This window comes from Brienomyrus brachyistius, chromosome 4 (genome assembly GCF_023856365.1).
Source record: "Brienomyrus brachyistius isolate T26 chromosome 4, BBRACH_0.4, whole genome shotgun sequence".
Taxonomy (NCBI): domain Eukaryota; kingdom Metazoa; phylum Chordata; class Actinopteri; order Osteoglossiformes; family Mormyridae; genus Brienomyrus; species Brienomyrus brachyistius.
Genome location: NC_064536.1, coordinates 15544301 through 15672391, shown reverse-complemented (window position 1 = coordinate 15672391; position 128091 = coordinate 15544301). Strand labels below are relative to the sequence as shown.

The following is a 128091-nucleotide window of genomic DNA, read 5'->3' as shown; positions in this document are numbered from 1 at the left end:
TGCACTGCGATGTCCTCATTACTATACATTAGCACCACTCATATTTTATTATTGTTTTCATTTACGTAATTGGTTTAACTCCCTATACAGATTCTCCAATTGTCTCACAAAACACATACAAACGATGAATATACAATATATCATTTTTCAGCTGCAATACGGGAGATTGATTTCAGCAGCTGCTATAATTGCGATGTGAAAATGTGACTCATCCTCTTCATTAGCAATTGATTACATTAATATTGTCCTGAATTTCATAAGATGCCAGATTCATATATATATTATTTACAATTAAAGTATGAGCTGATATGTTAATCATAGAAAATAATCAGAAAGATATTAAAAAGACCTTTAGTAATGTCACCATTTTCATGGTGTGATTGCTCGCATTGCGGGGGATATCGGAGATGGAAGACATACCTAGCCTACTTTAAATTATAAAAATCACACAACTTGATGTTAAACGTACTGTTTCAGAGTAGGTTGTAACATTGTATGAGATGCAGGGGCTGGACAATGAAACTGACACATCTGGTTCACAGTGTTTGAGGTTTCATGTCTATATATGTGTGACCTGGTGGCCAGTGTTCACTGCAAGAGCAGGGTGTGAAGGTTAAAGTAGCAGAGCAATAGCACCTCTGTACAGAAAATATTGCGATTCATACAACATAATGGGGGACATCAGAAGAGGACAAACTGTTGGTCACTCGTACCAATACCGAATGTCGATTTCAGTGGTGCAAATCTTGGGCTGTGGACAATGGGACACATGTATTGCTCTCTGATGAGTCCGTCTTCAAAGTCTTTCCCACATCCAGGAGAGTTCCGGTGTGGAAAAGCCCCAAAGAGGGTTACCACCCAGACTGCTGCGTACCTAGAATGTAGCACAGGGGTGGATCGGTGAAGGTTTGGGCTGCAATATCATGGCATTCCCTAGGCCCACTACTTGTCCTAGATGAGCACGTCACTGCCAAGGACTACCGAACCAGTCAAAAGAACCATGTTCACCCAGTGGTTCAAGCATTGTACCCTGAAGGTCGTGCTGTGTATCGGGATGATAATGCACCAATACACCCGGCAAGACTGGTGAACGTGAAAGTGAAGCTGAACATCTCCCATGGTCTGCACAATCACCAGATTTGAATATTATTGAGCAACTTTGGAGTGTTTTGGAGGAATCAGTTAAAAATTTCCCTCCACCAGCATCATGTAGTGACCTGGCCACTGTTCTGCAAGAGGAATGTTTGAAAATACCTCTGGCCACTGTGCAGGACTTACATCTGTCATTCCCAAGACAGATTGATGCTGTATTAGCTGCAAAAGGAAGCCCTAAACTGTACTAATAAACTATTGTGGTCTAAATGTTTTCGTTTCGTTATCCAACCCCTGTACATATGCACCAATATTATTATTTTTTACCATAAGACTGGAGTAAGAAACTGCAATCATCTATGTCTTTTTATTAGGTGACTGCAGGGGGCGCTGCGAGGGCTGCTTTGGAGGTGTAGTTTTTAAGTGTTTGTAGGAAGATGCTAAAAGTACTTAAAGAGTTATCATGTGTAAAGCAACCAATACTACAGGTGAGTAAAATGAATGTGCTTTCTTCTGTGATCTATTCATTTAAGAATTTCAAGACAGAATAATAATAATGATAATAATAATAATCCATGGGTGATTTTCAAGAGCTGGTATGTCTCTGTAATGTGTATTGTGTAGCAGCAAGCCTCTCCGGGGGCTAGATATCAACACTGATCTCAAAGCCGTGCTGATGTGACCACGGGCTGCTGCGTGGGCGTCTGCTGACCGGCCGCTCGGCTGCGTCTCTCCGAGAGAAGCGGGGTTTTGAGTCGAGCCTGGCCCGACCGGGTCAAACGATCTCCGGATCTGTGAAGAAACGGCACCGCATCCCTCTCTGGGGAGCTAAGGTAACCCTAAACTCATCGAATGTCACGCAATAACGGTGCTATACTCGTTATGGAACTGGATCACTTAGCGATACTGACAGCAGCGTTAAAAATTATCAAGGAGTGGGCCTATCAGTTCCTCTTGGAAAGCTAATTAAATATCGTGAAATTAAATGATATGCCGATGCATTTGTATATCTCCATGTCACCTGAGAATCCACAGTCAGCCAGTAAGTTATTCAGCTGCTGTAACTTAATGGATGCCTCTGAATGACAGTCAAAATCATACAGAAGCTACTACATTATGCAGTAACTCTTGCCTCAAGAGTCTTGCCTCAAAAGGAAGTGAGAAAATTTGCGATCTGGGGAGAATAATTAGCATCTTCTCCATGTGGTCTCGTGGATTTTTTTTGCAGGTACCCCGATTTCCCAGTGTGGAGGACCTGGTATTCTTTATTGGCCCTCAGTGTATGCGCTCATGCCCTGTGGTGGACTGGCATCCCATCCAGGCATCCCATCCAGGCATCCCATCCAGGCATCCCATCCAGGCATCCCCTGCCTCGTGCTCTATGCTTCCCGGGATCGGCTCCAGGCTCATCGTGACTCTGCACAGAATAAGCAGTTAGGGGAAATTAATGGATTTTTATTTTTAAACCTGCAACAACTTAGTTCCTACTGCAGGACAAACTTCCTGTTCTTGCACTTGTTATGTACTTTATTTTAACTTTACTTGCTCTTTTATCTTCAGCTGTTCTTCTGCTTCTGGATTAATATATATATATATGTGTGTGTGTATATAGATAGATAGATAGATAGATAGATAGATAGATAGATAGATAGATAGATAGATAGATAGATAGATAGATAGATAGATGGATGGATGGATGGATGGATGGATGGATGGATGGATGGATGGATGGATGTCTTATTCATTTCCTCAGGGAATGTCTCGTAGCTCAATCTCTCAGTAAGAAATTCTGCTAATGATAAAAATAATAATAGCAACAATGGAGAGAAAGCAAGAATCATACAAGCCCATTTGGATCTGAGGCATCTCTGGAGAGCTGTGTGACCTTTATGTACAGCTCATTACCATGAGCAATGGTGAGGGTGATGCTTTCAGTGCAGAGTGAATTTCAGTGAATTTGAAAAATGACATTACATGTTCCAATCATTTCCAATATGGCTTGTCCACACAACACGTGACACAGAGGACCGGATTAGGGGTCCTGTTTAATGCTTACAATCATGGGTGTGCACATTAATGCTGAATCCCATGCTATGGAAGTAAGAGTGAATTATGCCTCCTCTGTGCTTAATTAGAGCCTGATGACACTTTTTGAAACTTAGCAGATGCTCTCGTTTAGGCAATAAATGAAAGCTGACAGGGGCAATTATGGTGAATGGTGTCTCTGAAGAGCTGAACAGCGGGGGCCTCCTCTCGGGATTTCACAAACAGGCATCTTCTGGTCGACTTTCCCAAAAGTTCGGTTTCTTAACCTCTGTTGGCTCCGTGAGTCACGAGTGAATCAGTATTCATGCACCCATGCACTGACGTTGGGTGAAAGCCTTCCTGCATCACACCTTTGTGCTTTTAAGGTCTAACAAGCTGGCATGTTCACTCGGCTTTGCAGATTATTGTCAGTCATCATTTTTATGCTAATTTGAAGGCAGGATTACACATGCATAATTATAAATAATTACAAGACATGGTAGCTTTACTAAAAGCTGTTGCATAAAAAGCACAAATATAGTTAAACAGTATATTTATGACGTATAGCTTAATTGAAATTACAGACTCATTTGACTTATTAGGTATTAGTGTCCTCGTTCTGTGAATTAATTCATTAATATGTTAATCCCGTGGAGTTCACATTCTCTTGCCTCCTCAGGTGGTCGGCTGTTGTCGTTCTTGCTCAGGCTTCGGATAATTATTGCAGCCATCTGCCCAAACACGTCTAGCAGATGGAAATTTCTATGTGCCTAAAAGTTTAAAGCAACAGTCTTTTGGAACCAGACTTGTTCTATGCGAAGGTATTCTGGTTGAGATTGAAAGGTGATTTCAATGTGCGTGAAGGGTGGATGGATGGATGGATGGATGGATGATGGATGGATGGATGGATGGATGACTGGTAAATAGTGGTAACAGTGCCCCTAGTAGAGTCCTTGACCCATCCTCCCCCACCTAGATGTGACTGGTACAGTGTCTGACTGGTAACCATGGTTTCGGGTTTTAACCCAGAGTCTCGCTGTTCATGTGACCATGACTAAGGTACTAGAATCCCTACTTGTTCCCATTGAGCTCTGTCATTGCCATAGAATTCAATCACCACCACTATTTGTTAGGAAGTAACATGGTAGACAAATGCTTGTCAGCAGCGGCACCTCTGGGTAACCCACCTGAAACTGAGCAGGTTTTGGTCTGGCCAGTACTTCGGTGGGTGACCAGCTCAAAAAGCCGCATTGGTGCTGGAAGAGCTGTTAGTGGTTCCAACAGGGGAGCCCATCCTGGGATCTATACTGATCCCAGTGCAGTGATGGGGACACTATGCTGTGTCAATGGTGCTGTCTTTCAGATGAGATGTAAAACCAAGGTTCTGACCCTCTGAAGGAAAACGGTCCAGGGTCTTCTTTTGAAAGAGTCAGGGTGGTACAGAAATCACCCACTTTGTCCCTTTCAAATCTGTCCTCCTAATCATCCCCAATATCAAACTGGTGGATTCTCTCCTGCCCAGTCACCACCTTAGCTACTACGTGGTGAATGTACTGGTGCAGAATGGCTTCCATTGCATCATCCAGGTGGGGGCTACACAGTGGGGGGGGTAGTTGAAGTGGCTCCTCATTGGTCTTGTAAAGTGCCTTGGGTGTTTTAAAAAGCGTTATATAATACTGTTCATTCACATACACCGTAATGTAAAGAAGATCTCACTAGAAACGGAATCGGGCGCCATCTAAGTAACAGCCAGGAACCATTTCATCACGTGAAAACTAACTAGCAACACAGTGATTTATCTGACACAGGTTCATCACGTCAGAGAGAGACAGAGTTGACTGGCGGCTCACAAAATTCATCTAACATAGGGAACCTTTACACAGGCTTATCAGTCAGTGCCATATTTGAAAGAACAATATGCAATCATATATTAGATATTAAAATGCATCATTAACTTGTTAAAAGAAAGTCGTAAATGGCAGCGGGAGGGGGGCGCATGTGGGGGTTGCTCTGCTTGGTGTCCCTCCCCCCCCCAGGATGTGCCCAAATGTCCCAAATGTCCATATGTTAATCCGGGCCAATGGGGGACACTTCAGCTTGGAAACTGTATAATATTCAATAGGACTGCTAAACAGTTCGAGTAGCATCATATCCTGACTGATGTCAACATACCAGAAAAAAGCCTGTCAGCCCGCGTGAGACCTCAAAGCTCATACAACCGCCTCTTACAAATTCAAGCTAAAAAAAAAAAAATCTAAAACCATGCACTGTATAATTGATTTTCACAGGAAACACCCTACAACTTGAACCCAGTAACATTGCAGCTATAATTTTCCCATTATGAAGTGGCACATTTAGTCTGCCAGAGATGCATCCTTCACTGCTCTGTGAAGGCAAGCTGCCGCTAGTTAAAGATTGAAATCCAGAAAGCGCAGGTGATGATCTTGTTCTGGGATGGTCCGGTTCTGAGACAAGGCGATCTTGAGAAAACTCACTCAGACATTGACATTATACAATGAATATTACATGCTATTGCATGTAGGCTAGTGGTAGAAAAGGATTCGGCTTTTGATAGTTTGTTTGTTGACGTTTGCTTTTAAAAGTCTACGCCCATGTAACCTTACAAGGATGCAAAGATATGAGGGAGCAGGAGGAAAATACAGCAGGAAATATGGTTGGAAACAACACAGGCGAAATGACGCTAAGCGCCAATTAAAATATTTCAAAATAAGGTATTGCAATCAAGAGCAAAGAAAACCTTCAAGCGTGCTTTTCAGGAGAAAATTACACCATTTTTAAAGCTGCATGTTACCAAAATATCAGAACTTTATTTAGCTTGGCGTCAGTTTTTCAGAGCACTCTGATCAGACAAGAGGTCCTACAGCAGAACACGAGATGGGAGATGGGTTTCTGTCATCATGGTGCCACACACTCAAGTTCAAAAGAGAGGGAATCTTCAAATAAATTAGCACTTTGTTTATTCACATCAAAGAGCCTGTTCTGCTCTGCCATGATACCATGAGTAGTTACCCAACATCAACACGTGTGATATGCTGACATCTGCCCGGCAAAGCACCAATAATGTTATTTTATGAATAATCTCTTTGAGGAAGTCAGTGAAAAAGCCACGTTCAGCAACTCCTGGATGGTAAAATAAAAAATATGCTATGTCTTGTTTTTTGCAAGGAAAACACAGTTTGTTTTGAAATTCAACCTGTAACCTCAATCATGAATACTGCATATTTTCAATAACCATTTAAACAGAATGACTGTTTCCTGTTTAAATTTTCAGTTTAGCTCAATGAAAAGTCAATGTAAGTAGATGTTAGAAGGGGCCCTGGCCCTAGCTGAAAGCTGATTGGCCCCCGTAGTGCCCCCTCCCCTGTCATTCACCAATACAAAACATATAATTGGCTAATGGCCCCTCTACATAAATTATACCCCTCATGTCCTCCACCTCAAAAGAAATCCTTGAATAGTCCTTGGTAGAAATGGACAATACTTTGTTAGAGTAAGTTGTTCTTTGGATAGAATTGTAAGCAATATTTCAACCCAAACGTAAAAATCAGGAGTCTCTGTTGCAAACCCCCCCGTCAGGAGCATGATCTACAGATGATGGAAGACATGCATACTGAGAACGATCTAATGTCTCATCCTCGTGGTTTCTGTGATGTCAGCCATGCAGCTGACATCAGCAAGCATCACACTTAGACTCTGTGGGTCACGTTTGCATCTTGTTCCCTTGTCTGATGCCTCATTTACCAAACATGTCAGTCATTTGTCGGTTCAGGTCAAATCAGCTTCCGAAGTGCTGTATCCGTGCCAGGCGTCACAGTGACGGGTGATCAAGTAAAGTGTTTAAAAACCTATTATTCTGTAATTGTGTTTTTTTGTGTTTCATTGCATCTTTTTTTGTGTTTGTATTTAAGCGCAATTTCACTGCGCGCTTATACATGGATGTGTTGACAACAAAAAACGTTTGAGTCTTGATATAAAACATGGTAGCGTTAATTGCTGAATCTGAATTACTAACTGTCAGTAGATGACGGGAGCTGTAGAGTCAAATGCATGCACGGGATTGGCGATTTTTGTTCCAGGACGTGTGTATCTTCAGTTTGCCTGAGGCGGTGATGTTGATGAACGCGACAGTGTCACCCAACCAGCAACCAGCCCCACCCCTCCACCTCCTCATAACCATGTCGGAACAGCATGAACCACCTGTCCGCATGACAATAAAAAGGACGTTAACTTCTGTGACGCCTTTCACGTCGTACTAACTGCAAACACACTCCGCACGTAACACCGAGTAAGCAGCTCGATAAACTCAGCCGCACATTAATAACCAATAACAAATAAAGAAGGCTTTGGCCACCGTTACGCTGTCGTTAAACTATTTAATGGACCCCTAACTGACATCACGGAATTGTCCTCTAATCATTCCGGAACTTCTGTAAAATCCCTTTACATGGAGAGCACTAATAGTGATGTGTTAATTCGTGTCTCCGTGCTGTAGAACAGATGTGCCGATTTAGTGTAATTGCTGCGCTCTTACCGGTGGGACAGGAGCATCATCTCTTGCCGTCAGGGACGCCGGAGCTGGGCTCTGTCACATCTCCTCGAGGCTTCGGCAGTGGAGGAAACACCAGTATGGTTATTATACGACACAACACACGCCATTTACTTATCTTTGTTTTTGCAATAAAAAAATCAAATAAACGCAAACATTTTTATAGCTCTAGTTGATATATAATTCTTCGTGTATGACAATACAAAACATCAACAGAGCCAAGTGTTATGTCTCCAAAAGACTCATAAGCATAGCAGCCAACACTCCCCTTAATTGGGTGGAGACCTCAGCCCCTCCCCCCTCCCACCAACATTCAATGCAAAGTTATTATCTTGCTCATAGGTTGGCCTGTACATTAGTACCATACAAAAAAATTCACAAGAACTTCTCATTCATTTTTATAACCACAAGCAACTAATTGAGTGGTTGATGTGTTATATGCCGTTTCATTTCAGTTTTGTGGTACGATTATCCGCAGCATTACGCTTTTGTTGTGCGAAGTATTCCAAACGTCCGTTTGTGTCGCTTTCACGCCAGTGAGACCGTTTCCTCCGCTGTCGGAGATTCTTTTCGGCAGTTTACATTGATCTGAGCCGACGGCTGCGGCAGGAATATCTTGGAAATTGACTCGTGTTCCATTAAACAAGGTGCACAGCTGCTGCCTGATCTTCCTGGCTCCGGGCGAGCCTCTTGCGAGGTGCGCAGAGCACCATTGAGAAAAGGTGAGGAGGGTTAATCTCTCACTGTGCTCAGAAATGAAGCTCAGCTAGATATGCCCCGGGGCTACTCACTACCGAAATAAAACTCTGGCCTTTACTCCTTAGCTATTTTATGTGGGGATAATTTCTTGATGATATATTAAAAAAAAAATAACGCAAACAGAAAATTCATAATTAATGACTCCTGGTGCTTAAATAAACAACGATGAATTGTTTTTTTTTGCCAGCAGAAATCATATATCATGTTATGCCTCTGTGAGACTCCAGCAGCTGCATGTACAGGACATTATGTTGACAATGACACGAAGCTACACCCAATGTAAATGCTGCCAGTCTCCCAGAGCAACAAACGCCTATCTGGAGGTCATAAAACCCGCAGGAACTCATCAGAACTACAGCTCAGTTCAGTGAACTGGCAGACACCTATTCAGATTTAATCATCTGCTCAAGAGGATAACGGGAAACCCCCCCTGAGGGTTCGATCTCACTTTATTCAACCTGTCCCCATATTACGAGCCCAGGTCCATAGCCACCACGCCACCTGGTGGTTGGGCAGAGAAGCAACATATCCTCTCATAGAAAACTGCAGGAGACCCAAACATGCAAATCATGCTGCGCTCTCGATGGTTTGGTTTGCTCACTTGTGTAATTGTAATCTGGGGTCTGAATATTTGGACAAAGGCAGGGCAAAATGCTGACTTTTGGTTCCCTTATACTGCATGCAGGAACAAGACGGTAGTTTTTCTTTTTCTTTCACTTGCTCTGAAACATTTTTGTAACAGTTTTAATTTCTGATAAATATGTTTACCTTGAACGGTCGTTTTTTTTTAACACCGATTATTGTGTTTAATGTCAAGCTATTTGTGTTTTTTTTTTCGTCTCTAGTCTCACAGGAATAAATCACAGTTGGAGACGGAGATAGGCAGTGCCGATGCGTTCCTGACCAGCGCGCTCCCCGGGGAAGCTGACGCACAGTCTGGTCGACTTCTGTCGGGCGTCTCGCTCCGGAACACAGGAGCGAGAGAGTTCCCCAGGGGAAGTGTGCTGCTCCTGGGCTGGGGAACACGTGACCAGCCTCTATGTTCCCTGGTGTTGAAATTCCCTCCACAGGAAAGCACATTTCATTCTGTTTCTGTTATACTAGCTTTTAAAAGTGAATTTGTGCTTTTTAATTTTAACATATACTTGGGCACATTGAGTGCACAATTAATAATTCTCCATTAATTTGTAGGAAATGTAAATACAACATTTCGTGGATTTATCGACCATCCATCCTGAACAGTAAACCTCTTGTCTTGAGATGATTCAGAGTCACATCATTATCAATACTAGTGAAACAACATGTTCTTTTTTTTCGGGGGGGGGGGGGGGGGTGGGAGGTGGTAAAGCCCTCCAGGGCACCTATGGCTGCTTGTGCGTCGAGGTCTCCAGTGACATGCCAGACACCCAAGGAGAGAGAGGCGTCTCATTCTAGAAGTCGTCGCTCGCCCCCCCCTCGGAGCGAGCCAAGGACTGTGTAGCTACCACTGTCGACGCTGTGCATGGTGCGATCGCCACAATGTGAATTCGCAGCGAGGATAAATGACACACTTGTTAACAAATATTAAGAGAGCTGTTCCCAGAGAAGATGTACTGTTGTTGACCGGCGTTTGCTGTTTGGATGAGTGCCGGATGTTTGCAATAAACTCTGACAAACAAACAGTCTAGTCTCCCAACTATCCCCCACCGGTAGTTTTACCTCTCACCGCCCATGAAAGCTGCCGCAGGAGGGCGTCAGGTGGACCTGCAGGTCGACCCGGGTCCCGTAATCAGTTCCATCATCGGGGGCGCTCTCAGCTGTGGATCATCTCCACAGCACTGCATTAGCGCCTAGGTGCTTCGAAGAGAAATGCTAATTGTGGAGATGGTCTGGATCACTGCTATAAAACAGGCCTGCTAATGCATTCGAAGGCCCTTCTAACCTGCTCCGGCAGAGTTTACCCTCTACTCATATTCATTCCAATGGCCTTTTTTGGTGCTACTTAGCTGTTTACCAAAAACAGAACGAACATTAAACTCACCACTTAAGGGCTCCATCATTCAGGTGGGTCGCAGTCATTTGAGTTTACGAGTGCTTGTTTTTCAAAAGATGGAACGGCCATGACTAAAAATTCCTGTCCTACTATATTTATTATGTATGATAAATTATCCCCATATATACTGTATAAATATAGAGTAAATAATGTATTTATGTTAGGTAGTCAACGAAAATTTATCTAGGTACTAAGTGTGTATTTGTTCAGAAAACCAAGCAAAATTTTACATTTGATCACATGGAAACAGTAACATGATGAAAACAAAAAAAATTCTGTTCTCCAAAAAGTTACTGACACCTTGTTGGATGACCTCTCACCAGGGGCACCTAAACTATATCTTTCAATTAATTAACAGCAGGTCTGTCAATCACTTCATAAAATATGTCTGCAAATACATTTTATATAAGCTCAAGCTGGTTGTAAGCCACACCACTGATAAATAATCACTGTAAACTGCTCTTTAACTTAAACATCCTCGCTTAGTTACTATCTGAACTCTTCATGATGTTACATAGTCACATGCAATGTTACTAATGAGGTGTTATGCAACAGAATGGTTATGTAGGTGATAATATTGTAATTTTTTTATTTTGTTAATTTATTTGTATGTTCAGGTTCATGTATAACCTCCACTGCAATATAGACACTGTGTCTATTCCAGTTAATTCGCTTTGTGTCCAGGGCCTGATAAATGAACAGGCTTCTAGGCTGCAGTCTAGGGGCCCAGAGTGATCAAGAGGCATCTATTGACGATCTAGCTTTTTTTTTTTAATTATTGTTTTTTTAGAAGTTATCCCTTATTGGTCATGTATTTGTTTGCGAGCTGGTGATTGGTTAAAACCAGGGGAGTTTTCTAGCCTTTGAAAAGATCAGGGGCTTGTCTTTTTTTTCGTTTTGAAGGAAGATTGGCATCGGGGCTAAAATACTGCAGGCTGCAGCCCCCAAATGACTGGACCTATTGACACATATAGTTAAAACTGAATGGGGAGATCAATTCTAAAAGCATCTCTTTTTTGGCACTCTTGCTATACTATTTAGTGTTTTCTGGTATGTGTATGCGAGGTCTGTTTCCTATGTAAAATGGATTTCGTAAGCGGGATCAATGCGTTTTCTGCCAGGGAAGCATGGAGACAAGCATTCAGACTTGTTTTATATTCTTTCGGAATTTGCCCCTCCCTTTAAAGTTATTTATGGTAAACATGACACGCACTGGATCAGAGTGCAATGTTTTAAGGTTGTTTTTATTTACTGAGGTCTCTGTTGAACTCTTTCTGGTTGCTGGTTTCTCGTGGCCGATGTGAGAGTGTAAGTTTGCCAGTTTGCTGACCTTCTGATGTGATTGCTCTCGTTTGATACAGCGTCACATTCTCTTTGACTTCGTAGAAGTTATTTTATAGTTAATATTTAATACTTTTATAGGTAATTGCTGTATCGTTTTGAGGACTGAGGGCAGAAGAGGGACCCATGGATTATGTGTCTAAGGGGTCCCTGAACTCGTTAATCCACCTCGGTTTGCGTGTTGTGCTTTAAGTGCCTTTGTTAAAACAAAAAATCGAACACGATCCAGAGCCCATAGTGGGTTGAGTTATCTGACCCATAAACACAAACACCTTAAAAATCTATGAAGTGAAATAGAAATGTCATGTAAAACATGTAACAAGTCTAAACCTCAATCGATAATGTTGATAGTATTTGCATGGTAAACATCAAGACAAAATAGATAAATAGGTTAATTGGGTTATTTACATTTATACATAAATAAGTTAGGGTGGCATGGTGGTGCAGTGGTTAGCACTGTTGCCTCACACTTCTGGGACCCGGGTTCAAGTCTCCGCCTGGGTCACATGTGTGTGGAGTTTGCATGTTCTCCCCATGTCGTCGTGGGGTTTCCTCCGGGTACTTGGGTTTTTCCCTGTGGTCCAATGACATGCTGAGGCTAATTGGAGTTACTAAATTGCCTGTTGGTGTGCATGTGTGAGTGAATGGTGCATGCGTGTGCCTTGCGATTGGCTGCCCCCCCATCCTGGGTTGTTCCCTGCCTCATGCCCATTGCTTCCGGGATAGGCTCCGGACCCCCCGCGACCCAGTAGGATAAGCGGTTTGGAAAATGGATGGATGGATAAATAGGTTAATAAAGTTACTACTCATGTTAATGTAGGACAGGCCTAATCTGTAACACAGTTTTATAATGTGTAAAGAGGGTGTCTCTGCTCTGTCTATCTCTCCACCAAGAGGTCCCTGGCCTGAAAAAGGTTGAAGACCCTGGAACTAATTGAATTAGTGAAATAACTCAATGAGGCATTGATTAGCCAAGCCAGTTGGGGTAGTGGAAGGGTCAAAAAATACCCTGGCGTATCGGATGGTTCCAGCATATATCGGGGTGATTGTAGGAGAAGTTTTGAATTGGCTAAGCTGACACACTTTGACAGGCACGGTATCATAATCACGAAGTTCATTCAAACATCATTTTCTTTGACTGACTAAGATTTTTGCACATTGCTCTGTATTTTTCCATTTATCTTGCAGAGCTGCTTGTGCAGTACAGAGTCGCCGTGAGCCAGCAGCTTCTGCCAGGAATCATAGGGTACAACACAGGCAGCGCCCTGAACAGAACGGCAGCCCTCTTCATATGCCTGTAGACGACTTAGGTTTGGAGAAAACATTCTGGTTCTGCTGCTCAAAATATGACCCACAAAAAAGCGTGTTTGTTCTTCCCACGTTGAAAAGATCAGGTATTTGTCCGAGGGGACGTAGTAGGAAGGGCATAACTGACTAGTAGCATACTGTGGCTGGAAGTTGCCGTATCATGACTCAGGCACAGGCCAGAATAATGCAAAAACAAGGCAATTTACGTAATTTAATTGACAATGAATGCTGATTCTTGTTCTGGGCCTCATTTTGTCTGGGGGCTTATTTTTAAATTAAAAAAAGTTTCACCCATGCTCAAGGCACGGCGCCAGTGTCTTGCACGCCGATCATGCGGACTGATGCACGTAGGCACGCGCGTGACCCCATGACGTCACGACGGTGCGGGGAGCCTGTGCACGTCTGTTAGCGCACATTAGCATAGCTTGGGCTTGGATCCAGCTCCCAGATGGAGCGTGGACTGAAGGACTTTCTGGGGCCACGGAGAGGGGGGAAATGTAATCAACTATGGGTTGGGCCATGCTCGTGATGGGGTGGGTCAGGCCCACCCTGGCCCCCCTGTAGAGCCAGGCCACCTGCAGGTTAGCGTCAAAAGGCTAATGATAACATTTGAATGGCGTGTTGCCAAGCGACGGGAGACGTGGGAGACGCGGGAAACGGGAGGGCGCTCGCCACCCCTGTGACACGACGTTAGCGGCAGGAGGTAATATTGCAGATAACGTTTTGCCACAAAGTCACAAGAAGTGCAGGTTAACGTGACATTATCGTTACATCTACGAAGTTCTGATACTATCAGTTACTATAGCCAGCATAAAGCTACATTAACAAGAAATACAGTTTCGAGTGTGACTTAATTTTAATCTTTAATAAAGAAAATTTTAGGATTTCTTACTTTCTTTTCTTTTCAAAGCAAAAAACACCAGTTACGTAACTGCAGCTGACAGCATTATCAATAGCACACAAAGCCACCGATTTCAGCCAATTACGGTATTATGGTAGCGGGCCGCTAACCCATTAGCCGCGTGTATGTCGCCTAAGCACGGCTGCCGCAATGAGAGAGAACCGTCATGACTGTGCTTCAGTCGTAATCAGCTGGAGATGCGGCCGGCAGTGATCAGCTCAGAAGGGGCACTGTCACCGCAGCCTCAGCTCGTCCCTGCGGCTAGTTCGATATCCCGCGGCACTCGTCACGCAAAGGCAAAGCTTCTCTCAAAAGTAATTCCAAATTTTTGTTGATAGCCCTAAATCGTGGAAGAGGCTAAATCTTTTTCTTAATCAGATGCTAGTTTACTTTGGTGGGGGTTTTTTTGGACAATTTTGGGCTGACTGAAGCCTCAGTTCCCGGTCCCTTTACAGTAAGGAGACAAAACTGGTAATTACCTCCATTGCTGGGCACTAATTTACGTTTATCTGCACTGAATGATAATTCTACAGAGCAATAACTAAGATGCTGTCCTTCCTTCTCATGTCAGGAAATTGAATTTGGGGGCTGATTAACTCGAGTGCTTGCTTCGACAGGGACTATGCGATTTAATGGCGGACTTTCCCATGCTGTTACAAACACATATAGGTGTTACAAACACAGCAGCTCATATTAGTGTACCGGACACCTATATCCAAAAGTACGTCATCCATGTTCATGTTGAAAGTTTCCTCAATACAAACCGGGACACCTTTAACCTGCCGAATCAACAAAGACTATTAATATTTGGTTTAGGCTTATCATGCTAAGGTTATTACTGTGTTTCCACAGATCTTCCTGCTTCTCTAAGCATGATATTGATCTGGCGAACTCGCACCTCAGTTCTTGCTCTTGCCTACAGGCGTGTTGCCGTGATCATTCTAGAGATTTTACGATTTTACCGTCCAGCATTTCTGACAAAGAAAATTGTGTTGCACGTACACCAGCCGATCTGAAAACACCAGTTAACCTAAACAAACGTCAATAGACTGCGTGAATACAAAGCCCACACAACATGCAATCTCCACACTCATAGATCATGAGGTACCTTACCATGTCAATCGCAACATGAAAACAACGGACCGGTCATGGTGTGATATTAGCGCCGTAACTTTAAGGATAAACATCAGTTCAGAGCTTTAAATCTGATCATTAGAACATTAATAACGATTAACTAAATTTGTAGCCTACTCATGGTTGGGGGACATAGTATACTGACAGCCTTTAATCACACAAAACCAAATTTAAGTATTCGACCTCCGTTTAATTAGCTATTGGATGTGTTGCTCTATAGCACTCCAATTTCAGTCGGCAATTCCCGCTCACTATACATGACAGATTAATTACTTGAATGAGTAAACCTTATCTGGCTTATGTAATGCAAAGATAAACATAGGAAACTACGAGACGTGTGAGTTTGAATGAGTATATCATTAAAAACCTGCAGGTGATCGGGAAATGAGGTGAATATGAACAATATTGCTTCGCTCATCACATCACCTTGTAATGTTTCCGTGAAGCCAATATGAACGATCCTAATATTAAACACTAAAGGGGGACTTCTTTAGATATGTTATATAGGTGTCAAACAGATTAACACCTAAAACACTTTAGATCGTTAGTATAACATCTCATCGGTGCATAAAATATCTAATTTACGAGATATATCATCAAATTATGTACATATACCGTATTCATTACTGGAATTTAAAATAAATTGTGCTTCCTGAACGACATTTTTAATATCTTGAGTTTTATATACATTATAGCATATATATAGAATATATATATATATAATTCCTTTCTCCATAGAATGGCTTTATAAATACCGGTATGTTCATCACTTTCAAAACTGTTCAGAAATATGGGGCGCCGCATCATATACGTATAACCTACATGCCGAATGTTGCCCCTTTATGTCCGGCAGTACCCTATTCTTAACAAAGACAGTTAACGTCGCCCTGTAATGTAAACCATGCAGCATTACAAACTGGCAAAATTAAGAAGTGTTTGCACTGTTTTTCCAAAGGCACGTAATGGCCGTGCATTAATTCAATGCACGTCTATTTACCATGCTTGCAATTCATTATCCGTTAGGTCTGTTCTTGTGGAAGATGATGTGTTGATCGCGTTCCTACTTTCATGAGCATATTTGTATGTTACTGCCTCGTCAGGCAGCAATAAAGAGGGAAAGTCTTGATGAAGTAAGTGACGAGTTACTAGACTGTCTTGTCCAGTCACTGGCCATTTACTTTATGTAACGTATTATTCTAGTCGGTTATTAACATAAGTAATATGTATTATCGATTAATGCGTATGTGCATGGACTGCTGTAACTTTAATTCCATATTTGCTTTAAAGTGGTAATTGGTTTTGGCTCGACCCTTGATAGAATGCAATGTTTAAAAAGCAGCCTGTTGCAAACTTAAAATGAAAAATGAAACGGCATTAGATATTCATATTCCTCAGCCGCCTGACGATTACATTTAGGCCTTGGTCAGACTATATAGGATCTCGATCTCATTAGGGGATTTTGGAGTTCAGGAATCATCTCTGGATGGAGACGTACACGAGTCGCATTTGTTGAAACTTCCCAATTACTTTCCAGAAAACGTCCCAGGGTTCTTGCAAACGTAATATGTAGCCTAATTCTGTTTCCAAGCAAACAAGATAATTCTCGATTTTGCTTGCGTCACTCCACGTCGGGTACGCTCATCATCCATGCATGGTACTTAAATCTTGGTGCAACCATCAGGACCGCGTAGCTGCATCCTTGTTCAGCCGCTGATAGGTTCACACAACTACTCCGGGTCATTTACCGAAACTGAGATTGGGGGGGTTCACTGGCATCATAAAGGCAGAGATTATAACAGTGAGCTGCATTGAGCTCTTGGCTCCCTTTACGGTGATTGGTTGGCTCCCGGGCGTATAAATACGTACTTGGTAGGAGAACGAACCGGTATTATTTGCGAAACTTGCAAGCTCGCCGATCTAACGGGAAGAATCAAAAGGAACGTAAGTAGCCTAATTCTTTAAACACTAATATTATTTGTTTAAATTGTTTAAAAATAACATGCAAATTGTAGAAATAGCCTATTTTCCACTATTTAACAGTTTTCTGATTTATTTTCACAGTATAACATAAATGTCACGTTAACACATAACCTACATTATTTCAAAGTCAAATTTTGTTTAATTGTCCATAATGCGTTTCCGTCACAGGTAATGCTAAATAATATCAATGGCAAGAATGGGAAATAAAATATTTTTTCTTTGAAGTTAAATGTGTTATTTCTTGTTTTACAGTCCATGGGGTTGACGGTAAAAGCATGTTGGACGCTGATTCTGAGCACTTGCTTGGCGCAGACGGTCAGCGCAGACTGCAGTCAGGACTGCGCGCTCTGCCTCTTCCGCCTGCAAGGCAGACCTGCTGAGATGAGCACACTGGTAAGCCGGAGCCGCTAGTCCACCTTCATCTAGACGATGTTAGGACATCAAGGTGCTGCGATGTATGGTGATGCGGATATTAGTATTGAAAGAAGGAAGATCTAATGAAAGCGCTGTATAGTGCTATCGCCTGCCAGTTCAGACAGTTGGACAATTTTCAGACAAACGCTGTATGTTCATAATTAACCCATTCTTTTTAGTGCGTAAAACTTTGTGGATTCTTTCCTTTTGCCTAAGCTAATTTAAATTAAACATATCTCGATCGTACAATAACAACGATCCGGTTGACTGATTTTAAAACCTAAGTTCTTCGTTGTAAGTTTTTATAATAAAAATGCTATTTTATTATTTATACAAATTCTGAAACAGTGTAGTATTTTCCGGTAAATAAGTACGGACTGTCCCATTCCTTCATGTTATAATCAATTCTTGTTGATCAGTTTGAAAGACCTACGTTTTTTATGTTGGTTGCAATAGATAAAGCAATTAAACCGCCTGCCGCGTTATCGAGGACCTTTGTCTGAATTCTACAGTAAAATTCGGACTTATGTTATAGACATACAGAAGAATCTTGCGTAATTTGATTTATTCTTAGAGAGTTGGCAGCGAACCTGTTTTAGTTTACCAAACGACAAATATTAAAGTGAATAAGTTTTAAACATATATATGTAGTCAAATATTTCACTCAAGACCTTTTAGAGGGGTATCCAGTGCTCAGTATAGTGTTAGGGAAATTGTGGAGAAAAAAATAAGATGTTTTATTTGCTTCAAGCCCTGGAGGTTTGGTCATGCTAAATGAATGATGTCTGAATGTAGACGCGGGCTGATGGTCCGTATTGCACCCAGGTTTCAGAACCTTTGTCCCTGAGCAATAGCGCCATTCGCTATGATTATTAACATCTCACCCTGAACCCACAACCCGGGCAACAGCAGGGCCCGGCAACGCTAACGCGTTATACGCAGAACATAAAAGTATCTGCAAAGAACAATATTACTCAGTTTACACGTAGCTATATATCGTTAACCTATATGAATGTGTTTTACGTAAGTTCCGCATAACTGCCTCAAGGAGCAATTTCCCGAGATTGTGCTTCCATAATGGACCAAAGGGGGCAGTATGTTACCAGCGTTTCCTCTTACCTCTGGGGCTTTAGCTTTCCTTGCTGTTCCCGCTCTGCGTGTGTGTGGAGTTTGCATGGTTTCCTTCTTTAGTGTGGGTTTACTCTGGGCATGGGTGTAGGAACCCCAGTATTTAGTCTGGCTTAATTAACCCCCAAATAAATAGACATTTGGCTTTGTATTATTAAGTTCTGCACCCCCACCCCCACACCATTGACTTTGGGTACTCTGGCAATCTTCCTGTAGTCCACAAACATACAGTTAGATATCTGTTACCTGTAAATTGCCCGTAATGTGTGCCCTGCAATAGACTGATATTCCTTCAAGGGTGTCCCCTGCCTTATGCCCTGTGACAGGGTTTAGGAATCTGTGACCCTGTATATGGGATCGGAAGATGGGTGGAATAATTCAGCCATGGCGGTGACCACCTTTTTGTTGTATCTTCCCGTGGTTTTCCCTCAGACATGTACGCTGGAGTGCGAAGGGAAATTAACGACCAGAAAGTCCATTGACCTCTGCAAAGACATCCTGCAAGCAGAGAGAGGGCGGGTGGGGGAAGAAGGCCCCACGAAGCAGGAGGACGACGAGCGGCAGCTGGAGAAGAAGTATGGGGGCTTCCTGAAACGTTATGGGGGGTTCATGAAGAAGGCCGGCGAGCCCGTCACCGGGCCCGAGGACGAGAACGGCAGCAGAGACGGCCTGGTGAAGAGGTACGGAGGCTTCATGAAGAAGGACGCAGAGGCCGGCGGGGACGGTGTCGGCGATTTGAAGGAACTTCTGAACCCTGAAGCGGCTCTCAAAGACGACCAGCAGGTGGCAAAAAGGTACGGAGGCTTTATGCGGAACGTCGACCGGAGCTCGGAGCTCGACGGCGAGGCCAGGGAGCTGCAAAAGCGGTACGGCGGCTTCATGAGAAGGATGGGCCGTCCCGCGTGGAAGGAGGATGAGAAGCGTCTGATTGGCTTCCTCGAGAGACCCCGGGGAGATGAAGGTGGAGCCTATTCACCAGCAGCACAAAAGCGATATGGAGGCTTTATGGATTAGCTGACCAATCAAAGGACACTATCACCGATCACCTGCCCTTCTTCTCGTTTGCTTGATATAGATATATTTTTTTTTACCAATAAGCACATATCTTTGTCTCGTTCTCAGACAACACCACAGACTACACTGTAAGAGTTTTATTTATTACAAGGACGCATTGGGCGGGGGGGGGGGGGGGGGGGGACACACATACACAAACCTATAAACAAGAAATGATTACAGAGGACTGATTTGGGGATTTCTGTTTGCATTTTTTTTAGGATTAAAATCACCGTTCATGGTGTTTTATTGTTTGCAAAAATGCACTACGCTAATTAAAATTATTCAGTGCAAAGGTCACTCAAGTCCAGCCACGAAGCAGAAATTCGGATTCAAAGAACAGAAGAAAAACGTTACCAATTAAAGGAATTGAGACTTTCCAACATAATCCAAAAATTCCCACGGGATTCATTATAACATGTCACATCCATCCGAAAGGGGGTGTCCTCAATCTCTTGGTTATGTTACACCATCACCAAAAAGTGTCTGCAGTTATTAATGAATTAACCATGTTTTTTCTTAAAGACATTCCCTCTCTGTGTGTAAGTCATTATGATTAGATGCTGAAATGAAAATAAAGTCATCTTTACTGCAATCTTAACATACTTCTCATTATGCTGGTGGTTTCCATTCGGATGGACACTGTGGCCTCAGTTTCACACACAGATACATATCTAATATATATATTATAACTATAAATATTACCCTAATGCCATCCCTAACCATAGCTGTAACCTAACCTGAACTCTTACCACAATCTGAGATTTAAAACTAATAACCACACTATCATGGTGCCAGTGCATTGAGTACCATATCCTTAATCCTATAGGTCTAATCCTAATTCCAAACTGAACCATAACCCAAAATTTAAACTTAATCCTAATGCCAATCTAATACCTTAGATTTAACTTGTATAACAACCAACTGATCACACTAAGCCATGACTAACTCCGATGGCAATCCAAACCCTTACTCAAACATTAAACTTCATCTAAATACTATCCCTAAGCTTAACTATAAACCTAATGCCAAACCTAACCCAAACTAATGTAATTCTAACAAGAACCCTAACCTGAATTTCAACTCACATCCTCATCCTAACCTAGGATTTAGGTTCAAAAACATATACTAACAAAGCTGATGGAAAAAAAGGATTGTGTTGGATGAATGTTCTCTTCCATCAGCTTTGAGTTCACTGACTCTCCTTTGTTTTTAAAGTTTCCAAGATGACCTACTGGTGAGCCAAACACGTCTAATAATTTTATTAGATGTTGCGATCTCTTTCGATTTCCTATTTTTAAAATCTCACGTGGTGGAAAGGAGAAGAGACTTAAGTATCGGTCAGTCGTAAAAAAAGGCACAAAAAGCCGTGTACTTTAGTATTGCTCAATTGCGAAATTATATTGCAGTTATCGGGAAATGAAGAGAGAGACACAGCCGTTCCACTTCTCCCGGAATTTTGACGAGTTTTATGCAAATTGCCAGCAGCTCCCTGGCACCCACAAATGAAGTGCAATGTCACAGAAATGTGACCACAGAGAATTAAAAAAATGCTGCCGGTCGTCTGCGCACTAAAAGCATAGCAATTCCGGTAGGCCATTTTTTGCCGTCGACAACTCCCGCTCGGTTGATAAACTGCACAGCCAGCACCCACCATCCGCCTCCCTGAAACCAGTATGTTTAGGTTGGATGCCACAAACAAACGTAGTAAACATCGATGCGTGTGTTAAATACACCTTCTTAATCCCGTGGGAGACGACTCATCTGAAAGATGCACAATCAGAACACGTAAAGAACAGTATACAATGAACGCATCAATCAAAAGTTGCACAGGACCCACAATCCTCCGCGCGGGTTACGTAACGCGTCATGCTCCTGTACTTTTGTGCTATCTTGCGCGATCGGGTGGCGAGCTCCTGCGGGGGGGAACAGCATCAAAAAGCGGCGCATCTGCACTGAGAGAGGACGCGGAATACGGACAAAAACTTGTGTTTCCTCCGTCCTGTTGTAGGTAATGTAAGCGCCGAGGATGGAGTTCAGCTGTATTTAGTTGTGAGTTAAATGCGGTGCACGGTTCTGCTTTAAGGTCTGCAAACCATCTACGTATTTCTAGCAGATGTTTTTGTTCAAGACTGTTTCTGATATCCCAGATAATGCGATTTGTTTAGTTCTTCACATAAAAAAATTGCAATGGCTGCAAGAACTTTAGTTACGTTTCTAGAGGATCGGAGTCCCGTTATATTGGCTTGGAATTTGTGGTACTTTAATGGTTTAACTTTTAACCATTCGTGAAACGCATGCGATGCAACTCTTTATGTTATTGGACCACAGATAACTTTAAATAACGGAAATGTATTAATGCAGATGCAGCTAATTCCCTTAATTTTAAATGCGTTGGCAGACTTTTATTCGGGTTAACATTAGCGTTACACACGTCGGCCAGTTCGTGTCTAATGCTAACGTTACAAAAACACCCAGTTTACCAGTTAACATTAACTAGCCGGTTAGTGTAAATTACTAGACATTTAGTGACCACCGACACACCACTTTATAAGAAATTGAATCGAATTCAGTTGTTGGATTACTTGTCTAGCCAAAAGAGTGCAAATTCCAACTAAATCTTTGCAGCTGATTACCATACCAAACCATCTTTATTTATAAAAGCACTTTAAACCAACCATAGCTGATACAAAGTGCTGTACATTGGAGCATTGGAGAGAGAAAAGAAAAAAACAAATACAGGGTCAGATAACTAAAAGAGAACTGATTTGGTGATTAATTGCAGCAGTGCGATCTTAGGCACATTTTTCACCAGGAGGCTTCTTGTGTTGTTTTCCGTGCGAAATAAGCTAAGTGCACAGATACAGCAAACACAGTAACACTAATTCCTGAAAACTGGAGTATGTATCCGCATATAACTTGTGTGCGCTGTGGATTTCTAATTAATCGTCTCAAAAATTTTACGCCGTCGGCACAGGGCCTGGCTTTGAGCCCACAGTGGTGGTTCTGCACAAGTTCACCCTGGGGGGCAGACTGGTGCCAGTTATTCTGTTAGGGCGGGGACAGATGCGTTTGACCTTAAAGTCCTCCAAGTGTTACTACCTACATTGCCAGCATTAAAAAGGAAAAGACAATTCTGAAAACCGATAAATTATTTATGCAGTATGTATCTCACTGTCATTTCTTGTTTAGACAGTCTTGCTTCCACAAGCTTAATTAATTTTTCTGTAGTTAACTTCGCTTTTCACCAACTGAAGCGACTCGACCACCCGGCAAGAATCCGTCAAGAAAACGTTCCAAGCGCACGATATTTTAGCCCACATATATAAATGTAAATATTAGTAATATTAGTAGCAACAATAATAATGCATCAATTTCAAACGCAAGTAGCATATGTATTTAACTTGGCTGCGGGGGGTGAGGCATGCGTGTTTTTACGGGGGCACTGGCCCCTCCCTAGAACGATGCATTTACTTAATTGTTTGTCGACTTGGCGTATTACACAATTGGGGAAAAAAAATTATAAATAATGAGAAAAGGAAGAGCACAAGTTTTGTTATTCAGGAGCCTGATGGGGAAAGTTTTGGTTATTGTTGGCTTTTATAGTAAGTGTGTCCACTTTCATGCTTTGAAGAAGCAGTTACAAAATGCCACAGGTTTAAACAGATTTCCAGGAATTATTTTTCAGGGTGACTGAAGCATCCCTGAATAGGGCCTAGAATTGGCTATGTCCGATACGTTTTCAGTAAAACGGCATTGCAATCGTGGTTATTCATAGGTCCCTCGCTCGTCGTCATGAACTTTTTGCTGGAGACGCTGCAGATGCTGGTCCTGAGCATTTACTACAACCTGGAGGTATTCGTGCGCCTCTTCATCCCGGCAAGGAAGAAGAGCGTGGCGGGCGAGATAGTGCTGATTACCGGCGCGGGCAGCGGCATCGGGCGCCTCATGGCACTGGAGTTCGCCTCGCTGGGAGCCTCGCTCGTATTGTGGGACATCGGCGTGGAGGGCAATGCCGAGACCGCTCGCCTGGCCACGGAGAAGGGGGCTCCCACCGTTCACACGTACCTGTGCGACTGCAGCAACAAAGCCGACGTATACAGAGTGGCCGACCAGGTGAGGGCGCCGCCGTTCATGCGTCACGTGTCAGCGGCCGTCTTCTGGGAGATCTGTTGACTGGAGCAGCCGGTACACATGTTTTTATGAAGATCATTATCAGAAGAGTATGTGATACGGAATATGTGTTAGTATTACGAATTGCAGATATATAATTCACTGTTGTTTATATAGCGCCTTTCACGCGAGTCATCTCAAAGCCGTTTACCTGGGTGTGCGGTAATGCAATATTATATTTATATAGAATTGTATATGAAACTGGAAATGGAAAGTAAATATAGTCAGATGGCAATGGAGGAGAGGAAGCAAAAGCTTACAAGTAGAGAGATATAAAGAAAAACCTTTGGGGGTCCAAAGTCGACTGTGGCCTGATTTTTATTTTTTTTTTCCCCCACCTTTCCCCCAGGAATGTTAACATTATCGATAAAGAATGGACCTGCTTGCTTTAAGCAGTCATGGTTATGGTTATAGTCACGGTCAAAGTCCATCAGTGACTCAGTTCTCCATGTCGGCCTATGGGATCCATTCAGACAAGTGGGAAGGAAATGTGAGAGCTTGTGTGTTGAAAAGGCTGGTGATAGAGTTGATAAGGAAAATCAATATTGGAGAACTCGTGCTAATGCAATATTGAAGTAATCAAAAATAGTATGCAAGTGTGACGTTGTACTGCAGTGAATGACATGAATATACAAAGTGTGTTCCAGCTCTGAAAACGCGTCTAGTGTGGCTGTTGCCTTATGCAAACTTTCGTTTAAGCTGATCTGCCCCGGGCATGTTTTAATTGTGCAAACAAGTTGGGCAAGCCTCATGCAAACACATCACAACTGTGCCAGATGGACTTTGTGCAGATAGGGGAACCGTTAATTTTTGTAATTGTTTGGAGAATTTCAAATAACGGCATTTGCAGCGATATGAATGGCATCTGAGTCTAGATGTTCAGACCAAGTTACAGCGTCTGTAGCCGGCAGGAAAAAGCTGGAGGTCTGTGCAGTTTATTGAGAGATTCAGAAGGTTCCGGAAGCTTCCCTTGGGTGACCAAGATGATGACCTACTGCTATGGGATGCAAGTGATGTCATTGACCCTTCAGGGTATCCATTGTACAACCTTCTAATATGGCTTTAGCGCCAACAAATCCGAACCCTACAAAAAACCCCTAGTCCTCCTGTGGTCTAGAATAGTCTAGTCCTAGAGCTGCATTTAATGCGATGCTTGTATCTGAATTGTATCAATGAGGACTGTGTTGTATGGTGTCATCGTGCAACGCCATATGGCTCCCTCTCCTGCCCAGGGCCGCTTCTCTTATGAAACCATTGAACCTGTTTGTCTTTCCAGGAATGGCGAGTTCCCCATGCGGCGCATTCAGTCACATCTCAACCCAGATCTAAAATCACGGAGCACTGAAAGCCGCGTGTGATGGTTTTTTTATTCAGCTGTCGGCCCGTTTAGACTCATAACGAAATGTTTAAACTACAGCATTCCCGTGTCTCTAGAACCTTCTGTGAATGGAACCTGTTGTGCAGTGATAGCTCGTTTAGTTTTAATGTTATCCGACAATCAAGAGACTTTATTTTTAAAGGCATACGTGTCCATGGATGGCGCTGATGGTACCGCGGGTGGGGGTGGGTTGTATGCTCGCTGCTCATTTCTGAATAACTTGCATGAATGATGTTTCATTAAACATTAATTTGATATATTTCCGTCTCTTTTTGTTTGGGCTTTAGTTTCTAGCTGATCTCGCCCCTCTTCTGTGTGTTTCCCCCTTTCATTCCCCGTCACCTTGTCCTCAGTTCATTGCCATATCGACGAGGGCGACTCCATTATTCCGTCACGGCGGCATGAAAGCAGCCAGCCACGCGTTGTCGTTTGGTTGCTGCCTGGCCGCTAGGATTTAAGGACAGCTGTCTGAGCGCTGTTTATGGATTGGCTGACCCCCCCACCCCCCCCAAAAATCTTTATGCCCCTCCCATCCTCTGCTCAGGTGAAGAGGGAGGTCGGTGATGTCAGCATCCTCATTAATAATGCGGGCATCGTCACGGGGAAGAAGTTCATAGATGCTCCGGATTCCCTCATAGAGAAAACCATGGAAGTTAACACCATGGCGCACTTCTGGGTAGGTCCTCGTGTAGCCTTGGGTGCTGCTGGGGGGGGGGATTTGTCGTCAGCGCTCTTGCTCACCTCCCCTCCGTCCATCCAGACCTACAAGGCTTTCCTGCCAGCCATGATGGCTAACAACCACGGTCACCTGGTCAGCATCGCCAGCTCGGCCGGCATGATCGGCGTCAACGGCTTGGCGGGTGAGCACGCACCCCCCCCCCCCCACCCCATCTGCTTCCCTTCCTAAGTCCCTCTCCACTTTGCATCCTCCCCCTACTCAACTGTGTGAGGCATGTTTGTCAGATAAAACATGCTCAGCATCTACAGGTGAGAGAGAAATCTTAGCGAACGCACTGCAGCTGTCTTTATTCTGCACAGGTGGCTCATAAAATCTGATTTTTTAAAAAGAATATTAATAATAGACGCTGTCTGGGCTCCAGTGGTCTGTGTTCCGATATTTTGACTTTGCAAATGGGTGTGATTATTCAATAAATTACACAAGTTATTCAGCACTTTATAAATTAGGCGTGGTGTTGATGATGTTGCCCACTTGTATGCAGTTGTAAAATGTTCTGAGCATATTTCTCAGGCAGGCTAGGCTGTGATGTTTTATTAGGTTAGATGCACTGTATTCATTTTCACTTAACGATCTTTTTGTCTTATGAAAGGTTTATCAGAATGCGTCTGTAGTAATAACAACAAATAATGATAAAGTACTTACCAAACGTATATAACCAAAAATATGTGAACACCCCTATTAATTTGAGGTTACTAATCTGTACTCATTGAAGGCACAGGTGTATATTGTACTATACAGTTGCTTCAACAAATATGAGCAACAGAATTAAAGGTTATGCTGAAGATGTTAGTGATTCCACTTGGCACCATATTGGACAAACTGGTGTCCAGAAGCGCATTGCCTTATTGTCAGGGGTGCAGGTAACTGGTACACACGTACGCATTCACCTTGAAGAACGATGCGTGCGACAATCGATTGTTTGTAAAAGCACAAATGCGGTCTTATTTTATGTGCATTTACTCTATGACAAGAAAATACCTTGCATTTTAACCCGCGTACCGCAAATGAAGTCGACTTGGCGCATAAAGTTTTAAAATGCATTATATTTTGTTTTCATGGCAGCGCAAATGCACATAAGTCTGCATTTGCGCTTTTATAAACGGTCTTTTGCAAACAAGCGTCTCATTCTTAAAGGTGAATGACACGCACTCGTAATTGAAAGGTTGCAGGTTCGAATCCCCGACCAGCAAGGCACCACTGAGGTACCCTGAGCAGGGTACCGCCCCCAAGCACTGCTCCCCGGGTGCTGGATTGTCATACGGGTTAAATGCAGAGGATGTATGTTGCTGTTGTGTACTTTGTACTACGTTGTGCCAACAATGACAACTAATGACCCCCCCCCCTTCCTGACCATGTTTTTATTGAACAAGTGCTTTAAACAGTCAAGGTCATTGACGGGGGAAAGTATGCAAACCGCTAGAATGCTAATCCCTTGAAAGGGGGGTTTTCTTGTTCTCACAACTGTAGCTGGTGCTTAAACTGCAGCCTTGTTTAATATGTTTGACAATATCGGTAAATTTAGATAAGTCTGTAATCTCTTGTTTGATCTGCGGTGTGTGTCACAGGTGACTGTGGGTGAGGGAGGTTACCTGCTTGCTTGTTACCTGCTTGCTTGTTACCTGCTTGTTTGTTTTTTGTAGATTACTGTGCCAGCAAATTTGCCGCCATTGGTTTCGCGGAGTCCGTCGCTCTCGAAATGCTGGCATTGGGCAAAGACGGGATCAAGACTACGATCGTGTGCCCGTTCTTCATAAACACGGGCATGTTCGAGGGCTGCGGCTCCAAGTGAGTTCCTGCTGTGCAGACATGCCCACCGTAAATGGCCACAGGGCGCTGTGGGTGGGTGGGTGACTCGGCGTTTAGGGCCTCTAGCCTCGGCAGACAGCAGGGTAAATCCCATTAATGTCTGTTTGTTAATTGGGATGGCGTCAGTGGTCCTAGGGCAGTTACTGCTCTGCCGAGCCATTGCCCCCTGTTAGTTAGGCAGGAGAGTGACAGGTATGGTAATTTGGGTTTAATTTTGAAGAAAGCGCCATCTATGGAACTATGTACCGTTCTGCAATGAGGATGCTGTGCTGGGAGGGGAATGTGGTTTCGATCTGGGGAATCCTTCCCATGAACCGGAAAGAGAACCAAATGGAAATAAGGACAGGAAAAGACTCCGCCTGCTTGATTTCCTTCTGATTAGTGCTGGAAAGAAAAATGGAACATACCGATTTATACACCTTGCGGGGGGCAAGGGATAGGTGGATTGAATTAGGCCACAAACCTTGATCAGCTGAGAGATACTTGCCAGCTACCCCCCAGTAACCAAAGAAGTCTGCCTGAAACAGGTGTGGAGGTTGCCGGTCCAGTAAAGTTTGAGGGTGTGGTCCTCTTTGACCTCTCTCTGAACACTTCCCCCCCCCCCCCCAATATGTCAACAGGTGGCCTCGCCTGATACCCACGTTGGAACCAGACTATGTGGCCAAGAAGATCATTAATGCCATCCGCACTGACCAGGTGTACCTGATCCTTCCTCGGAGCCTCTACTTAGTGCTGGGCATGAAAAAGTGAGTGTTTGTGTCCCCTTGGGGTGCAATACAGAGTGGGGGGGGGGAGCATGATTAACCCGGGGGGGCCTGGCTGGTTCTTGGTAGTGCTGGCCAATCCATCACATAGGCAGCCTCCTGGGGCACCATTTTCTCAGGGGACACTGACTTGGCAAGCCTTTGGCTCTCGGGGGGGTTGGGGGGGTCACTGAAGCCTGCCTCGGGCTCCACATGTGCTTCAACCGGCACCATTTCCTGGACTGCAAGGCTTTAGGGAACTGGGCCGAATCGTGAGTGTGTGGTAGTTGTCTCTCCTGTAGGTGAAGTTTATTTGCTCAAGAAACCGATTCTTCATTTTTCCTTCTGGATGCCTTTGTGAGTGATGTGGGGGGGTCTGTGTGTGTGTGTGTGTTTGGGGGGGGCTTACTGTAAGAAGTGAACACTGGCACTGGCGTGACTGGTGTAGTCAGGGGTATAACTCTAGCCAGGTTTGACAAGGTAATAAAAAGCTGACTGACTCTGACGACTGCAGACGTGACCCTGGTAGGAGGTCTGATGTCACCGCCTGCAGCCTCCCTCAGCTTCAGTTACATGTCCCTCATGTCAGCTCGTCTCGCACCTGAGCGTGACTGCGATTTCAGCCTGCCTCACTTTAACCCATGCAGGGCTGATGTCCTTGGACAGCTGTGCACAGATCTTATACTGTGTGGGCGGAGCTGTAGAAGGGGTTTATCTCCATGGCAACCTCTATCCACCAATCACTGCATGCTATCGCACCTCATCTCTATTGCCATTCTACCCTAGAGCACAGCTGTTGCAATCCATGCAAGAGTGCATGACACGCATATTTGTGGGACAAAACCGTAGTGGGGGCATCTAACCTCGGCTCCCGCTGGCGCGATAGGGTTTCGCCATGGCTCCCGGAGGAGCCCGCATGATCCGGCCCCTCGGCAAGTGCCGTGAATTAGGCCTCCTGTTACCGACTGACCAGAAAACGGTGTAGCCAAACAAAGGTGTTTTTATGGCTTCTGTTTGAGAACAGCCCTCTTCACAAAGAAGGGTCAGACGCAAGCCTCCTTCCTTTGATATGTCGATCGCCCTCAACTTCAGTTGTCAAAGCCACTGTGCGAATGGCGTTGCACGTTGGCGTTATGCTCACTCGCTGGATGAATCGGAGGGGTCTTCCTGTATCCCAGCATCGGCCCCCCCCCCCCCCCCCCCCCCCCTCTCTCGGTTGGGGTGTTACTGTCACCTGGCAGATTGGTGTAGGTGCTTTTAAAGAGTCCAGCATGGTTTCTCGGTTAGGTTTCCCTTCTGGTGCTGAAACCTATTCCATCTGCTGCACGCCCCCCCCCCCCCCCCCCCCCAGCTTCTTTCAGTGGAAGCAGGGGACCCTCCTTGGACGATACCTGGGCGTGTCTGATGACCCCGAGAGCCGTGAGGTCTATAGGAAACGGTCCTGAGCGCCAGCCCTGCTGGAGAGCCCCACTCGTGATCTGGCCTCACTGCCCCGAGGCCCACTGTGCTCTTATAGCTCCAGGAGGCTGGTGCTCTCTATGCCGCCACCTGGTGGACAGAGATGGCTCCAGATTTGTAAAAATTCCGACATCCTTTTACTGTTTTTTCCCCCTCTTCTTTTGGATCCACCCTTGAGGTTTCCCACTTGCTCTTTGATTAAAATACCCACAAGTCTTCACTCCCAGCTGAAAATGTTCTGCACTTTGTTAAAGTTTGGGGGCACGGCGGTGAAAATCAAGACTCTGTAAAGAAAAAATATTTAATAAAAGTTTTTTGTATATTTTTTTTTCCAGTTGAATTTCCCTCTGCAGTATATTCCATGTGGGGGAATGTGGTGGCTGGTCATGTAACCATAACACCCAAAATTCCCTTGGACGTCCCGGGATTCCTCTTCCATTTTGAAATAAAAATTTAACCAGTCCTCACTTGACCTAGATCTTACCACCGTTCAGGTGCTTTTAACATGGTAGCTTTACTACAATAACGATGCGTATAGATCCATTTCACTTAATTACCGGAATAGCTACCTCACTATGTAACAGCAGGGGGGCAGCTGGGAGTCTCCTTAGAGTTGGCCTCAGCCTGGGGGCAAGGTGCCTGGGTTGCCATAGCAGATCTGAGTCCCCCAGATGTTCCCCACATGTGCTGGAGTAACAGTCCAGAGGATGCTCCCACTTCCAAATGCGTGCTTAAATAAACGCAGCGTCTGCAGGGCAGCATTGATGTCTTTACAGTTCATCCCTAGTCCTTTATAATCCCCAATTTAGCTTCAGCACATGTATTAATGACTAAGGGAATTCACTCTGCAGCATCACTTGGATATTCCAAAGATAATGGCTAATCAGAGGAACGCATGGGTCGTGGCTGTTAGGGCAAGAGGATGAGTATGTATGTGCAGCCTTTTCCCCAGTCTGTGCTGGGGGTTCGCCTCCATCTGGCTCATGGGAGATTTACTTGCACAAAAATGTTCTGAGGGCAGAAGGAAAAATGATTGGTTCAGGGAGATAACCAATCAAATTGGAGAAGAGGTGGGTCCAACCAATCGGATGTCTTGGTCCTGCCTCTTGTAGTTGCTTGGACCCAACTCCTCTACAATCTGATTGGCTATCTACCTGAACTAGTCATTGTTCCTTCTGCCCTTTTTTTTACACATTTTTTGTGTAAAACTCCGAGCCTCCGTCTGCCACCTGTTCATAACAGGTTATACGTTTTCATTTATACACTATCAGTTTAAGTGCCAATACAGTCAGATCATATTTTGTTGGATTTTGTTTTGATCCTCTTGCAAACAGGAGACAATTGTCATTGTAAGTCATTGTGATTTGCAGCCTGCTTGGTGGCACTGGGGACAATGACAGGCATCCTGTCTGGGACAATTCTCTGAGAAATGCATTTTTGTGCCCTTGGGTTTGCTAATAAATATGGCTGCAGGATATTGGAAAATCTCAGATATTGTGATGATTTTATTGCAATAAATATTGGGATAAAAAAGGAGTTCAAAATAATCTCTCCATAAACCTGTCTAGGAGTGATTTAAACAGCAAGGATGACAATGCAGGATGAGCCTATGCAGAACCCAAGCAAAAACAGTTGCAGTAAACTTTAATCTGATTTTTTTTTTTACCATATACTACATGATCTGATTGAAAAGGAGCGATCATTAGAATTGCAGTGCTTGCTACTTTTGTTTTTAGTGAAACTTAAACCCCATCTCGCCTGGAAAATCGTATCACCAAGATTTCAAAATACTGGAATTGAATTGCAAAATAATGTTGTTTTCGAAAATCCAATATAGTGTGGTATAATGTCCTGAGCATATGAAAAAGCCTGATCTCAACCCTGCTGCCTATATATCTAATATCACGCATTGCCCAGGCCTAATTGTGATTGGGGGTTTGCTGTGAGTCTGCACACAGAGTTTGCCTGTCATTCACTAGCAAGAAAAACTGTATATCCAAAAACCCCCTAAATTGGGGTAAATTGTCATGGAAAATTAGAACAATGCTAGTTTTCCTTTTGTACCCAGCAACAAAGAACCTTGTAGCATTATGTGTGATTTAATTTGCCTCACTAGACATTTGACGCCCTACAATGTGATCATGGAGCATTAACACATCGCACTGACGATGTGAAACGATGTACTGCTGGGCTGTCATAGTAAATAAGAAACTGCTCTTAATGCGTTGCCTGGTAAAATAAAGGTTAATGAATGAATGCAACTATAACTAAATAGAAATCGCTTGACGAAACACGCAGCAGAGCATCGATTCTGGTCTTCGATAAACGTGGAACGGATTCACCCAGGAACACTGATTGTGAGACTTGTTGAAATATTAGTCAGGTCTTTTATTCGTGCATGTCAGCTGTGGTATGTTAGACTTCTGATTTAATTATCGAAATGTCCCAAATAATATTGCTGCCTTAAACATCTACAAGATGCAGAGCTGTTCATACAGGCTATCATGACTAAAAAGGGCTTGTGCATTTCTCTCTGTCTCCTCTTCAGCCTTTTGCCGGTAAAGCTTGGTGTCTTGCTTGGTGTCTACCTTGGAGCATTCAACTTCATGGACGCCTTCAAGGGACGTGTGAAAAAGACCCAGTGACCAGAAGGTGGCGCCAAAGAATGCGACAAGTCATTTTTCACATATACTTCCAGCAACTAATTTACAGTAGTCATTTTTATAATTAGATTTTATTGTATGTTTTTACCATGTACCTAATGCAATGTTTTGGTGTGTATGTGACCCCCCGCCCCCAGAAAAAATTGGTGACTTACCCATTTTATGACTCTAAACCACAATTGTAACATGTTTGATTATACTGTTCAGTTGAATCAAGGGCATAGGGTTGGCTTCACCATTGGTAGGGACCAAATCAGCCTCAACCCCCCCCCCTCCCTCACCCGGCAATCGCACAATATTGGTAGGAACATGTTCCTGGCACCCATACCTTAATCAACACCCTTGAGTAGATATGAAGGACCCCCCTCCCAGCAGTGTAAAAGGTGTGGACCAGTACCATGACAGTATGTGCTCATGAGTTCCCCAGGAAGGAAATGATGAATGTCTCTAGGCCCCATCCTATGGAAAGCATTCAAACCCAAGTACCTCGAAATGAAGGACTTCTGCATGCGTTGGGTGGTGAATATGACCTGTGAGCCCCATTGGCCCTTGTTTAATTTTTAATTTCGGGATTCATTGAAGACCCTCCTGCAGCCAAATGTATCGAACACGACAGCGTGTTGCAATATGCACTTAGACGGCAGATACTCACACATTCTGCATCACCCACAAGCACTTAAAATTACCTGAGATTTACAAAGAGCCATTTAAAGATTCTGGTTAAAGATCTTTAGCCCGAAGACAAGTGTAAATTACAGTGTTAACCTTACTATCTAAGGTATTAGCAGTGTCTGGAATGCACCCCATAATACTGTTAATTACTTGCAGTAGCTGCTTCACACGCTATGATTATTCTTATTACTTTAGCGTTCGCACATCGCTGTAGCTGGATGCTGCATTAAAGGCTGCAGTTCATTTCTTGGCCAGCAGGACAGATCCCACACGCCAGCTGTTCGGCCACAAAACGACGCCCAGGGAATCTGGGTAGTAAAGACTGAGTAACAAACCACTTATTTTTGTACTCGAACACTTCTATAGTACAAATAAAAATTTCATTCAGAGATTTTACTTATCTGTTATGTACTGCGTTTCGGCCTGGAATATGCACAAAAAAAAGCCAAAAATTATCACCGCTTATTAATATTTGTTTTATGCTTTGAAAAGCATAAAATGTCCAAGCCCTGTTTGTTTGCACGGCGGAAGGTTGGAGCAGTGCTGTTTTTACTCGCTCAAACAGAAAAGCCACGGGGGACATTACAGACCACAAAGGGGGACGGCTTGTTTGGCTGTAGGCGGGGGGGGGAGGAGGTTTACAAGAGCATGTAGAGTGTGTGTGCCCATCCATCCCTGTCCAAAGCTACCATCTCCACTGGGCAGGTGGTTCTTAACCCCCCAGGGATGCTGGGGTGACGTGGCTCCCCAAAATTTCCCTCTCCCTTGTATATGCGTATGTTCTGCGTCTTAAAAAAAGGACAGCAGGGATGGGAGACACGATGCAGTCTTTCTGTGTCCTCAGTATGGTTTTGTTTGCCCGACCTGGTCGCAGATGATCAGTCGTGTTTCTTGTGGCTCCTGGTTCCTCCTCCTGACTCCGCTAAAACATTTCAGACCTACAGAGCTGGTAAATTCACCAGCTGTAATGAGAAACAGGCCAACACGAAACAAACGGTTTCTGCTGGGTGACTCACTTCCTGTTTCCTGTGTTCGCCGCACTCTTGGGACATGGGCGGTCGTGCTCCGTCACCTTCTGGAGCCACATCTGTCTCTGTTGTGTTTGAACCACTGTGGTGCATCAACATTGTCTGTTTACAGGAATGATGATTGTCAAAGAATACAGTTTAACTCATGCAGGATGGTGAGTGTTACGTCAAACCACAGTCACACAATGCTGACCCAGCTGTCCAGCTGTTTCAGAGGTGCTGCGAATCAGGTGGACACACCCTGGACAAGACACCAGTCCATTACAAGGCTGTCCACGACATGGCAACCTACACCCTGAACAAGACACCGGTCCGTCACAAGGCTGTCCACGACATGGCAACCTACACCCTGAACAAGACACCGGTCCGTCACAAGGCTGTCCACGACATGGCAACCTACACCCTAAACAAGACACCGGTCCGTTACAAGGCTGTCCACGACATGGCAACCTACACCCTGAACAAGACACCGGTCCGTCACAAGGCTGTCCACGACATGGCAACCTACACCCTGAACAAGACACCGGTCCGTCACAAGGCTGTCCACGACATGGCAACCTACACCCTGAACAAGACACCGGTCCGTCACAAGGCTGTCCACGACATGGCAACCTACACCCTAAACAAGACACCGGTCCGTCACAAGGCTGTCCACGACATGGCAACCTACACCCTGAACAAGACACCGGTCCGTCACAAGGCTGTCCACGACATGGCAACCTACACCCTGAACAAGACACCGGTCCGTCACAAGGCTGTCCACGACATGGCAACCTACACCCTAAACAAGACACCGGTCCGTCACAAGGCTGTCCACGACATGGCAACCTACACCCTAAACAAGACACCGGTCCGTCACAAGGCTGTCCACGACATGGCAACCTACACCCTAAACAAGACACCGGTCCGTTACAAGGCTGTCCACGACATGGCAACCTACACCCTAAACAAGTCACCAGTCCGTTACAAGGCTGTCCACGACATGGCAACCTACACCCTAAACAAGTCACCAGTCCGTTACAAAGCAGTCCACACACCAGGGTTATCGGGGTTACCAAGTCCTCTGACCCTCCTCATCCCAGACAGAGTGGTATGGAAGCCTGGAGTCGAATGCAGGCAGCAATAAGGCACAAGTGTGGGGTACAACCTGGACAATACATCAGAGGGCACATGAGCATTACAGGTAACATGGAGACAACAAAATGCACGTCTGTGTGGTGGGAGGAAGCGGAATACCTCTCCATGATAGCGAGAAACACACTCTCCTGGAGGAGAATGTATAAACGCCACGCCTGTGGAGCAGAGGAGGGATTCAGAGGTTTTCCCATCCCTCTGCAACCATAAATGCAAAAGATACACAAACATACACGAATGAAACCAATGGGATAGAATCCACTGGTGAACGACTCGTTTCGGCACAAACCTTCGAGGTTGAACATCTCGCTTCTTGACACTTCTACGTTGTTACGAACCACAAGAGAGCTCTGGGTGAGCCTCTCTGGGGATATTTGTGCATCTTATTCAGCATTTTCAGGCATGAAATGGAGTGCAGACGCAAAACATTGAGATTACTGGGTCCATTCAAAATAAATCAACCAATCAGAACCCAGGAACAATCAGACCTATCAGAATTATCCCTGGATGGAATGCAGCCCATGCCAGGGAGAATATATATTCAAAGGAAGTAAACAGGTTTTTAATTACTTTTATTTTCAAATGAATTGCCAAAAGTCTAAATCAGTCAGATATTAGATATTAAATATACATATAAATGTGATTAAAAGAACATTCCCAAGGTCACACAGATGCTGTCTTTCTTAACTCCTATGAGCAAGGATCAGATTCGCATTAGAAATCACAGCTTTTTACAAAAATGATTATGTTCCTGTCATTTCACATCTCTGAAATATAGCCACACCAAAGTGATTTTTTTTAAAGCCTAAAAAATATTTAAATGAAAACCAAAAGGCAACCAGACATTGCATGTTAAACCCAACCTGAAAACACACAATAGCTGGTCTACTAGTTTGGATCCCCAGGATGAACATACAAAATCCACATCACTGTTAGACAGGTCAGTACTTATAGGAGAATTGCCATGTTCAGTTTAAAACACACATTTCCAGCAAGATTAATGTTAATGCAAATAGAATGTATTATTGTACAACAGGGAAGGACATACTTGTGATACTTCCTGGATTCCTATTGGTTCAGTGCAGGGGTGGATGATATTTTTTCCTGCACGCATCACCGGCCAGACACTGGGGGCACTTTGTTTCCCTACATCACGGTGATTGTAACATGAAGCAACTGCGTAACACAGACAGTCAACCTTCGCAACCGTTTCATGTAGAGGAACCATTATGGCGACCATGAGGCGATTCCCACTCAAGCACAAACACCAAAGGCTGAGGGGAAAAAAAAACGCCCTTTTCGCTTTGTTCATCTATAACCATGCGTCTGTGCTTCACATTTGCACCGCAAACAACCCATTTCCACGAACAGATGCCGTTTATGAGGCCCAAGGTTCTAACGAATGACCTGCGAGCCATTTTAATTTGGAACGGACGGTTAAAATCGGCTGTTCTTTCAAGCCATGGAGCGAATTTACAAGGGGACGGCCGTGTTCTTTAATGCAAGTGTGCCTGGTCCACATTAGGGGCTATTTGAGGACAGGTCCCATGGCAAGGGGTCGGTCAGTCAGTCTGGAGCAAATTGCTGGAGCAGAAAAGGCCCATGTGGACGGGCGTGTTTTCAGAGGAACACCAAAGCAATTTAAAGAAGTCTCACATTATTATTTTAACTTCAATTTGAAGAAACAATTTTTTTTTTAAATTCCACCAACATGTTTGCTTTAAAATAAGCAAATGGCTTGACTCCTAGGCTTGCTCTGCTCCCCGTTCAATCACTCCCCGACACTACTTCTGGTATGCCATTGCAGGAGTGGTCGCCCCCCTATGGCTGCTGCTGGTACTGTCCCTCTGTGGCAGTGTAGAAGTCGTCTAGCACGCTCTGGATGTAGTCGAACGTGGGCCGGTCCTCTGGTTTGTTCTTCCAGCAAGTGTTCATAATTTCGTACAGCTCGTTGGGGCAGTTTTCAGGTTTGGGCATCCGGTAACCTCGCTGAACTGAGGTCATGACCTCAGCATTACTCATTCCTGCAGGAAAAGGGGAAACATGCCAACAATAAAATCACACGTCACAGGAAAAAAAAACAAACAGTTAAATGAATAATGTGATTGGACTAAATACCAGACTGCATTCCTGATTTATAGCATGCAGTTAGCAATACCACCACTAGGTGGAGGCAGAGCTACAAATTCCATTTTGAGTGACTTGCGTTTCTCATTAAAACAAAGTATTTTGTGCAGATTGAGAAGACAAAAAAACAACCATTGCGCTCACTGAACGCTGCAGCAGACTAGTGCAAAAAATAATTATGACCAGAATATTACAGGCCTGAATCAATGGATGGCCACCATGCAATTCAAGTTAAGCGTCTTGGATACCACCTTTAAACTTAAAAGTGTAAAAACCTTGTCAGACAGTCAGGTCTAAGCACATAAATAAGGGCGAGGAATTACCGGGATAAGGCATTTTCCCATAGGTGATGATTTCATACAGCAGGACACCGAAGGACCACATGTCAGATTTGATGGTGAACGACCCGTAGTTAATAGCTTCAGGCGCCGTCCACTTGATGGGAAATTTGGCCCCTGCAGGTGAAACACAAGTGTTATAAAGGGTCAGGAAACTCAGATCCCACCGTTTGTGCCCTTTAACACAAGTATGAAAGGGAGACGTCTCAGCTTGCTGAAGATGGAAAAAAGAAAATCAGCAGAGGTGTCCACGGAAACAGAGCATGAGAGTCACTGGACTGGAGCACTGATAAGGCAGCCGCACTGCAGCGCAGTGCTGGAAACACCTGCGGGCCCGTCCGTCCCGCCAATGGCTGCCGGCGCATGCAGACACACTCGCTCACTCGTGCTCTCTCTCGCTCGCCCACTGGGGCGCAGGCGATTCGCAACAGCGGCCGCGATGCCACCCTGCTCTTCAACGCCAAAACGGGCCGCAGAGCTCAGCGCCACGTGACGATCCGGAAAGCGCACAGAGCCCACAGGATGTCCCCCAGGGCCAGGCTGTGGGTGGGGGTATCTCTGAGGTTTGGGGGAGGGAGTACTGCCTGTTGTCACGGACACTGAACTTGCGCACATTACATCGCTAATACCACACCTCCAGGTTCCAACAAGCTGCTTAGAAAATATATGCTGTTCATTGTACCTCCACACCTACCAGTAAATAATGCAATAAGGCTCATAAAGAGGTTCCTTAACACTGAACCTCCCAGATGCATTTGCTTTGGCCTAGCCAATGGCTGCAAAGATTGTTGACCTGTCAAATAGCACGCTGCCTGTTTATAGGACGAGTTTTCCCACCCTCTCTGGCCGTGTACTGGTCATCCTCAATTATCCTCGCCAGGCCAAAGTCGGCGATCTTGCAAAGCAGGCTCTCTGACACCAGGACGTTGGCTGCCCGCAGGTCACGGTGGATGTAATTCTTCTTCTCGATGTAGGCCATGCCCTCAGCGATCTGGTGGGGGGGGGGGGGGAGGGGGGGGTGGCGGATGCAGGGTGTAAGCGCTACAGACCGCTCAGAAATGGTTTCACTCTTACAGTGTCACCGGCTGTGTGACTGCCTCCATCGGGAAGCGTCCTCGTCAGCAAACGCTGTCGCCTATCATTCGCAGATAACAACTTTAATTTGACAAGAACAGCACAAAATTGGCCGACGACTGGCACTTCAAAATTTTCCACAAACAGGAAGCGTCTCAAAATATGCCAGAAAACACGCTGTCAACCAAGCTAATTTCTGTTCCTCTTTTGGCATATTAATGGAAACAAAAATAAGTGTTCGTTTCGAGAAGTGTTTAATGAGTGCACGCATTTGCCCTGACGGGAAAAAAAAAAATTAAGTTACCTGAGCTGAAAAATCGATAAGTTTGGGCAACAGTACTTTTGCCCCCACTTCACTTTTCAGGAAGTCCAACAGGCTTCCTGTGAACGAAAACAGGAAAACAGACGACTTTCGTTAGACAGGACAAATGTGACAAAGAAGCTCCCTGGATTCAGGATCCGTCCAAGGCCTGTGTTAGGCGTCATCAAGGGGGCATTAACGAACCCCCTGCACACATCTGCGCCTGAACACAGCTGTGACATGACGTCGTACCTTAATATTACTTATTGTGAAACAGGGTACTTTTACAGTCACATTCTTACTCAGGTAAATGCTAAAAATGACAGAATAGAGAAGTATAAGGTTTTAGTAGACATTTCTAAAAAAAAAAAAACTGTTCCATCGTTAACTTGAAATGAACTCCTCTCTAGAGAGACATTTCGACTGCAGTTCTGCTGCGATTCCCAGCGTGGCAGGTGTCCCTACCGTGGGCCATGAACTCAGTGATGATGAAGATCGGCTCGATCTTGGTGACCACGGCGTAGAGCCGCACCAGTCGGTCGTGCTGAAGCGTCTTCATCAGGTTGGCCTCCTCCAGGAAGGCTTCGGGCGACATGGTGCCCGGCTTCAGCGTCTTCACCGCCACCTTGGTGCTGTTGTTGTAGTACGCTGCAGGCGACAGAGTAAACGCACCACAGCTTCAAATCGCCCCCCTGTTCATTCATTTCAAATTAAGTACCACGGAAGTTTAAGACGATGTCGAAATGGAGTCTTTTGCTTGATCTTAAAACCTGGTTCAGGATTTCCATAATAAAATCAGGACTGCGAAATGGAATCACCTGTATCTGGAAACCTCGACGGTGCTCGCCGCGCCCCCCCCCACCCCCCCAAAAAAAAAAAATGTAAATGAAAGTGTTGGAAGGGCCTTGAAGAAGCGTTGAAGTGTCACCAGGACAGAGGCCACCGATGTGGGCAAGGGGCCGCGGACTACAAGTGACCTGCGTCCTACCAGAGCTACCCTCCTTATCGAAAACTGAAACTGTAAGAAAATGTTTTTTAAATAAACTATGATACGAAAAGAAAAAAAAAATACAACCAAAGGAAAACTATAAAATGTTGCTTCTGAAACTAATGTAAATAAAATAAAAATAAATCTCAAATATGCACTGTGTATTTACAGAGCATTCCTTAAAGATCAGAAACATAAAAAAAATTAAAAAAATATTAAAAATACTTAAAACTTTCAGGCTACCCCTAAAAATAAAAAAAACTAAAAAAAGAAACTAAAATAAAATTAATAAAACATAACTGACTATAATAAAACCTAAATTTCAAATGAAAATTGAAAATAAGATAAATAAAAATCAATTTTAAATAAAAATGAATGGTATAACAACACAGCGCCCCGCTGACACTTCCTGTGAGCGAAGCAGGAGAAGCCACTTCCTTTCGTCCGTCAGGGAGGTTTTTGTGGCCAAATATCCTCAACATGAGGCCACTCGAGGCTGGGATGCTGTCAGCTGGGACGGGTTGGTGCTGGTCCTGCCCGATCTAAACGCTTCTTACACAGGAGGTGTCCATCTGCAGTTACCAGGCTGTGCTTCTGCAACTACTAAAAGCCCTGCTGTTAAAGATCTTAACACCTTCTAACCAAAGTAAATACAAGACAACGCAGACGGCTCCTTTCGCACAAAGCCTTTGTAAGCTGCTCGCAAGCAAAATCGACCTGTCATCTGGCAGGTAGGCCGCCCTCGAAAAACTCCGGATGAGAAACGATCGGCTGCGTTTCCTAGGGAAGGAGAGGGACTGGAGGAGAAGCAGAAACCTCCAGAAGAGTGACAGATGGCATCAGTGGAGTCTTCCCCAGCTCAGAAAGGAGGAAGCGCTTCTCTCGACAGGAACTATACGTCGTTTGAATATCTGCAAAACTGGCTGCTTTCCGGACTGGGCTGGCCAGACCGAGGGTCACAGAATACAGGGTGCCATGCCCATGCAAATCCATAACTGGGTGCCTTTGTCTCACGCCTGATAAATATCTGACGCCACCCAGATGGACATAGATATCGTGCTGTTATATACGACATAGCCTGAACACAAGAGCCGACATTTAAAGGAGCTACGTCATTTGAACGCAACGACGTTCAGCCAACTTCTATCATCTGTACAGCGTTCCATAATAAATTAATGATACCAGTGTCTCACTGATTACCGAATAGTAATAGAAACATGAAAAGTGACACGTTATGATCATCTATCGATTCTCCTTCCCCATTGTGGTATTGATTGAGCGTGGGGTCGGCGTAAGAAACTAAATGGGAATTCTTGGGAGTGTTTGCGAAAGCCGCTGAAGACACACCAAGGCCAGCAGATGGAGCACAAAAAGTTTAGAAACTCATAAATGCGTGAAATATATGTACAGTGCTGGACTGGAGGAGGCCAAGTGTGTTTACGGCAGCCTCTCATGTGAGATCTCGCAGTGATCTCGCCGTGATCTTGCAGTGATCTCTGCATCTCGCATGTCTTGTATCTTTTCGCTTCACTCCACTCGCATGCTTGTTTTCACTCACCGAGGGGATTAAAGGGAGCAAAAAAATAGTATGATTTTTTTCAAGATCCGGGGGGAGAGCGTTTGCGCCCCTAACCCCCTCCACGTGGAAGGGTTGACTGCACATTGTCCGTTTCTATGGCAGGATGCTGCTTATAACCACAAATTTTCTGCATTTCCCAGGCACTCAAATGTTTTACCAGAAAGAGGTAGCAGTAAGTTCCTGGTCAGAATTCCAGGTTCCCCTGACCTCCAGGCAGATGAGTCAGCAGTTTGAGGGCTTACTGAACGGTCACAGTGCAGCACACCGTCCCTTTATTCACACGCATCACGGTGCGGAACTTCTACATGAAATCCAAGTGAAACCCGAAGGAGAACCGGGACACAGCTGAACTTCAAAGTCACGGCTGAGCGGAGAAAGCGGCTCACCCATCCAGACCTCCCCGAACTGGCCGGCTCCCAGCTTCTTCACCATCTTGATGGACTCCTTGGAGATCTCCCAGGCGTCTTTGTCCCAGGGCTTTTGGGCCTTGGGTTTAACGCATGGCTTCTCCAGCTTCCTGCAGAGGCCATCAGCCTGCTCTGTAAGCCAGATGCAGAGGGTCTCATTCTCTCCCCGAGAGACCCCCGGCCTTCAGTGGTTAACTATTATATAGACTACTATAGACTCCCTGAAGGTGGGCATTACCAGAGGGGATCAACCATAAGTACAAATAATGTAGGATGTTCTTAAAGAACTAAAAACAAAAAAAAAAAAACAAAAAAAAACTTCACGCTACTTACTATGGTAATGACTTATCATGCTCCCAATATCCGGGAAGGTGATTTTGGGAGAGATATAGTAGCCGCCACTATCCAGGGTCCGGATCTTGTAGTGCTTGACACTGTCTGCACCCTGAAGGTCCACATCTCTTATTGATAGAGAGTAACTCCCTTAAAACAAAAGCAAACACAGTGCCTCAGATCCAGAACACTGCCCCTTTAACATGTGAGCCACACGAGCAGGCCATCCTGCCTGACGTTTCTTTTTCTCCTGGAAACATATTTTTACACAACATTTATTGAGAGGGAGCTTTTCAGTCTCCTAGTCATAAAACCGGAGCACTGAGGTCTTACAAAACAAGGAACTACTTATAACGTAACTCCGTTTCCCGACATCATTCCGACTACCATGACGCAACCATCCTTCATTTAATAAACATCCTATTTATTTATCTTACACTTTTATCCAACGTGCATTTTCTTGGAGCGACTGGTGGTTAAGGGCCTTGCTCAGGGGCCCAATACTGACATCACTTTGAGACTAGGATTAGAACCGACGACCTTCCGATCACGGGCACTGTGTCCTGACCCGCTGACCCCGCCCTAGAACATCTTGATCTATTCTCAGACCTGTCTCCTGCTGTTGGTCTAATCTTTTGAGGAAACATGAATGTAGATAATAAAGATCTCCGGACAATGTTCTTCAAGGGCCAAAGATGCGCTTTTACTGCTGTTTGGCCTTCAAGCCGAGACCCCCACACCCTACCTTTTGAAGTCTCACTCTCTCGGAGGAGGTAAGATCCCGCTTTATTTGCTGGTGCCAAGAGCTGTCTCTCTGCATCTTTCCTCGTGATATCTTTGAAAAACCACCTGCACAACAGAACACAAGTTACAGTTAGCGGTAAACAAGCCCTATCATAAAAACCACAAGCTAGGTGAAGGCTGGAGTAATGGATTTCCTGTTATGGACCACACTGGAATTTGAATAAGAACATAAGAAATGTACAAACAAGAGGAGGCCATTAAGCTCGTTTGGGGAGAACGTAATGAATAGCTCAGGGTTGTTAAAACCTTATCTAGCTCTTATTTAAAGGAACGCAGGGTTTTAGCTTGTGCTACACTAGCAGGAAGACTATTCCATACTCCGACTTTACACAGCATGTAGAAGTGCTTCCTCAAATTCTTTTTAAAATGTTCTCTCACTAACAGAAGTCAAATGCTTCTCACAAAAAGGCCTGAAATTGGTCCTAGTAACAGAACTGAAATGAAAGCCCATAATAGTCATCGCCAGGTCCATTCCAACCCCTCCATTATCATGAACACTGACGCAAGTTATTGTCTCCAGATTAACTTCAATGAACGCAGTCATGAGATAAGCATGGTGTCTGGGATGCCACGCAGAAACACTGGAATGCAAATCTGCCTTCATCTGGACCAACTGGTTTTTCCACTGTACACCTTTTGTAAATACAACCCGCAAACTAATTGCTTGTATAACCAGGGATTATCACATTAAGCACACAAATCTGTGTAAATAAGGTGGATGGGTTCGATGTATTAAAGACTGAACTATCTTTTTGTTGGGACCAAAAGTGAACAAGAGTGGGAACAGACTTGGGCAATACACTCACTCCTCAGTCTCCATCGTGTTGGCTTCTGCCACATAGTTTGAAGGGATAAAACCTTCTTTCCTACTGGTTAGGGACTTGGCTCTCCACCATTCCCCCTTCCTACAAGATAAAGACAAACCAAGATCAGTACAACCAGGACTGGGATATGGTTCCACTGGAAAGGTCTCACTGATCAGGCATCCAGGCTGAAATACTTACTCTTCAAGAACCCTAAGCTTCTCTCCTTTCTTAAATCCCAGATCATCGGGATGTATGGCTTCATAGGGGTACAGGGCAATCACGATTTTGCCAGATTCATTTTGCTCTGCAAGATAAAATAAATAAATAAGGACGGAGTGCGGGACCCTTATTCAGAGATACTGTTTCTCACATAACTGCCCAGTGCCATCTTCAATTTAATTGTTCTGTAGCTCTACAGGGGACTCGGAGGATAGCGTGACTTCCTCTAGCAGTGCACCAGTCCGGAGGGGCGGCCAGAAAGGGTTGAGGGAGCCAGCTATCGTAGCCTGCTAAAACCTGCTATAGCCCTACAGGGAAACGATGCAAATCATTTCCTTGCAATTGCCCCCATCAGCACTGACATATGGGATGACCTGGAACATAACTGCAACACGGAACTTCGCATAAAGCTGGCCAGAATATTTGCACTGGATGACACTTTCAGGAGTCCCGGTGCCTTTTGTTAGCAGACCATGAAATCGAAAAACCTACCTTCCATATTTTGGAAGACCTGACCAGGTAGGAGCTGTCCATCCTGAGCTGGGACCTACAAAAAGAAGTTCAAGGCAAATGTATTCATGTGGGCAAAGGCAGTACAGAGATGGGTGCTGAGGTCTTTGACATGTCAAACACAAGGCAATACTTGCAATATTTCACAGAAAACCAGTATTACCAGTAGCATTGCTTAAATGTCCTGTTGTTCTACCACACCTGTCATACAGCGCATGCAGTCACACACAAACATATTAATTTTCCTTCATCATGATACATTCTTGCGCAGGTGACAAAAGCATCCATAATGACTGGTCAAAGAGAGTGATTGGAGGATCAAGCGGCTGATGGGGAGAAGAGGCGTTTCCTCCTGACCTCACTACTTACTATCGCGTGCGGGCTACCAGAGGTGGGATCTCGCACATAGATTTGGTTGGTACGTACAGGCGGTTGTCTCTTCAAATCGAGCGCATCGCCATTCGATCTGTCACGTGGCTTGGATTTCCGACAACCCATAGTATCTGTAGAGGCGAAAGAGAACCGAGGTTTCAGTCATTCGCTGACACAGACAGACAAATCGATTTGGGTTAAGGGTCAAAGATCCAAAGTTCACTTGGACCAATACTACATCATGCGATTATACCAATGTTCAAATACACTAACAAAGGTACCAGTAAGAGGCTCCTAGGACAAAAAGGGACAGACAGCAGAGGCCCACGGCGGCACCCACTCTGCCATGAGTATCCAAAGACAAGCTGGCATTGTGGCCAGCAGAGAAGCGACTGCCAGGAAGGTCCTTCATTTTGGCTCTAGAAAGGAAGTGACTAGGAGTCACGTGTCTGCCTGATAGCCAGCCCTCAGAGGGCACCAGCCAGGCTCCAGCACCGTCAGCAGTTTAAGCATAATTCACTCGACTGGATATCCCACTTTTACGCAATTTATTCCATTTCGGATGATTTAGAATGTTCATAAAGCATGCAGAGGAGGGGGAAAAGCTTTTCAATCATTTTCAGCCCATCCTGTGGTCATCATCACTTGGAGCTATTAATGTTATTTCTTTGTTGTTCTCCATCTGTCAAGTCCATGGAGGTGTTGTCCATCTTTTCTGTTGTTAGAAAGTACACAAATGTGTCAAAAAATAGGATGTCAAAGGAGCTGTGGGTCACGGAGGCATCGGGTCGGGCGACGGGGTCTGGTTACGTTTAGTGGAGGTATAAGAAAAGCAAATTTAAGCTCATACAACAACTGAGAAGAGGAATTAGGCGAACGGTGAGTGAGCGGACTGGTCACATGACTTGGTCAAGACCTCCATACACGTTTTGGGAAAAATAAGTATGTGGTGCAGCCCACAGGGCTATGCTGTGGCTGTCTGCAGCCTCACTTCCTCTGGTGCACAAAACACTCAGTCCAAATCAAGTGCAGACGTTCAGTTCTGATGCGGCAGGCAGATGCTGGGCCCCATGAGCCTGTGTGTTAAAAATGCTCAGGTCCTCACAGGCACACGAACACCTCCCTGGTGTCAGTCATTTTTTGCGTAGCAATGCTCAGGTCCTCACAGGCACACGAACACCTCCCTGATCTCAGTCATCTTTTGTGTACCATTTCAAAGCAGTGTTGCACGGTATAAGATACTGAAAAAGTACCGCAATATCCCGTAGTTAAAAACTACACTATTTTCCGCTTTATTAGTATTAATACTTAAGAAAATGTCCTATGACTTTTGGTGCTGTGCAACAGCGGGTCCGCTGGGCTCCTTCTCTACGTCATGCTAACCTTTTTTTCTCTCACCCTTCTACAGACAGGAGAGCACTGATGGGGCACGGTTCATTTCATTCCGTTCACGCAAAAGATTCATTGCCGTTTCCATAAAATAGATCAGAACGCTTGGGTTCCTACATGTCAAAAATAGCGTACTATTTAGACTAAATAGTGCTAAGGGGTCAGCTAAAAGTCGCCAATAAGTCATGTGAAAAAACTGGCTCTCTCGTTCAGTACCCAATCCGAGTCTCTCGTTCAGTACCCAATCCGAGTCTCTCGTTCAGTACCCAATCCGAGTCTCTCGTTCAGTACCCAATCCGAGTGTCTCGTTCCGACATGACCTTACATGCCTCGCTGGCTCTCACTGGCCATAGTCGAGGAGGGAAGTATTATTTCTGAAAACAAGCTGAAGAACGAAAAAGAACGAATCTTTGCAGGGAAGTGAATGTGAGTCATTAGTTCCTGTTCGGGATTCGTTCCTCACGAATGAATCGTTTGCGAACGTCACACCATTACAGGAGACCCATGACAGCAAATATGTGCCTCCGCCAGTCGTCCACAGCTTGTCGACAACGCAGACGTACGAAGTGAAATGAGGCATTATTTCCACTTGCATCGCCGACAGGCAAGCCGACAGACCCCGTAAACTTTGTGTATAAAAGACGTGATAAATCAATGCTGGCCAAGGGAGCCAAAACGAACTTAAAGCGCATCACCGACAGACATCCCGCATTATTTCAAGAATTTAAGGGGCGACACTTTAGCAAATGTGATAATTATGTATCAGGCCTGTTCCTCAAATATACGTTAAATGAGTGTGATGTATTTTGTGAGAATCTGACTTTTTAACCAATTAAGTTTGAGAGTTAAAATTAAGGGCAAAGATAGTCTGCTAAATTTGACGTTTAATCTTTTAATGTAATCATGGGATGCAGCATGTGTAAATATTCCTTATTACTAGTAAACATGGTCAGAGTGCAGACCTCTGCCAAGGATATTGAAATATTTCAGGCATGTATTGAAGCCATGATTTTGGTATTGTGACAACACTATTTCAAAGGTGTATGAGCTTAACCGGTGTCCACTTTCGTGTGATATCTTTGTAAAACCACTTGCACTGGTGTCCAGCTTTCCTTTACGCGTTTCCTTAGTTTCGACACTGGCATTCATGATACGCCAACTCGACATCTTTTCTCATCCAACCCACCAGTGTGGCCGCAGCCGACGGACGGCCAGACTTAGGCAGACGTCCTCTCACGTCTCGCTGCAAACCGGCAAGCTAAGCATGAAGCAAGAGGGAACGGAGGGTGCGAAGCGTAGCAAATGAGGAACCGAAGGAGCACCGTCATCAACGGCACGCCGGGCAGACGCGACAGGCCCTGTGATGTGAAACGATGCTGCGATATAAACTTCTGCAAGGAGGTTATAAATTAGAGAAGTACTGGGCCTTCACTTCAACATGCCACATTTAGCAGTTTTGCTGTCAAAAGAGAGACAGATTCACTCGCCGAACCAGACAACCTGTTCAAACAAGTAAAGGGGAGACATCAACCCTAAGGGCAAACAGACAGCTAATTACAATTACTACACAACAGGACAGCTTTTCCTGAGAGGCAAATCATAAGTGGGTGCTTCATAGCTACAGTGAGGACCTGCCAACTTAGTACCAGCCTTGCGTGCTCATTGCCACGCGTGAAACAAGTACCAGTCATTCGTTCATTTTGCCGGAAATTTCTGTGACCACTTCACCAACGATGGAGCACAGTCAAGTCGCCTTCACTACCAAAAATTGATGCCACGCATGCCGCAGATAGCCAGGGTGAGTTAAATACCAGACTTCCATACACAAACAAGGCCATTAGGACAAAAAAAATAAATAAAATGCCACCTGCTTTCGGTTGCCGTGGCGATGTTCTTAGCTGCCAAACAGGAAGTTGCCGGCAAGACTTGTCAGACCAGGCCGATTAACTGTGCGCGAATAGCGATCTACAATTCCTCTAGTGTTGACTTTACGTTGCGTGTGACAGGGATGACAAGGGCGCGACCGAGATGACGTGGACTTGCTATGCATATGACACAGGCAAGTGGAGCATATGACGGAAAACATATATATAGATTGGAAGTTAATAATATACGGATCTAAGAGGAATAAGGCGTGGATAACAGGAATGGAATATGGATATCATAAGGGCATGTAACGGTTCAGACGCAGATCTGACATGGAAATGGCCAAGATGTGATCCAGGATTAAATTCTTATGCCGTTATTGTTACGTAGGTGTAAAATGAATGTGGGGTTGCCAGGTAGTGATACGGAGTTTATATGCCGTTAGACTCCATCTGTCTCATCACATCGCACACAGTCTTGAGAGATGGAGCCAAGTTTCCATTCAGCGACGAGCTTGTACCTTCCACAGCTATGGCAGTCAGAATGCTGCACAGAGACCGGTGGGGACAATTGGCACAACAGAGAGAAAGAGGAAAGAAAAATAAGCAAATTACGGCCAGAAGACTATAAGCGTTGTAAAACAAGACAGTGATTAGAAAAGTGATACGGCAGAACATGCAAGGGCCTAATGAGGAAGAATAATTTTGAAATGACTGGTACCCAGGGGCCATGTAATAACAGTTAACCAACAGCAATGTACAGCTTCCATGTCCTGATGAATGCTATCTAGTACTGAGGGGAAGGTTATTCTCTTTTTAAGTTTGTTCTAAATAACAACACAGAACAACAGGAGTCTCCCGATTGCTGATAAACGCCTCCACTTTTGTGGATCCCTGCGCACCAACACCAAAGGAGGTCACAAGTATTTCCATTGACTTTGGAATTTAATTTTGTTGTTGACATTAATAACTAATCCGCTTGGCTGGGCCTGTATTGCAAGTCCAGACTGCGTTAATATTTGATAGGAGAAATGGCAGAGTTTACCATCAGTGATCACAAGGTAATCACTAACCCAGGAATTCATGCATGCATAACGCAAACGGACACAGGGTCCCAGGGGCGTCAGAAGCATTTTCAATGTGGGGGGGGGGGGGGGGGGGTCCAAACGAATAACTATGAAATGTGAGGGGGACACGTCCCCCTCAGATTTAATGGTGGCAACGCCCATGCAAAGTACACAAGAAAACAAGAACCGTCCATCCATCCAGCCCCTTTTCTACATGAAGGGACCAAGAACCAAGAACAACAGGCCATCCTGATGATATATAAACTCATATGTGCTCAACAAGAACCTCCATAATTTTGATTTAGATTAATTGGCAATTAAGTTGTTCTCCCCCCAAAAGAAAAAAAAATGATCAAACTCTTTCCTATGCCGTTGCATATCGGCTTCTGTTGAGAGTGCTGTTCAGTCTGTGCTGCCTGGAACAGTGAACACCACCATAAATTACTTCTGATTTTGAAGTATGAGAGTTGAGAAGTTCTCAGACTATTTCTAGCGCGTCTCACAGCGGGGGGCGACATCCACTGTATTGGGCAGCTGGTCGGCGATGTCCGGAGACACCTTCCCGGACAGTTACATTCAGCTCACTGCCTCACATTTAAAGTTTAGATCGCCGAGGACTGAGAAGCACAGCATGATTTAAACAAACTGACGCTAAACCAACAACATCACGGTTATAAGAATATCTTCCTTGCCATTCGCATTGTTATTAATGTTATGTTAATCTTTACCCTAGATTTGCTCACCTCATCACAATCGCGCCAATACAAGAACAACACCCGAGACCCAGCTCTAAGACGCAGCAATTTCTGAAGTATAAAGGGCAAAGTGTCTGAAAATTAAATTAATATAGTCATCTACCTTAATGATCAAAACTTGCGTTTTACAAGAAACCGATCTCAGGAACATAACTAGCAGCCTAAATACGCACGAATACAACAAATTACTTACCCGTCAATTACAAGCGATTCGGCGTTTAGTGCATCTATCTTAAAAACAGGCAGTTCGAGTGCACCAATCGCTTATTCATAAAGCCGATTTAAAACTCCGCAAATTCGCTGCAGCAAAGACCCATTCACCACGCGAAAATGAGGAAACTGAAATTAGACTCGCGTAGGGAGTTTTCTCCACCAACTTCCTTGTCTCTTTGATTTGCATATGAACTTGGCACGGTCCAAAAGCCCGAGCCTCAGAAGACCTTGAGTTAACGGGGCAGCTGGATGAAGGCGGTGCAAACACGCCTAGGGATCTCATCTGGCCCGAACCTCATGCTTGCTTACACACCGCGACCGGTTCGGGCGAGTCCCACCGGAACATTGGGGCAAAGGCTGGGGAAATACCCCGAGCAGCGAGGACGCACCTTTCATTACTTATTAGTCATTAATCCCCCAACACTCAGTGTAAATTACTGTTCACTGATAATTACCATTGCGTTTATAGTTATTTCCATCGTTACTTCACTCTAGGGTGAAACATTTACGCTATACTCTTACCACTACTGAGATTGCTACATTTTATGTGAAATGTCATTAGTTTATATTTAAAGCACAAACTATCACACTGTAAAATTTATTCAAGTTAATATGCGTGTCCTTAAATTTTACTACATTAACTGCACGGGACCCTGTCATAAAACAGAAAAAGGGCCAAACTGCGCTTCTAACAACACGCTCTCAGAACCTTAACAAATATAGTTTCAGTGACAAGTTTTCTTCAATAAATATTTTATGGTAAGACATCAGCACGGAACATTACACTCTAGTCCATTTTTGCTTTTTTCCAGCACTTTTATTATAAAAACGAGTTAAATATTGCCAGCAGCCCAAAAGAGCAGTTGCGTTTTAAATATGGCCCACGTAATGTAATACCAATGTATTCATCCTAGCCATGGTTCCTCTAACCCCCAACCCAGTATATAACCAAGGGTATTTAATATCACACATATTTTAATATTTATTGTAAAACGTCCTCGTCGTACCTCCTTCAGATGACCGGCTGTTCCTCCGAGATGCGCTTTGCCCCGCCGTATCTTGCGTAATGGGCCCGCAAATTCGTCGCGGAGGAAGCTGTTGCTGCGGTGCCGCAGGTCCTCGAAAACTTCGTTTCGGTTTAGCAGCAGGAACCGAGAGTCTGGACGTGGTTAATGTCTTTCAATGTGCCGATAAGAAGAGGGGACCAGAGGGGGCCGGACAGACGGAACGCCCTGGAGCCGCTATCAGTGGCGCGAAGGCACATTTAAAACACAGGCCCAACTATACCGTCTGACCTTTATATTAAAAAAAGTTTATTTATAAAACATAAAACAATTACGACTTTTTTTTTATATATTTATGTACAGTACAAACAAACCACGCTGAGCACAAGAAACGAACAAGTAAATTACAACACTGACGACGGATAAAAACTAATAATTCGATTTTATCAGGTTTCCAAAGTATGCCGTTATCGTTTTTAGCTTGTTGTTCAAAAAGTTCTGCTCCACTTCCACTTTCCCTCCAGGTCCAGCGAGAGAGGCAATCTACACAAAGAGAGAATAAACGCAGTATATGTAACCAGAACCAAAAACAACATATTTGGAGAAATCTTTCCACAATGGCTTCGTTTCGTCGTGTTCTATGAAAAACACGCATCTCGAAAAATCCATATCGGGATATATAACGGTTTTTTTTCCTCCCAGAAACTACTTTACAAAATAAATCCAGAAGAACGTAATACGACACCCCGACCACCACAAATAGGAACATATCTTTACCCAGCTGTTAGTTAACGTTTTAATGTTCTAAAAGCATTTACCTGGATTGTCAGCGAGACAAAATGTCAGAGTCAACAAGACACTAACATTTTATATTCTCAGTTAACAATGATGTGCAGAGCTAGCTAGCTATATCTTTAACGACGTTGTTAAAATTACCTATAGGCCTATAAAGTATGACTAATCCAGACAAACGACCATCCTAAATGCAAATATTAACTCCTACAAACATAAATACTTGTTGAATAAAAGACTCCATGCAACATCTTTCCTTTGGTCAATTAGATATCGAGCGCCATCAGTAGACGGGACAATGGGCGGATTCCATCACAGCCGCAGCTGCGTGACACTCACGCTTTCAGACTCAAGCAAGAAATCTTACGGCGGCAAAACTGTTACGTACATGTAAATGAGCGTGCAAACGTGTCCCACGTCAGAAAATTGGCAGCACTGCTGTAAAGTCACACTCGTCAGAAAGTGGACACGCGGTTTTCACTAGACATGCTTGTGACCCTACTCCTGTAGCGTTAACCCACATCAAAGGCTGTGAAATTTCCTAGACAAACTGCAAGGGTGTGCGGGACAACTGAGGCTACACCTTTAATATACGTAAAATGACGGCGCGTCCAGGACCCTTAAATGATAGCACGGGCAGGGTGATTGCATGGTGTCATAAACAGTGCTGAGTGAAAGGACAGTATTTAAGTACGTGAAACAGCAGAAAGGAGCACAACTTAACTGATAGCTCGGTTCCAATACCGAAAACGACAAAGCACTATACAAAGCGGTATAATATGACATGCAACAACTGGAAAAGATCGGACGGGAATGTCCTATAGATACAGCCCCCTCCATCTGGCTGCGCTACGGTATCAGTCAAAAGACAATTTGTTTAGCGACATGCCTAGTGATTCCGAAAATGACAAAGAGGAACAGAATATTCAGCTCTATTTCCACTGCAAAGAACAGGGGACGCGACCGCACTCAAAGCAGCCACCCATGCGATGGAATATTTTAATTACAGGTGGCGATCTTTGTGACGGCTTCCCATCTCCGTGGCTGAAGCCAAAATCAAAATCAAATCAATCAGCTTTCGTATTGCACAGGAATCTTAAAAAGAGGGACGTTTCCATATGTCCAACACAGATATGAGTGACCCCACAGGTAAATCGACTGAAGCTTTGTTTATTAGTAAACAATGCAGACGGGCGTCTCAGTCTGGGGCAGGGACGGATTACGGACCGGGCCAGCAGGGCCGCTGCCCAGGGGCCCTTGGGGTGCAGGGGGCCCGTGGGGCCCCTAGCCCAAAACAATTTGCAACGCTTATCAACAATGTATTTTCGTTTGTCTATTTTAGAGGGTCTACATTCTTTGATCCTCTGCCTACAAGGGCCCCTGACCCTATAGGGAGGGCGTTTGGCTGCCAAGGGCCCTTGAATTGTGGTGGTTGTGGTGGTGGTGGTGGTGGTGGTGGGGGGGCTCTCGTGAACGTTTTGCCCAGGGGCCCACACAACCCATAATCCGTCCCTGGTCTGGGGTGAGTTTCCCGAAGCCTACTTAGAACTTACGAACGACGCAGTGTTGAGGTGGCTTCGGGAAACTCATCCCTGATTGGTCATCCTGACCCGCCATTCCTCCTGTACTTGTGGCAATTCATTTCCACGACCAACTGGTGGCAAGCGAGGAATTCCACTTGCTTTTAAGAAAACGGTAGTAGACTCAGCAAAGTCACAAAGGTAAACGGCACGTTTATAATCATCTAAAATACCGGTTTCTTGCAAGGGAATTTTAGGGGAGAATTACTAACAAACATAACCAGCTAAAACAATAAAAGAAAAGATAATAATGGTAAATACGGTCTCTCAGACTTTACTCTCAAGTAGCAACCCGTATTTACATGCAGTCTGGATGAGGTAGTATGTTTGCATTAGCTATACACAGGTAGACTGGCAGAATGTGCCATTTCTGCTCTGGACAAACATGTTCTTAGCTCCTGCAGCGAGATTTACCTTCCCCTTTGTGGGCTGTCATGGTGACATCTGTGTAATGGACACTCTAAATCAAAGGAACAGTGAATGTACTTTAAAAAGACACCAATTCAGTTTGCGGGGGGGAGACAAGTGGAGATAACTCAACTGGCATGTGCAATTTTGCCAAGCCAGGGGATAATAAGGTGGTAGCTATTACAAAAACTGACAGTGCGCAGAATGAGGATGAGATACCTAATACAGTAAAGGGAAATGAGAGAAGGTGTTCAGAGCCTGCATGGATTCTGCAACAAAGGCAGCTTCGATTTGGACCCGTGCTGCTGAAAGCAGTTCTGCTAGCTGACCTCGTTAGCGCGGGTTAGCGTGGGTCAGCTCGAAGCTCCCTTCACTGCTGTCTGGTTGGTTAGCGCATAGAGAGATTAAAGGGCTTCCTGTCAACCCTTTTGCGTTGCTTGAATTAGCATTTCCTGAAAACTGCGGCAGCCGCTCGGGTCTGAAAGCAGCCCCCTGCGCCCCCGAAAGAAAAAAAAATAAAAAACACACACCAATCATAAGCGGAGAGACAGATTCAAAATGCATTAACAAAAGCTCAAATCGAGCATGCCTGCGGCGTTACCGACGTCTCCAAATCGAGAAGCAGGAGAGCGCCCTTTACAGGGCCGCTACATCGCTAAGCGTGCAGCCCGGTTGCTAACTGTGCTCTTAGCACTCAGATCCGAAAAACCAATTTAGACCCACAGAGGTGTTAGGTTACCATATTACCTACTGAGCTACCGAGTTACGGCTAAAAAAAAAAAAAAAAAAAAAAAAAAAAAAACAACAAACAGCTAACCTTACCTGGTCCATGTCAGCATTCCGAGGGAGAAAGTACACAATGTTTTCTGAGATGATCCTGGATAAACGGAAAATTTCAAAGGTAAAGACGGTTAAGGAAAATATGAAAGGGGCGTGTTGAGACACCCGACTAGCCGGCAAGGCCAGTGACGGCACGGTCTCAGAGACGCATCACATACACATTTCGGCGTCTGAGTCTCGGTTGGGGTCTCAACCCACACAAGGCACCACGCACGTGGGGAGAATCAGCACAGCAAATTCTGCTTTAACTGCTCCCATTAGGAGGGAAAATACCTGCAGCGCTTAATAATAATTCAGCGTACACTGCTGGACAGGCTAACACCGCTATTTAACACGTGCAAAACACCTGCGATATTCAAATGCTAGCTTACTGCTCCCAAACTGTGAAATGAACCAGGGCGGGGCAGAACCCAGCGTGGACACGGCCATCTGACACGTGGACACCCGAACGCGTCAAGGATATCCATCTGGGGACATCATGGTCCTGATGTCAAAGACCTCCGCCCCCAGGTAATCAGGCCCCCCCCAGGGCGGGCTGAGGAACACGGCATCCCCTCGCAGACGGGGCGCTAGCTGTAGGAAGTCACCCTGGAGGAAGTCTATGCGGTCCGCAACGCCGTAGACCTGTGCATTGTTCCGGGCCAGGCCGAGGCGCAATGGGTCGATGTCGATGGCCAGCACTGGGGAGCGGACGGCACAGAGAAAGAGACCATAAAAAATGAGCTAAGCTGCAAGAAAGCGTCACGTCCCGAGTGACAAAAACAGCCAGTGACCATAAGCAGTAACTAGGCAACAGTCACGTCAAACTAATATGGCCGTAATGGGACTTTAACCAAAAGACATTGTACCGTGTGGGGAAGCGAGAGTGTGAGATTAGGACAGCTCTTCTGAAAGTCCTTAGGCTTTCAACAAAACCCCTCATGGGCCTGGAAAAGGCAGCCATACCTCGATTCCCAGTCAGGGCGAACTGGATGGCGTTCCCTCCAACACCGCAGAAGGCATCGATGACCAGGAGGGGGCCGGAGTGATGCCGGACACGATCGGCGATGTGCCGGGCGATCTTCTCGGGGGTAACGGAAAACCAGCCCTCTGCAGGAGACATTGGGAGTGACGTGAGAGACCTCCTCACCCACCGGCATCAGGAACTCAGTCAACAGTCTATTACTGTGTCCCTGGGGACCCGCAGACAGCACACATTTTTGCTCCCTACCAGGGAGCAAATATGTGGACTGTCTGGCAGGGAGCTTGTCTATTAAATGCCAAATTAAGACTGCATTTATGTTCATCTGTCCCAACCGAAATTTATTAATAGATTCTGACAGTTAAGTGTTCATCTGATAAGCCATCCTGCAAATCCAATTCTCTGAAACAGATACCTATTTCCACCACCAGGGGGCAGCAATTTAATTCCATTACGTTGCACAAAGCAAACTGACCACGACCGGCCCGTTTAGCCCATTATGACAAACCAAATCGACCACAACCTTCCATTCAGTAGTGGCAAAAGAATGCTTATCAACTGGTAACTAGCATTAATTATATTAATTACAAATGGTCAGGAAGAGCAGCAAACGGTAACCTTTCAAGAATAAGCTGAATCATTGACTCATTCTGGAAGCAGTGTAGCTTCTCCCCAATACTCTTCTTGTCAAATGCTAACCCAAGAGCGCCATCTTCTGGCCAAACAGAGCTGTACAGCTGAAATACTCCACAACTCCTAAGGCTTGATTCAAATTGTACCCCCATCCCCCACTCCAGCACCCTGGTCCAATCAGAAGAACATGCAGCCGGGGGTATGAAGCACGCTGAAGCCTGCCCCCGGATGATCCCCACACAGATCAAACCGCACTCTGCGTCGACACTCATAAGTAAGCTGTTCCTCCAGCCTCTGATCCCGCTCTTCAAAGGGAATAGAAAACGGACTGGGGGGGGGACTAAGGATTTGGAACACGGGCAGGGAGAACATGCTGCCTTCACCCCAGCAGCTACAGACGAGGATGATCGAAGCTGATGATAGGTTACGAGTTGTGGGTGGGGAGGCCTAAGACGATGCAGGGGTGTGACCGGAGGTCATGACAGGGCTCCCATTGTGGAGGGAGAGAGGGGGGGGACTGTGAGAGAGGGGCGCAGTTCACTCACCGTGATCCAGCTGGATGCCTTCGTCAAACCTAGAGAAGAGGCGGTACCGCTGGACCCAGTACTTGGCCAGATCTGGGTCAGCCGCAATCTCGGGGGGAACCTCCACTTTCTTCTTCTTGTTTTTCTTCTTCCTGGGGGGCTTGGTGGCCCCTGTTGAAACACACAGACCCAGCTCACCACCCACATGAAATACAAAAGGTGTTAGGTGGCTCTATACCAGCCATAAGTACTGCCCCCTGGTGGAAGGAGGGTGTAGATAAAGCACCACCCCCTAGTGGCTGAGAGGTGTTAACACCAACCCTCAGAACTGCCCCCTGCTGGGTCAGGGAGCAGGAAATCTGGCACATCCAAAGGAAGCAGCTCTCTCCTGGACTGGGCCTCCTCATCTTTCTGGAGTAGGAGGTCCAGACTCTGGGCCTGTGCCTCTGGTAGGGTCCAGGGTTCTGAGCTGCAGGAAACCTCATCATGCCCTTCCTCCTTTGATCCTGCCTCCTCATCCTCAGGGGCATGCTCTTCAGAGGCAGGACCACCGGAGACTTCTGTGACTGCCAGGCTGAGGTCTGACTTGCCCTGTACCCGTGCGAGGAAGCTCTGGACCTGAAGATAAGACAAAGAACGTGACCTTCAGTTACACCCTTAGGAATTCAAGTCAGGTAGCCGGCTCAAAGGTCTAACAGCAGCACCAGCCGCATCCTTCGTTACTCTTAACCCCAATTCCACTGGGGTCCTATTCCGGAAAACTGACCCTTACTTTCTGTAAGGTTTTACTCCCCCCGGGAGTGATGATGTCACCATCCTCCGTGAAAAAGATGTGCTTGTTGCCAGGTGCGACCGCGCCTCCGGCAGGCTTGGATTTAGCCCCTCGTCTCCGCTGGCGACGGTCAGCGTGGGCACGTTTCAGCTTCAGCACCCTGTCGAATCTGAAGCATCACTTGCATCAGCATATTGTTACGGCTTGGAATATGCACTGAAAGAGCGCCCCCTGCTGTCCAGCTCAGAAGAGGCACCGAATCAGAGCGCCCCCTGCTGTCCAGCTCAGAAGAGGCACCGAATCAGAGCGCCCCCTGCTGTCCAGCTCAGAAGAGGCACCGAATCAGAGCGCCCCCTGCTGTCCACTTCACATGTGCCTGTGCTCCTCTCCTCACCTGGAGTTCTGGCCACACCTCAACCCCAGCTTCTCCCAGGCGTCGTTCCCAGACAGCACAGCCACCTCCTCCGCGTCCAGCTCATGGCTGTGTACAGGCATAGGCGATGCTGGTCAATAATCATGCCCAAGAAATCTTTCCCAAACACACAAATAGTAAATCCAATCATGTGGTAACTGGATGGGATGCCAGTCCGTTGCAGGGCACAAACACACACACACACACACACACCTAACTGCATGTCGGGACTGCGGGAGGACACCCACACGTCATGGCAGGAGAACAGGCAGTGGGATTCAAGCTCGCGATCCTGCACATGTGAGGCTACAGTGGCCCCCCTCCACACGAATACCGCACCCATAAAACACACGCCAGACCCATTCAGAAACACACCCCCTCACACGTGCACTTGCCTCCGCTTAAGCTTGGCTTGGCGCCTCTCTGGAGGTTCGCCCCCTTCTCCGTCACTGCTGGACGAGCCCCCATCTGTGGGGGAGGGGCCCTTTGCCACATCACCGGGGGTCCCATTGGGTCCTGGCAGGTAGTTAATAATTATCAGAGTCAGTTATGCGGCAGCCACCCGCACACTACGCGGCTTAGTGACCAAAACTAGTATAACCGGAGCGTTAGGCCGGAACTGGAACATGGTGATACCTGGGTTCATGGACTCCTTCCCCTGAAAGGAGACCAATGCCCCAGCAAAACACTGACACCAAGTAAGGAAGCCGGTCAATGAGGGAAGGGTGATGAGGAATCAATGGTGAAGGTTGAGGGAGACAAAGCAGATGTGACAAGGGCAGCAAGGTGATGCCCTAAACCCAAAACCAGGCCCTCCCAGCTAAACCTGGGCCACATCCTTTCCATGTTACTGGAGAATGCAAACCTTGGAGAACCTGAGGCCTTTCCCACGCTAGCAGGACCCACAGTAGTACACTCACCAGGAGAACATGCACCCTCGCCTCTTGAACCTCCTCCTTTGCGAGTGCCTCCATCGCATGGCTCATCGCCAGAGAAACACAGCGCCCCCACAAGGCTGCCGTCTACCCGTCTCGGGTCTTCGGACTGGAGGTCAAGACTTGTCATCAGATCTGAAATTTCAGCTTCTACCGCCTGGCTCTTTGTATTTGATAGGTAACAGGAAGTGGGCTCCAGCCTCACTTCCTGCCCCTCCCTTTGTGTATTATGTTCCACACCCTCACAGCTAGCCTCATCCACTGTCCACCCCTGTGAGGCCCAGTAGTGAAACTGGTCCCAGTAGTAGTAGTATGTCTCATTGAAGTGCTGCGTCCACACTTCCTGTCGATCTGGGCAGTGCCAAGGCACCACCAGCTGACCATTACAATATTCCGGATGCTTCTCCAGCCATGCTGACCAAAGCAGACCCTCCCCCTGGCAAGACCAGTACTCTAACCAGCCAGCTGTTGACTCGGGACCCTTAGCTCCTGCCTCCAGGAACTCGCAGGTCTCTATCATGTCGCTCAGCCCGGCCCCGCCCTCCTCGGACGCGTGGCACAGCCCGGCCCCGCCCTCCTCGGACGCGTGGCACAGCCCGGCCCCGCCCTCCTCGGACGCGAGGCTCAGTCCGGCCCCGCCCTCCTCAGACGCGTGGCTCAGTCCGGCCCCGCCCTCCTCGGACGCGAGGCTCAGTCCGGCCCCGCCCTCCTCGGACGCGAGGCTCAGTCCGGCCCCGCCCTCCTCAGACGCGTGGCTCAGTCCGGCCCCGCCCTCCTCGGACGAGAGGCTCAGTCCGGCCCCGCCCTCCTCGGACGCGAGGCTCAGTCCGGCCCCGCCCTCCTCAGACGCGTGGCTCAGTCCGGCCCCGCCCTCCTCGGACGAGAGGCTCAGTCCGGCCCCGCCCTCCTCGGACGCGAGGCTCAGTCCGGACGCGTGGCTCAGTCCGGACGCGTGGCTCAGTCCGGACGCGTGGCTCAGTCCGGCCCCGCCCTCCTCAGACGCGTGGCTCAGTCCGGCCCCGCCCTCCTCAGACGCGAGGCTCAGTCCGGCCCCGCCCTCCTCAGACGCGTGGCTCAGTCCGGCCCCGCCCTCCTCAGACGCGAGGCTCAGTCCGGCCCCTCCCTCCTCGGACGCGAGGCTCAGTCCGGACGCGTGGCTCAGTCCGGACGCGTGGCTCAGTCCGGCCCCGCCCTCCTCAGACGCGTGGCTCAGTCCGGCCCCTCCCTCCTCGGACGCGTGGCTCGGTCCGGACGCGTGGCTCAGTCCGGCCCCTCCCTCCTCAGACGCGAGGCTCAGTCCGGACGCGTGGCTCAGTCCGGCCCCTCCCTCCTCAGACGCGTGGCTCAGTCCGGACGCGTGGCTCAGTCCGGCCCCTCCCTCCTCAGACGCGAGGCTCAGTCCGGCCCCTCCCTCCTCGGACGCGAGGCTCAGTCCGGCCCCTCCCTCCTCAGACGCGTGGCTCAGTCCGGACGCGTGGCTCAGTCCGGCCCCTCCCTCCTCAGACGCGTGGCTCAGTCCGGCCCCTCCCTCCTCGGACGCGAGGCTCAGTCCGGCCCCTCCCTCCTCGGACGCGAGGCTCAGTCCGGACGCGTGGCTCAGTCCGGACGCGTGGCTCAGTCCGGACGCGTGGCTCAGTCCGGCCCCTCCCTCCTCGGACGCGTGGCTCAGTCCGGCCCCTCCCTCCTCGGACGCGTGGCTCAGTCCGGCCCCTCCCTCCTCGGACGCGTGGCTCAGTCCGGACGCGTGGCTCAGTCCGGACGCGAGGCTCAGTCCGGACGCGTGGCTCAGTCCGGACGCGTGGCTCAGTCCGGACGCGTGGCTCAGTCCGGCCCCTCCCTCCTCGGACGCGAGGCTCAGTCCGGCCCCTCCCTCCTCGGACGCGTGGCTCAGTCCGGACGCGTGGCTCAGTCCGGACGCGTGGCTCAGTCCGGCCCCTCCCTCCTCGGACGCGAGGCTCAGTCCGGCCCCTCCCTCCTCGGACGCGAGGCTCAGTCCGGACGCGTGGCTCAGTCCGGACGCGTGGCTCAGTCCGGACGCGTGGCTCAGTCCGGCCCCTCCCTCCTCGGACGCGTGGCTCAGTCCGGCCCCTCCCTCCTCGGACGCGTGGCTCAGTCCGGACGCGTGGCTCAGTCCGGACGCGTGGCTCAGTCCGGACGCGTGGCTCAGTCCGGACGCGTGGCTCAGTCCGGCCCCTCCCTCCTCGGACGCGTGGCTCAGTCCGGCCCCTCCCTCCTCGGACGCGTGGCTCAGTCCGGCCCCTCCCTCCTCGGACGCGTGGCTCAGTCCGGCCCCTCCCTCCTCGGACGCGTGGCTCAGTCCGGACGCGTGGCTCAGTCCGGACGCGTGGCTCAGTCCGGACGCGTGGCTCAGTCCGGACGCGTGGCTCAGTCCGGACGCGTGGCTCAGTCCGGCCCCTCCCTCCTCGGACGCGTGGCTCAGTCCGGCCCCTCCCTCCTCGGACGCGTGGCTCAGTCTGGCCCCTCCCTCCTCGGACGCATGGCTCAGTCTGGCCCCTCCCTCCTCGGACGCGTGGCTCAGTTCGGCGCTGGCTTTGTCAGACAGGGGGCTCTGATCCTTTTCATTGTCACACTCAGCCCTCCAGTAATTCCTTGGCTTTGCCCCTTTGAAGTGGCCCTTGTTAGTCACCTGGATAAAACAGACAAGAGGAAGCAGAGTTGAGAGACCATATGCATCATCCCTGAACACCATTGCAAATGACAGCTTCAAAACTGTCAAGTGACACAGTGAACCTTTCAGTATTCAAGGTCATACACATGTATGTCAAAGAACAAAAAGGGTTATACAGATTCCATATGCAGATAAACACTCAGCATATCAAATCTGATGTTCTTTCATTGAAATGAGCCTGAAAAGCACACTGTCACTGAGGGGTGCTTTGCTATGAAGTACCACATTATCTGCACCCCTCATCGTAACTAAACATCACCACCTCTACAAGCTAACTGACCTTTGACTTCTGTGAAGAAGAGCTCCTGAACTCCACAGGAAGTCCCATACTAGCCATAAGGGAGGTCTCCTCATCCCAGTGTTCCTGGGCCTCCACCACAGGCGTCTCGACTTCCAGGTCAAGAGGTCCTGAAGGTAGATAAAGTGGCCATGTAATAACACTTTGGGGCACCTACAAAGTGAGCTACATATCTGGCAGGACCCCTGTTGCGATTATTCCATCATAGGACCATGTAAGGCAAAACATTATGACACCTCGAGCAAAAGGCAACTTACAATAGTATAATTATTGTAGTATCTTTACAGAGCGGACGTAAAATTTGATTTAATCAATACCAATTGATTTAGATATTATATTAATTAATGACACGGTAACAACATAATACCTTCACATCCATTGTCAGTGCAGGTAGCGCTGGAACAGGCTGGCTTCAAGCCTGCAGATCGGTACAATTCTCGATCTCTGAAAGAATAAGGAAAGAGCACACTGTGAATACAAACACAATGTCAAACCGCATGTTATTCACCTTTAATTAATCAAAATATAAGACGGGACAAAGGTAATCATAATATAAAGAAACTACAATAATCAAACTGTTTCGGAGGTGCCCCAAGACATATCTGTACATGATGATATATGATGAGATAGAGTAGCTTAAGTTTAACGGTTAGCATTGCTAACAACTGCACTACTTCACAAACATGGGTTTTTTACTTACTGTACAAATGATCTTGAAAGCAAACAGTGAATCCTTTTATCTTCATTAGAATTTCCGTCGCAGAAAAATATGTCAGCAACCATACTGCAACCGTCACTGACAGTGTTCGTGCTCCGCATTTATATTTGAAAGCCAGCTATCAAGCAGTGTCTTGTAAAGTAACGAGCTATTTCACTAACTGTACGACCAGACGTTACTTGGTACGTTTCAAGTGGTTTTAACCTATAAGGCAGATAAAAGAAATTAAGATTCCGTTTAGTTTAAAACATGTGCAATAGCAAGTTTTAGTAAACGCCTGATTTTATTGTTTTTAATGATTAATTAAGTACCACCTACCTAGTACTGCGGACACCTAACACGCTGAAAAACATGCTCTCTAAACTTCCGTTATTTCAGCAACTGAGCTTAGGGTAGTTTGTTTTTAAAATAAAAGTCCGTCGCATATTGCTAGTAATCATAACATTTTTGTTACGTCAACATCGTATTATATTACGATACTGACAAATAATTCATTTACAACACTTCTTGTTCAACTTAAATGGCCCCATTTTGTACCAGGCGATATATAAACATTGACACACGGACGAGCTGAAGTGACTTTTATTTTAGTAGAAAAATACCGGAAATACAATACCGGAATTCGTGTTGTCACTCGACAGGCGCATTTCTGTGCACGTAACCTGTTTGCGACACGTGATCACAGTGCGTCGACGTGGATGACGCGCGTGGCTGAAGCCGGAAGGTAAATAGTCGCTCGTGAGTCTGCAGCGCGGCTGTTATTTGCGGCGCTGCTGCTGGTGTCGCGAATGTGGGGGAATGTCTGCTGTGACAGCTTCGAGAACTGCAACGGTTGCGTGATTGTCAAAGGTAAAAGAAGCACCCAGCAGCGGCGTCTTATGTGTTTGGGGGTAGAGTATAAATTTGATTTCTTTTAGTAGCCACAGCCTTTAACACAATACAGAAGTGTCCGCCGATGCAGCTAGTGGAATTTGGTTGCTTCATAGCTGGTGCAAATTATGTCTGATTATTTGTTATATAATCGTTTTTGTTGTGTCAAACAATCACGATAATAAAAATATTACTTTTTCTGCATGCGTTTATTACTTTATGCGCTTTCTTGATTTAAGTACCTAAAATAGATCGACTGTTTCGATTATGTACTGAATAAACTATCCTAACTTTAGGGTTAAACATCCATGCATCGGAGACGAGGTTTGAAGTGGGGACTCCCCAATCATTTGACACTTTCTGTGCTTGTCTAACAGGCCTTCCGTGACAGGATGCCAGACGGAAATGGCTACTGCACGGAAGGATACGAATTTGCCGGCTACGTCTCCTGTGCGGTTCATTTGCTGGAGGAGTGGATGGGCCGGGAAACTTTGGACGATTACCTCAGCTTCTTAAATTACGTGTTGTGGGTTTTCACCCCCTTGGTCATTGTCTTCATCCTGCCTCTGTTCATCCTGCTCTTCCTCTACCTCTCCATCCTGTTCCTCCACGTGTACAAGCGTAAGAACGAGCTCAGGGAAGCCTATTCCAACAGCGTGTGGGACGGAGCCCGGAAGACCTTGGCGACCCTGTGGGACGGTCACGGCGCGATCTGGCACGGTAACCGCTGTGACCCTACAGCTACAGACAGTTACAAAAAAAAGACACAGCCTTTCCTATTCCGCCCTAACCCTACGTCCGCTTGTAAAACTCAGAATATTTAGTGCGATGCGAGATTTACAATGCTGGAGTCATTGTTAAGTATGGTATCAAATAGATCCGCTTCACTTTTGTAAGTAAGAACTAAGTATGTCCTTTGTGTCGCAAATTGAACTAAAGAAGAGGAATGTGGTCGATAGCCGGTTTCTGGCAGTATGTCGGAATGAAGGTCATCAGTGAAAACACTTTGTTGCCATTTGTCAGACACTTTAGCTAAAACTATACTCAAAAGCAGCATCGGTGGAGGCATTTAGGTCTTTCTTCTATCTGTATCTTCTCAGACGTGATTAAATACACCCGTCAAATACTTTTGTGGTGTTGTATATAGTACATTGGCATTCATTACTCATGCAATATAAGGACCGATGCACTTATTATAACTTAATATTATTTTGGCATTTAGTTTTAAATAACCTGTGTTTTTACGTCTGGGAATCGATTTCAATGAAATATTAGATTAGCCTGCCTTGGGCAGAAGATTATGCCGCTTGCGTAGCTGACTGTTCTTCCGGAAGCGTGATTTCCATGGAGGAATGTCGATGGACTGCATTCGTTTGTTGTGCAAGAGACTGCTGTTAATGCAAATTAATATGCTTCACGTTTACAAAGCCGTATTGCTTTTGCGCAATCGGTATAATGGCACGTGAGTTTTTTCTTTATTTGTATAGTTACAGCTGTGATCCCGGTTCTCTTTACAGATTTGCCTCCCTAGTGTGTTTGCTCATACTGAAAATGCGGGCTACTTTGTATTTAGTGCAGGGCTATTCAAATCACGGTCCGAGCACTGCAGATTCCCGAGTGTTACTTTACCCGCGAGCCAGGTGTGAAGCCTCTGGCAGATCAGAATCAGTAATTATTAAACTAACTACCTGGGAGAGCTGAAAACAAGGCCTGGATTTGGAATCGAAGGCCAGATTTGAAGAGCCCTGTTTAGGGGAGTTTTTCTATATGTGCTTCAGTATATCCCAGTGATGGGGTATAATCCATCATACATCCCACCATATAGTTGGAATACTCTAGAATACTGAGTCCCCGGACTTGAACAGCAGTTACTTTTGTTTAATGCTTAACATGAGTCTCCAGTGTTGCCTAGTCAACAGTCTCGTAGGTCAGTGTTTCCCTGGAAACCCCATCTGTGCATACAGTGCGCTGCATAAGCTTGTATATATTCTCGGCAATCTATATTTGAGGAATGTTATAATGTTCTCATATGTCTATATTATGTATAGATTGGTTTATATTGGGGGTGGTGCAGTGGTTAGCACTGTTGTCTCAGACCTCTGGGACCCGGGTTCGAGTCTCCGCCTAGGTTACATGTGTGTAGAGTTTGCATGTTCTCCCCATATCGTCGTGGGGTTTCCTCCGGGTACTCCGGTTTCCCCCCACAGTCCAAAAACATGCTGAGGCTAATTGGAGTTGCTAAATTGCCCATAGGTGTGCATGTGTGAGTGATTGGTGTGTGAGTGTGCCCTGCGATGGGCTGGCCCCCCATCCAGGATTGTTCCCTGCCTCGTGCCCATTGCTTCTCGGGATAGGCTCCGGACCCCCCGCGACCCAGTAGGATAAGCAGTTTGGAAAATGAATGGATGGATGGATGGTTTATATTGGGTAATAATATAGATTCTCTCTTGACAGGTTATGAAATTCATGGTTTAGAGAAGATTCCGGATAAGGGACCAGCTCTAATAGTTTACTATCATGGAGCCATTCCTATAGATTATTATTACTTCCTGGCCAATGTCATAATTCACAAAGGAAGGACATGTCACTCGGTTGCTGATCACTTCCTGTTTAAAATCCCAGGTAAGACCCATTCATGTTGAATGTCATAATATGGTGGTTGTATGATGATGTGTATGACACATGCCTGTTGTCTCTTCCCCCCCCCCACATTTCCCCAAAGGGTTCAAACTGCTCCTGGAGGTCTTCAGTGTGATGCATGGCCCCCAGGGCGAATGCGTCCGGGCTCTGCAAGAAGGTCACCTCGTCGGCCTTGCCCCCGGCGGCCTGCGGGAGGCGCTGTTTAGCAATGAGATGTATCCGCTGCTGTGGGGCGAGAGGCGAGGGTTTGCTCAGGTGGCCATCGATGCCCAGGCGGTGCGTAGATCCTAAGTGCCGCTTAGTCTGAGCTCCAGGGCCAGAAGGTTTGAAGTTGCATGAAATGCGACGACCTGGAAGAACAGGGTCCCAGCACTTTGTCTGCTTGTCGTAGGAATGATCTGTCTGCTGTCTTTCACGACACATTAAAAGGGCAGTACACACCGAAACCAGAAAAAACATGTTTTAGAGGGGCTTTAGTGCTGTCTGTCCACCTAGGATGTTCTGCTGCGAGTTGCCTAGTTTTGGAGATATTGGCCATAGAAATGTCGGGCTTCTCTCGAATATAATGGGCCTGAATGAAATTCTTTCTGTGGTGATTAAAGCGCGTGAAATCTGAAAAAATCTAATGACAATGTCTCTTACCAGAAGTCGTGCGATTCATTCCCGATATATGCAAGAGATGTCGGACATTTCTACAGCCAATATCTCCAAAACTCGCAGCAGAACAACCTAGATAGACGGATAGCACTAAAGCACATCTTTTTTTTCAGTTTGGAGGTGAACTTCCCTTTTAAACATCTATTCAAACCTGCACCTTTAAAGTCCATCCTTCTGTCTTCCATAACCTGTATAGGGCTATGATGAATTCTGACATTATTTTCTTACACATTGCAGCCTGTTATTCCAATGTTTACGCAAAATGTCAGAGAAGGATTCCGATACCTAGGAACTGGGAGTAAGTTTCTTTTAATGCAGAATATTTTCTGTCTGTCATGTCTTCTCCTTTAACCCTGGATCAGGATGTCACGTCTGTTTCGTGTGTGCTCAGAACTGTCCCGCTGGGTGTACGAGCGATTCCGGCTGCCCCTGGGCGTGATATACGGAGGTTTTCCTGTGAAGTTCCGTACATACTTGGGTGACCCCATTCCCTACGACCCCAACATGACCGCAGCCGAGCTGGCTAAGAAGGTAGCACTCCTGCGCTTTAACAAAACTCCAATCGATCACAGCCGGTCAAGGCTACAGCACACGTCATGTGACGTGGCCGAAGATTTGTGACTCGGTGTCCTCTGCTCTGATTGGACTTTCTCCAACTTCAGGTGCAGCGGGCTGTTCAGTCCCTCATAGACCAGCACCAGAAGATACCTGGGAATGTGCTGCGTGCTCTACTGGAACGGTTTCACAGAAGACCCAAAAATGAATAGCGTCCATTTTGGTCTAGTGTGTTTTTAAGTGTATATATTTTTGTAACATCTGTCTTTGGTAATAAGCGGGTTAACAGATGGTTTTATCCCTCAATCACCTTTTTTTTTTTTATTGCTCTTTTTCCTTTTTACGGAAGATCACCGGGATACTTGTACTTGGGACCTTGCGGCGTGTTACCGACCGATCTCTGCCATCTCCGCAGCTGGTACAGCGGCGTGCCTTATCCAGCCTCCAGCTGCCTTCGCCTTAGGCTCACTGGGCACGTGCAGGCCATGCTGGTTTTAAAGTTTGTCTATGGCGATTCACAGCCAGGATGCTGGGGGTCAGTGTCACCTGCAGGGGGCTGAGTGGAGAGTGAGGGTCTCTCTCATCTGTGCTGGAAGGTACGTGCCTCTGCGTCACAGGCCTCAGTCGTGGCCCATTGGTGCAGCAGTAGGACTGTCCCAAACCCCTTCCTCAAACAGGCCCTTCTCAGGCTCCCTCCCTCGTCTGCCGGCCCCCCCCACAAACCACAGCACCCCGTACCAGCAGCTTTAAGAACCAGGGTGGCGAGTAAATTGTGGTCCTTCCAAAATCCCTCAGATGAGCAAAACTGGGCTCTGAGCATCACTGTGGAACAAATTGAGCAGCTGCTAGTACTAATAATTAATAAAATAATATTTTGTAAAAAAAAGAAAAAAAAAAAGTGTGTTTTCCCTTTAAGGGCAACAACGCAATACAACAAAGCCTTCAAACATGACCACTGGTAGACGCAGTCCGGAGGCAACATGTTTTAATCACATTACTGGAAGAAGGTGCACGTTTATTAGAGAAACGTGCTGTTTTCTTCACGTTCCAGGCCTGTCCTTCACCAGGTGCGCACGGGCTGTGCAGGGAAGAGCCAGCACTGGTTTGTTGCATTCGTGATTTGTGTAGAAGGCGAAAGCACTTTTCGTGCCGTAATAGTGCGCTTTCCCATCGGTACAGTGATGGAAACACTGGGTTTTCAGAGCCACTACAAGGCTGCACTGTGAATATTTCAATCATGATAATTAAATGTTATAATTAGTGCAGTTAACTACAACCAGCACAAGAGGGGAAAAAAGACATTTGAGTATTTATTGTAAAGACTGAAATTTAGATGGAATGTCAGTGTTGGCTGCGGCATGTTTTATTTTCATTTTCTGAATCCGTGTTTTGATACAGATTTTTTTTTCGAACCGGCTTTAATGCATTTTTAAATGTTGCAGATTGAACTGATGTTTGTACATTCATGACCACCTTAGACCAAATCCGCTACAGGTCTGTAACTTTTGTGAGAAGTAAAATCGTTTATAAAGCCAATATTTCATCTTTATCCTTGTGGTGGTCTCTCTTTTTTGTTTTTTTTTGAGAGAGAGAGAATGTCAAAAGCACCCAAAGAATGCTGAATCTGGATTTGCAGGTGCCGGGATTGCCCGAGTTTTATCTAAGAATGGCAAAAACAGTTTGCATTGATGGGCTGCACTGATCCACGTCACCCTGTAAATGTTAAACTCAAAGTTGGAAAAATGCTGAAAATTTAAATACCATCTTGCTGGGGCCAATCAGGAATGTGAACATAATACCTGTATGTGAAAAGTCAGAAGCATTCATAGAAGAGCATGAAGAAGATGGTCGTGGTCAGAGGTCTGTCTACTTCGTCAGCTTTCGATAATGTAAGAACAGTCATAGCGTAACGCTGTTACTATTTAAGTGGTTCCCGTTTTTCGACTGCAGCAAACAGCTGGTGCACTTTTCGGGGAGCGGAGTTGGTCGCAGTCATTAACGTGCAAAGCCAGCTTCTTGGAACAAATACATCAACGTCCTCCAAATAAAAATCTCCATCATCCGGCGAAAATTCGGCCAAATTCTAAAGACTTTATAACCTTCTGGCAACGTCCATAACAGCCAGACAAAAAAAAAAACTAAACTTAAAGAAGAGGAACTCACAAAAAAGTGATCCGCTTTAGTCAGCCAACCTGTTCTGTTAAGCATTCCGATAAAATGTGTCGGAGTCCCTTCACGACCCATAACCAAACTTTCGAAAACTTTCCGGTCAGTCAGGTTATAATTAAATTTGTACAGGAGACACCACGCTGAATTAAACCCTCAACACAATGGTGGATGGTGGATACAAACAAACACATGAGCTCTCCTGCCACCAACATTCTTCCACAAATTCATTCTCCGATCCATTAAACTCCAAAGCCCAGGAAATGACACTAAGTGGCTGCCCTGTCTTGGACAGTGATGTCACCGCAAAGAACTAATAATAATAATAATAACCGATACTTTTATTGTCCCCGTAGGGAAATTGTCTTTACGCCTCCCACAACTTCCTCTATGAAAAAAAAAAGAGGAAGTTGTCTGCAAAGGGCTGCCACCTGTAGTGGCACCCAGGGAGCTGGGGGTTAAGGGCCTTGCTCAAGGACCCACAGGCTGAGCCTGGGTTTGAACCTGCGACCTTCTGATTACAGGCACACAGGCTTAGCCCACTGAGCCACATGCTGCTCCCCTAATTGCCATGTTCTGCACAGAAACATTGTATCCACTATTGTTAGACAGGTTGAATATACATCTACTACTATCACAATGGTGAGTGTGTGTGTGTGTGTGAGTGCACTCATTAATAACAAGGCATTAATAATCTCCACTACTAACAGGAATGGTGCATATCTCTCCTATTTGTAATATACACACTGTAATTGGTGCAGTTGATTTCTCAACATTACAATTATTATGCAATGCATAATTAAGTTATCACACTTAACTTACGGCAAACAGTAATAACCGGGAATTTCATCCCTTAATTGTAGCTATGGTAGCATTTGCATTAAAAAACCCACACGATATAACCACAGGTAACATTAAAATAAAGTGAGATGTATCAAAATAATAACCTGTTGCTGTAAAGTATAAGGTTCTAAGCAACAAAATATTATAGGCATCACATGACTCAAGAAAAAATTAAATGATGCTAGTGGAATGACCACAGTGTACTTTATTAAATTAATTTGGTACCTTGTGTTGCAATAAGATCAAATAAAAATTTACAAAAAATCCAATCTATACAAAATCGTAATAGATTACTTCCTTGTGGTTTCAGGATTGATTTTACAGTAAAAATTAAATGACTGATTAACTGCATTTAACTTCCAGCACACAATGCAAAGTACTCAAAAAAAGAGAAATAAAAAATAGACAAGATTTGTATGATACATCACATACATCACACTAGTTAAATCTTTACCTTGAGCATATTTGCACACCTTTCAGAACCATTATTGTTCTCTTAAACATGGAAATTTGCATACATTTATGTACAGTTAGAAATTTTTGTCAGTCACTACTGCAATTTTCTATTGCAAAGAAAATAGCAAGAATATTTGTACATCTTGTTTACACTTTGAACAATCGTAACACTGTGTTCTCCCTCTTCAACAGTCACTGTGCTTGAACTACTGCAGGCCTACTGATGGTCACGGTGTGTGTTTATTTGTGTATATTTTTGAGGGGGAGGGGGGTATAGCATAAGGTATCTATGGGATTCACAGCTCTTTTGTCAGACTCGTATACCAATAAGTTATATTCATATATATATATAATCTGATTTGCATTTGATTTTCCCAACATCAAGGAACATGTCTTTCATTATCCTACAAGCTAAAATCATGAAGTACAGTGCAGCCCTCCAGAAACATCTCAGTCTCAGTCTCAGGTGCAGTTTATATTTGTAATTTCCTGGTTAAATCCGAGACACCCCAGTGTACTACAGTACACCGACAGTCTAAGTACTTAAAGGAGGCTGTACTTATCACTTGACCTAAAGTCAAACACTGGGTCGTCATACATTTCAAAAGATTTAAAGTTACAGGAATCCGTTTGCAAGAAAAACAAGATTGCACATTTCCTAAAATTGAATTAGGGAAACACAAAATTGTGGCTGGACTACAACTGTATTGGAGGATAATATTGTATAATGAACCTGGTGGCATGCTGTGCTATCTCTCAGTAACTGTTTTTTAGGTTGGGAATGGATCATAGTATAAAAACTGTAACCCTACAGACACTCATCTGCTTTGACCATAATGTGACGCGGTAACATCACAGCTACGTTTTTTTACAAAAGAAATTGTGAGCAGGGCAAACAACTGAATGTGGCAACATATTTTAAGGCAAATTAAACTAATGTAAACAGCTTTAATTATGACAGCATGACTGATCTATCCTAGCCAAGCCAAGTTCTATTGTCAAGCACATATTTCCGTATTTTGCGTGTCTGATGCATCATAATCTTAGTGATGTTTTACTGTGTGAAATCTTGGCTACTCTGTTACTGGGGTATATCAGTGCAGTTAATTGAACCGATGGGAATTGTGGCAGCAGGGTGGTGCAGTGGTTAGCACTGTTGCCTCATACTACTGGGAACGGTGTTTGAGTCTCTGCCATGACTCCGTGTGTGTGGAGTTCACAAGTTCTCCCCATATTATTGTGGGGTTTCCTACAGTCCAGAAACATGTTGAGATTAACTGGAGTTACCAAATTGTCTGTGTGTGTGAATGTGCCCTATGATGGGTTGTTGCCCCCCCCGACTCTGCTTAGGATAAGCTTTTACAGAAAATGGATAGATGGAAGGGAATTGTGAAGAAGGTATCCTGTTCATTGTACAAGCTGAGGTAGTTTGATGTGTGGTAGTGTTGTTTTAAACTTTTCCAGGAAAAGCAATGCAAAACATGATAAAAACACAAAACAACCCCCCCTCAAAAAAAAAACAGTGTTTCTAAGTAGTTGTACTAGTGCAGCATTCCACGCTAGAGTTGTGCGGAGACGCCAGTGCACTCCAGATGCGCCGTGAGTAGACGCGCAGTGTTGTCAGGCACATTAAATAACGAAACATAATTAAAACGCAATCCATCGATTACATCGACAACCCTTTGCAGACATCAAGCAGCCACATGCTTTATCATCGTCTGTCATTTAGTTTGGGGGGGGGGCTGGCACGGCACCACCACCATGCACCATCATTCCCACGCGTGACGCGCACGACCCTGCAGGGAATAAATCCGACAGCCAATCAAAACTGACCGCGCGTGCTGCCAAATCCCGACATTGTTTTTTTTTTTTCTTTTACTCCACTCTAGCCTGTGAGGCGCGCCCCCGCAGCTAATACACCCGCACTTGCCTTGCTGCCATTGGTCCCTTCTTGCAAAATGACGCCCAGACGGAATCAGACATCTGATATTATACTGAACCCTCTGTTAGCTATAACGTCAGGTGAATGATCGATGAACTGAAATAAATAAAAGGAGCATTTATTTTACGCTACACACATTCGCCTTCACAAATCGCTAGGATAAGATGGTCATGTAAAAGCTGAACCATTTAATCATACGACGCTAAACGTGTTCTAATTACGTTATTATATTATTCGTTTGTGCTTAACTGATGTACATCGTATTTTGCTTAGAAAAAGAATATTTGCATCACAGCTATGCATATTCACACAGTTTGCATCTAATATTAGAAAAGAGCAAAATAAAACTAATAGCACACGCAGACAATTCGTTCAGATAAATTACAGAAACCACGGACCCGCCCCTTCAGTCTGCTTATCCAGCGCGTCCCCTTAGAACCCACTCCAGCAAAAATGTCAACATTTTCGGGCGATTGTATGGGCAAATGTTCCGCGTTAAACCGGTTTTCGGGTGAAAGAGATCTGACCAGCGTTAACTATGCCTGCGAGATACTAGCTGTGTACACCAGAAAGCATAAACCGCCGTCTGTATGCGTGTGCGCTGACGTGGAAATGTCCCTAATATTAATCCCCAGTACCCCGCGTTACATTCTAATTTTAACCAACACCAAATGCGACAATACTGTGATTAAAAAAAAACTGTCTTCACATCTCCCCCAAATATTTCACGTGCATTATCGGTCAGCAGTTAAAACGGCTCTGTAGCATTGGTGCTTTCCATAAACAGCCTATTGCAGACCTGCGATTCATTGCGGAGACAGGGTGTTGGTGCCAGATTTTCAGTCGGTCGCTTTGTTTTTGCGATGAGCAGAGAGGTGTGTTATCTATACAGAATAAGTAACGTAAATTACAGTTACAGACAGCGGGCGATGTGTGCTGTGCGGTCGAGTCTCCAGTGCGGCATGTGGCGCCCGAGAGCTTCACCGCACACAAACCCTAATAACCAAAGGAGCCACGCCCTTTCAGATGTGCTTCCAGTTTAGATTTAAGAGGAACTGTTGGGTGTTACCCAAGGACGTATATATGGGTGTGTACGGTAGGGATATGACCTTATCAATATTGGGCGAGTACCATGGGGGCGGGAGGTTTGAAGCTGTTTTGCACCCTAAAAATATTGTAACTAATCCTACGCTTTTGCTTAGGGTATTATGAGAATTGAAGTGCTTGAATGTCCATTTTGCACATCAGCTTGTTCTGTCATTGGAACATCGGTTCTTTGCAGAAGGGAAATCCTGAATATTTTTTTGGGGTAAAAAGACATCTTTGGGGTGGTGTCATATGGCGTTTCTAATACAGCGGTGCCGTGGAATCTATGGAGGGATTTGTGGCAGAAACATCGTCATGCAGTATGACTCCCGCCGAACAAGACCACGGGGGGACGATTTGCTTTACACATAATTAAACAAAATTAAAAACAATTGTAATCAACGCATATATCTATAACTTTCTACTTCAGATTCATCTGAATTAAAGACTGGATCCCAACTTTGGTCGTAATATCTATAGAATGTAAAACTGGAAACAGCATCTCAAGCCAAAAAGTAATTATTCCATATGAATTTAAACGAGTTCACTATTAAGTACTCTACGGAAAGGAGCAGTAGATGTGGGTGTGGCCTCAGTGGCATAGAACATCAAAACGCCATACGATCCATTTCAGATTCACAGATTTAGTCGTAACTGCATTTGCACTGGAAGGGGAGAAAAAAAGGAAATTTAGTCTAACTGAACAGGAAGTGAAACGTTTCCATGTTTCTGTGGGAACACTGTGTATCAGTGGTGCAGTTGGATGTCAATACTCTTCTCCTACGAATGAGCTCCTTAGCACCTTACCCTTTTTTCGCCTTTCCTTTTCACTGTTGACTGTGACTAGGAGGACGAGGCTGCTGCTGGTTATTCTGTTCCGTTATCGTGTGGTTCTACGCCAAAGCCTGGAGGGTTGGTTTGATGCAAGCTTGAAGCGCCCCTAAGCTACTCTTAGGTACTGTCCCTCCCCAAGGTCACGGATGGAGCTCCTTTATCATCTCGCTGTCCGAAAAAGGGAATGATGTCACCTGTTGACTGGAAGTGACCTTCAGGACACCATCCCTAATGGTGGGACAGCAGCCTCAGTCCACGGAGCAAGAGCAGAGAGGGCCAGTTCAACCCCAAGACTACAAGTGTAACATTTTCTGGATTCGCATGTGGCTTCATCACTGTGGCTGCTGGACTGTGGTCGCTGGGTCTTCTTGTAACTTTCAGTTATTTTCCATTCCCTCTCTCCTTCGTCATTCCCAGCACATAAACATCCCACCAATGAGGGTGCACTGTATGATGAACCCTGCCAAGAGATTGGCTCCTCGCCTATGTCAATCAACACCAGAGTCCTGCCCCACCATCCTAACCTCCAATTTTTTTTTCTTTTCCATTTTTCGCTATTTCTTCTCTTCTTTTAATTCAAGTAAATAAAGACCTGGTCTTGCCTTAGTGTCCAAGTTCAGGTTCTATAGAACCTGCCAGCATCAGACCTTTTGGCACTAGAACAACGAGTCTTAGTGAGAAAAAAACAAATTAAGGTCCCAACCTGAAAATCAGTGAGTGATGTGAATAGCAGTGTGTTGATTCTGATGACATCACATGGGTGAACAATATATATTTCCTGTCTAGGAGTTTTCATCAGATAGTATATTGAAGCTTAATTTTGCCCGCATGGAATTATCCAACTTTTTTTTTTTTTTTTTTTTTACTATTTTCAGATGCGTTGCACATGGACAGTTTGATGGACGGAGATGATTGACGTGGGGTGTGTGTGAGCTCGGCCCACGGATCTTACCAGAAAACGCAGGGCCATTAGTCAGGCCCCACTGAGGGGATTCTGCAGGGCTTGGTCAGTCAGTAAGGGGCTGGTGATCAGGTAAGTCAGCCAGAGGCAGAGAGATGGGGGGGGTGCATATGGGTGGGGGTGGGCGAGAGGTGAGCATCTTGGCTAAAAAAAAGGGGGGGGGAATTCCCTGACAGACATAAAAAAAGTACCAAACAAAAATCAGAAGATAGAAAGAAATTGCTGTTTAAAAAAATACGCCGGAAAGGTCCTTAAACTGACAAGTTCGGGGTGTGGCGCGTTTTCTGTCCCCGACGACGTGGCGGTTGGTACGTTATTGCCACAGTCCCGCTGTTCAGGCCAGGTGACGGAGCCCTGTGACGTGCTCCAGCAGAGGGACAGCGTGCTGTCACCACCTACAGCGTGGTCTCGTACTCCAGCCGTTCGTGCACCAGTGCGTCGTCCTTGTACTGCAGCCGCGGCGGCACAGGCGAGCCCTCGAGAGACAACACGGCACGGCGGATGCCGCGGTCCAGCACGTGCTGCTCCCAGGCCGGGTACCGGTTCCGGCACAGGTCGATGCGGATGACCGGCTCGTCGACCCGCGGGGCACGGGACGAGGGGGTGGACGGCACCACGGGCCTCACCTGGAACACGGGGACGATGCCGCCGTCCCTCTCCGAGTGCCTGGGGTCCCTCTCAATCGTGCCGCCAGTGCTGGCACCCCCCCCGCGGTTGGACCGCAGCGAGTTGGTGGCGCCCTCTTGTGGCAAAACGAAAGGAGTGCTGGGGTCGTCCAGCGTGCAGCTGACCGAGCGGCCGAACCGCGGCCCATTGGGGTGAAAGAAAGCGTAGTACATGAGCATGAAGAGCACGCCGGTGAGGAAGCTGCTGAACACAACGCAGAGAGCGGGCACGGCGAAGGCGTCGGTGCTGGCCGGCACCCGGTAGAGGTACCAGAGCGTGCTCAGTGCCATGTTCTCCGCCAGCACTACCAAGTAGTAGACAAACAGGCGGCAGCGGGTGTGGCCCTCCTTAACATTGAACCAGCTGAAGATGTAGACAATGCCCACTACCATGTCGAAGACGATCTCCTCCCACTTGGTGACGCAGAACTCGGTCTCGCAGTGGACGATCCAGAAGGTCATGATGCACCAGTGCAGCACGATGAAGACGCCGAAGTAAAGCTGGAACACGGAGGCGAAGAGGGCGAAGGTGATGACGCGCGCCGCGATGGTGAAGAAGTGCCAGCAGAACTGGATGACCACAGCCAGGTAGCTCATGGGCCGCTTGTCTTCCCGGGAGTCCCTCAGGGCCTTCTGGTAAGAAGCCAGGGCCCAGGCCAGGGACACCAGGGAGGCGGCTGCCGTCATGCCTGCAGGGGAGGATTGAGAGACACGCCCCTGTCAGCTCCAGAGGGGCTACACACACAGCGAGAACCACAAACAGCTATACATAAGCACACACACCAGTAGCCCCTACAGTCAGAACCTTACACATGCCGCCCCTACAGTCAGAACCTCATTAACACACACAAACTGCTCCTACAGTCACGTCTTCACTTGCATCCCTCCCTAAATTTTAGTACGTTCTCACTGTCTGGGCTCAAAGCTTTTCCCACCCAGTATGCAGTGGGGTGTATACAGTTGAAAGCTGATTGCCCCCCCCCAGAGTGCCCCACGTTTGTCACCCACCTATTCAGAACATATGATTGGCTATAATAAGGCCAGCCTCTCTGCATGAATTTTCGCCCCTTTTTCTGCCACCCCTCCCCCTTAAAAATCCTAGAGTTGCCCCTGCCAAGCAGGCCCCGGCTAGGGGGTCCACGTATTTCAGGTGACATGCTGGGTGACAGGCCTAACCTCCTGGGGGTTGCACAAGCTCACTAAGCGATGGGAATGTGACTCCTGAGGGAGAGGCCCACACCCAGCCTGTCACTGAGCTGCCCTGGATGGACACCTAAGCTTCTCCAGACATCTGCCCCAGGTGCTGGCACTCGGTGAGGTCCCAGCCACCCCCGAGGAAAGCACTCACCTCATTTGCTCCGGGGGAACGCATCAGAATGCAGAAGAGGTTAAACAGACCCATCCGGCCGACAGAGGTTGTTAGACTCTTCAGAAAAATGTGTGGTCTGTAATCACTAGCAGACTTTCACCCTCGGTTCTGACCCAAAAACACCAGGTGCTTTGGCCCACTTCTGCACCAAGTGGCACAGCATTGAGGGCAGCAGACCAAGAGAATTGTGGCCACAATGTAGCCAAACTTTGCTTCTTGCAGAACATTTTTAAATTCAGTGTATATAAGTGTAGTCTGTTATATGTGGGCTTAAAGTGCAAGTAAATATCTCACTGCACTTGGTACACATGATGATAAAACTCTGAATCTTTGAACCCGTTCCAGCATAATATATTACCGTTATGTAGGTTTTCGAAACGACAAACGCCTTCCTCAATTTGTACAGCTGGAAATGTTTTCCCAACCAATTCGGGTTAAGTACCTTTCTCAAGGCATGCAGCCCTTTTGGGACTTGAACTAGAAACCTTAGCTGCATATAAAATTCACGTCCGTGAATGTCATGCGATCGGCGCCGCTTCTCCTCCTCCAGCGCGTGAGGCGGCGGGAAAAGCCAGAGACCGACGTGTCAGGCTGGTGCCTGTCTATCGCGGCATGCGCTGCGTTCATAAATCAGCCCGGGAATTCTACGGCGCTGGGGAAACAGCGTGCTCAGCACCACGGACTGAGGCTCTGTCAGGAGGGTTTGTTAACAGTAATTGATGGCACATATTGAACTAATTGAAAGCAGGTACGCGGGTCTCGTTGAAGGGTTAGGCATTTAAATATCACTTATACCCTTGAGAGGGACATTACCAGAAATGAGCTTCTGCAGGCTTTTATCTAAAAACAGATGTGCAGAAAATAGAATTGTTATTCTCTGAAATAGTGGTCTGTACCCATACAAAGGGGCTCAGGCTATTTGTTTTAATTAAAAGACAACTTGATAGTTCTTATTGGCTTGTACATAATGCACAGGGGAAGCTGTCATCCCTTCATTACACGTTTCCGTGAGCCTGACAGGTTTTGCACTTGGCGGTCGCCTTGTTTGAGGCAGGAGGGGCCTGATCGTAAGCTACCACACAGAAACGTGTCGTTTAAGGCTTCCCTCCCCAAGGCCTAGATCACGGTTCCACTCCAAGCTGTGCTACTCGAAGATCTGCAAATTCAAATTTAGAATACGTTATTGATCCCTGAGGAAATTATGTGGGTTCAGTTGCTCCCAGACAGTAAGGAGATAAGTAACAAGTTAAAAAGTGGAAGATCAGTTGGTGTCGTTCCTAAACAAAGGGGGTCTGAGATCCAGTTGAGGCCGTTCTTCTGACTTACACCTCCTACACCTAAGTCACACCCCACTACCCTGCAAACTCTACTCAAGAATGGAGTCAGTCCTTCAGTCTTGTTAGCTTTCAACTACTCTCACCATCCAAGGTCATAATACCCATTAGAAATACATAATCAGTTCCTGCAAAATTCTGTAGACTTCTGTAGTTCAGCGCCCAGGTCTAAATATTTAGCGGCAGATGGTATCTTTGCGGTAAAAGTGTACAGTGTCGGTAATATGAATACAGTTGATCTTTCTGCATCGCAACTCCGTTTAAAAACGTATCATACAGTCATGTGGCAACCACAGTAACTAATCATTTGGCAGATACTTTTGTACCTAAAAACATAATTTTCTCGTGTATGAGCCGGAAATGCATTTACTAATTATAGCTACTGTCTTCGACCAATGATCAGACATTTCCATTTAGTTTGCGTCAATTTTAAATTGTGCTCAAACTCTTGAATTTTAAGTAACGTTAGTTAGAATTAAGCATTGTAATAGCACATTGATTTACTAGTGTGATTTGAGTGGCCAGCACTAAGTGGGCGGTTACAGAACACCTTTTGGACCAATCAGATTTGAGAATTCAAAGGGATTGTGGGAGAGCGAGAGAACTGAAAGCTTGGAAGTGGCGCATGCTGGCGATACCATGACCAAGGCCAGCTTTTCCCCATCCCCAAGGGACAGGCTTTTACAGGATTCGTCGCTACCTCATCAAGACAGATCCAATGAGAAGTAACGTCGACTCAAGCGGAGCAGGATGGAAAGCAGCATGTCCTGATGGACCGGGCATCACAAGCAGTGCAGGGTGGGCACGGCTACCCCAAGGGGGCGCTAATGGAGGTCCCTTACCTTGAATCGCCTGCAGTTTGTGGGTCTGGATGATGATGCAGAGCTGGAGGACCAGCTGGGGGGCGCTCTCCAGGAAGGTGGCCAGCAGATGGAGCATGCTGACGTCGGCGTACTCATACACCATCTTCCAGTGGAAGAGCCAGCGCTCGTGCTCGGGCCCGCGGCGGCTCTGCACGCCCAGGTAGATGGTATGGAGGTACCTGCGGGGAGAAGGAGACGCTCCTGCAGTCCACAGCCTGCACCTGGATACCGTCGAATGCTCCCGTTTCCCATCCCGCCATCGGGTCCAGAGCAGCATGGCCCCGAGGTCCCAGCATGCATTTGGCTTGACTCGACAGGGTAGAGCGTCCCAGCTAGCGGCCATTCCTCGCCATAAGAGACCGGTGACGGCGTCCGCACGCCGCCCCTTGCTGTAGATTTCATCATGATCTATGAGTCACTCGCTGTTTACTACCAAGGCTGCTAGTGTGAAATGCATGATAAGAGGGAGAGGTTTAAATGGGGCCGCCTTCACGCACTGCGTAATTACTCCATGGCGTGACGCGGCGCTTACGGCTAACCTCCGCCACAGGGGCTCTTTTCTCCCACTCGTTCAGTAACGGAACTTAACGCCGCGAGTCATTTCGGGTTAATTGCGCATGTCTGCGCACGCCGTCAAAGTTCCTTGTATTTAACGCTGACACTGATGCCACTTTCAGGCTGGGGGGGGGGGGGGGGGTACCATGGATATCACAGGGTAGGGGAAAGCCCTGATCCTGAAATCTGACCCATCCCTCTGCCATGGCCCTACCACTCTTGATGTGGGGGGGGGGGGGGGGGGGGGCAGGGCGGGTGACCTGCTGCAGCTTTGGTTCAACAGTTGAAATGATATGATACATTGGAAGTCTTTAGTTTTCACATATTCCATCTTGATCACCTTAGAGAGATACAGACAGGTGAGATATAGGCTTGGGGTCCAAGGGCAAGCATTTGTGGTGGGGGGGGGGGGGGGGGTAGTGCTGGTTGAGGGCCTTGCTGAAGGGCCCAACGGAGATGTGACTATTCTGCCCAGGATGGGATTCGAATCAGCAACCTTCTGTTCACTGGCACAGCCTTGACCCACCGAGCCGCACACCACCCACCACTCCCGCTGTCCTCATTCCCATCCCCAAATGAAGTCCCTGTTCCTTCTCCCCATCCCTGTGCAACGTGGATCAAGTCATCATCCGGGACCAAGAGAGGCTCCTGGTGGAGATCAGTGCGCCTCTTAACTTTCTGCTAGATCAAAGATGCCTACGCGAGCAACAGGGTCGGTTCACAAACCCCTCTGGGCCTGACTTCATGTGAAGCGCTGATTTTCTGGGCAGGATTCCAAGCGCGCCTCCGGTACGCGCTGCCTATACTCAAGGCTGTTTGGGAGCCATAAAGCTGCTATTTTCTTGCCGTTGATTACAATGCGTTTAAGAAATGTATCAAAACAGGTCGGCCAACCGGTGATCGTGTAGTAAGCAGCTTTTAAATAGGATTTGCCTCTGTCTTACACAAGCTTCTTGGCTGCACACTTTGGCACGACTTCTTCAAAACCACACTCGAGTGTTTTTTTCTGAAATGTCTGTTCGACACAGCGGTGGGTGATTACTATTGAATATTACTGCTGAGGAATGAGTTATGACTGAAAGTAAATCTAGAGTAATCAGTGGAAACATACATAATGAAATATAATACAGTCCAAACTAATCATCTTCTCATCCACCGAAACTTCTTATCTGTTATGGGGTTACAGTGCGACTGGGGACTACAACAGGAATCACAGGGAGCACCATGCATGGTCAGTTATTGGAGATACTGATTCACCTCAATGTATGTATTTGGATCATGAATGGGAGGTAGAGTATCCTGAAAGGACCCATGTGAAAGTAGGGAGAGCACACACACATTGGGGGGGGGGGGGGGGGATTCAAACGCACAAACCTTGGTGGTGTGAGACAGTAGTGTCACCCACAATGCTACCCATCTTAGGTACCATCTCTATTATTATACATATGACCTTGTGTGACTTAGATGAAGGGCCCAGGACACACGTGGACAGTGCACAGTCAGCTGATGAGGAAGCGGATGAGGATGCTGATGATGATGTGGATGAGGACGCTGATGATGATGCAGATGAGGATGTGGATGAGGACGCTGATGATGATGTGGATGAGGACGCTGATGAGGATGTGGATGAGGACGCTGATGAGGATGCTGATGAGGATGTGGATGAGGACGCTGATGTGGACGCTGATGAGGATGTGGATGAGGATGCTGACGTGGACGCTGATGAGGATGTGGATGAGGAAGCGGATGAGGATGCTGATGAGGACGCTGATGAGGATGCTGATGATGATGTGGATGAGGACGCTGATGATGCGGATGAGGATGTGGATGAGGACGCTGATGATGTGGATGAGGACGCTGATGTGGACGCTGATGAGGATGTAGATGAGGACGCTGATGAGGATGCTGATGTGGAAGCTGATGAGGATGTGGATGAGGACGCTGATGAGGACGCTGATGAGGATGTAGATGAGGACGCTGATGAGGATGCTGATGTGGACGCTGATGAGGATGTAGATGAGGACGCTGATGAGGATGCTGATGTGGACGCTGATGAGGATGTGGATGAGGACGCTGATGAGGATGCTGATGTGGACGCTGATGAGGATGTGGATGAGGACGCTGATGAGGATGCTGATGTGGACGCTGATGAGGATGTGGATGAGGACGCTGATGAACGTGAACCTGGAGCCTGATCCCTAACCCCGCCTCTCCGAGCCCCAGCCACTGCTGGCTCTTGCTCTGTTTTCCCTTGTGCTGACACCAAACTGGCTGCATTTTATTTCTGTCCCAGCATTTCTTGAAACCTGTCACCCATCGCGTACTCGAATCCCTTTCCTATTTATGCCAGTGCCTCGCTCCCATTCCTGTCTGCAGGTTACCCGTAAACAGCTAGCCGGGGCTTAGCACTAAAGGAGCTAAGCAGTGCAGGACATGGGGGTGAATCTCTGAGCTGACTCCCTCCCATGGGTCGGGCTGGTGAGTCTTAGGATCTCAATGAGCTTCACTGGTGAGACAAAGCACTTTCTTTTGATTACATTATTAACGCAGATGTCATACACTTGTCTGTGCTGAGACATTACATCGAAAAAAAGAATCAAGAGTCTTCCTTCCATAGCAAGTGCAGAAAGCTTAATTAGCAGGACCTCTGTTTGGGGTTGGTGTTAATGAGGAGACGCAGCGAGCTGCAGGAACTGAGTCTCCCCTTTTGTTTGGCCTGCGGGAGTGGCCATGTGGAGCTTTCCTATCACACCTCCACTAACAGTGGTGGGACATCCTCCACGGGTGTTATGGGACCTCCAAGCCCGCAGGGGGCGCTGACTGCTTCTGTATATGTCCATTCTCTGTCAACCCCTTCTGCAGAAACGGAGGCTCTTAGCTCTCTCTCTCTCCTCTGTTCCTTTCACTGTCTCCTCGAGACGATGATGAAGGTGACAGGATCATGACGTACGGATCTCATATACGATGCCAGGTGCTAAATGCTTGACACAGCCATCATTCTCAGCGCAAGTTATACAGAAGCTGCCTGAGTTACAGTTATGAGTTACAGCTGTAGGTTGTGTGGCCAGAAGGATGCCCGGGGATTACTCAACTCACACTGATGGAAGGCACAGAGCCAGACAGAGCCCTACGCTCAGGGGCAGCAAGGTACCATAGCTGTTGCCTTGTAGCTAGCCGACCGTCCAAAAAGAGCGCGAATTGCATAATTATTTTTATTAGGTTTTCAGTAGGCTTGCTTCTCCATTTATCGAACTGGGTCATTTCACTAATACAATCTGGGTTAAGTATCTTGCTCCTGGCAACTTCAGGGGAGTGTCTCCTGGGACATGAAGCCAGCACCCCAGACAGAAGCCCAGCTCCCAATGCACTTCACCATTTGGTCTCCTTATCATGTGACTGGAGAGGGAAATACCAGTGAGAACCAGACGCTGCACAGGCCCTGGGGGCGCCGAGAGAACCACTGCCGTGAAGTTACAATCAAGACTGACAAGAGTGACCTCCTGGAGCACAAACTGACCTGAGCCAGCTCAGAAAAATCACTGTCCAATTACCAGACATTTTCTAGGTACATCTAGAACTCGATCACAGGTCAGGGCCTTAACACACTATCACGCTACTTTATCCGCTGACTGAAAACACAATGCAGCTGTGGATAACATTATATATCTACACACTAAATTTAGGCTGTAAGTAGCACAGGCACCTGAATATACATTGCAGGACTTGTTCTGGAAGGGTCTTTGACTTTCAGGGTTAATGCATTCTGTTAGTAAACAGTGCAATTTAGTGTAATTCAACAAAAAAAAGGCAGAGCACCAAATAGTCCTATACTTCAATCTCGGTCTCTTAGCATCTAGCACCAGCAGAATTCTTGAGGGACTTGGTGACAACTTCTACTTTGGAAAAGCACCTATCTCAGGATTGAGGATTGAGCTCCTTCCTGGGTGTGAAGACCTGGATCCTGACCGGCACATCTCTGGGGCTGTGGGAACATCCGGAGGAGAGAGTTGAGCTCTGCAAGCTGCCGTTTAGAGGCACAGACTGTGAGCTGTGGGGTATTTTCAGCCATCACCGGCTTTTGTTAGCTGTCCGCTCGTCAGCTGTAGGTCACGAAGCGTGAGGAGGCTCCTGCACTTCTGAGGGAAACAGTGTGAGCGCTTCTGCGAGGCGTCAGGAATAATATAACCCTGCCGACAAAAAGGAAACTTGACATCCAGATTCAACTGTCATTATACTCCTGGAAAACAAACAATCGCTCCACGGGCAAGACTACCTCACAGCGTTCAGGCTAACTGTTGCCGGAATATGACTCAGACACCGGGGCTTATGTGCAGAGAGAAATCTCTCTGTGGACAGCCTGATGATGAGATCGGGCAGTCCGGCCAAAATTCACAGCATCGTAGGCCTGCTAGAGCGTCCTCAAACTAACAGGGTCACCATCTGCACTCTCAGAGTCAGGCGGAGCAGGATCCCGGCCTGTACGTGGTGCCAGTGCATCTCTTATCTTTGCTGTGGGAATTTCATTATTGTGCCGATTAATCCGCGTTTTGTTTATCCATCCGTCCGGTCGTTCGGTGAGCGTTTATCTGAAGGCAACAGCGTTTATTTGCTGGCAAAGCCCACTTTCTTGCAGCTGTGGAGGGGAAGGTCGTTTTGGGTAGAGGAAGAAGATCGGATGATGACAGCTCAGAGCTTCCTATCTGCCGCCAGAGACGCACTGAGGCTACTGACCCTGGGCCCAATCCTGTCCTCGCTCATCTTCGCAGCTTTCTGTACGCGGTTAAGGCTGACTAGCTGACACCCACTGCAGACACACATACACACACAATGTGCCCCAAGTCCAATTAATAACAAGCACAGAACATGCAAATGAGTGTAAACATGCCAGAGCGTGCCCAGACGGACACTGCCAGATACTCACAACACTGACAATATTTACACAGTTTGGTTTGAGCAAATAGAAGACCAGTCACGCTGTGAAATGAACTTAAAATTGATTTTAACCAGGAATAAGCAGGGACTAAATATATATCAATAAATCAAAGAAGCCCCCTTCATGGGTCATATTCTTGTGGAGCTGAAACAGCTGACTGCATTTTGACATGGCAGAGTAGGACACTCAGCAGGATGCATTGTGGGTATGACCAACTCTAGGAACAAGGAGAGCAAAAGATGCCATGTGACAGATTGGTAATTACAGGGCATGTCGCTATGACAAGAACAATACAGCTTCTTACAAAGGAGAGCAAGATTTCTAGGGTGTCCACATCGGAGTTGGAGTTTCATCTCTAGATCAGCTGCCTTTTACAGTGACTACTAGCATGGGATACTTTGCTATTTTCATTAACAGCCATATGATGTGTGCGGAACTAGCAATAGTAGCTATGGGGAACTGTTGAGTCGTTGTAGAGTCGTCAGAAGGCACCTGTGTTTTAACGTTGGGTTAAGTACTTCTGCACCATAGCTGATGCTCATCAAAGTATATTCTGTCCATCAAAGATTGAGATAATCGAAGATGATCCACTCCTGAAAGCTTGTTGGATATTTTTTTTAGCTTTGGGCAGTGAAAACCCAGCATTCATCATGACGCACGAGAGGTCACGCCCGAATCCCTAGGAGTCCCAGCGCGGTGAAGAGGCTCCAGAATTCGGAGGCAGATAATGGACTTCCTGATGGGATGTGCTGCATGTGGCCGGCAGCACACCTAGGAGTTTCCATGGCAACCTGAAGGTGAGAGTGCGGCGGTAGACTCTCTAGTGCGGCAGGGGTGTGGCGAGCACCACTGAAACATACACCCCAGGACCGGGGTGCAGCCCTAAGCTGCTAAGCACCAATTTGACAGAATGACAGAAATATTCACCTTCAAGACAAGACGTGGTATTTCACTCATTGATTCATTTGCTGAATTGAAACGACACTAGCAGATGAAGCGATCTGTCAAATCGGGAGAGCTGCCAGAGTGAACCACACATGCATTTCAGGACTGATCCATGTGCACGGTTGGCGTGACAAACAGTAGAGTACTACTGGCCCAATCCAACTGGCCTCCCAGGGTGCAGAACACACCCACCTCTCTGTCCCTCTCGCCAAAAAGCAAGACACTGTGATCCTTCATAATTTTTGAGACTCCAGCTTTTCGCATCGGAACAGCATCGGTAGGAGGTGAACACGCACAAACTTCATAATTACGATACTTTATTTGCCAGTTTTATAAGCTCTTCGTTTTTCATATGTCCCACCTTGCTTTCCTGTGAGAGCAAAACTCGGAGGCAGAGTAGGGGGGTCGGCACCCATGGAAATGTTTTTCAAGGTTTAAATACCTTGCTGAAGGGCTTGAGAGTGAGACGATTACCATACCGTGGTGACCTTCTACACATAAACACAGATCCCTGACATGCAAAGCCACACCACACCTCAAAGAACCGACCTTACATCTAACGTGCCGCGCTCACATTCCATCCAGGTCACATTCCAGTGACTACGATAAAGAAATGATGACGCGAGGAGGAGTCCGGTCATGAGATCGGTGTCCAAAGCTGACATGACAGGTGTGGGAAATGAACTAGCGCTGGCTCAATCTGTCACTGACCAACGGTGACATTGCTGTAGACAGAGGCTCCCAAAACACTTGTGAGCTCTGCTATAGTGACCGGGTGAACCGGAGAGAAATCGGACGCCCAATCGCTGTGCCTGTAGCCGCTCTAGCCTCAGCTGTCAATGCTGAATGTTACTCAGTAGGAATTTCCCGGATCGGCAAAATGAGTTTGCCACCGGGCCCCTAGCAAGACCCTTAACCCCACATTGCTTTAGGGGCTGGCTGACGCTACCTCCTCAATTGTACATCACTTTGGATAAAAAGTGTCTACTAAATACATTAAATATCGCCCATTTGGATGCTGTGTGCTGGTTTGGGACTCAGACTATCCAAAACTCAGAAATTTCAATATCCCTTCAAAGGCCTCCCTGGGTAAAAGTACTGAATTGGTATAATGAATAAAAATGGGGAAAATGGAAAGTTATGAATAACAATGCCTGTTTGAAACCATTCATGCAAATCCAACATTTATCTCTACATGCTTGGAACTGAATCCCGAAAAGGTTCAGCAGAAATCACAGCCACTCCAAATGCAGACGTTCCTGACACATTAATGGACAGATAAGCATCCTGACCTCGCAGCCAGGATTTTAAATGCTGATATTTATGGGACATGGATTCTGAACGGTTTCGCGTCTTGTGAGCCAAATTATTTATGGCGCGAATAGAAATGTGATTTTCCTTTGGTGCAAATGGTTTTGGTGTCAAAGGACACTATTAGTGCACATAGAGACAGGGGTGCTGGAGAAGCCTGGGATACCCTAGCAGGTTCGGGGGGGGCAGCACTTCAGAGGGGGCTCTTGTATATGTAAAATTGAGGGGGAGGCCCCCAGGGGACGCGGAATTTCTAGGTATGTCCCTGAATATTCATGCGAAGAACTTCTCACATCCAAGAAAACCCTTAATGGCTGGAATTCCTTAGTGTGGTGAATGTGTGTGAGATCAGCACCTTATGAAGATACATGTGACAACTGGCACTGACCGACTGGGAAATGAGTGGCGCTGTGGATCTGCAAGCTGAGGGCTAGTCCTGCATGGAGTGAAGCACGTGGAGTCAGATCAATGAGCTATTGATCGTGAATGTCCCCTAATCCACACTTTTATAGCCGGGGCTGTCAGCTTCCTGTCTGCATTCATTTGAGTAGAGCAGTTGTATCACATTTTGAAGACTGGGCATTATTGCCAATAAACATTATGGTAGGTACAGCCGTCACGCTCCACGGCGCAGGCGTCATCTACAAAGCTATTGTGCCGCACTCGGGACATTATGGATAACTGCCCATAAAAATTATGGTCGCTACACCCACCTCCCTGTGCACTCTGCAGAGCCCCTCACGTACGAAACGCTCATACCGCTATAAACATCGAGGCTATAAATCACGCCAGCTTAAGCGCCCAGAATGTATGGTAGGACTATACTTCTAGGCATCTGCAAGTGCGACGGGCAACTTCCTCAACACCAGCTAGGTCTTTAGATTCACCCAAGACAAGGTTGAGACGCCATCCAAGTACTTTGAGATGTTCGTATGGCAGGTCTGTCTCTTCCTCTCCTCTAACACCGTTCTCCCGCGACGGTGTTTCTTATCAGATGCAGAGAGAGACGTCCGTTTACAGAGTTAGCAGTGGGTACTTCTCCCCTGGGGGACCAGGGGGCGCCGTGTCGTTAGAGCGAAGATGCTTCAGCTGATTCTGCAGTTGAATATAAGCAGATTATTCACAATAGCTGGCTTGGTTCCAGGTGCTGGAGCTGGGATGAGAAAGCTGGGCTGGCCGCGGCACGCCGGCCTCACAGGAAAAGTCCACAGGAGGACCGAAGAGAGCTAAAGCTGCACGTCTCAGAACGGGGACAACCCCGGAGCAGCCCTACCCCCGGCAGAAGGGGCACACATTCCCTGCAAGTCCTGCGTGTGCCACAAAGGGTCATCCGGCCAAAACAAACTGTCCGCAAATCTCAAGCAGCCGTCCGGCTCCACATGAAGGCCGATTAATTCACCACAGATGAACCAAAGGCTGCCTGACAGCACCACATGTCAACATGTCACAGCCGGGGCTGAGTAATCTGCTGTGCATTTTTCATATTGTGCATCCTGCATTTCCGCCTTTCATTTCATGGTGGGCTTTCAGCCGGTGACAAAAAAAAAGGAGAGAACGTCTCTCTCTTGTCACTTTGAGACCAGAGGAGTGCTGACCCTTGCCGTCGATTCCCCCTCCCACTGCCTTAGAATCGTCAGTGACAGAAGGGCTGCAAGAAGGGGAATCGAGTGAATGGAGAACCAGAGCATCTGACGCCGTAGACACCAGAGAGACGCTGAGGTCTTCGGGGCCACAGACCTCATGTGAATCCTCCCAGGTCCATGAACTGCCTGATAAACTCCCGACCGGCACTGTATTCGAAACCGTCTCTCCCAAGCAGAATCCCAGCCAACACTTTCACCAGTTGGGCTGGACTCTCGGTTTCCAGGCCGTTTCTAAACAGATTCTCACGCAGAGTAAGACTGCAGACATGACAGTATGCTGACTGCATTGAAAATAAGCACGCTGCTTGTTTTTGCGTGTTGGGTGCCTTTCTGTCACCTACACAGACTTGTATCGCAGTGATTAATAGTCCATTTTGAGGCACGATAATGTCATTATGAGAGATTAAAAAGAAAACAGGTGCATGGCTGATAAGCGGTTAATTAGAGAACACACCGCTCATACAGTATACAATGAAAAACATACTGTACTGGGAACAGCTAGTGACCACATACTACTGTATTTGGGAACAGCCTGGTCTGACTGTATCAAACTGCTCATACAGTAGACAGTGAACCGCATGCTAAACCAGGAACAACCAGGTTTGACTGTATCAAACAGCTCATACAGTAGACAGTGACCATACACTGTACTGGGAACACCATGGTCAGACTGTATCACACTGCTCATACAGCATACAGAGACCACGTACTGTACTGAGAACAGCCAGGTGTGACCATATCAAACTGCTTATACAACATTCAATGACCACATATTGTAGCAGGAATAGGCAGGATTGACTATATCACATCGCTCATACATTATACTGTAAACCGCAAATAGTATGGGTAACAGCCAAGTCGGATTGTATCACATCACAAATTCAGTGTACAGTGACCACATATTATTCTGAGAATAGCCAGGTCTGACTGTATCACACTACTCATACAGAATTCAGTGACCACATAGGTACTGAGAACAGCCAAGTCTGACCACAGCACATTGCTCATACAGAATACAATAACCACATACTGTACCAGGAACAGTCAGGTCTGACTATATGTCATCATCATACAGTGTTCAGTGACCACGTATAGTAGGGGAACAGCCAGGTCTGACCATATCGCACTGCTCATACAGCGTACAGTCACTACATACTGTACCAGGAAAATTCAGGCCTGACTGATATAGCCATTAGTCATCCTTGAGACTGTAACTGATTAAATGTTCTAGCTGTCAATCTAGGGCAGCAGGGGGTGCTGCGATTCACCAAAACTTGTGCTCAGAGTGACATTATTAACTGCCATTCTCAAAACAAATATTGAGTTGTATGCTGGGTAAAAAAATGTTGAATTGAATTAGGTAACAGATTCCAGAAAAAAAAATCCTGCAGAACTAATTGTAATAATAAAAATAATATAATTCATATATATATTTTGCTGTCCGGATGTCACGTTAGAGAAGCTGAACTATACAGAGATCATTGCTTTTGCACTTAATACTTAATAGTGTTCAATACTTGCACAATACTTAATAGTGATCTAGCCTGCTTCCAGTGAACTGCAATGTATGTAAGTAATATACTGTATATAATATATAGGGCTCCCTAATGCCTTCAGAGACAAGACAATCTGACAAAAGACCGAAGCGGTCCTTGGGGAGTAAGGAGGCTGTGCCTCGTGCTTAAGCCGGCCGTTCAGCTAGCAGCTGTGGGGACCGTGCTAACAAGGAACGAGGTGGAGGTAATGGCGGGGGGGGGGGGGGAGCGAGCCCAGTGACTACAAGGAAAAACACACACACGCCCAACAGCTACGACTGGCGTGAGGAAAGGAGTCGTGATTATATTTAGGGGAGGTCAAAGCCAACGCAAACCAGAGCCGTCCTCCTGTCCACCGATGTTTTGTAGATGCTCAGACCTTAACACCGTCCATGTGACAGAACCTGTGCCCAGCTATGCAGCTGTATCACACTACTGCAGGCTCACCGTCTCTTTCCTAAGTTCAAATCCCTGCTCCTGCCCCCCTCCACTTCAGACAAAGGCTCAGATACAATCATCACACCAAGGAACACGTAGCGTCGCTCTGATTCTATTGGAGAGATCAGAGGCTCCGTCATCCGGATATGAAGAGATGCCTTTTTGACTATGCATTCATAATCTTCCTCTCAATGCTTTGATATTGTGGAAACGCCAAGGTTGGAGATTATCTCGAGCGTACGATTAAAACCATCCCCGTGGGCATCGCCGGCTCCATGAGCGCGCGATCGGACACTTTTCTCATCTATGATAGTCTCTGGGATGTAACTCGGTTGATTCCATTAACAGGCTCCCATTGTCAAAGCTGGTGGTTTCCCCCAGTTCAGGTAGCAGGACATCATAGGTTTCTATCTGACACGCGGATGTGACAAGATTGCCCTCTATATGTCGGGAACGTGTCAGAAGACTGATGAAATTAAAGAGAATCAATTACAGTATTCGGTTGAACAAGCATCTCACAGTCCTCAGCCAATACCACTACTCTGACTAGGTGGTACCAGAGGTCATCTCACCCACCATTCATCCGTTCAAGACAAACAACGTATTTAATGGGTTTCTTTACTCATTGAGCCTTGGAGAATTTCAAAAACCTCATTCGATTACTGGGCTTAAATTCGTACAAGCGCATCTGTCCAGGAAGGATGACAGACAGGGGAAAATGCCACAATGGGATAAGAGAAGCTGGTGTTCCCTCTTAATGTTGCAGTCGTGGGTTTAAATATTTGCAGCATTTTCAAAAGACGAGTAAAAAAAGAATTTCAAATCAATGCTGTTTTTTTTCTGCTACAGACCATTAACCCGTATGTTTCAAAGAAAAGCTTGAAGAGCCTGTAATGTTCCTGACGCTTATCCATGTTAAGATCTGGGACTGAGCTGAGGTCATAGAAACAGAGTATGATCATGCGGGATTAACTTCTCTGGGGGCCCTAGTCTGACAAGGGTAAAGAGCCCCCTACAGTAAGTGGCCCTTAGAGATATCTTTGGGGCCAAAAGAGAAATGATAGAGAATTATAAACAACGGAAAATTAATAATATTCTAATGAAAGTGCAGGGTGCCAACAGGGGAAGTTACTGATCAGGGTGGGGGCGGGAATGCTGTCGATAAAATTTGCTGGTGGTATTATGCATTGACCGGTTAAATTTACGAAGTTTTTCCATTCCCTCTTTTGTCAAGGTTAGTCTTGAATTTTTGCGTGCGCTCGTTTAATTGTGTTCTCTCTGCGCCCATTTACCATTCGTTTACCACTCTTGCGGGATAGTATTAATGATAGGGGACACGTAATGTCAGTCTTGTATCTTTGCACCATTTTCTTATTCTGTCAGGCTATTATGAGCCGTTTCGCTTGGCTATGAAACAACCGATAGATTCCAGAGGTAACAGAAAGCTGGGTAGCGCAAAGTCTCAAAACGGAATAGTCCATTACAGCTGGCACGGGGGGGCAACTTTGTCTATCCTGAAAACTGTCACTAAAATTCAAATACCATACATGCTGCTATGATTTAAATGATCGTATTATGTTATATCCTTATATGTAACTTCTGGAAATTCTGTAGTCATGGGGCTCCCAGTTTTCGGGGGGCCCGGGTAGCTGTATTTGCTCTACTCAGGTGTGACTTTGTCACTTAGGCGTGCCGACTGTATATTGCCAATACTACAGTACTTAGAATGTAAGCAGTATACAAATGTGAAACTGAATTTATTGTATATATATATGAGACAGACACACACATATACACCTGCACATGCATGAGATTTATAGCAGATACATAGGACCTATAATCTGATAAATCATAATACACACACACACACACACACACACACATATATATGTAAAACTGGCAGGTTGGAAAATTTGCATCCTGTGCAGGTTTCCAAAGACATGCAGTTAGGAGAATTTGAGTCTCTGAATTGCTTATCGTTGACGTGTGATGGATAGCTGCCTGGCATGGGCTCCCAGCCCCCTGTGCTTGATAAGCAGGTGGAGATGGGTAGTAATATAATAATTGCATTGGCGAAAATGTAATACCGTGCTGCCTGATTATATTTTACTGGCAAATGTGAAAGATCAGCCTCCGACTGTAGATCAGTCTCAACCACACCGACCTGAGCAACGCCGACGTCCGTCTGTGTCCCGGAACGACATCCTAGCTGTTAAGTGCTATACAGCTGACTATTTGCTAAGATTACATCCTGCTGATCTGCATTCAGATTTACTCTGTGATACTTCCATATTGTAGCAATCAGAAAAATGGAAGGCCGGAAAGGCATACAGCCGGCTTAGATTCCAGCCTGAAATTCACACTAGTTGAGCACAGAATATGCAGGATGCACCAACCTGTGAACCCCGACACAGAAGCCCCAAGCCAGCTCAAGAGGGCCGTAACCATGGCACTGATCTGGCCTGGCCAGCAGCTGGGTCACATGACCATGATCATTCACCCATTGACACCATCATCCATGTTTAAGCTGATGCTTATACACGCGCGTGCCCACACACACACACACACATACTCACAGATTAGATCTTTGTGGGGACTCATCAATGATGATAACCCTAATCCCAACTATGATAACCAAACAAGATACAAGACTTTCGGCATTTTTAGTTTTGATCGCATTTACAGATTTTTTATTAAATTGAGTTTCCCCTTGTAGGGACCAAAAATATGTCCCAACAAGGTCAAAATAGCAGGTTTGTATCACATTCTGTTGGTCCCCACAATGTACTGAAAACTACTGAATTTCCCGTTTTTCCTCATTTTCATTTTTTTCTTCAATTTCTTCTAGTAAGAATTCCTCATGCAAAATTGCTAATAAAATGCTATCCGTTAAATAACATTTGACTGATTGATTTATGGCTGAGCAGGCAGGACCAGCAGCATGCTGACACATGTACATTAAACTGAGCCCTTGAGAGACACAACAATTCATACAGATACTAGTGTAACAGCACTCAGTGGTGGTGGGGTGGAAGACATAATACAGTCAGTCCGGACTTACTTTTAAATGCAGATACGGGGAAATCTTTCGGATTTAGCACATAGACAATACATTAAAAAACGATTTTTTTTTCATGATAATAAAAATAATGATGACAATAATAATGATGCTGATTAAGAAGCAAAAGAAGCATTTCAAAAGCTTCTTATACCTCGCACTTAATTCTCCATACTCAGTGTTAAAGTAAGTCTATGGACTCTCAGAAAACAGCAAAAAGAATATGAGCATGAATGATTTTTTTTTTGCTTCGCCGCTCATTACGTCCGTTGACACACAGGTTATTATTTACATGCAATTTATTCTCCTCACATCGGTCTTAAAAATGACCATCAGTCATGCCTGACGTGGAAATAAAAACAGTCTGGCATGAATGGAGCAGGGCGTGAGGAATGCTTATAATCAAAATGTCAGATTACGCGGCGTATTAAAGGCCAACTTCACCGCCCGTGAGTGCGTGCGCGTCACGTGACCCGCCGCCGTCAGCGTGCGTCCCCGGATCGCTGCCCTGCACGATCATTTCAATGTTCCCAGTGTGTCGCCACGCTTCGATACGGCGACGTACTATTGCGACTGTCACTCAACATGTTATCAGAATTTTAAAAACTCTAGTATATATGTGTGGCCCCACAACGTGAACTGCCTTCATTTTAGCGACAAAGAGCGCAGGAAGCCTCACCTCCAGATTTGGCCGAGCTGCAGGATGTGAATGATTGACTGCACAAGCCAAATGCAGAAAGAGCAGGACGTTGACCTTCCCTTGTTAGTCCGGGTTGCGGTGCTGCTGTTGCAGCTGTTGGTTGTGGTGTTGCTCTTGCTCGCAGAGGACGCCTGCCTCTGAGGGGTGGACGGCTGGCCGCCCATATCTCCGTGCGACGCAGATCCGCTGATCAGCTTGCCGTCCATCTGCGAGCAACCGGCGGGCGCACCAGCGCCGGTGCTGTCCTCGGTGCTGAAATCGTGGACGAACCATCGGAAACTGAACACCTGAACTGAAAAGGAGCCGAGCACGACGAAAAACAATGTGAGCCCGAACCACCAGTAGTCTCCGCGGAGATAATAGTCGACCGAAAGCCAGACGTCCGTTCCCACATCCGCGAAATATACCGCCACGGCTGCGATGATCCAGAGGCAGTCCCAAACCGTGTACTTTTTCTGCTCTCTATTGAGACGAAGACACGTCGAGGAGGAGCCGCAGCAGCGCGACTCCCCGTTCATAAAGTCCCCCTCTCCCGTGCCGGAGTCCGGCTGCGATCCGGGAGCCAGTCCCTGTACGGAGCCCGAGTGATCCGAGTTTTGCAAAGGAGTAAACGCCACGTCGCTCTTTTTCATTTTCAACACCCCGTCCGACTTCGCAGCCATTGCAAAAACCCTCCGTTACACCGAGACCGTCTTCCTCCCCCCCCTTCTCGCTCGTCCTCTCTTCCCTGTCAGCTCCTGTGCATCCGCGGGAGACACTGGACTGGGCGACCTCCTCTTCCGCCAGCTGCAGCGCCTCCTGCTCGCACAAAGCGGCGCTTCCTCTCGGCGGCGCGCACGGGCCATATGCTCTCCCACGGCGCACGCCGAAACTATGACATCATTGCTTTGCAACTCCGGTTATCTCAGCCTCAACTACTCATTTGCAAAAATCAATTTCCCAAAATATACAAATATATGTCTCCATATGTTCGTTGTATATTTATTGTTACAAAACATATTAAATGTTTATTGAAATACTTTCTCTTCTGATACAATGCTATTTATATAGCCCTAGAGACGTAGTCTTACTACTCTGCATCACCTGGCACACACACTCTCTCTCTCTCTCTCTCTCTCTATATATATATATATATATATATATATATATATATATATATATATATATATATATATATATATGTGTGTGTGTGTGTGTGTGTGTGTGTGTGTGTGAAATGAAACATGAAATGTATTCCGGTTTAAATTACACTACAGAGAGCACAAATCTAGCTGGTCCACAAAAGTTGAGTCGTACGAGTGGGCTTATCGTTTGCTCAGGTCGATAGTGAAAATGCAGACTTGGTCATAAAACAACGAATAATTTTCTACAGGTAGGCGGAAGTTCAGATAAATTAAGTAGATTGCTTGTGCACATGGGCGGTCGCCAGTAAATAAAAGAAAATAACGAGCAGTCGAGCGGCAACAAATTATCGTCCTTAATGCTGATTAAATGCGGCGTCCTTTTCCATTACACAGGACGTTTTTCATTCCTGAGATTTCAGAATATCACGAAAAACTAGGGAGAGGGCGGCGTGTTGTACAGAACTGCGCATGCGCGCGTCCGTGCGTCTGCAGGTGTTCTGTAACTATCAAGCGGGCTTGTGGTGCATGCGCATTGCTAGAGGTGTCCTCCGTGCCCGTATCCTTCAGAGTGTTATACTTATACACCCTCGATTTACGGTAATTCGGTGTACGTTCTTCGCTATAACGGGTCTTTTGATTACAAAATTTAGATTTGCGGACCGATTTCTTCGACATAACGTTTTTCCAGGCAAATGTATTGGCTTGTATAAAAACGCTACAGGCAGTTCTTTTTCAACATTACGGTTTCTCTCTGATCTACGCTCGCGTTATCTCGTCAGGTTTCGTTGTGCTCTCTAATTCAGCCTTTGTTTTGACTGCGAAGTGTTTCGTGTGTCTTACATTTACATTTTTTGATTGCAGTTTGAGAGCTTGATAAACATGAGCCCTCCAAAAGTAAAGATAGTGTTGGAAACGGAGATGAAGAGAGCGCGAAAAGCTCTCACAATTGAACAAAAGATTGAGGTGATAAAGAGAATTGAGAACGGTGAGAAAATGAAAAGTATCTGTCTGTCTTTAAGTCTGGCTCAATCTACTGTGCACACAATTTTTGCAAACCGTGAGAAAATAAGGAAAAGCTATGTGTCAAATGTAGGTGGTGGCAAAATGCATCGTGTCACAAGCCGTCATGAGGTATTTGAGAAATTGGAGAAACATTTAGTAGAGTGGATGGGGACTCAGGCCAATCAAGGCATTCCTTTGTCTACGATGCTGATCCAGCAGAAGGCCATGTCGCTGTTCGAGGACCTGAGGAAGAAGGCAGTGGAGGAAGGAGACAGCGATGCCAAGGATTTGTCATTCAAGGCAAGTCATGGCTGGTTCGAGAGGTTTAAGAACCGTTCAATGTTGAGAACCATAATCACGGGAGAAGCGGCATCTGCTGATCATGGGGTTGCAGCAGTTTTCCCAGCTCAACTGCAGAAGATAATCAACGAAGGAGGTTACACTGCAAAACAGATTTTTAACGTAGACGAAATGGGACTGTTTTGGAAACGCATGCCTTCTTGTACCTTCATCTCCCAGAACGAAAGGAATGTCCCAGGGCACAAAGCTTCAAAAGACAAGCTTACCTTGCTTCTAGGAGGCAATTGTGCAGGTGAGGTAAAGTTAAAACCACTTCTGGTGTATCATTCGGAAAACCCCCCTGCCTTGATAGGAATGGTGAAGAGTTCGTTGCCTGTGATATGGAGGTCGAACCGTCGGGCCTGGGTCACACGGGAAATCTTTGCAGACTATGTCCAGACTTACTTGTCACCCTTTATCAAAAAGTACACTGCTGAACACAGTTTGGCAAACAAGGCCCTGTTAATAATTGACAGTGCTCCAGGTCATCCATCTAGCATTGTTGACCACGGAGATAATATTCAAGTGGTTTTTCTCCCCCCAAAAACAACATCTCTGTTGCAACCCATGGACCAGGGTGTCATTACAACATTCAGGGCTTATTACTCGCAGTCATTGATGCAGTACCTGCTGGATGGTGTAAATGCTAAGGAATCACTTTCATTGAAACAGCTTTGGAAAGACTTCAGCATTAAAAAGGCTTTGGAATTCATTGACCATGCTTGGCACAAAGTGTCACCCAAAACAATGAACGTTGTTTGGAACAAACTGTGCCCTCAATTTGTCACATTCGAAGTATCGGGATTCGAAGAGGTGACCGACGCAAAAGCTAAGATTCTGGCTCTTGCAATGGAGGTGGGATTTAAGGAGGTTGACGGAGCAGATGTGGAGGGCTTTTTGCAATCGCATGGAGAGGAGCTCACGGCAGATGAGCTCATCCAGCTCGACAGACATCGGCTCACAGAAGAAGAAGAAGAAGAAGAAGCAAGGTATACCCTCAACACAGATCAGCTGAGAATTGTTATGGACCATGGAGACAAAATGACCAATATCATTAGTAAATATGATCATGACATGATGCGAAGCATAGCATTCAAAAATGCGATCAACTCAGCCTTGGCTCCCTTCAAGGAGCTGTATGAACGGAGACTACAGGAGCACAAGCAAAGTTCCATCTTGAGTTGTTTCTGTCCCACGGAGTCTTCCACTTCTCCAACGGACTCGCCACAACCTTCCACATCAGGAACTTCTTCTGGAGACACACTCATCAAGAAAAGGAAGTTGTCCTTCAGCATCTCTGACTCTGGCTTTGAATTCCCACCTCAAAGTCCTTCCCCACCGAACTCTCCTCTGTCCCCACAAGAATGAAGACTCCCTTGACTTTTTCTCCCCCCATCCACAAGTTTCCCCTTTGGTGAGTGTGCAATAAAGCTGCGTCACATCCATCCATTTTCCAAACCGCTTATCCTACTGGGTCGCGGGGGGTCTGGAGCCTATCCCGGAAGCAATGGGCACGAGGCCGAGAACAACCCAGGATGGAGGGCCACCCCATTGCAGGGCACATTCACACACCATTCACGCACACATGCGCACCTATGGGCAATTTAGCAACTCCAATTAGCCTCAGCATGTTTTTGGACTGTGGGGGGGAAACCGGAGTACCCGGAGGAAACCCCACGACGACATGGGGAGAACATGCAAACTCCACACACATGTAACCCAGGCGGAGATTCAAACCCGGGTCCCAGAGGTGTGAGGCAACAGTGCTGACCACTGCACCACCATGCCGCCCCCCCTTGACATACATTGAATTTTAAATTGTTGTTTGTTACATAATATTAGTTTTTATGTTTTCAAATTACATTTTGTATTATAAAATAGACATTTTTCAAGTGATGCTGGGAAATATTCTTTGGGGTTTTTGCATTAGGTTGGAAATGCATTATAATTTTTCTCATTTAAAACCATGGAAATAGATTTTCAATTTGCATTTCAGTTTACAGTGGTTAGTGACATAATTTGGGGGGTACTTTCTGTGTTGCTCGATGTACAGTAATTGTGTGTCTTCTCCTTGAGTAGTCAATTTCGCATTTCCAATTTAGAAATTTCATTTGGTATTACTGCTGGAAACAAAACATTCCCTAATGAATAGAGCATAGCAATTCATTAATGTTTAAATATGCAAAGTGTTCTACTACTCAGGGTAAATATATGGATTATGGCACATGTTTATGAGCAATTGAGTAATATTGGTTTTGCTTTAACAATGTGGTGGTTAAGATCACTAGATTTAGTAAAGATAATGTATTCATTTTTATAACAGTTATATTCACCCATACACACACACACACATATATATATATATATTTAAAAAAAAAAAAAATATATATATATATATATATATATATATATATATGACCCCCCGCGACCCAGTAGGACAAGCGGTTTGGAAAATGGATGGATGGATGGATATATATATATATGTGTGTGTGTGTGTGTGTGTGAGGTTTTGTAAGAGGTTTTGTTTTTGAAATTGCTATAACATCCAAGCAATTGGGTAATAATAATTATAATAATAATCATCATAAGCATCATCGCACACAGCCCTGAACTCACCTGCTCGGCTTCATATTCACCATACCCCTAATATGGACAGGGAGTTACTAAAACCTGACTAAGGGATAATTGTTCAGCACAGTGCTAATGTGCTGTATTGACTAAATTAAGCAGGTGCAGCATCCATCCCATCAGCCTGGTGAGGCCGGTTAGTGGGGAGCCTGACAGATGTATTCCACATCACTCGACAGATGACTGAAATTTTATGCCCTTTCCTCCTCTTTCAGGATCAAGCCAAGCTTCTCCCTGAGGAGCATTTGCTATAATTGTCTGACATCACAGACATGTGCTGCATGGTGTAAAGACGTTTGTGAGAAAGTCTTCCCAACCAAGAGTGCCTCCATCAGTTCACTGTCACTTGTGGTAATAAAATGGAGAAGCAGGTGGTGTGGCGCTTTGCTGGTACCGTTTTCACTTGTGCGACAAGTCCTACGCTTCATCCATGAATTTGCAAGGCCTTTAATTCTCTGCAAGTGTTCCTTGGTTTGGCTTGCAGGGCTGTTAGGGGATTGTCTTTGTGGTTGGCCGTGTTCCTGGGTTTAACCCCTAGGGTTGCAGTAGGATTATCCCACTCGGTTGGCAGTATTCTTCCGATTGCTCCTTTGTGGTTTTTGAGGGATTTTCTCCGCCGGCTGGCAGTATGTGAAGCATGCCGGCCGCTGAAGAGCCGCGCCCGTCGATCCACCTTCCGTTTCCTAACACTCTGACCTAAATAGACGCCCTCGTGTTTGCGGCGTTCTTGGCCGTGCGCTGTGCCGTCACTGTAGGCCGGAGCATTCGCATCGGCGGTCGTGGCACCGCACGCTATCTCCGGGTCTTCGGGTACCTGACAGGCACCTCCACGCACCTCTGGCCAGAAGGCTCCCCTGAGCCAAGCAGAAATTAAGTCAGTGGACACCTGGGACTTAATTTATATTCAGAAGGTAAAGCTCACAGCGGCTCCTGCTCCTGCAGGAAATTATTCCCCATGAAAGGCTGAGCCATCTGATGAAGAGCATACAGGGGCAGGGAGATATAACTGAACAGGCACCATTGCATCACAGCCATACAGTATTGTAGATGACCGCTAAGCATGCAGGCCCCAGTGCATTATAACAACATGTGTGTGCTAACAACAGAGATATCGGTTCATTTGAATTTAACATGCAAACGATACATTATAACCATGCAGAAAGCATTACATGCTAACCTTACAGACACAAATGCATTATAAAAATATATGCTAATACTTTGTAACGATGGCGACCAGAATCAGTTTAATGGTTTGAAATCAAAGATTAAATAGTGAAGCAGGCCTGTATGAAGAATTCAGAGAACGTTAATTGGTCAGACAGCCTCCATTGAAGTTTGTCTCAGGCCAAAATGAATGTCTGGTCTTTAAATAAGGTTTCAGTTTGCTAAGACAGTTGTTGACATTGACTTTATGCATCACATCGTTTGGAAGATACAACGTCTATGAATATTCAGATTTAGGAACAACATGAACAAAACAGTAGAATGGCAGATGGAAGAGAGCTGTAAATAAAAATGCAGAAGTAGACAGTGATCTTACATTCACTATATTTTCTGCAGTCTGTGCCTGGTATTCGAAGACACAGCCAGAGTTAGGACTCAAGAAACGCTTGCATTCGAAGACAGAGATCAAGGAGGAAGTTTAGGTGGAGGACACTCATTTGTTACCCCTGTTAAAGCATGGATTACTGTCTTTCATCATCCATAAATCAAACACTGGGCCCTTCTGCCCAAGTACAACCACTACTGACATGGAGTCAGAATGTTACTTTGATCCACGGGCCAGATTCAGATGGGACCAGAATACCCAGCAGGCTGGTCATTTCGAGGTACGTATAAAACCTGATTTGCACAGTTCGAAAATATGGAGAAAAACCATAAAGGGAACATAAGCCCGTAATGCGAAGTTTATGTATTTTGTTTTTAAGTTTTTCAGTGTTAATAAAAAAAAAAAAAGGGATGTAAATATAGGCTACTCTTCATTTGTCGTGCAAAGGTAAAGGGATGTAAATGCCACTACGACACCTACCGTGAGTATGTTTTCCTTCCCATTCTATAGTCTTAAATTAGCTTTTTTTTTCAAAGCGAAGCATGAGCGTAAGAGTCAACCCGTGTCAAGAACACAACACGATAAAAACAAAAAGCGAACCCCGGGGCAGCTTTGCAAAGCTCGCCTGTCAAGCATACACGTGAAAATCTGCCTTACAGGAGGGCGTTTCAACATTGCCGCGTTAATATTTACGCACTTTAAGGTATGTTTCACGTGAAAGTGAAATTTAAGCTCAGATCGCTTCTGTACCAATAAACGCGTTCGTTCAGGGTCAAACCAACGCTGCGAACGGATTTTGCACGACGAAGGTTATTATACCAGGAGTGGGGTTTGAACCCATGAGTTGTCTACTTTAACCACTCGGCCATCCTAGTATCCTTGCAGCTAGTCGCTTATTTTCTTAGTCGTTCAATTAACTCTCAAATTACCCTTTCACTTATAGTACTAAAATTGGGTTCTAAAACAATTTAATACTTTAATTATTTAATCCCGTGATCGACTTATTGACAATGTTTTCAGTAAAAACCGAGGGGAGCTCTCCTATGCAACTACTGATTTGCGCCTAGGGCATCAGGAGAACTTAGAACATATCCCTATTATAGCCCCACCGAAGAGCTGAAACGCTGAGAAAGGGAGAAAAGCCGGTCACCCTGTGATTGTTTGTGGTCCTGTAAAATCCGCTTTTGTATTTCATTCTGGAGTCGGGTTTCACAAGTCACTCTAGCAAACCGTATTTTTCAATTAATTACCTTGTAAACAAGGGACACAAACAACATTTGGGACATTGAAGCTGGGAACGGAAAGGGGTGTAAGTCGTTTGATGCACTGTTTTGTTTGACCCTTGAATAATAATAAAAAAATAATTAAAAAATGATTTTACTGCTCAGAATCAAACAAATGCAGTTTATTCATGCAGGTGTGAATTAGACGTAATACCTGTTCAAAAACGCAGCATTATTTCTTGTAGAACTAAACACATTTGAGAACTATACAACGTATAACATATCGCGTACTATATTACTATTATTCGCGCACAGAACTAAAAACATAAATGCATTGACTGTCCGCAGTCATGGGAAATGGTTATTTCGTGTACTGCCAACTGTTGAAGTATTTCTCCCAAACACAAGCATTGTCACCTGGGACCTGTAAATATGTACAAAATATGTCTGAATTATGGGGCAACGTATCACCAGAAACGTCAAAGCTTCAGGGTAAATTCAGACTACAGTTTCACGCCAAAAAGAAACTGATCGAGTACCGCTTAAGTACCGATACGGCTTATCAGGCCTGTGTCCTGTGACTCACGGCTGCGATGTTCTGCAGCGATAAACCGAAATCTCAGTGCCAGAACTGGGATTTGAACCCACGATTACACAGGTCTATTAGGTCCAAAACCGCTCGACTACAACGGCGCGGCGTTTCAAGGACGGCCCACTTTTTACAAATTACTTTGTTAAACGATTGCATAACCGCAACAAAGAAAGGGTGATACATTTTCACCACGGTGGGAAATATTCCATTTTTAGCACTTCATCAATGCAAAGGAGTCACACAAAGGACAGGGAATTATACGCGGCAAGATTAAGTTCTCCAGTAAGACCGGCTTTGTAATGCGTTTTACTTCTCATACCCATGTCCTCCGCCCTTTCCAACTGCAGGCTGTAACGGGCAATTTGTTATTAGGGATCACACTGCCCACTTGTGGAAATAATGAAAATGCACGAATAAAGAAAAGAATGACACAATTGTTAAATTGACACAGATTCAGGGCGATTTTTCCCGGTTCGGACGCAGATGAAATTAGCTTTTTCGCGCAGTCAGGGAATGATTCATGCCTTTCCCAGTGAGAGTGTTTTATATCGAAATTATTTCGATCACGTAAATGTGGGTACGTGGCTAAAACACTGTATTCCCCATAAAGCGTAATCCTTCCCCTGGTATTTTTTGGATGCGTCTGTATGCAGAGTAGAGGCTCTACGCGAACGTCGCTTGTGTCAGACAGGCAGCACATTCTTCTCCGTTGCTTTGTCACCTCTCTAATACTTATTACATGCATTTCTGTCTTTTATGTAACAGTTTCAAGCGACGTACAGTCCTGTCCACCTGAATGGAATAACAGAAATTTCCCATGATCAATGGTAAAACTGGGCGGTTGTTGCTCTTGAAGACTGGTCGCGCTTACAAGTGAGAAGTACGAATGTCGAGCGAAAGTATAAGTGAATTTTTTTTTCAATGCGACCCCACCCAGGATAAGCATTTGGAAGATGGATGAGTGACATCTTAATTGTGTACTGTTTTCAAATTCGTCATTTTTTTTTACAAATAATTTAATAATAAGCAAACGTTTTTGATATTTGCGCTACAGCCGTTGTCACGTATCTGAAAGTCAGCAGAATAGACTTTCTGTCTTGACACAAACTCAGCGTTCCTTCCATTTCATTCCCATTGTACTGCTTTTATTTTTCCTTGTCACTCGAGCTTAATAAATGCAGCAATCAGGGTTTCACTGTGAATGTAACATCGGACAGCTACTTTTATAACGCAAAATGAAACATCGTCTTAATGTATGATCACAAAAACCTCTGCATTCAAAGGCCCCAATAGAACTCAAATGCTGTACCCTGCAATTGAATAAGGGTGTATGCATGATTAACTGGTACAGATTAATCATTTATAACACAGAAAGACAAAAACTGAAATATGACGGTATGAAAATCCTTAGAATGTCACCGAGAAGGAATGAGTCTCACTGTAAGCTTATCAGCTGCCGGTCTGTGTTTTGCTCTTAGCCAGGAGAACTGCTACAGTGTAGGGCAGAGAGTCTGGTGCAGTGTGATGCAGCCAGTCTGTGTTACATTAGTGGCCACAGTAGGTTAGGATGTGTTATAATATGGGGCAGTGAGGTCCACAGGGAAAGTGCAGCCTGTTTACAGAACCTTGCTCTTGCACCATCCTGGCCCTGTGGTTCTGAATATTAGCGTCCTGGACATCTGCAGGAACCACCCCAGATGGCGCTGTCGAGGGGTACACCTTACCATCTGGGATCTTGAACTCAACCGATGTGAATGACTTCAATCTGCTCATCCTCTTAGCCCAGGTCCCAGGGTTCTTGGTGTTAGAGTAAATGCTGACCTCCTCCTTATTGTCAACCTTCGACTCTCGAGAGGTGGCTACAGTATCTTCTGTGCTGCTTCTGCTGCTGAGCTCGTCCTGGAAGGGGTCCGAGTCACTACCATGTCGCATGGCGAAATAGGCAGGTTCGGTCGACTCCCCCGGCTTGACCATCTCCTCCAGCTCTGAGGAGGAGAGGGCAGCAGTGATGGAAGCTGGGCCCACAAAATAGGAGGCTGGGATGTCATCACTGCCATTGTCCTGGCCCGTACTGGCTGATGTGGTGTCTGTGTTCCCATACATGCCCATGGGTCCAGGAGGAGACATACGAATGAGGTGGTTCTCTTTGAGAAGCCATCGACCCTTGTCAATTAGGACACCCTCGCTCATGTCCTCTGAAGTGCTATGGACCATGCCTTGCTCGGGTTTATCACAAGCATCCACAGGTCCTGCTGTGATGTCGTCTGCCATTGCTCTGCCACTGGAGCGGTTGAATGCTTGGTTTTGGTTCTCTTTTATGGGAGGTGCTGAGAATGATGCCTTTAGCACTGAGACTTCAACTTCGTCGTGCTCTCCTCTTCCGGTTTTGCTTTGTACACAGTCCCGATCACCAGGCGGCCCTCCAGAATGATCCTCCTCACTTTCGGTGATTAATTCGACCGATTCCTGTGATTTAATTTCATCGCTCTCTGTCATCTCTGGTGCGTAATCAGAGAGGTCTGATGTGTTTGGGCTTGGTAGACGCCTTTGATCATACTGCACATCTGTACTGCTTCTGGGAATTCTGTGTGTTAATTTGATATTGGTTCCCTCAACCTCTATCTTTAAACTCCCTTTGGAGTCATAACTGAAAGACAGCGTGGAAGAGTGAAGGGCTGAGTTTACGAAGTCTAGCAAGTCTTTTGGGATTTCCACAAAGCCAGAGGAAGAGGGTCCCTCCACTTCTGTGTCCCGCTCGTCTTCCCTGGCAGTACTCCATTGGTTGCTTGTGTCCTCCGAGAGTTGTGTTCTCCTGTACCTTTCAGGTGTTTTCCCCACAAAATCCTCACTCAAAGGAAAGTGAGATTCATTGCTTATTACATCTGAAGCACCTGATCTGACTTTTGTTACGACTGTCTCTTCAAAGCTAGCCCTCTTCCCCTTACAGTTAACCTTCTCATCTTTGTAGCTACTTCTTTTGAAGGTCATGATCTTGTCATCTTCAGAGGATACTTCAGAATCTTCACATGTTCTATGACTTTCGGAACTTTCAAATTGCGCATTTTTGACTTTTCCAAATTCAGTTAAGTCCTGGCTTGGTTGATCATTTGCATTGAGAATATTAATTCCTTCCCGTACTAGAGATGACAGATCTTTTCTGAATTCTCCAGACATACCATGTTCCTCCAGAAGTTCTTCATTGTTGGGCGTTTCTTGAAATTTTCTGCTGTTCTCTCCATTAAGTGGGCTCAATTCATTCGATGAGTTACCTGATGAAAGAGTACAGTTCCTGGTTCTGCCATTCAGCCCTACGACACTTCTTCTCTGCAGGAAGGATGTGGAATTCTGTAAATCTAACTGACTGGCCATTAATTTAACTGCATCCTCGATACTGGCTGCCCCTTGCAAAGACTTAATTACCTTCAAAGGCTCTGACTGAGACGGAACATTGTTTACCCATGATTCCCTCATGCTAGCGTAAGCTGAACCTTCATTTAATGTCATCTCTGATGGAAATGCTGTGAGAAACCTGGAGAATGGATTGAATGTAGAAGCAGTGCGTGACATGACATTAGGGAAACTGTGGGACTTTTCCAGGCAGCTGTAGTTTGATATGTGTCTGTTTGACATTTCTAAGGTGTATAGATTTTCCAGAACTGGCATCGCGTCCGGTTGGGGAAGCTCAGGATTTGAGCCTGTTAACCTCATTGGTGGTACCTGTATAGCTGGTCCTTCCTGTACACCCAGATCCAAAGTTTCTAGATTTTGCATTTCATTAAGTAACATTTTTTCAAGCACCGTCTCTGAAGTATTAGGGAGCATTTGGCTTTCATTTATATTGCAGTCAAACGGAAGACATTCCTTTCCGCTGAGCTTTTCAGTTTCGTCTTTCATCTCAGATTCCTCTGTGGAGTTGCTTCCGATCTGAAAGACCCCTTTTAGCTCTCCATCTGTTTTAACAGTGTTTGTTCCACCAATGCAGTGGATGGTTTCTGTGTCTATTTCATCCAGCCAGTTTTCCACATATTCTGCGATGCCACGGTGAAATGGGGGCAGCGAAATGCTTCCACCAAGGTCACGCCCTTCTCTTAAGCCCATCCTGATCTCCCTCAGAGATGTTCGTTTTTTCACTGCCTTTTTGGCATGTGGCAGAGCATCCAACGTGTCTCTAGTAAGGGAGACAGCCGAGTAATGTTTGTGTACATTGGACGGATGGCCTTTGACGATATTTCGTCCACGTGCATTTTGAGGAAATGGCAGGTCCACATTTGCAGTATCTCTGTCTTTGTGTGCTTTCAGTTTCCCTGTCTTTTTCAGCTTCTGTCCAGTTCTGGTAGCTGCTCCCTCTCCTTCTTGGTCAGAGTTCTTCTGTTCTCCTGTCTGGCTCTGGATTTTCAAAGGCATGACCCTTTCTCCATCCTTCATCATACCTGCAGTGTCTTTCGTTCGCGTTTCGTCTGCACTTGCACTTGGAGGTTTTGTGTTCCTTTGTTTTTCAGGCTTCCTTTCGCTTGGCTTAGGCATGTCTTTCTCACCCCTATGACCCTGGGCCTCCCTTGTAATGTCAGCAGGGGGCAATTCGGGAACCAAGTTCAGAGTACCTGCCGCACTGTCCGAGAAAGAGGAAAGATGGTTGGTGTCATTGTAAGAGGCAATCGCTGCTTCTGATAATAAGGGAAAGCATTCAGATTGTCTCTCATTTAGAGAAGTGGAGGTGATGGATGTACGATTTGGTTCAGCGTCTCGTTCGCAGCTGGATGACAGTGGAGCAGTGTCCTCGGAGACAGAATGCTGGTACAAGAGCTCGCATACATTCTGGTCCTCAGTGTTGACCTCATTACTGTAGCAGCTCTGCTGTTTACGCCTGTGACTCGTAGTGCCTGGGATTTCCTCCAGCTTTTCTTGCATCTGGAGGACCTCGGAAACCTGGGAGATACAGCCCACTTTGTTACATTCAGCTTCTGCAAGCTTAACCATCCTAGGTTTGGGAATTGGCCGCACCACCCGGTGACCCTTGGTTTTGTCCATGTTGGGCCCCTCCTCTTTCGGAGAGTATGCACCGATCACATTCTCCACAACCGCTGTGTCCGACGAGGTACTGAGGCTCTCCACCGATTCCAGGTTCCTTGTGTGCCTGGGACCGGGCGTACCTGGCCTCCAGAAGCAAGGTTTGTCCAGTTGATCTCTGGCTTGGGCAAGGTCTTCACTGGACTTATATCTGTTACAAATATTCGGAATATCATCAAGGTCTGGTGGAACAGCCATTGACTCTGGCCTTGGATCACAGCCCGGTCTGCGTCTCTTGGCAACAGTGGACCGCATCAGCGTGGTTGTCCAATGTAATATCTCTTTCTCCTTGACTTTCAGTCGCACCTTCATCTCCACTGTCATGCTGCCATCTTCATTAATGCAGAATGACTTCTCAATGTCGCCATCTGGAGGCAGAAGACTCTTGGAAGCTCTTCCATCAGCAGTGCAGAGAATGGGGTCTGAGGCTGATGTATTGTTCATCACGACCTCTTCAGAGGTGGTGCGATTGCTTGGGTAGTCAAACAAGCTGGAGGTGGAAGAATCGCTCATTGTCGCGCTTGCAATGTCCTTCTTTGACTTCAAACCACTGGACAGTGAGTTTGTATTTCCTATAAGGTGGACGGATCCGATGTAGGTAAATCACGGAGGCGGAGGAGTTGAAGGTCAGTGTGATGAAACATTGAGAATTATAAAATAAAAAAGGAAAGGCAGAAGTTGAAGATTAATTAGAAAATGACATCTCAGAACTGCTTAAGGTTACAAGGTTAGAATAAAAAAATGTAATGATGAATGTGCCCTTTCTGTCTGATTTTAAAAAAGAGACGTCACTGTACAGTTGAGCAATGGTCTTCATGTTTATTAATATATTATTATATTAGTATTTATAATCTGACTCTAGGTGAGCCTCTCCTTGTAAAGGAATCATTTTGATCATTTCTAACAAACCGCTTTCACAAGCTATACTAGAGTTTCATTACTAGCACAACGTAATTGGGGCGTATGTCTAAAGAAATTTGAGTAAAGTGGTTTTGCCATAAAAATAAATATCCAACTATACAAATTGTTGAGCATTACTGTAGCACATGCCATACAGATCATCATACAGAGAAACCATCTGCTATGTGATGTTGCTAAAGAGAAGCAGAGACCTACCAACACATGTGTGATGTCTGAGTGGTTCCTTGGTAGGCGGCCACCTTGTTTGGGTAGGGTCCTGCACTTTGTACCTGGCTGGTCTGAAGTGTTCACCTGCTGAGGCCACAACCCCAGAAGAGCACAAGGCTAGACCTGACAGACTAGCAACCTGCAATGTGAAAAGTGGATGGCGGGTGCTTGAAATGATGTTCAGAGAAGCTCAACGTCCTCCAGTATTCAGTGGATCAAGAAACAACTTTCTGGTTAGTTGGGGAATATATATAGACTCCACAAGCTAGCTACTGCATGCCATCCATCCATTTTCTGTTACTGCTTGTGCTATTCAGGGTTGCGGGGGGTCTGGAGTTTATCCCAGAGGCTATGGGTGGCAAGCAGAGAACAACACAGGACGGGGTGCCAAATCATCACAGGGCACATTCACACACCATTCACTCACAAATGCACACCTACGGTCAACTCCAGTTAACCTTTTGGACTGTGGAGGGAAACCGGAGTCCCCGGAGGAAACCCCGCGACGACACGAGGAGAGCATGCAAACTCCACACACATGGAACCTACTGCATGCTAGTTTCAGGTTAATTTTAGATTAGACTGCGCCGTTTTTGAAAAGCTGCAGCAAGCTAGGGTGTTGCATCTAAAGTTACTTCTACTGTTTTTGAGGATTTTTACATAAACCAAGCTCAGGATCTGATTGCTCGATATTCGCAGTTTTCGCAGTGAGACAGCTGCTTACTTTTCGCCCATCCGTGGTGTAGATCTTCTGCACTGGGATATGCAGCACCTCTGACATGCTCTCTAGTACACTCTCCCATGTCTGGATGGCCTGAAGGTCCACCCTGTGCTTGATGCCGGCGTCTCCGTTTCTGAAGACCATCAACCACTTGGGTGTGTGCACCAGTGGTGCGTCCTCAGGATTGGTGAGTCGACTCACGACATCACCGGTCACCCGACCAGCCAGCCAACAAAGCGGTCTTCTACTGACCACATCCAGGTTGATGGGGTGAATCTTCCTTTTGTCAGAGCACAGGTAGGACTTCCCATCCTCCAGCTCATCGAGGCTCTGGACGACACGTGTACCCCGGGGGGTGGTGATGTTTCGCACCCCGAACGGCAGGGGAACCTTTTTGGACAAGTTGTCCAACAGGGCATCGAAGGTCTTAAAGGCTCGGCTGTTGATGACCACTTGAAGGCCACTGAAGTGGGGATCCCCGCTCTTGTAGAAGCGGACACGCTTGGGCCTCTGGGGCACCTGGGGGGCAGAGGACAAGGGGTGGTCTGGACAGCGTGTGGACCAGCTCCCGGAGGTCATGTTCTGCTCAGTGTGGCAGGTCTTGGTGACATCGCTCACGGTCTCGGGGAATCTGATGGGGTTAAAGGTAGCAGGGTATGTATAAGAGGTAAGATCTCTTCTTATGGAAACTGAAAGCAGGCAGTGATGAAAAGACAGGACACAAAGGCCGGAGCTTCAAATATCGAAAAGCCGCTGTAGCCGTGTCTTTGATCAAGGAGCTTCAGTCAGTCCCGCAGTGCATAAAACGCTGGAGGTGTCAGATTGTTAGCATTTTAAGCCGGTTCGGGCCGATGTGCCATGCAGAGAAAGCTAAGGTGGCCGTGAGGAAACGCTGAGGTGATCATTTTGTCCTTAAGTCAAGCATCCAGAGTCAGGTATTTTCTGAGCATGATGTGTGTGCATTAGAGCGGGCAGCTGGAATCAATGACTGGTGCCAGGATACGCAGGTATTAGAAAACGGGTGGATGGATGGATGTTTTCTTTGAAGACTGAAAATGAGAAATGACAATAATTTATATACTGTAATGTTTTCATTAGATCTTCAGTAAAAGTAAAATCATTGTAAACAACAAGCTCTCCTATGAAAGTTCGAATAAGGTAACCTATGTAATCTAGGATAGGATCCTGAAGTGCATTAATTAATTTGTAATTATAATTTTATTAGGGAAAATTAGAGTGGGCCCCCCATCCTGGGTTGTTCCCTGCCTCGTACTCATTGCTTCCGGGATAGGCTCCGGACCCCCCGCGACCCAGTAGGATAAGCGGTTTGGAAGATGGATGGATGGATGGAATTTAAGGTACAGATATAGAAATGCTGAGGTTTGAGATTTGCCAAATATGGCGTTGTGTCAGTACTCGAGTCTTTGACGCACTAGTTCCGAACAACTCACAAAAAAAGAATCAGCTCTACATACTCGTCATTTCCCCGAGCATCAACGATGAATAGATTGTGCACAAACGATTCTATTTCATTCATTATATATTCCACATCCTCAGTACTGAATTATATGCGTATTTAATCACCAAGACAGTAGTGATTAAATAGAGTAATTAAATGGAGTTCTGAGTAGGAAAATCTTTCCATGATGCACTAGAATTTATTTTCAAAGTATGATAAGCTTACCTGGTTTCACGTTTTCAAACGAATAGCGGTAACAGCGCTCCTTCGTCGCTCCAAAGCCGCTCATTACAGCGCAGCGGTTATTTTAGTTGCGCTCGCTTCAGGGTCAATTTGTGTAATCTTTACACACGGTTAATCAGCGGTCCGGGCGCGTCACAGACTTAGACACTATGATTGATATGATTTTTCAATATTTATTGCAGTTTGTAAACATTTCCTCCCCCTGCCATGAACATGCAGAGTTTTTAATGAGAAGGGATGATTCATGAAATCTTACTGGCAAGCTAAACCCTCACCGGGAAGACTGTTTTATTTATTAGTTGTAGACTCACAGGATCGTCCAGGTACCAAAGCGCCAGTAGCTGACGCTCCCTCTCACTCGCTGGCTGAGGTTTAATCCGATTGGGGGAGTCTTTGGGTGCCTGGGATTATGGAGGTTTTAAACGTTAGCCGACAGGGCGCGGGAGCCCCCGGCGCGGTTAATTCCTTACAGAGCCCCATCTCTCATTGGCTGCTGCAGATACACGCTACCCTCTCTTCGTCTCACTTTCCCCAGGGTTCCCCTTAGCCTCCATAGCGCCCCGCGATGTCACACAGCTCTACCTCGGGTTTATCTCGCGCTTGTGATGTCACAGAGCAGCTTCTCCTGCGTGCGAAGCAGACCAAATGTAATACCTGAGTTTGCTTATCAGGCGGAATGATGGATTTATTAAAGATAAAAATAATAATTTATGGGTAACTTAACGATGGGCGACATTACAAAGCAAAACAGGATGAAAAGGAGACGAGTAAATTTAGGAATTAAATTCATGTGAGAAACAATCAATGAACACATTTCTTCTTACTGGAACAGGTCATCTCTGCAGTTGGATGTGTTGAATCGAAATGTTTTATCTGCTGTTTGCATACGAATTCTGTTAGTTTTCACATACCCTGTCGTCTTTCCTTTGATACGTATATACACAGATTACACACAAAACATCATGAGCACCCTCATATGAGGCGAATAGTGTTATCTCTCTTCTCAGAATGGTGTGTGTCAAAGTCTGAGATATATTAGAAAATGTACTAACATGGGGTATTCTTAAGCGTCTTGTATGAGTGCCCCCTGACATCTGCCAATTCTGCTGAAGATGGGATTCAAATTGGTGACCGTCTGCACACAGGGGCAGACGCCTAACCCACTGAGCGACACATTGGTCCTCAATCGTTATGCATTTGCATACTCATGAACCTGTTCAGAATTACTGATTTTTCTTCATGCGTTTCTCCAGCACAAGTCTTCTGAGTCAAAAACATGCAGCTAAGAGAGATCCAGTCTTCCGGCCGCCTGCCAAGGAGTCCGCAGCCGCGTTCCCGGTGCATCCCGCCATAGGCTCCCTGCTCACCACAACCCTGCATCGGATAAGCACTTCTGGAAAACAAGTGGATGGATTTCCGGGCTTTGAATAAACAGCCCATTCCCCTGCTGTCGAATTTGGAAGCCTCCTTCGGAGTATGACACAGCCTCCGGTAGGCTTTTGATCGCGTCCCTTTGCTCCAGCCTGGGCTCTTTTGAACCGCCAGCGATCCCACACAGCTGATCCGCTTCAGCAGCTCAGTCAAACTTGTCAGCTGAAACCTGCGCTCTGCTTTTCCACACTAAAGGTTCATAGTTACTGCCGTTACTTGTTTATTTTCAAGTATTTAAGTGGCATGTTATATAATTACATATTTAGGGAAACCAAGGTAAGTTTGTTGTAAGAGGGAAACCGAGCAACAGGAAGCGCTGAGTTTAAGGGCAGGAGCCTATAACCCGCCGTTTACTAGTTGTTTGCTCTAGAGAGATAACCAGCTCGGTAAATGTAAAAAATTGATAAGCTGCCCTGCATCGGATGTGTCAGCTCTGGGAGCTACAGTCAGCCAGGAGAAGCATCAGTGCTGACAAAGCGTGGCAGAACAGGTGCAAGGCGGGCAGATGGAGCTTTGAAGTGTGTCACATGCTTAAAGTCGTAGGTCGTCAGCTCCCTCGTCACGTAATCAACCTAGATGGCGTATTGTCGCATTTCGCAGGGTTCTCCAGCGCAGCCTCACGCGCTCAGGCTGATTCTTTGCGCTCTGTGTGCTTCCTGCCTCCCATGTTCTACTACTGTTTATAGTCCTATAGAGGTTTTCCCAGCTGAATATACTTTTGACTCATTCATCCATATGACTGACTTCCACTTCTCTTAATAGACCAGTGCATTTACCCATCAGTGTAGATAAGCATGGATTCATGCAGGTGCGCTCGCATTGTATTTCACCATTACTTCAGTGATAAAGCAGCCTGATGAAGATCAGGAGATTGGGAATAGTATTTCTTGACCCAATCCTGGGGAATCCCCAGTCGGTCCGTGTTTTTGCTCCCTCCCAGCTCCCAGCCAGACTGTCCACATTTTTTGCACCCTCCCAGGGAGCAAAAACATGGACCATCTAGGGGTCCCTGAGGATTGTTTTGAGAAACACTGTTTTGGGATTCTGTGCCCCTTTTTGGAGGGTTGCATGTTTGAATCCCACTGCAAATGCAGTTGCTCCAGGGAATGTCTGACCCTACCTCAAGATTTAAGATTCTTAATTTGTCACATGCACAGTTAAACAAGTACAACATGCAGTGAAATGTACCATGAACGACCCTTAGACTCTGCAAATCAAAAATAGAATTAAGAATAAGTCGACAGGTAAAAAAAAAATCTTACAATAAACTAAAAGTAAAAAAAAACTAAGACTAAAATACAGAGAAATATAGAATTTATTCTAATATAGAAAATATCCTTAAGCTTTAAACTGTACATGGGCATATGATGTTAGAACTATGTATTTAAAGTGCAGTGTGCTTTGTCGCCATAAGTATAAGTATAAGCAATGATGGATGTGTCATTTGCAGATTGTTAAAATAGCAGGTTGGTGACAGGTAGGGAGGGTTTACATAGGTTGTGTATGTTAAGGATGTAAGGGTGGCATGTCCTGATTAAGAAGTCTTATGGCGTGAGGGTAGAAGCTGAGTCTCTCTGTTTTTGCCGTAATGCTCCTAAAGCGCCTGCCTGATGTCAGCAGCTCAAACAGACAGTTACTGTGATGAGACGAGTCTCTGATGGTCCTGGTCGCTCTGCTCCGGCATCTCCTGGTATAAATGTCCTGCAGAGACAGTGGAGAAGATCTGGTGCAGTGATTTGCTGCCCGAATCGCTCTCTGTAGTCCCTTCTCAACTGCATGTTGCTTTAAGACATCTCAATCCTCCACCGGGAGTCGCTGATTGACGTGTCTATACCCTTCAAGCCCAGGAATGTCTATTGTCTAATTCTCCCCTAGTACACTAGTCACCTCCCCCACGGGATGCCTTCAGGAAAAGTTGTTCTCCTGCAATGGCTGCTGATCGCTAGTTCCTCCTCTCCTGCCAGAAACGCCTATTAAGGGCCACACCCCCTCCAGCTGTGAAGGACTCAGGCTGATTGGGAGCCTTGCTGTTTGCTGCCAGACCTTCCCACCATTCTGTAAGCTTTAAACATTCTCCATCCTGATCTGCTTCTCTGCCTGTGACCTGTTGCTCTGCCAAGACCCTGATTTTCGTTCGGCCTCGTCCGGATCCTGCCGCCGATCAACCAGCCCTCCGCCTGTGTTTGGTCGGCCCTCCTGCCTAGTGATTTGGATCTCGTTTTTTTACCCACCTGGTTTTGACTCTTCCCTGTTCACGTCTGATCATCCCTGCACTCCTGAATACATTTGTCTCCTCCACACCTGGCCTGCCCATCACAGGATAAACGTGTTTGCCGAATAATGTAAATGTGTCAATACAGAATGGTTTGTGTCTATTCTGGGTGAGAGCACCATGTGCAATCAATGTGTTTGGAAAAGGCTGCACGTGAATTTTATTTAGCGTACTTCCTTATGTAAGAATAAATATTGTTATTATTGTTTGACTAATATTCGTGGAAGGGCTGAAAGGTTTGCATCAGCACAGTTTTAAAAATAAAACATGCAATTTGTTTAAGTACTTCAACAAAGAAAAATAAACAAAAATACTGAATGAAGCAGATCTGAGCTTGCATTTGAGAGTAGTCATTGGGATGAATCAGTGTAAACAACATCTTCCCTACCCTTGATTGCTGTTTTCAACCACTATTAAATAACACGAGTGTGTTCATGTGTCCGTGTTATACGTTGCCATGGTAATAGTTGTCAGACTTCCGTGCCTCTGGCAGACGGGATTCATCCCACTTTGAGCAACATCTGTCAGTGGCTGGCTTTGCTTCATTTCCTCTGTCAGGTGACAGGGTAATGCTGGAATGTTACAGTAACATGCGCAGTCAGTTAGTTTAAGTCCTCGAAGCTGAGTATAAGCTTTAATTATTCAGCTTCACAAAATTACATCCGAGAAGATACTCAGTGCTCATACATTAAAACAACGGGATATTACGGCAAAATAATGTCAGCCAGATGTCTACGATTGTATTTGACAGCAAAAAATAAAAAATCAAGTGGTTGTACGAGGCACGTAGGCCTACACGTGTAATTCCACGAAACAAAAATATTTAACTATGTAATATGCCTTGCTATATATAATGAAAATTGATAGATGGATTACACAATTTACTGTAATAATTGAACCTGAATGGTTTTCTGGCAATAGATAACACTAAATGAAACTCTAAATAGAAAACATATAAATCAGACTATTTTATCTAAGTATGATGCAGAAGCTTGTTGGTTCCCTGCAGTTCACAGACCCCATACCCTTCTGCGGCTTCATCTCTGCTAGACCGATGCAGTCACAACTCGCGGAAATGTAAGCGAACCGTGCAGCTGCGGTTTCTGCAGCTTTCTGTGACTGACGGGCCGTTTTCACTCAGCCCATTTCATGCAGATGATTTTTTTTAAATAACCATTTAACTGCAGCAGATTTTTATTCTGAGCTTCCAGTTTGTGTTTTATTATATGCAAGTCTTCATATCCGCATGGTTCTCTCGGGCGAATAAAAAAGATTTAAAGTTCTAGGATGCAATTGATGAGAGATTTTTGTATCTAGCCACATGAAAGCACGCTGAGTAACGCAGCTCAATTCATTTTCTTTTATAATTTCTCACATTCACGTGCTTCGCTGAAAATTTCCGCCCGCTTCTTTTCACGTATTAAGCGCGCGCTGCTGGCACGGTTGCACGACTGCCCCAAGTCTTACAGGCTGGAAATCGGAAACTCTTCTGCTTTCAGCTTCAGCTCCATGTGAGACTGAAGCAGCTTCCCAATGACAGCATCGCACCTCTGCGGTTGACGGCATTACTTTCTCGCATCCGTTTTGCATGCATTCAATGGCTCACGGCCTGACACTGTACATCAAAATCAGTGACTCTTCTTTAGCATACGACTGTGCATGGCATTTCCGATAGCTGCCTAATGTTCAGTTTACGCCATACAATGCGATCTAAGTATTTTCATTTAATTTTCATTTGCAGTTTAGCTATCATTCTTAATTAGCCTATATTAAGATTAATATTGCTAATTGTACTCCTTAAATTACTTAAGGTAGTATAGTTCCTACGTCGTTGTATTATTCTCATTTAAAATATTGTCGGGCTTATTTTTCGGGGTTTGATATTCCGCGCAATTGCTGATAAAGCGGTAATGTCGATGGCCTTTGCTAACGTTTGAATGCACTATAAAACGTGCCAAATACATTTGAAAGTAAATTGTACTGAATACAGCTTGAATATACCTAATAATGTGCCTCCAGAGAGTCATATCTCAACATAACAATAGGCGTCCATTGGCACCAGTAGTTCAGTCTTAAAATATTATTTAGTTTAAAACCAATTTCACTATAAACACCAAGAAAGTACTCATATAGCGTACACCACTGCGGGTGTTCATACACATTTGGACGGATAGGCCTAGATAAATGTTACGTCGTCACTGTGCAGCACAGTATATCTCACCATGGAAACAATTATTTCGCCAACTAAAGAAAATAAAATATTTGAATCGTTCTTTTCTTTCGCACGAGTTAATTGCAGGTCTTTTCTGTTAAAAACATAGCTCAGGAAAGTTGCTAATACAGAACAGTACATTTTGTATCCGGTAATGCAAATTATTCACAGAATAGATTTTTTTTAAATAATATTCCGTTGACTTCTTTTGTTATCCTAAGGAAACACTGCCATCTGTTGGATACATACTGCATCGATAAATGCCCTTATTTAAATGCTAGTGCTGTTCAATGGTTAATTGGCATTTCCATTTAAGATATTTTGTTTCAGTTATTTTTAAGGCAATACTGAGCTATTTTATATTAATACTTAGCACTAAACAGTGGCGGAAGGATGGTCGATTAGTTACGGTGTTGTACTTAAGATCCATTGGCCAGCTATGCTCGTGGGCTTAAAGCCCAATCCGGCGCTCTAACGAGTAATAACGTTACTTTTGGATTTTCACCAAGGTCATTAACTACGGATTGCTGCCTGGCTATTTGGGAAAAAAATAACTACTGAATAAATAAATATCATGTAATGAGAATACAAAGAGTTCTTCAATAAAACGTCTTCGGTTTTTTTTTTGCATTGGTATATACAGGCCTATACTTTTTTCTTCATAACCATTTACTGATATTTGGAAGAGTTTCAGTTAGGACCGTATAATCAACTCAAGATTGAACTCAATTTAATTTTAATACATGAAGAAATCGTAATCAGTCTATTACTGCCTTATAAACCTACACGTTTAAAAACAAGTAAGAGCACGGAGAGATCCTGGATTTAAACAGACTCGTTTAAACGGACACGTCTTTGTCTCAGTTTGTTAAGCTCTTTTGAACCGAAGTCTTTATCTTGATGGGTGAATAAACTAGGACGATTTTATTCTGCAAACGCAATAAGAGCATTTACACTCGAAGCTAGGCGTTTACACGTTCGTGTGAAGGGCGCGTAATTAAAACGTGGTAATCAATTAATATATTATCCCAACCTCTCAAGGTATTAGGTATAATATAATTAGCATAAAATATTTCGGTCAATCGGCAGTCCATTCAAGGCTAATAAAGAACTCAGGTAGGATAAATTCAGCCTGTGCCAGAAAGATTGTAATTGATCTCTGCTTTGCTCTCTTGACAGACACGAAAGCCGCAACTGCCGCTGTTTGTTGAACTTGACCACCGGGGGGAGATCTTATGACATTTTCTTTTATATTGCAGCTCTTAGATGAAGACAACAGACTACCGCTGTACTGCAACCACAGCTATGTCATTACAACAGATTCAGAAAGGGTCAAGTGGAGACAAGTGCTGTACAGCACACAGTCAACAGGGATCGAGTTAAGGGGCGCCCCTTAGTGGCCGCAAGGCATATTGCGTGTCAAGCCAATTGACCCACGTGTTCAAACTGCCCCTACACTACAGAGCGTAAAATCCCGCTGAAGAAATATTTCAGCTGTATGATCTTCATCTAAGCAGGCCAGGCTTGCATTAGAAATGTCGACTGTGGTGTTGTTTTCACACAGGCGGAGGTCAAAGCCTTCAGATGAGAAATAGATACAGTCTGTCTTGAAATAGCTTGTAGATCAATAAAATAAAACGAAGGTTTGCTCCAGCTCACTGACTAGTCTGTTCACCTGGACCCAGATAGAGATTCTCCTATGCTGCAGACACATCAGATAAACACCAGCACCCTTATTGGGGCTGCCATTGTGGAAACACTCCCAAATTTTTTAGATTTTATTCCAGTTTCTCCAGTTACTTATTTAACCACCTAATGTATGATTGCAAACATTCTTCGATTGTTTATAAACATTACTGCCAGTATTACCGTGGTCGGGGTGGCATGGTGGTTAGCACTGTTGCCTCACACCTCTGGGACCCGGGTTCGAGTCTCCGCCTGGGTCACATGTGTGTGGAGTTTGCATGTTCTCCCCATGTCATCGTGGGGTTTCCTCCGAGTACTCTGGTTTCCCCCCACAGTCCAAAAACATGCTGAGGCTAATTGGAGTTGCTAAATTGCCCATAGGTGTGCATGTGTGAGTGACTGGTGTGTGAGTGTGCCCTGCGATGGGCTGGCCCCCCATCCTGGGTTGTTCCCTGCCTCGTGCCTGTTGCTTCCGGGATAGGCTCTGGACCCCCCGCGACCCAGTAGGATGAGCGGTTTGGAAAATGGAGGAATTACTGTAGTTATTTTTAAAGTATAATTCCGAAAATGCTAGGTGTTCCGACAATTTTGGCCACTAGTCAGCATTTTTCTGAGTTCATTTCTTTTAGCTATGAACTAAATAAGGTGTTTCTACATCATATGACATTTCCCCAGACGAGCCGGACGGCCTCCTCTCATTTGCAAATTTCATATCTTATGATCCTTAGAAGCACTGTGAGCTGACACTGTAAGAATCGCTAACAGGAAACGCTCTTCAGCTGGATTCTGTTCTCTTCTTTTATTTCTCCTTCATTTTTTTCCACGTCTCTTGTTCTTTAAAAAAACAGCTGATATTTTCTACAATGGTGTAATTCCTGACTTAATAAACTACCCAAGGCTCCTTTTTAGCAGTGGCCCCTGGCTTTCAGTGTGGGCAAACCTGCGTATTAACGTGTCCCGGCATGTAATGCAAAGCCATAGTCTGCTATCTTCAGGCCAAAACACAGGTTGGGAAAAATGGGTAAAACTACTGTGCTTTATTGTTTATTAAATAACCAAAAATGCCCCAGTTATTAATCCTTTAGATAAACAGACAAGGAACACTCTAAAACACTGTAAACATTCCTGATAGTAAACTCTGACGTTTCAAAATAACACATTTTATATAATAAAGATCATTAATAGGCAGCATGCCTCTGGACCAATAAGAATCTGAGGTTGATCTGCTCGTCTTCCAATACGGTAAAACTGCACATGTGCGGTAAGTCTACTCTAATGCCAGTACAGATGTCACCTGGAGCCACAGCTGGTAGACAAACTATATTTATGCGGCAAAGAGGCTCAGATGAGTATTGGCCGCACACTAGATGCCACAAACGGAACGACTAGGCACTTCCCTAAGAATGTATCCGTCTTTGTGTGATATGGAGACAGACAGGAAAACGTGGCAGCTCCAAGCTATTCTTTTCATTTTTCTTTTAAAACCCAGGACAAACACAAATAACTGAGAGAATATGAGCTACGGGCTGAAATGAAGTTCAGACTTTGGTGTTTTTTTTTTCAAATAGATGGCCGCAAGACCAAAAATGCCATACGAATATGAAGGAGGGGGAGGGGTGGAGGTGGGGGCCATCCGTCCAACTGTATCTCGTGGTATGTTAGGGCTGAGGTTCTTGTGAAGACAGTGATGCCCGTTTGTGTCCGTTTATGATTAGTAGTAGCATCAGAAATGCCATGAAGACACATGAATTTACAGAAACGAAAAACTCAGCTCGAATCGCCGTTTTTATTTTACCCAGTTAAATAATTATTCTTATTCACTGGGTGCTTGATAAACGTGAGCGATTTAATTGTCTTAGTTTATTCATCCAGCCAGCCAGCCAAGCACAGGGTCATGGGATTTACGCGCAAAAGAAGGTTTTGGAAATTTGGAGCTGCCACAAATGTTTGTAATGGGTGCTGAACGATGAAGTGAATACATCAAAAAAAATCTAAAGGAACCAAACAAACAAACAAACAGACAGACAGACAAACAGGCAAACAAACAAACAAAGAAATAGACAAATGAGCAAGCAAATAGAAGACCCAGTTTGGCTGCCTCCTTGGTAGAGCATGAACACCTGAACCAGCCTGTCACTCTCCATCTTTACAGACAGGAATTCTTCGCCGTCCTGCCCTCCACACCAGATTACATTATTTTCTGAAAGGTAAATCCCCATTTGTTTGACAGATTTGAGAAGTATAGTATTCTGGTAGCTTTCGTCCTCTACAAAATAATAATACAAAAACAGAAGAATCGAATGAAAAAAAAATCAAACATGGTGAATTTCCTTTGGAGTGTCCAGTGACGCGCATGGGAATGATCTTCGCTCGGGTTTTGGAGAGGCTGAGGTCCAAGGTGGAGGAATAGCGGCTGCAGCACTGCAGGTGCAAACCCCCCAGCAGGGCAACCGGGCCTATGGGGCGTCACTTAAAGATCTGACTCAATCAAAACACCACACCGTGCTCCATTTGGATCGCCCCGACGGGTCTGCTGACGTATGTTTCCGTGAACCCAACCTCTACCCGTGTCTCTGGAGTTGCTTGCAGCTTAGTCGGTTACGCATTTATGCCCATTTCTGAAAAGGTATGGGTTGAAATCCCATAGCTGGTAGCGTAACCATAACAACTAGCCCTTGAGAAAGGCCCTTATCCCCAAATGCTCCAGGAACACTTTCTAACTGTGCTCTCTGATCCACACTTGTTACGTCACTTTGGACGAAAGTCCTGTAAATAAATGTAATACTACCATGCTCCCGAACTCTTATAAAAATAAACAAAAATAGGCAAATTTCTACTGATATTTCCCTTTTTTGAAGTTGGGACAGCAGTATGGCGGTTTGAGTGAACAGGGACTGGGTTCGAGACGCAGACAAAGTGGAGTTTGGGAAAATGTTGGAACTACGACTCTGGGCACTGCTCTGATAGGGTCTGCAGCAGGTTTTTGTAGACAGAGGAGTTCATGTAGCGAGGGTAGGAGTCTCTCTGCATCAGCGTGTAAATCTGGAGCTGGGCGTCGTCGAAGGTGTGCGAGGTGGGTTCCAGCATGTTTCTGTTGATCGCCTCTCGAACCCGGGAGTCAAGACTCACCTAGGGATACAAGCCTGAACGTCAGCAGGACGGAGGCAGGGAATGAGAGAAAAGCGCTGGCATAGAAGCAGGGATGAGATACGCATGAAATACGGCCAATCACATTGAAACATGTGACGCAATACAATGGCTTATTGGACGGCACTGCAGCCACACACCTCAATGACTTGAAGCAAATATGTAAATTTGTGTCTTTAAATTGCCCAGGGTGCGTGATTGTGAGTGTCTGCGTCCTACGGTGGACTAGTGTCCCGTCCAGGATGTTCCCCAACCATGTGCTTCTGGGGATAAGCTCCAAGCTCAGCATGATTCTGTTCTAGATAAGTGGTTGGAACATGGATGGATGTTCAAGGATATGGATATTAGTCTAATTATGCATCGATACTTTACAAAAACGCTACATAAGACCCACAGTTGGTGTTCTTTTGACCTTAAGTATCTTAATGTCAGACTGAGAGAGAGATGATGGAAGAACTCGGCCCGTTTTACCTCCTTGGGTGAGAGGATAGAGATGTAATCTTCATAGATGAGCCTGGCGTTCTCCTCGATGGCCACCTTGCCGGTCTCATGCTTCAAGTCCTCGCAGGCCAGCCAGAAGAGCATGTTCTCCTCGCTGAACTCCGTCCGCAGAAACTCCCGGAAAGCCTTCCTCCCCATGGGACACTTCATGAGCCTGTCGAAGGATTGCCCCCAGGACTGAACCTCCTCCAGAGTGGGCTTTGGGCTTCAGACGGGGGGGGGGGGGGGGGGGGGGGGGCGGGGGGGGACATGATGTCATCAGATTTAGAATAGATGTTAGGACTAAAGTGAGTAACACAGGGTTGAAACTTTTCAAAAAGACAGATACAGATGTTCCTTCATAACATCAAGGACCCATGCAAGCTGCTTCGTTATCCATCCATTCATCCATCCATCCACCCACCCATCCATCCATTCATCCATCCATCCATCCATCCATCCATCCATTTTTTGTACCTGCCTGTCCTATGCAGGGTCATGGGGGGGGGGGGGGTTACAATTTGCAAACAAATTATGAATGAATTGCATCGCTGATAGCTTTAAGCTCAGTTAATATTCGCGGCTGGTCCCCACCCCAAATGCAAGACTGCAGCCATGTTACCGCAAGCTTAGTTTCATCCCGAAACCACTCCGATCATGATGTCGGGTAAATATGTTAGGCAGTGAGTCAAAACTGTAACGAAAATGCGAGAGAGCACTGAACAGCTGGCATTCTGGGATTCGAGCTCCATTCCCAGGAGGCCCCCCCGGTCTCAGTCAGGATCCCGAGCGGGGGGGGGGTAGCCGCCATGCTGGCTCACGGCTAACGCCACGCCGCTAACCTGTCCTCGCAGTCGGCGCTGCCCTCGGTCTTGGCGTCGTGCGCCGTCCCGCAGCTTCTGCCATCCCCCTCTTCATTCTTAGCTGTAAGACTGCAAGTAGACAAGTGTATCATCAGCAGGCCTCTCGCCCATGTGAGAAAAGCAGCCTGGGAATCCCAGTAATGCTTCGCCTTGCGACATACTGGGACCGGCAAAGATCCCTAGGGAAGGTGCAGACTAAATATTAGCAATATTAAAATGTTTACCCCTGACTTAAATTGTAGAGTTTGACTAATGAGTAAACACACACTAGAAACAGATTCTATGCTTCAGGCTTAGTGAGTAACTATACTACAGGGATAAATAACTCCGTACTGGCCCTGACAAATGCATATCAGTGTTAGTGTCTATATTGCAAGCCTCACCCATGAGATTCACTATAATACAGAAACAGGACCTAAATTCACCTTCAAGAGTAACTGGGGACATACTCATCGAAAGCAACCATACTGCAGCTAAACACTCACCCATGAGATTCACTATACCACAGAAACAGAGGACATACTCATCGAAAGCAACCATACTACAGCTAAACACTCACCCATGAGATTCACTATACCACAGAAACAGAGCACATACTCACCATCTGGAGTACCTATACTACAGTTGGAATAAACATTCGCCCATTAGGCTCACTATACTACATAAAGGAACTGAGTGGACTGCAGGCGAACACTCACCACGAACAGCTGCAGCAGCAGCACCAGCAGAAGCAGCAGGCGTTGGAGGCGGGGCTCCCCAAGCCCCGCTGAGTCCAGCCGTCATCGGCCGCGCCGTGCTGCACCATCCGCTGCCGCTTGCGCATCTCCATCCGCTCCGATCCCATTGGCTGCAGGTCCAGCGCACCAATCAGTCACATACAGGAGAAATACTCTCACTCAGGTATGTGCAGGGAGGAGTGCCTGAGCTCCTGCCTCTATATAAATTGCCTCCCTTTAAAGATACTGAGTCCCTGACCCCCCCCACCCCCCCCGGTCAACCCCCACCCATCCTTTGACATATATGAATTAAAGGCTTTGAGCATCTGGCCCGCGAAAAGTCTCTGCACTTTTAACACTGAACCCTTAATCAGTATTAAACTATTTCCTAATCAGTACTCTGACCACGGGGTCGACAAAAGTCGCCAACGACTCAACAAAATTTATCAACGACAACCACTGTTATGATTTTCAAAGTTAAAGGAACCAGCACGGATTCATTCACAAACAAACATCTCGCTATTCACGGGTGCAGAACTATCAGCAGCACTGAAAGCACGGTGACCAGGATCTTCCCCTGCCTTGTGCTTCCTCTGCGAGATCTAATACTTCACTCAGCCAGGTAGTCATGCAGACTTTCTAAAACAGGATGTGTCTGTACGTGAAGTGCGATTAGCCTAAAACAGTGGACAAAAATATCAGTCATTACAAGTGTGAGAGCTGAGATCAGAAGCTGACACGGTCGACTCGCTCGTCTTATTTCTGCTGCCGTGCCCCCTGTGTGCATTTGCTTTCTCTGTAAACCTCAAAAAGTATGCATCCCCCAAGGGCCTGCCTTCCTAAGAATACAATCATTCCCCACAAATCTGCCCCAAAACCAATAAATATGTCGAATATATGTCCATTTCTTGCTTTAAATACAATTTTACACACCTGGTAAATGAACTTACTACCCTAACCAGTGTAAGCAGCTGGAAAATGGATAGATGTACATTAAATTACATAAATTAAGTACTGAACATAAATGGCATAATGAATAGCATACAGCTTGTCCAGGGGAATCATTCAATAATTAATAAGGTGATGAATACATGTAAAAGGTGCCTGCATTTCCTTAGCCAGCCTTGTGAATCTGTTGTGCCGTCTGCTGTTAGCACTGAAGTCTTTGATATATGTATGCTAGTATGTCTGTCTGTCTGTGTTCAGAGAGATGACAGTTTGACAGTGTACAGAATGTCTCAGTTCACTGGGCTTTCGAGCTGCTCTTGAGCAGTTAGGCTGCCCCACCTCGTCTAGCCCACCTTGAGGAGCCCTGGCTGATGTTCTGGGTAGTGGGCCCAGACTGCAGGGAAGGACAAGGCAGTACTGAGGCAGCCCGGTGGAACCACACCTGACTATTCATGACGGTGTCCTTCCTTCGGTCATCAAGTGACACCTGATCGCCCAGCGAGTCGGCCGAGGTGTGTCACCCAATGAACTTGAACAGAAGAGTTCGGAGAGGAAGGACTTTATGGGGCACGTGTCACGTGTCTGTGTGGGGAGGGGGGTTGGGGTTCCCTATCAGGACACATCTGTGAATTTAGTTCACACTAGGGTGACCATCTAATCCATGATGGGGAGGGGGGGGAGCCGGCACTATAAGCTACTCCAGGTTTTACAAACTGCTTTAAAAGGCTCCTGTGCTCGGCTGAATTATTCGGTTCGTCTTTTACTTTAACTGGTTTCTTTCCTTGATTGAAAGACTCATCCAGCTGTTTCACATTAACATTAGTGACACATGCATGATTATAGGAGACTGACCAATCAGCACACAGCAAGGACTCGGTGACAAAGTGAAATCCGGGTCCTTTGAATTGAAATGGTTGAAATGGTAGTTTACAAACCTAAAGTGTCCCTCCTGACATGGAGTAGGGGGTCATCCTAGTTTACACTGAACCCCACATCCCCCCAAATTTTTCTCTGCATCTGACCTCAGACTGTATGTGCAGGTGTGTTGGCTGACCTACGTTAATTCCTCTCACATCGCACAGATGACTCCAACATGCCATTTGTGTGCGAGACCCCCACGCTGGATTTGTGTCCCCACAAGGCCAGATAAAACTTGACACCTCATGTTTAGGTGTCAAGACTAGACTACGGATCATCAGGATCATGACTGGATGTGTGGTTCTCAATTTAAGTATACGTTGCTCATTTGAATAAAAACTGGTTAATCTATACCTTATTAAAAATACCAGACTACTGTAAATTATTTATTTATTAATTAATATTAACATCCTGTGTGTTTAATTTCGGCTGGCTATATTGTTAAATGGAATATAAACTGAACCATTAATTCCCTCTCTAATACGCTCGTAGGGCAAGTGAGAGGTCCGTTGTTTCAGCATATGCACCGAAATCCATTTGCATGATGGAAAACGGACAGTGGACGTTGTGATCCTGGGTGATTATTTTGATTAAGCGTAATGGAGGGGTCCTTAATCTTCAGCAAAGCCGCGACGCCTGTCAAAGGAATCTGCGTTAGGCAGTCATGTCACAATATTTAGCGATGGGGGGAAGCGGAGCGGAGGCGTCGCTGATGGAGCCGGGGTGTCCTGACGGCACACAGA

The 128091-nt window shown here is 45.8% G+C and overlaps 9 protein-coding genes and 1 long non-coding RNA gene across 19 annotated transcripts in view; 4 read left to right on the top strand and 6 right to left on the bottom strand.

Annotated features, from left to right (window-relative positions):
* The first annotated feature begins 16871 nt into the window (after positions 1 to 16871).
* Positions 16872 to 19840, top strand: LOC125740277 (proenkephalin-A-like). The gene is made up of 3 exons (XM_049011198.1): positions 16872 to 17100; positions 17392 to 17532; positions 19114 to 19840. The coding sequence occupies exons 2-3, from the start codon at positions 17395 to 17397 to the stop codon at positions 19693 to 19695; spliced, it is 720 nt and encodes a 239-aa protein (XP_048867155.1). The 5' UTR covers positions 16872 to 17100; positions 17392 to 17394; the 3' UTR covers positions 19696 to 19840.
* A 1741-nt stretch (positions 19841 to 21581) lies between these two features.
* On the top strand, positions 21582 to 33757 carry sdr16c5a (short chain dehydrogenase/reductase family 16C, member 5a). Of its 2 annotated transcripts, none has more exons than XM_049010385.1 (7): positions 21582 to 21745; positions 23513 to 23850; positions 25830 to 25961; positions 26046 to 26145; positions 27665 to 27809; positions 28451 to 28576; positions 29925 to 30360. In XM_049010385.1, exons 2-7 carry the CDS (start codon positions 23530 to 23532, stop codon positions 30016 to 30018), a joined length of 918 nt encoding a protein of 305 aa, XP_048866342.1. In that variant the 5' UTR covers positions 21582 to 21745; positions 23513 to 23529; the 3' UTR covers positions 30019 to 30360. The 2 variants fall into 2 exon arrangements, with proteins under 2 accessions (XP_048866342.1, XP_048866341.1); XM_049010384.1 differs by lacking the exon at positions 29925 to 30360 and adding an exon at positions 32580 to 33757 and having other exon boundaries at positions 21586 to 21745.
* Positions 33758 to 36085: 2328 nt separating this feature from the next.
* lyn (LYN proto-oncogene, Src family tyrosine kinase) lies at positions 36086 to 51832 on the bottom strand. Of its 4 annotated transcripts, none has more exons than XM_049010383.1 (13): positions 51683 to 51832; positions 45441 to 45517; positions 44997 to 45051; positions 44484 to 44589; positions 44286 to 44384; positions 43421 to 43524; positions 42676 to 42825; positions 42322 to 42474; positions 39834 to 40016; positions 39372 to 39448; positions 38831 to 38984; positions 37979 to 38110; positions 36086 to 37552 (listed from the first exon to the last, which is right to left on the bottom strand). In XM_049010383.1, exons 2-13 carry the CDS (start codon positions 45510 to 45512, stop codon positions 37350 to 37352), a joined length of 1488 nt encoding a protein of 495 aa, XP_048866340.1. In that variant the 5' UTR covers positions 45513 to 45517; positions 51683 to 51832; the 3' UTR covers positions 36086 to 37349. The 4 variants fall into 4 exon arrangements, with proteins under 4 accessions (XP_048866340.1, XP_048866338.1, XP_048866339.1 ...); XM_049010381.1 differs by having other exon boundaries at positions 45384 to 45517; positions 51683 to 51831; XM_049010382.1 differs by lacking the exon at positions 51683 to 51832 and adding an exon at positions 50656 to 50927.
* Positions 51833 to 51966: 134 nt separating this feature from the next.
* tgs1 (trimethylguanosine synthase 1) lies at positions 51967 to 63855 on the bottom strand. Its single transcript, XM_049010274.1, has 13 exons — positions 63224 to 63855; positions 62891 to 62967; positions 62506 to 62633; positions 59522 to 62183; positions 58997 to 59117; positions 58584 to 58670; positions 58190 to 58358; positions 57738 to 58035; positions 57439 to 57588; positions 56245 to 56388; positions 55763 to 55979; positions 55282 to 55360; positions 51967 to 52222 (listed from the first exon to the last, which is right to left on the bottom strand). Exons 1-13 carry the CDS (start codon positions 63340 to 63342, stop codon positions 52109 to 52111), a joined length of 4365 nt encoding a protein of 1454 aa, XP_048866231.1. The 5' UTR covers positions 63343 to 63855; the 3' UTR covers positions 51967 to 52108.
* A 98-nt stretch (positions 63856 to 63953) lies between these two features.
* tmem68 (transmembrane protein 68) lies at positions 63954 to 69512 on the top strand. 3 transcript variants are annotated; one of them, XM_049012181.1, is made up of 7 exons: positions 63954 to 64090; positions 64489 to 64831; positions 66566 to 66733; positions 66834 to 67027; positions 67646 to 67706; positions 67800 to 67939; positions 68071 to 69512. In XM_049012181.1, the coding sequence occupies exons 2-7, from the start codon at positions 64504 to 64506 to the stop codon at positions 68173 to 68175; spliced, it is 996 nt and encodes a 331-aa protein (XP_048868138.1). In that variant the 5' UTR covers positions 63954 to 64090; positions 64489 to 64503; the 3' UTR covers positions 68176 to 69512. The 3 variants fall into 3 exon arrangements, with proteins under 3 accessions (XP_048868138.1, XP_048868137.1, XP_048868139.1); XM_049012180.1 differs by having other exon boundaries at positions 63964 to 64131; XM_049012182.1 differs by lacking the exons at positions 63954 to 64090; positions 64489 to 64831 and adding an exon at positions 64843 to 65573.
* A 1645-nt stretch (positions 69513 to 71157) lies between these two features.
* Positions 71158 to 76366, bottom strand: LOC125740742 (uncharacterized). Its single transcript, XR_007397754.1, has 2 exons — positions 75264 to 76366; positions 71158 to 75121 (listed from the first exon to the last, which is right to left on the bottom strand). It is a non-coding gene; the product is annotated as an uncharacterized LOC125740742 (long non-coding RNA).
* An 11-nt stretch (positions 76367 to 76377) lies between these two features.
* Positions 76378 to 96449, bottom strand: xkr4 (XK related 4). The gene is made up of 3 exons (XM_049012324.1): positions 95580 to 96449; positions 80462 to 80661; positions 76378 to 77605 (listed from the first exon to the last, which is right to left on the bottom strand). Exons 1-3 carry the CDS (start codon positions 96260 to 96262, stop codon positions 76647 to 76649), a joined length of 1842 nt encoding a protein of 613 aa, XP_048868281.1. The 5' UTR covers positions 96263 to 96449; the 3' UTR covers positions 76378 to 76646.
* An 821-nt stretch (positions 96450 to 97270) lies between these two features.
* On the top strand, positions 97271 to 101044 carry LOC125740292 (tigger transposable element-derived protein 1-like). Of its 3 annotated transcripts, none has more exons than XM_049011233.1 (3): positions 97271 to 97321; positions 97586 to 99479; positions 100909 to 101044. In XM_049011233.1, the coding sequence occupies exon 2, from the start codon at positions 97604 to 97606 to the stop codon at positions 99431 to 99433; it is 1830 nt and encodes a 609-aa protein (XP_048867190.1). In that variant the 5' UTR covers positions 97271 to 97321; positions 97586 to 97603; the 3' UTR covers positions 99434 to 99479; positions 100909 to 101044. The 3 variants fall into 3 exon arrangements, with proteins under 3 accessions (XP_048867190.1, XP_048867191.1, XP_048867189.1); XM_049011234.1 differs by having other exon boundaries at positions 97271 to 97709; positions 97818 to 99479; XM_049011232.1 differs by having other exon boundaries at positions 97271 to 99479.
* Positions 101045 to 105629: 4585 nt separating this feature from the next.
* On the bottom strand, positions 105630 to 113229 carry LOC125739814 (oxygen-regulated protein 1). The gene is made up of 5 exons (XM_049010273.1): positions 113186 to 113229; positions 110977 to 111604; positions 110315 to 110336; positions 108785 to 109696; positions 105630 to 107056 (listed from the first exon to the last, which is right to left on the bottom strand). Exons 1-5 carry the CDS (start codon positions 113227 to 113229, stop codon positions 105630 to 105632), a joined length of 3033 nt encoding a protein of 1010 aa, XP_048866230.1.
* An 8069-nt stretch (positions 113230 to 121298) lies between these two features.
* The window catches only part of LOC125740065 (regulator of G-protein signaling 20-like), a 14599-nt gene continuing 7806 nt past the window's right edge, over positions 121299 to 128091 (bottom strand). For both annotated transcript variants that reach the window (XM_049010775.1, XM_049010776.1), the window contains exons 2-5: positions 125465 to 125613; positions 124746 to 124835; positions 123895 to 124129; positions 121299 to 123405 (exon numbers count right to left, since the gene is read on the bottom strand). In XM_049010775.1, coding sequence (XP_048866732.1) covers positions 123217 to 123405; positions 123895 to 124129; positions 124746 to 124835; positions 125465 to 125613 — 663 coding nt within the window. In that variant the 3' untranslated portion in view covers positions 121299 to 123216. The remainder of the gene's footprint in view (positions 123406 to 123894; positions 124130 to 124745; positions 124836 to 125464; positions 125614 to 128091) is intronic.

Excerpts from the sequence above, each read along its gene's own strand:
- LOC125740277 (XM_049011198.1), top strand. The coding sequence starts at position 17,395 with ATGGGGTTGACGGTAAAAGCATGTTGGACGCTGATTCTGAGCACTTGC. Across the intron at positions 17,533-19,113 it reads CTGCTGAGATGAGCACACTG|ACATGTACGCTGGAGTGCGA; the intron begins GTAAGCCGGAGC and ends GTTTTCCCTCAG.
- sdr16c5a (XM_049010384.1), top strand. The coding sequence starts at position 23,530 with ATGAACTTTTTGCTGGAGACGCTGCAGATGCTGGTCCTGAGCATTTAC. Across the intron at positions 26,146-27,664 it reads CGGCGTCAACGGCTTGGCGG|ATTACTGTGCCAGCAAATTT; the intron begins GTGAGCACGCAC and ends TGTTTTTTGTAG. Across the intron at positions 28,577-32,579 it reads TTAGTGCTGGGCATGAAAAA|CCTTTTGCCGGTAAAGCTTG; the intron begins GTGAGTGTTTGT and ends TCTCCTCTTCAG.
- lyn (XM_049010381.1), bottom strand. The coding sequence starts at position 45,512 with ATGGGTTGTCGGAAATCCAAGCCACGTGACAGATCGAATGGCGATGCG. Across the intron at positions 44,590-44,996 it reads GGTCTTCCAAAATATGGAAG|AGCAAAATGAATCTGGCAAA; the intron begins GTAGGTTTTTCG and ends TTTATCTTGCAG. Across the intron at positions 43,525-44,285 it reads AACACGATGGAGACTGAGGA|GTGGTTTTTCAAAGATATCA; the intron begins GTGAGTGTATTG and ends TCTGTTGTGCAG.
- tgs1 (XM_049010274.1), bottom strand. The coding sequence starts at position 63,342 with ATGCGGAGCACGAACACTGTCAGTGACGGTTGCAGTATGGTTGCTGAC. Across the intron at positions 58,671-58,996 it reads CAAGCCAAGCTTAAGCGGAG|CCATGAGCTGGACGCGGAGG; the intron begins GCAAGTGCACGT and ends GCCTGTACACAG. Across the intron at positions 58,036-58,189 it reads GGAGTAAAACCTTACAGAAA|GTCCAGAGCTTCCTCGCACG; the intron begins GTAAGGGTCAGT and ends TCTTATCTTCAG.
- tmem68 (XM_049012180.1), top strand. The coding sequence starts at position 64,030 with ATGTGGGGGAATGTCTGCTGTGACAGCTTCGAGAACTGCAACGGTTGC. Across the intron at positions 64,132-64,488 it reads GGCGTCTTATGTGTTTGGGG|GCCTTCCGTGACAGGATGCC; the intron begins GTAGAGTATAAA and ends CTTGTCTAACAG. Across the intron at positions 66,734-66,833 it reads CTTCCTGTTTAAAATCCCAG|GGTTCAAACTGCTCCTGGAG; the intron begins GTAAGACCCATT and ends ATTTCCCCAAAG.
- xkr4 (XM_049012324.1), bottom strand. The coding sequence starts at position 96,262 with ATGGCTGCGAAGTCGGACGGGGTGTTGAAAATGAAAAAGAGCGACGTG. Across the intron at positions 80,662-95,579 it reads CAGCTCGGCCAAATCTGGAG|GTACCTCCATACCATCTACC; the intron begins GTGAGGCTTCCT and ends TTCTCCCCGCAG. Across the intron at positions 77,606-80,461 it reads CAAACTGCAGGCGATTCAAG|GCATGACGGCAGCCGCCTCC; the intron begins GTAAGGGACCTC and ends CCTCCCCTGCAG.
- LOC125740292 (XM_049011233.1), top strand. The coding sequence starts at position 97,604 with ATGAGCCCTCCAAAAGTAAAGATAGTGTTGGAAACGGAGATGAAGAGA.
- LOC125739814 (XM_049010273.1), bottom strand. The coding sequence starts at position 113,229 with ATGGAGGCTAAGGGGAACCCTGGGGAAAGTGAGACGAAGAGAGG. Across the intron at positions 111,605-113,185 it reads GAAAGTGAGACGAAGAGAGG|ATTCCCCGAGACCGTGAGCG; the intron begins GTAGCGTGTATC and ends TAACCCCATCAG. Across the intron at positions 109,697-110,314 it reads GAACACTTCAGACCAGCCAG|GAAATACAAACTCACTGTCC; the intron begins GTACAAAGTGCA and ends TCCACCTTATAG.